Source organism: Anticarsia gemmatalis, chromosome 6 (assembly GCF_050436995.1).
Source record: "Anticarsia gemmatalis isolate Benzon Research Colony breed Stoneville strain chromosome 6, ilAntGemm2 primary, whole genome shotgun sequence".
Lineage (NCBI taxonomy): Eukaryota > Metazoa > Arthropoda > Insecta > Lepidoptera > Erebidae > Anticarsia > Anticarsia gemmatalis.
The window spans coordinates 11,221,924-11,366,102 of record NC_134750.1 but is presented as its reverse complement, the minus strand read 5'-3'; the positions used below and the strand labels follow the sequence as shown (position 1 = coordinate 11,366,102).

The following is a 144,179-nucleotide window of genomic DNA, read 5'->3' as shown; positions in this document are numbered from 1 at the left end:
TGTCAAAATATTTTAAAACAAGTTTTCTATAATCATTTTCTACTAGACAAGAACATTCCAGAAAATAAGGATCTAGAAACATTATTTCGTTTTTGCTATCATTTGCAGAATCTGTACAAAAAAATTCACAAAAGAGGTTATGCCGTCCGAAGTAACCCTTTCATTCGTGAGATAATAGCTTTTTTATTTTCGAATCAGCAACAGTTCGCTGGATTTTGGTTTCTGCTTCTTCATTTTATTTTTTGAGGTTTTAATCTCGGACGTTTATTTGTATTAGTGTCCATGTGTTTTAATCGAGGGCTTTCATTTGCACGCTGGAAAATTAGCTCTTTAACAAAATGCCTGATATTCCGATTTTGTCATAGGTTTAGAGATTAATAAGGCTATATTTAAAAAGATTACAACTTTGCTTAGTGAATATATAATTGAAGTTGCATTATGCACTGCCTTTGCACGAAGTTACTTGACGTCGTTTTGCGAACGGGACATTAACATTATTGAATAATTTGTTAATATATTTTAGGCTAAGCTTAAGGTTTAAAGCTAAGCTTGAGGAAAAGTTTATTTATAATATAAGAGATTAAGCTTAAATATACACACATTATCTTTATAAAGACTAATTTACAAAACGGGATTTGCATACTTTTACATAAAACTGTAGAAATGACATATATAAATGTTAAAAATAAAAAGTGCAGCGTATTCACATTACATGGGCGAATTACATTTCATCGGAATTCCCTCAAAATTACGTTCAACCAAGTGTGACACCATTGCAGATATTTAATTGCACTCGTAAATAATTAGATAAAACTGCATTACCGTGTATTACCACTTAAATGCTATAATATTACATTAAACAACGTATTAATGCTAGCAATTAGGTTAGTGGATTATTAGCATTTTGCTGGCTAATTTACGTTTGTATTTAAACTTCACGTTTCCCAGAAATGTTGTAAATGTAACACCAGTTGTTTCTGCTACTGAAATATAGTATTACTTGTTATACAATTCATTATCATTGAAACTGCATTGATATTACGCATATACGTATGTACGTATTATAAACTAAATTGATCAAAATAATTAAATTAGTGAGAGAACAAAGGGACACTTCCTACTACTATCGACTATCGACAAAATTCGTTTGAATCTCTGATAAGCGCCCCTCGCGGTTGCCGCTGGAACTATTTTTGCAATACATTTTAAATGTTAACCTCCCAACGCTTAGTAGTACCAATTGTAGAGATTCGCGCTAATGGACTTTGACATTTCCAATCTATTTCGAAATTTTCTAGTAAGTTCATTGAATGTTTGATTAATGGATTCAACTACCATTGTTCATTAAAGAGGCAGTTTAGTATGTGTAACTGAATCAAGTATAAATAGTCTATCAAATTGATTTGAAGTCGGCTCTTACATATTCTGAAGCGATTATTTACTGCAACTTTATGAAAATCGGCGGGGTTAATAGCAGCATTGCATCTTGTCCTTTCCCATATTATTTTATAAACTAAGAATGGTAAAATTGACGGAACTAAATGTACTAGGCACAAGATGTTAAACAGTTAAGTCACGAAGGCTCGATTTTAATTGCTTGTTGCCGCGCGAGAAGACAAACTGCTTGCATATTTTATTTTTGTTTAATTTGGATTGATGATGATTAGAATGTAAAAGCAGTGCGATTTCTTTTTAACTGACGATTAGTGAATAGTTAATGTCGCGCATTTCATTAAACAGTTAAGTAGTTTACGCAAAGGTCATATTGTTAATCCCATGTTATAGAGAATGTGATTTTGCCATGTGCAAGGTACCAAACTCCGGACTGATGTATAGAATTCCAACAAAAATTTTAAAAACCAACCAACCGGCACTTGGCCTCATCGGGAATCGAGAAACCGAGCCCTCATTATCAGTTATAGCCCATGTTCCTATGAACAATACTATCGAATATCTAGAGTTTGGCAGTTTAATGTACTTTAAAATGAGTTCCTAAGGCACCCACTGGTGGCGCTGATCAAATTTTTGAGTCGATAAGAAGCCGGTTGTAGATACTCGATTAGAAGAATCAAACAACATCACACGTCTGCTCAGACCGCAGAAGCAGGGAAAAAGTATAGGTACATAAAATATTTTTAACAGAGCTCTCAATTTATTGCCTACATTGCATAGTTCCAGTGAAAAATACTAATACATTTCCAGATATTTAACACGCACTCTCCATTAAAACTACATGGCACTTTATTCAATAGTTACCTGTGAATATGTTATCTATTCTATTATTGAGTGCTACCCGAATGACCTGTTCGAGTGCTCGTCGTGATACGAACACAGATCTATTGTGAGGCGCTGCTCTTTATTAAATGCTATTTTAAAATAACGTTCAAATAGCTTTTGTGAAATTGTAAATATATCGAAAAAGGTTTTTGTGTCATTTAAATAATAAACTTGAGAGTATACGCGTGAATTTAATATTTTGTTCTTGAGTAGGTATATCGATTTTGGACACAGTTATAATGGATTTATTCATGTGTGTAGTTTTTTTTTGTATATTTGTAAATAACAAAAAAAAACAAAACACATATTTATAGTATAGGTGTTATGATTGATGCCGTATGGAAATAAGTTAAAATGTCATTTATGCGTTACAAACAGAATTTCTTATTCGTAATTTGTATGGAAGAAATAACATTTAACCGAAACTAATTTATGTTCTTTGTGATGTATTTTCATTACATCAAACAGTAAGAGACTGTCTCACATGTTAACCAAGCTTTAACCACATTAAAACAAAAGAATCCTTTATATAAATTAAACATTGTCTTTGTCATTGTCAGTCACATCTATCTACCACTAGGTCGGTACAGAATGAGTAAATTAGTTTGTCAGAAGCAGCGACCCGTCAGGCCTTTGTGTCATCAACAAAACAAAGTTATTCATATAAAAGTTGGCGTTATCTCGGGGCGGTTTTAAAAGTTACTGTATATACATATGACCTGTTTAAAATACGCCTACGTGGCGGAGTTTTAAAGAATTTTGTAGCATTACTCATTTATGAAACAAAAGAAGGACGTTTGTTGAAACTTGTGACTTTATTTGAAATGTGGATGACATTAATGTAAAGTTTAGTACGTTTTGCGCTTTTTATTGTTATTTTATAAGATCACGACTTTTTTTCTCCCATCACAATTCGTAAATAGTATTAGCAATCTTTGTCCATCGATAAATAGTTTTTACTATATCAAATAACTTATGTTAAAAAATATTGCAAGAGGGCTAAATAAGCCCGGTGTTTACAGGGCACTCATTAACGCATTGTTCAAGAATAAGTTTATATATCTTTATTATTATGTATTATCAAGTAGCTTGTAATACTAACCCCCGGTTTCTGAGTATATTTCGCGGTAGTTTATCTATTCGATAGCGTTTTTTTATATGAGTTTTAACGCTATTGAAAAGATAAACTACCGCTAAATGTACCTCAGAAACCGGGGGTAAGTCGCATTGGGTTTTACATGTAAAGATTTAAGTGTGTATTGTAAATAAATAATGTATGGTACTAATAATGATCACGCTAGCGGACATATGAAAAGCTTTTGCTTATAAAGAAATTAAATTTATAATTTAAAACTCATTTTCGCATATTTCACTGTACAATTAATGTTTTATAACGCTTAATTAATTTGTACAGTAACGAATACCGATGTGTGTACGAAATAACGAATTTCTGAGAATTGTTCATTAAAATATTATTTTGGTTTGTAAAAGGCGCATATGATTGAAAATGTATTCGAAAGTACTTGAGCATATTATTACTATGGCTTAATTTGGTGTGTATTAATAATTTTAATGAGAACATGTATTCATTACTTAACCATATGCAAACCGCTATTACGATAGCGTAATACTGCATGCAACCCACGATTTAAGGTTCCATGTTTGAATCTCGGATCAGAGTAAAAAAACCGCCTAATCCCTTGTTCTTTTTAATTCAGTTATAAAATGATAAGTACAACAGCTTTTGACATATTTACTTGTCAAGCTCATTCGCTTGTTTCTGAGGTACATTTAGCGGTAGTTTATCTATTTAATAGCGTTTAAGCCTATACAAAGACGACGGTTTGAATGGATTCACTACCGCTGGATAACATTACACTTAAATTAACAGCTGAAAGAAAATTTGAAATACACAGAGACATTGACATTCGAAAGAAACAATACTAAAATTCTAAGCCTGTTTCAACAAACGTTACACCGTCTCGGTCATGGGTAGACGCTAAAACTCGTAACTTTAAAATTCTCGTCCCGTTAAAATTTCAATTTCACGCGATATTTTAAAAGCTTAAACGATAGTTTAACTTCACAATCAAATATACAAATACGAATGCGCATTATTTACTGTCCAGAAACAAAGATATCAACTACGAAACAACTTTAATAATTGCCAAAGGTATCCTCAAACAAGATTCGTCCATTATCATGAATAGTTCCTCCCCTTCCGTCCCCATTCAGACAACAGTACACAAACTATACAAATAACAATTTTAAATTTAAACAGAAACGACTCATAAATTTTCCGTTTTAAGAACAACAAACAAAGTTTTGAACTGTATACTAAAAGTAATTTTTGAATGAAATTGTTCGAAACTAGATAGAATTTGTATGGAAGATTTGTTTCAATAAAATAGAAAAAAAAAAACAAGTTCAACTATTATTATTGCCCTCTAATTTACTAGACTTCTCTCATAATGAGAGAGAGAGAAGGTAGTCCACCACGTTGTTAGCTATCGGGTAAGGGTATCTCTGTATTGTCCCAAGAACTGTTTTAGAGAACTGTCATGAAGAGTTCACTGGTGAAGGAAACGACGATAATTTTCAATACACGCGTATTTCATAAGATTTACACCAAGTGTTGCATAGGTTTCCAATCCAGTTGCATAGGAAACGAATCCTATACAACTTGGTTATCACCGTTTTTTAAACTATGAAACAGTATGTGTGAAAAATAAATGTAAATGAAAAAGTAAAATATTGTTTCACTTACTTAGTAACCAACGGCAAGTGACTTCAAAATAGAAAACTATGTAATAATATAGTAATTAATTGTTTACTAATAATTTAAACTCGCACATAATGACGAATGCTTGACATCGCAATTACATACATACAATTAGATCTCCAATGCCTCTAAATTATGTCCGAGTGACAGGTGCCTTGAAACATTGTAGTATAACAACTACTATATTAGCTTCTATGACAATCTTGATATAAACAGGACCGACAAAAATAAGTATTTTACAATGTTATCACTACTGAGATGATTGCGGCCACGATCCGTAGCGCGATTCTCTACCACTAACAACTATCGACAACCAACAATTGACGACAACAATTGTGAAAAAGTCCGATCAGCGCGAGCGCTTCTAACGGGTGCAGAGGAAACTATTTTTGCAGCACATTGTAAATGTCAAAGTCTCTATACTCGATAGTACGAACTATACAGTATTGCACTATAACCACAACAAGGTAATTTGTGACTAATCACGTTAATTCCTGTATAATATTATATCGATCAAACAATATCTTACCGAGCCAATTAGTTTCAGTAGTGTGATCGTTCAAATAAATGTTTTTTTTAGGTCTTCGTTCAATTGACACCTATCCATCAAAAGGGCAACCCAAAATCGAATACAATAACAAATGAAAACACAAATGTCAAATCAGAACCGAAAATAAACATGATCCAAACAAAATTTATGTCTGCGACTGAAACTAATATATTCGTAAACCAAACCCTTTTACTAAACCTTTTCTCACCGAAATGACATTTTACTGGCTGTTTGAGAACAACCAAAAACTCGAAAAAAAGAATGCCCTAGGTAAATCGACCCAAACGACATTACAAAGGTCCACCAACCTCGGTTCGCAAAAATTTGATTTGTAAATAAAGGCCTCTTGGAAAAGGACAAGTAGGTATAATTCAGAAATCAGTTGATTCGATTGTCCCGGCCCGTTTGAAGAGATCTTTGGGAATGAAACAGCTATGATAATAGCTGTTAACTTTAAAGACTATGATTATTAAGCTACTATAAAAAAAATCGACGATGTCAATTGGCCAAAGCAAGCATTTAGCGACGCAATTGAACAAGTAACTAGTTATACAATTATCTTTCGCATCGAATGTTCATAGATTCACGTCATCTTTACGATGGATAAAATATTCGAAATAAACTCCATAGAAAAGTTCTCCATAGTTCCAATGGTTTAGAGTCCAACCGGAAACAAAACGTTTTTTTAAATACATAAAAATCCTTCCCGTTTCGTATGAATGAATCAAACTATGATTCATTCATACGAAAGCTTTTTATAATTTTCTAATGATCCTATTTTTTTATCTCACTGCTGAGCAAAAACTTCTTCCATTGGATTTCCAAGCATTCTTTAGTTGCGGTTGGTCGTCTAGAAACTCTATCAAGTTATCTCGCCATTTACATTTTGTGCCTTCTCCGTCGATTATTATTAATATTTAATATGCATCAGCCAGTTACAATTAAAGTACACACTGACGTCAATTAATTCAATATCCTTTATGACGATATCTTGAAAGGAACATGGATCTTATAACACAAAACCGTGCGCCTGGAGAAACATAGGCGTAAGTCGGGATCCCACACTTTACAAGAAATCTAAAAGGCTGTTTTAGGTTTTTGTTTTATGATAATGATTCTCTGATATTGTGTTATATACCAAAAAAATAGGTAATTGTTTATACTATTTTACGTGTGTATATATTACTGGTCTATCGATTTCTTTTATTGACACATTGTTCATTGTTCTCTGGACTTTGCCCACCCCTATGGCAAAAAGACCTGATTTAAGTAAGAATATGTATAAATTGACGAAAAATTAAACTCAAGTGTCGCGCACATGTCATTTTAGGTTAACATTTATGTAAAAAAATAGCGTAAGGAAATTTTCTTGTCTTCAAAACTGGAATAATAATATTATGTATTCGTACTTAAGCTTTTATTGCACTATGGGTGCGAAACAATATTCTCTATCATCAAAGAGAAGTGAACGAGACAGTTTCTTTTGATAAGTGCTCCGTAATTGAAGTGTCGACTATCGCCTCCGAAGTTCGCTTTATGTAAAACATGTTTCACAGAATTGTGTAACTAGCTGTTCTGTTTCGAGTATATTCTTGTATGAATTCTGATTGAATTATTTATTGTCAGTAAAAGCTATTTTTTATTGGATTTATGTCTTAGTCTCGTGCCAAAAGATTTTCTTTTATGATTAGTAATCTAAACCAATTCGTATTTGCTTGCTTTTGTCAAAAAATTACTTACGTTAGGTGCCCTAAGTTGTTGCTCCGTTTTGCAACATTTAAATGTCTTAAATCTGATTTTATTAAAGCTGTAATACGCGTTATTGCTAACTAAAGTAACTGTAACAGTATTTTAAAAGTTCTTAGTCGTCAATCTAATTATAGACACATTCAGGTTAACCAAACAATGTCACACTAACCTAATATCTTAAAGGCAGCCCACATATTACAATGTTACTGCAATTTATCTTCCCTTTGACTCACAAATTGTGTTTCAAGCACATACATAATATTTGTTACTATCCATCCCTTTCGCCCACTCAAAATTGAGGATGTGTGAAAAGGACCACAATATAACAGTTACGAAATTGCGGCATATCTAAACGCAAGTCGTAAAACAATTCCGCACACCCAAACATTAACATCGAATTACGTTTACAGAAACTATTCGTGTTAACGTTAAGTATATCGTAAAGGCATGTAGCGGGCGGACATAATGTCTATATGACTAGCATGGGACAACTCGTTGGGTACAGAATACTGTAGTTCAGTGCCTGGAGTCCGTGACAAACATTTGTTGCCTGTACGAAGGCAACAGCCATTACCCACACACGCGGACGAACACACTCACATATCGATACTCTACAGAGTTGTGATACAAAAGCGGCTCCTAAGATCATATAGAAAGTAACCATGTGTATGTAAACTTATGACAATCTTACACATGTGTGCATTCATGTACTCTAAGTTCACAGAGAATTTACTTCTGTTAGAAACGATGATGCCAACCGTGAAAATGGTTTAACTGCTGTGTAGTAATAAAATGCAGCCATCAAGTGTTCTTGCGAATGATGCGCCTCGAGAATTGGTCTATTTATTGAATTAGACGGTTTATGTACCAATGTTAATGTTAGGCAGTAAAGTATCAGATCCTAAAGTACACCACGAATTTTACGATTATTGGAATTCACATTCGAAGTTCATTGAGTTGCGTGTCTTTCATGACAGATGTGAATAAAATTAACCCCGAAATGTCGAATATCTATTTAGGTATCAACCAAAATTAGATTGGAAGCAGTTATTTTTAAGCCGGCTTCATCACTTTTGGATAGTTATCCAAAAGTTTTTTTTCTGAAAGGCAATTTGATAGTTATCAAATTGCCTTTCAGAAAAAAAAAATGATAGTTGTTCTCATACTTATACTGACACTTTTTCTAGGAAAAAGGTTATCTAATCTTTATTTTTAAGCTGTGAAACTTGCTCTCAATCCTTTCATTTCAATCCAAATTTAAATTAACTAAAATTTGTGTTACTAATTATACTTTTAGCCGACAAATTAACACCATTTAAATAAATAAACCGAGTGAACGATCTCAAGTACCGAAATGCTTGAAAAAGTACTGAGTTAGGGCTTAAAACTCATTCAATTAAGTGGTCGGCAATTAACTCCTACCCATGGAGTGTTCGGTCTATAACAAATGGCAATGAAACTGTACGATGTAAAAAGAATCTAGTTATATTACATTTAGAACTTGATAATAATTGAATGTCAATTTGAGGGTCGAAAGTCATTATAGAAATGGATGTAATTTGTTTTAAGAACACATTGGACAAATTGAAATAGCTTTAATGGACTTTTAAGGGTTTTTGTTTTATGCGTTTATATTTTTGAAGAGGAATAAAATGAAGAGCTATGTCTGAATAACAACTTTATGAAGGTTAAAATTTTTTATAGTGTCAATGACCTCGCAAATTAATTGCTTTGTATAAGATCAATTGTCGTAGTAATGTCTTACATGATTTTTTACCATTTATATATTATATATTTATTAAATTATGTTTAGCTGTGGCTCTGCTTTTTGAAAGGGACGAATTTCAATGACAAAGTGTCGGTTACGTCCCTTTGAGAATACATTTTGGTTTATAGAATACGATGTGAAAATCAAGCATAATAATAAAACTATGCCAATGGATTTAGTTGTTCTGCTTTACCACAAGGTTGCATCGTATTATGCAGCGCATGTAGTGCAATATCGTTTTTTATATTTAATATAATTTAGGTTTTAACCATTTAATCTTCAAAAGTGTTCCACAGCAAAGCAGTAATTGCTTTTTCATTCTCGTAAATATCTCTAAAAACACTACACATAATTCGGTATATAAGACTCGGTAATATATCAACGGTAGCACAGCGAGTAATGGAAGTAGTGCACTCGACGAACGTCGCCGAGGGACGGGACGTCGTCGGCCATTGTCTGCCATGCTTCTCAAACTCTAGTTTAAAAACTAGCGTATTTTGTTATTTCACTTCAGTACTTTGTTTAGTCTGGGTCGAAATTATTTTACGCTTTACATGCAAATGGTGATAAGTTTGATAAAGTAAAAATATTGCACTTTTGTTACTCCTATCCTATCCAGGCATCTTTATATTATTTTCAATCAGGTATGCACTTATTGATGACTTTTAAGTAGGTACTGCGAGTTTTTCCAAAAAATCAAATAGTTGTTGGGTTATTAACATACTTATTTTATTGTCTGGGATTCGGGCTTATAAAACCACTTTGAACTGCTGAATTAAGTTAACTCTTTCGAAATCGACTTTTCTTTAAAGAATTAAGAAAATATAGGTACTATAGGAAGTCACATCATTACTAGTACTATATACTATTAAAGGCGTATATAACACGTAAAAAACCTCTTTAATTAATTAATTGAATAAAAATGATGACAGACACACTTTCACACACACACGCACACGCACACATACATACACACACGCACCAACGCATGCACGCACACGCACACACATTGTACATTCACAAACACACATACATAAACTTTACGATTAAATATAATCAACGGGTATACTCGTAATTTGTTTGCATGACTGCTCAAATATAATGAAATTATATAAACAATAACAAACATAATTTATTAATCATTAAACATTTACCTAATATAAACTAACTCGTAGATAATATACTCTTAATGATTCTAGAATATTTTCGATCATGGGAAAGTCTTAATACTGTAGCAATATGCCCGATACAGGCGCTGAACCTATAAAATATTTTTCGATAGCAAGCGGTTGTCATCAGTCAATTATAGTGATATTATTAGTAAATACATATTAATAGTAAATATGACAAGCAAATATATTTAATATCATCACATCAATAATCATGGAAATTTGAAACACGTGTTGTACATAAGAATTATTTTTTACATCAGTGAATAACTCACACACGGTCATTTGATTCTAAACTAAGCAGAGCTACTATCGTAACCAAATAACCGATAAACATACTTATATACTTCTAAAGACAAATATTTGTATAGATACATTAACATGGTTGTTAATGTCTCTATATAAGTATGCATGTCTCAGAACAAATACTCGTGCTCATCACACAAAGATTTGTCTTGTGTGAGATTGGAACACATCACACCTACACTTTAACCACTGCGCCAAACGTGCAGTTACATACGAGTTACATGGAATTAAAATTTAAACGTGTCACGTTTATATTAAACCACACGTTACAACATCATAATATCCCGAATAGATATAATTCGCAATATTCTTAACCCCAAGACATTGTTATCTCCAATATTATTAATGTAAACGTGCTCGAACCGATCTTTGTCCTTCGTGTCTCGATCAGCGGTGTCTAACCGGATAGAACTGGATATTTCTACTGGCGATAACATATTGTTTGGGTTTCTTTGATTAATAAGTAGGCGGGTGCGTTGCGTAAAGAGGAAGCGAGAAGTCGGTATGGAGAACTAACCTACGGTTTCCGTTGACGATAAAATGTTACCTCGGAATAATTTAAGGGATTTGTTGTCATTATCATTGATAGGTCAGGGATGGATCTACATCTGTCCAATCATAAATTAGAGACATTTCAACATGCGATTTTGACCTTTTTTTATTTGAAGCTATACTTTAATATCATTTTATCCCCTAAAATAACGCGGGAATTATCGAAATCACGCGAAGCATGCTTCACGATTCTTTTGTGTACGAACAATCAAACAAATAAAACTTAAAAGTTAAATAACTGACTCTCAAAATAGCAATAACTGTATTCTTTTTAATTAATATTCAATTAACTATATTGTGTTCTTTAAAATTATCAGAACAACACAAAACATACAACTTGACATCAATAAAAGATAGATGATACGGCATGTGTAGTGTGGGTCGGTTTAATTGCGCAACAGAGTGATCACATAATAATATCATGTTCCAGAAAAAATGGGTCAGAGAATTCACCTTCTTTTATCTTTCGAATATTACATTTCATTAAGAATTAATCCATACTAATATTATAAATGCGAAAGTAACTCTGTCTGTCTGTCTGTCTGTCTGTCTGTCTGCTACTCAATCACGTCTAAACTACTGAACCAATTTGCATGAAATTTGGTATGGAGATATTTTGATACCCGAGAAAGGACATAGGCTACTTTTTACCCCGGGAAAACGACGCATTTCCCGGGAAAATTCAGAAAATTCAACAAAGTCGCGAAACATCAATATTATAATGACATTGAATTAACAAAATTCTGTTACAATGGCAACTGTTTTAATGGCGGATATGCCTTAGCGCGACTTCGTTATAATAAGAGATTTAAATAATTTTGAGAATTTTTTTCGTGAAAAAAAAGCATATTTTATATCATCACGCTATGACCAATTAAATAGGAGCAGAGTACCTAACAGTAAAAAGTGTTACAAAAACGGGAAAAATTTTGACCCATTCTCTCTTAAGTGACGCAAGCGAAGTTGCGCGGGTCAGCTAGTAAGAAATAAGGATCAATTCTATCCAACTATCACTGTTGCCAGTTTATGACCACTTGAGCATCTTGCGCCAAACAAGCAAACATACAATTTGATTGACCTATGTGCTTAAATATGTTCAATAAAGCTGAACTTTCATAAACAGTGGTATAAAAATCAAAGTGAATAATATTGCCTACGGAAACCTTGAATTACAAATCTACTCTACTACCTAAATAGGCTAAATTATCATTCGTTCAAGAGAGAAACATAAAAAATCGTAAAATAAGACTCCTTGACGGATATCTAGTATTGATTTATCACAATGATTAATTTTTCTGCTTGCTTAACATGGATCTTTTTGTAGGATCGGAAACATGGTTTCTCCTTACTCTACATTTAGTAACATTAACATTAACATTACATTAACCTTGGTGAGGATGTGCTGAAGCAGGTCGATATGTTCCGGTATCTGGGGAGCACAGTAACAACAAAGTGTGACCTTGATGCTGAAATCAACTCCAGGATCAGTGCTGCGGCTGCAGCATTTGGAAAGTTGCGTTTGAAGGTCTTCTGCTCTCACGACCTTAAGCTGGCTACCAAGGTATCGGTTTATATGGCAATTGTGCTGCCAAACCTTCTCTACTCTTCTGAGACGTGGTGTGTGCACCGCAACCACATACGCACTCTAGATCGTTTCCACCTCAAATGCCTTCGTACCATCATGCAGATTAGATGGTTTGACCGAGTGCGTAATACCGAAGTATTGAGACGAGCCAATGTCGGTGGCATTGAGGCCTACTTAATGCGTCGACAACTTCGGTGGTGCGGTCATGTATCACGAATGAAGGAGGAGAGAGTGGCGAAGCGCATCTTTTATTCTGAACTCGTGGAGGGTAAGCGCAAGCATGGCGGACAACTCCTGCGGTATAAAGATGTGCAGAAGCGCCATATGAAGAGATGCAACATTGATCCTTCTCAATGGGAAGGTTTGGCAGCACAGCGGCCTGAATGGCGCGGGTTGGTACAACAACAGATCCACGAATTCGAAGAGAGGCGCAAAAAAGACCTCGATACAAAACGCGACGATTTAAAGGCTCGCCCACCTGCTGCCATTGCTTACAATTATATTAGCGGTAAACTCACGTGTCCACACTGCACACGTGAATTTTCTAATAAAATTGGCTATATAAGCCATCTGCGTGCGCATCAGCGCCGACTTAATTAGGAGGTGAAGTGGTCGCCATGGCCGAAATCGGTCGGATAGATAGATAGATAGATAGACATTTAGTAAAATATACAGTTTCAAATATGCTTTGTAAAACACAAGCTTCCTTGCTTCGAATCTAAAACGATTCAAAAACGTAACACATCTCTTGAAATACAAAGGCGTAAATATCCTAGTAGTATGATACTTTGAACAAAGGTTCCACAAGTACCCTCCGGTTATCCACGGGGGATATTAGCGAGTTTCACGTTACTAGGCGTTACTTGTTTCAAATTGATATTTGTTCAACAAGTATTGATGTGTTCTGGCTAGGGTTGTTAGAGGACACTCGGAAATTCGGGGATTATTCTGTACCTTACTAATAATATAATAGACAAGAATGTTCCTTAATTCCTAGAACTTAATAAAGAGACTTTTTATTCATCACTTAATTTCATTTATCTATCATCGGTTGACGAAACCGTCGTCAACAGAACTACACCTCTCTAAGTCTCGTCCAGGACTTTTAATTTTATTTATCGTATGATTAGTGACCGTAACCTGCTTATAAAATTGTTTAAGCCCGAAAGGGCCTCGGCATTGCAAGACTGTTGTCATAATTGACATCTCCTGGACGCACTTTTAACGTGCTCTCCAAAGTACGGAAACGCTCAGTTTAAATAGTATTACGCGGTTACCCATCTATGGAATGACCAGACCAGGGGTTGCTTAACTCACAAATCGTTTACCAACCAATGAGCGCGATAGATTTTGAGCGCTACAATAGAGGTCCCGGAAATGATAAGTAGGTATTGTCAGACAACCCTAGTTGTAACGTAGGTGTACTCTTACTGAAATATTGCTTATCTTTGAAAGGTTTCCGTTTGTTTTACACGATATTGAAATGTTTGTTAGATGTTAATGCCTCAGGGGATTTCACTATCTCCATAATAATGAGGTTAGGCAAAATAAGTGTGGAATCTAATCGGTTGGGAGATCGAAGGATTTCGAACTATTTATTTGAGTGATACACGTTTCACAAAAAATTCAATGATTTTTAGGTTAGTAACAAATATGTACGTCCATCATTTTATTACAAAGAAACTATTGGAGTTGTTTTTATCGCGGGTATACCCAATTTTGTGTCTCCTGATTTTATGTATGTAAGACTCTGCAAGCAGGACATGTGTCGAATTAATAGTAAAAAACAGGAATCTTACAATTAATGAGCCATTAACGAAAGCATGGATAGTCGACGCAGTCAAGTCTTGACTTAATGGTAATAAAATGACTATTAGAAAGACATCATGTATGTTGGCACAAGCAAACGCTATCACTGAATCTAGTTAGACCTGGAACTAACCATAGTAGAGTCCAAATAAATCCAGAATTAAGAAATTAATACATCTCAACTACGTATATTAACGCTTCATTTAACATTTATATAAGTATCGATAATGACACGTCGTATTTGATCTTTGAGATCACCGATGATACGAAGTGACAAACCCGACACGTGGCAACTTCATGTGAACGACATTGGCACTAATAGTGCCGTTTTATCACTAAATAGTGATAACAAGATCACTTTAAGTGTCACAGAAGTACCACGGGTAAAGTTGTGCAATGATGATTCAAAGTACCAAGTCTGTTCACTAGTTTTGTGCGTGAATTAAAATTATTGGGAATTTCTAGAAGTTTTGTGTTAACAAAGTATGCTTTATGTGATAAAAAATACTATTTTGGTAATTTTTGGGTGCTTTGACACTTTTCAGTAGGTACTCTTGTTTGTGGCGATACAAATACAAAGGTATGCAATTCCCGATCTTTTGTTTTTATTTTTACGTGATGTCAGAGCTCACAGACATTCCCAGGAATTTAAAAATAAAAATCAGTTATACTTTCTTTTTTTTACCCATAAACGTAACCGTAACGTAAACCATAAATAAGTTTGTGATTATCGTATCAAGTGGCGTTTTTCGGTCTCTGCCTAACTCTATGGGAAAAAAGCGTCATACTTTGTATGTAAGTATGGCTGTTCCACTCCTAGGTAAGGGTCTTCTCCCGAACGAAGGAGAGGTTGGGCCTTGAGTCCACCACGCTGGCCAAGCGCAGGTTTGGAACCTTTTGTGGCCCTGTAGCAATGTGTTAAAGAAATAGCAATGTGTTATAGAATAGACTACGACTGTAGAACTTATGATCAGTGAATTTAATTCTACTTTGGAAGGAACAGCCTATAAAAAGAGCGCATGCCCTTATGCTCTCGACAGAGGTAAGAATACCGAGATACCATGGCTTTGATAACATTTTTCTTATACATGTCTCCAAGGGGTGTGTCCGATAAAATACCTATTTTTTTGTTTGTTTGAGAATTGAGCCCACCTGCCGAACTAAGCCACGAGCTCCTCTTACTCCCCTAAACATCGCTAATTACTCTAATTAGGTATAACCTAGAATGTTTGTATATTTGTATTAAGATTGTGTACAATATAATTCCATAAGTCTCTCATTATCACTGGTAATGTGACCTAGTGACCTGATGCGCGTGGCTGAAACCGGTTTACAGTTCTCCACGCTGACCTATCACCTAATTATTGAACATCCTCTGCAAGAGTGATTTTTGTATTACCTAATGTATGATATTTTTATACAAAGATGATATTTATTTTTATTGGGGTGTCTGACTATCTGTACTGGAATTCCACGTGGTTATTCTTTCTAGATGCCCCAAAAAAACTGCGGGAAGTGACTATTATTAGTTCTAGAAATTGTACTTTAATGCTTTTACATTTATCGAAAATCGCAAAATAATGTAGTCAATTACTAAATGCTAGTAGCAATATTTCTTCAATTAAACTTATATTTATGAGTAAATCTAGCTATCCAATATTATACAGCCATATTATTTTTGTTCGTTATTCTAAAAGAAGAATGCTACCACGTGTATTCAGTCATATTTTACAAATGTTCCGTTTATTTCGGTCTGATATATTCAACAACAAAATTTTAAAGAAATCTGTTGTTTTCCTAATTAACAGACGCAAGCTTGCACCAAATAGTTTTGGAAAATATTCTAGAACGTGTGTCGTCAACCAGAACTTGGTCAGCGTGATGAACCGTATCTAAACACAATTTAATCCGGAACAAGCAATTTAAGCGTACTATCGTTTAAAAATTAAATGAATTTTCTAGTACACTTTGTACGCAAAAGAAGTGATTTACGATACCTATTAATAGATTGTTAATTAGAGAATGGATCTTTGAAATTAATCAACCATTTTCCGCGTGTTTGTTGTTTAATTTACTACATAAACTTAAAAGAATATATGTTCCGTAGTTTATAATGAGTTTTACCTAATAATTGTAACATTTTTAAACATTTAGAAAATGATAGATGAGATGGCTTGAAGACTTGGACTTCATGAAGTTTCAGGTAAAAACTGAAAGATATTAGTTGAGCAGTGCCTAATACACACGTAGGAAATAAACGCTTATCCTATTAATAAATTAACTATACCTACGTATTTATTATATTTCGATAAGTTTAAAGAGGTTTACATAACCGCACGTGGATAAAAATACAAATTTAATTGCGCGGAATAAAGCCACGTGTGTTTTATCAAAGGTTTTGAATAAGTATTTGGAATTATGTTTCTTAGTTTTCATTGTACAAAAGGTTCAGAAAGAGTCTCAAAGAGTAAACATAATGTTATCTTCCTTAAAAAAAGTTTTACCCAATAACTCTCTGAAGACGCCAAAGATTTCTGATTTGGTTTTAAGATTGTTTTCTTGAACGAAAAGTACTGAAAATATTTACGTGTCCTCTTAAGAACAGAGACGCTCAGCTGATTAGACACAATAAAACACCTCTTTAGTACATCTCTTAAGCCATCCAAATGTTACTTAACCCTGTAATTTGATTGTTGCTACGCACTAATTTTGTAATAAAAATATAGTCACAAAGTATTATTAGAGAGTTCTAGTATTCTATTTGTATTGAAAGGTACATTTCCACTTACACTTTTTACCTGATTCTTGAAGGTCGATACAACTTTTTCTTCAAAGTTTTTGTAGAGAACACTGAACTGAGTTCATTGTACACTTTTTTTACAACTTTTTATCATATTTTTTGTAAATCACGAGATCCATTGTAAAAGTCTTGTGATGATTGAATAAAAGAAAGAATTTCGACAAATATTTTCAAAAAACTTTTTCTTTTGTTTTATTTTTCGTATTCGTTAATATACAGAGTTTTTTTTTTGAAAAATGCATATCATTTATCATGCTGCCATTTCAATATTTACTCCAATTTGTATCCTGAATTTTCAATTGCAAAATAGTGACAAAACCGTGCAACAATATGAATGCTTTTCTTTTTTTCTGAAAATAAAGCAATCAGAAATTATTTCGAAATTCCTCATACCTAGTAGTTTATTTGCAAACTTTTTTACTTTTCTATAGTTGTATTTATAAATTATATCGGTTAATAAAATGCCTTAGACACTTTGCATTAATACACGTGTAAAAAGAGGAAAATTAAATATAAACAGATCAATTTAATTATTTTAAAATCAATTTGCTAAGTTGAGCTTGCGTTCAATTTCTGACACAGAAAATAAATGTTTAAAGTCGCTTAGTTGCTATATAAACCAATAATTATTATAACTATTTGAATACCAATATTAGAATGGGGATGAAACCAAGTATCTATGTGATGCAACGTGAATTTTGTTGCCAAATTATCAAAAAATCTATCTCTATTTAAAAATATGAAATCCCAATCGTTGACTCACTAAGCTTCTATATAAACGTATATAGGTCGGAAAATTGTTCAGAACAAATGAAAAAAACAGCCTTGCGCAACCTTCAAAGCAATTCAATCCAAACTTATTTCAGTTCAAATCCTATTAGTGAACCATTATCTAAAATTGGCCTTAATAAAAACAGATAAACGGTATAAATAAATAACGCGGTTTATTTATAAACAAATGTTTCGTATATAAGGTGGAGAGTACAGGGTTTGTTATCAGTCAGTCTTTGAGTTTAAGGAGTACGAGTTGAATAGTGATTTATTAGACGAAGATGATTGATACCGCTGTTCCGGCGTTCACGCGTCTTAGCGAGCTCGGCAGTCTTGGTGTGAGTTACTTTTTATTAAAATATTTATTTAATTAAATAAATTATAAGTAGATGTAAATAATAATACGAAATTTATAGACTTTTTACTTTATATGGTGCGAAGTGCTAGAGTATTCTAGTTTAAATAATGAATTTAAAGATGTTTTATCAAAGTCAATACAATGCATATTGCTAACGACTTATGTCCAAACTCGCAACAAAGATGTAAAAACATAATATATTTTTATTCTATTTCCTTAGTATTTTATGGTTTATTTGAGGAACACAAAAATGTTTTATTTTTAATGTACATTGTTAGTTTCTAAATATAAACAAATCTTTGACAGAATTATCTTTCTTCAAACTAATTATAAATCTTTTGTCTACAGGCGGGGGGTAAAGTCGTCTTTGCAACAGACGATTTCTTCGCACCATGCGAGCGTATGATAACAGATGAAGAACCGATATTCATCACTGATAAGTACACGGAGTTCGGTAAATGGATGGATGGGTGGGAGACAAGAAGAAAGAGGGTCCCGGGCCATGATTGGTGCATCTTGAAACTGGCTACTAAATGTGTTCTACGAGGTACGTTTTTATATCACTTCGGCAATATATTTTTCAAAAGTATCTAGTCTCGAATACAAATATTTCATTTGTTTTGATCTTAGCCTATTTCTTTGGATTAAAAAATAAATCATTATGTTAATCAGATTTTCTCCCTTGTCTATTGTAATATGTTTAGTAGTTTCAAAGATTGATTTCCACATATGCACAAAGTTTACTTTGTATTATAGAACACTTCTAATGTTATCTTTTTGTCATAGGTTTTCTGGTAGACACGGCGTACTTTACCGGCAACTTTGCTCCAAAGTACTCCATTCAAGCCGCAAGTTTGACTGCAGAAGGTAAGACAAAAACGAATATAAATGCAATTCAGCAGTGTTTTGTCTCTCTCACTCAACAACAGTTTCTAAATTGATAGAAAGTGACAAAACACAGTATAACAAATCATAGCTTATACGAAGTTTATTAGTAAGACAGATAATGCATCGTCGTTAAGATACATATACTAAGCAGCTATACACAGTCCTGTCGACGTAATGATTGTGCTCTAAATTCAAAATTATAAAACTACCACCATATACTATAAAGATTTTCGCAATCCTCGAAATCCCAACTTCAAAACAAAATTCTAGCCAAAACAATAATACTTCGTAAATCTAAATCAAAGAAAAACTCGTACATGGTTCATTTCCCACAAATATTGGAGTAGAAGTCACAGGGTACTTAGTTCTAGTGCAATGAGGCGTGGTCTGGCAATTTGCCAATGCTATTTACCGGACACTCGTTATTTTTACCAAAGAAACGCTGGAAACTGAGATTCTTTATCCCAAGGAATCTAATCAATCATAGAGAGTAGAGATAACATTTCAAACGAAAGAAATATTATTTTGCATTGATTTATACTTTGATTTAGTGGCCTCGTTAAAGTAATGAAATATATTAAAAATATTTTCATTGTGTTTATACGTACTAAATATTAATTTGATGATTTTTTAGGGGTAGTCGAATAGTCAAAAATCCTTATAAATTCGTCACGTCTGTCTGTCTGTCCGTCCGTAAGTCAAGGCCACTTTATTTTATGTAGTGTTTGTTCTACGGCTTGCAATCGAGAAGGCATGGGTTCGAACCCCACCTATTTAGCCGATGTAAACTCTTAGTACATATGTTCAAGCTAGTTAAATGTTAAGTTTACACAATTCCTATACAGTACTCAATATTCTTGATGTTAATTTCTTCGAACAAAAAAACTGGCTAAAACGGATAGATAAATTAGATTTTGTCTGATTAGTATTAATAATAATATAATATGTATTTCTTTTGTTATAGAAGAAAAAAGCTTACCAAATAGGGCTGCGTCCAAAATGGGTACAGCGGCCAACAAATACGAGTTCGAGCAGATCGAACGACTTAACTCTGACAAATGGGATGAGATAGTGCCCGTAACAGCCCTGCGACCCGGCTATGAAGAAACCAGACTCAATTTTCAGAAGGTAAATGTTAAAAATAATCATTTTTTATCTTTCACAGATGAATGGAATTCCCACATGTCGATTTATTTACATGTAAGTCGAACTAAATAATCGTCGTAATTTTCTACACTCGGTACTATCAAGTATCGAGAGTGTGACATTTAAAATATACCTGTAATTAGTTCCTACGAGACCCACTAGAGACGCTGATTAAGTTTCTATACAAAAATTGTCGACTGCAAGCCGGTTGTCGTTAGTCGATAGTAAAAATATTGAAAAGATTTTTTTTTTAAATTTTAACGAACCCTAGGGTTGGTGTCTGTTTTAACGCATATGAATGACACTAAAGACACTATAAAACTAAAATTCTGCTTTAAATAATAAAATCATTACAAAAGGCGGATTTATAAACGTCAGAAACAATATTAAATATACGTGAATGAGACATAATTCTCTCCTTTATTATATAAGCAACAAAGAACATCTGTTCTATTGTTTTGCTTTCATTCGTATTGTCAAAAGTTATTGATAATGTCTACATGAATGGCATTTCATCAAATACCTCACAAACAGGCGCGCTTAATTACTGTGCATGCTTAGCTTTGTTAACATGGAATTACGTTTAATGGCCTACCCAAATACGTATTTAATTTCACTAATTAGACTTCAAAGGAATTGCAATAATTTACTACTATAAATGAATTAAAGTTTTAGTATAACAGCCATATAAGTAAAATAAAAAACAGTGTTCTTTTCAATATAATTTGATGTCCAATCTCTATATTTCTCAAGTGATGTATATACGATGAAATTTGAACCAGGTCCATTTCTAGGTAGTATAAAAAGACGCGACGATGATTGACTCCCTTCGACCAAATACCAATTTATATAAATCCCCTATAAATATTGCATTGCTTTCAAATTGCAACTTTTTCGAAATCTCACTCTATCTCAATCGCGTTTCTGAGAATAAGATGAATTGAACTTGTGTCCGCGCTACATCTTGAAATAAATCCAATCAGATTTAGTAATTTTCGAACCCGCTGTATAAAGTTATGAAAAATTTAAGATAATTTTATACATGATATTACATTCATAGTCGTAGTTATCAATTTATATTTTCGTATAAAATATGAGCAGTAAAATATTCGTTCTACTTTTATATGAATACTGTTTTATTCAGCTTGTGAAATAATATATTTAAATCCCGCTAACAATCGTGAAAGTTTGCATAAAAAGTTTGCAACTATCTCATATTTTCACACTACTACTAATTTACCGCACACAGGAGTGAGATTTTAAATCTACGACAAAGTAATAAATACTAACTTTGGACTACGATATTGTCTGGGTGAAAAGTTCTATTTTATTTACCGTTCAAGCGTATTGTGATCTGATCAAGTGGGCTTTTCACGTACATATCTCAGTTCTGTGCATTGCTGCTTTGACGTAACGTGTTAATCACTATAATCTAGGGGAGAAAACAATTCACAGCATAGTGGCTTTTAAATTATTGTCAACTGGAATACGTGATAGCCCCCCAGGTTTGATCTACCATTTTTTCGCTTTCACATAACAATGTTCGTGACTTATTGATTTGCTAATATTTGTATCTAGTGTCCCTTTTGTATAACATCTCGAATAATGTCTCTTTCAAATGGTTGACTATTCATGAATACACACGGACTTTCCCTAGATTATACCCTACAAACAAACAAAACTCTCGCTCTTTTCATAACACTGTAGTATAAGTAAAAATAAAAACAAGCGACTATATTCAAGATGTTTTGTTCCAGGTGTTAAGCGACGACCCTTATACTCATATCCGGGTGAATATTTATCCGGACGGAGGGATAGCTCGCCTGAGGGTGTACGGGGAAGCGTATCCTGAGCCCCCACCAAGAAATCAAATTATAGACTTGGTGGCTTTGCAGAATGGCGCTACTTGTCAAGGTTAGAATACAAATTCAATTAAAGCAGACCCTGAAACAATATTTACAGATAGTTTCTCTATATCTTTATAAGTAAATGATAGTTTAGCTGCAGGATATTTGGTAGATTCTTCCTTACTGCTTCTTTGTCTGATAGTGAGATTGTATAGTTTCAATCTGTAGTTTCGAATTAGTTTCTCGAATCTAACAAAATACTAGATTTGTTTTTGGTGACAATATTTTCTTCTGGTTACTTACCTTCTGTAATATTTGCTATATACTCGTTCTTTATAAGGATATCTTATATCCTAATATGATGTTAATAAAAATCAATATTGTATTGGAATTGTATAAGATATGATAGGTTTATTCTTATTTAAATAGCTGCTTCGTTTAATTTATATCAATAAAAGGTGTATCTAGTAGAAATAATATTTAAAGGAACAATAATTCTTGGAATAGATAATATTTCAAATATCTCCCGATGTAATTGCGACGCGAGCAGACCGTAAGCCCCTTGAGATTTTCTCTGCCAATATCCTTTACAGTTTGTGACAATACACTTTATGCTATCAGACAATTTTGCGATTAATATTATTTATTAAACGTATACAAATTGTATATTGCGGTTAAGGATCAGTGGGTTAAGCAACATTGTACCCGGCCATAATAAAGATGGGTATCCGATATCCGCTGAGTGGTACTAATCTTAAAAGTAAACCTTGGTTGTTGTCAAAAAACGTAAAAGTCGTTTAGACGAGCTTAGTCTAGTTTAATATGGAATAGACCAAATACTTATACAATAGAAAACAATAAAATATAAGTCTATACGTCATTTAAATAAGGTTCAGATTGCAACAATATGATATACATTTGCAACGTTTATATAATTTTTGTATTATTTTTAGGATTTTCAAATGCCCACTACGGTCATCCAAATAATGTGATTAAACCTTCGGCAAGTAAAGGAATGTTTGATGGTTGGGAAACAGCGAGGCGATTGGACAGGCCTGAAATTATCGAGTCTAATCACAATGGAACTATGAAAGTTACAGGTAAATTTCTTACAATTTATACAAACACAACACACAATTAATTACAATAATAATGTTTTTGTATTTAATTGAACTTCTTCTCACATTATAATAGGTACTGAAAAAATATTCTTTACCGAAAAATAGTTAATTGTTTATCAGATTGTATATTATTTTGAAGAATTTGTAAATTGTTTGAAATTCTTTAATCATGTTATTCAGAGCAAGTACAATGTTTAAAATCTAATTCTCCTAAAAAAATCAAATGATATATTCATTCATATAGATCAAAATAATGACAGTACTAGTCAGAAAAAAGTGTTGAAAAATTATACTTCAAGTTGAGAAAGGGGTGTTGAACCTAAACTAACAGAAAACTTTTATTCCAGGTCAAGAATGGGCAGTATTCAAACTTGGTTTTCCCGGTACAGTTAAACAGTTCTGCATAGACACAAAACACTTTAAAGGCAATTATCCCGACAGCGTGACGATTGAAGGCGTGTGCTTGAACCGACCTAATTGGTCCCCAGACACTGCTTATAACTGGCACAATATATTGGGACCCTGCAAGGTGAGTTTCTATACCCTTTATAAACCTCTAAAAAAAAATATCTGTTTAAAATCTTACGAAATTAGTTTCAAACTTTGCTGACACGTATAAACTACAATATTCATGTGTCTGCCCCATTGATCCATACAAAATGTTTAATTTTTTTAAGTTAAAAACAAAGTAAAATCAAAGTCTACGCCAAAAATAATCTTCAAAGAAACTATTAATATGACACAATGTTATGGTATCAAATTAAAGAGATTAAAATAACAATATTTGTTAAAACAGTAACTTACTTATTTTTGGAACAAAATATTACCCTGATTGGTAGTATTCGTAACTATTCAAACTTAAATCAAATCTTACCAATATCAGTATAAGTTATTAATTGTCAATTTTCTTTACAGTTATCAGCACACAGCGAGCACTGGTTTGACTGTGATACAGACATCATAACCCACATTAGAGTTACGATAGCCCCGGACGGTGGTTTCAGCAGACTTCGAGCATTCGGCTACGTTGACAGTATGACTATGTAATTCAAGTACATTTCCACCTCTCCACTTTGATTCTACAGTACCTCAGGAAACGTAGAACGAACTACAATAGACATGACAAAGGGCAAAGGAGCAATTGTGAGACCAATTCTCTGAAGCTCATGTATCTAATATTGCATATGTTTTGTGTACCGTTGTTGCACCGCATGTATTCAGTCTGTGGTTCCTTTATCACTCTGCTATTCAGTTACACTGTGGCTGAGTATCAGAATGGAATGGACTATGTATTGAATTTTTCGATAGCTGTTTTGTTTTGATTTCTGGGGTCTGTAGAAATTGTATTAGCCAAACTGTGTTATTAGATTTTAAGGTGTTGGTGAATGTTTAACTTATATTTAAAGCGTTCCTTTGTGGATCTTAATGATAGATTTAGTTACATACTTATTTGTTAAAAATAATAATATTTACAATTGTATGTTTGAGAATTTTATTCGGTAGATTGAAGCCTGTTTCACTTAATAACTACACATCAGTACAGCTAGCTTTTTCTTAAGTCCATTTAGTCTTTGTCAGAAATATAATTCCAAAATGTCCAGCCTTTTAAGTTAATCTTACCCGTAGATATAATAAATTAGCAAGAGCTGGTGAAACGGTTTATAATCAAGAAAATATTTTTTCTTATATTCTAATAGGCATAAATTATTGTACTTCATAGAAATCATTCTAAGTTGACCATCAAATCTTGTATAAAATAAGTGTTTGTAAAAATGGTTCCTATAGATATAAAGAATATTGTATTAAGATTAAAATCTAAGGATTGAAGTATTACTATAATAAAATAGTGTTTATTGTCAATACAAAAGAGTGTTATTACCCTACCCTTTGATATTATGGAGAAACATAAAATTGTTCAGTAAGACTTTTTGTTTATTACGATCTATGTAGATATCTGAATGAGAATTACTTTTGAAACTGATATGAGAATTTAAATTTGAACTCCTTCTTAAAACACACTACTTTACCGTCGCTTCAGAACTCGACGTATTTTTAGGGCTATAGATTTTGGTAACAAACGGGAACATGCATTTTAACGCAGGGTTCACTGAGCGTGGTCATATATTATGTTGTATGTCATTATTAATAATAAACATGACATTTAGGTTAAGAAAAGACACCCAGCTTTTGGCATTTACAATGTTAGTCTCATGTAATAGGAGGCATACCAATTTTCATATACCGAGCACTTTATTACACTCCGGGCTTCTGCTGTAAAATATCGTCATAAAAATAATAAATATATTCTATTTTTTATTTAATGCCCTGGAATCGAAACCGAGACCATCTGATCAGCAATTCTAAATGCTATCACCCAGATCACAAAAGTCGTCTAATAGTTTGTCCACCAAATAAGTTTACCATAGTACAAGTAACAACACGTACCATAGTACGAGTAAACACAGGGGCACCGCTAGTTTGACTATACGATGCAAGCTTTAGAAAACGGAAGAAATATAAAGGTTAATTACCCAGTACCCCATGCATTAGGGAAATGAGTAAGCTTAACGATATCCGTATAAAGTTTAGTGACATTTTAAGTGCTGGCAGATATATTTTTGTGTACCTTGAAGCCTTTAAGTGTATGGAATAAGGTATGTTTTATTGCTTGTAATCATTCTCGAGTGGGTTTTTATGATGATGCGAATTGATAAATAAACAACACGGTATAAAGGTTTATTTGGACGTTGTGGATAGATTCTGGAACTTATTTGTTCTTAAAAGGATATTCTAGGAGGTAATAAATATTACCTCCTAGAATATCCTCAGAGATATCTCTGACAAGAAAAATTATAATCAGCCCTAAAAAATGGATCATAGTAGCAAAAACTACATTGCTTCATTTTTTAATCATTACTACAGATTCGGTTCGAAAACATGAAAATGAAAGCAGTATCCGATTGTAGGGGGTGTTGCATTCATTGTCATATTTTCTCAAGGAGAGTTCAAACAGAAAAATGGAAAAAATGATACTAAAATTAGTTAAAACCAAAACCAATTTACTCACACGCAGCGACGCGTTAATTACTGAGTAAAACAGATAATAATCAAGCATCTCAAAAGTTTCAACATTCGCAAATACATTTGCCAAAACGCTTAACATTATAATGCGGTAAACAATATCGTATACCACTCGGTATAATATCTGTATCAGCTAAACCTATCGCTCAAGTTTGCACAACTTACCAATACACGTGTGCCTCAAAGTTCCAAGCCGGATATTGTTCAGGAGATTGCAGAACTCTGCTTAAAAGCCCACTGGGGATTGTCGCTTATATTTTGTTATTTTAAACGCTCCTTCAAATATATTGCCGTTTTATAGTGGCAATATAAACTTGGATTACGGGTAGGCTATCCGCGTATCGGAATTTAGGCGTCGGTATTACTTTTGAGGATATTTTGCATGTTTAAAACATAAGGGTCTTTGGATTTTTTATCTTATAACAAAAAAATTGGGAAGATTTTGTTGTATTTTCAAAATAAAAATTATAAACTACACAAAAATAAAACTAGCTTGTACCTACAATTTGCGTGGGAAGATTTGTGTGATTTCCGGTGGTATAACCTACACTATAGTTAATCTAGGTCAAGGTAAACTGCTCGTATGCTAACTGCGTAGAGTATTTATCACGTAAAATAGTAGTAGATAAGCTCCCATATACCCATTAGGGGATGAAAATTTGTATGAAAATCTGTCGTAAGTCACAAGACGAAGTTGTGGGCAAAAGCTAGTACAATATAATATTATTAAGAAGAAACTAAACGCCTCCACGAATAAAGTATGAATCGTTCCGCGTTCTCGTAATTCACTAACTTTTGTTTGAGAATACAATGCTTGAGTTACGAGTTACCGATACAATACAAAAGGGGACATTATCCTCGTTGGACGTTTTTAAACTATTAACTGATTACCAGCTGATACTTTCTAAGCTCTTTTCCTTGTACCTTTCCGTTAATATAATGACAATGGCACAAAATAAAACTTATTTTTGTTGGAATTACTTTGCGTTTTATTTCCCTGTGTTTTTTAAAGTCAGACAAAGGAATGTATTTTTAAATAAAGCCTTGTGATAGCAAAAGTATTGAATTTTCTGCTTTTGTAAATTTTCCGATATCAATAATGTAAAATATTAAATAAATAATTACAATATTAATAACTTATAATAATATTTTATTTACTACTACACCATTTTTACAGTTACACTCTGCATCATTAGTTGTGCATGGAACTCGAACCCACGTGCCCGTAGTATAAAATCTGCGTGACAAGCACTAATCCCACTGCTCTGCTGAATCTGACATATTCCCGTACAAGGCAAGCAAAAGAGTTTCATATTTCATAATCAATCTGAAATGAAAACCTAATTTACATACATGTATTCATACGACAGAGTTAGCAATCCATACTAATATTATAAATGCGAAAGTAACTCTGTCTGTCTGTCTGTGACTCACTCACGCCTAAACTACTGAATCTGAGATATTTTGATACCCGAGAAAGGACATAGGCTACTTTTTACCCCGGGAAAATGACGCATTCCCATGGGAAAATTCAGGTGGGGGACGAAGTCGCGGGTAAAAGCTAGTTTTACAATAAAAATAAACGCATTATTCAATTATAAATTCTACTATAATATAGTCAATTCTACGTAAGATAAATTTCGAATGAAATGAAAAGTAAAAATGTGTCATATATTTTAAAAAGCTCTCTCAATAAGAACATCACGCGTCAGTATCGTATATCATAATGAAAAATTCTTGGAAAAAATCTCATATACTGTAAATTGTAGAGTACACGCGTCAAGTCTTTGTGCCGTCTACTAAAACGAAGTAGGGTGAATGTAACAGTTGATTTAATAATAGGTATAATATTACAACCCGAAATATAAATAAATAAATGAATAATAAATTTAACCTATTAATGTCCCACTGCTGGGCAAGGGTCTCCTCCCGTAATGAGGGAGGGGTTAGGCCTTGAGTCCACCACGCTGGCCAAGTGCGGGTTGGGGACTTTGCATGCCCTCAATAAATGTATTAAACTATTTTTTAGGCATGCAAGGTTTTCTCACGATGTTTTCCTTCACCGTTGGAGCATGTGATAATTATTTCTAATACACACATAACTTCGAAAAGTCATTGGTGTGTTGCCTCGGGTTCGAACCTGCGACCACTGGCGTGGGAGGTGTCAACTTATACCACTCGGCTATCACTGCAAGTATATAATATGACCCGAAATATAATAGAATATTTTTTAACCCGCACTAGGCCAGCGTGGTGGACTCAAGGCCTAACCCCTCCCTTATTACGTGAGAAGACCCTTACTCAGTATTGGGACATTAATGGGTTAAATTAATTTTATTTTATATACCAATAACATAACGACTGCATTACCCAAAGGTGTAAGCAAAGGTGTGTAAAATACACCCGCGTTTTGCCATCAACAATGTTAGATAACCAGACACAACAACTAAAATTCTAGTTACTGTTGGGAAACATTCTAATAAAAATTAGAAAACGCCAATAGCACTTTGTCCAACCCGGGAATCGTACCTGAGACCGTAGTATAGTAGTACGATATATGTACTACCAACTGCACGACAGAGACAGTCGAAAACCAAAATTAGTAGTTGTAAAATGTCGTTATTTTTTATAATTAATTTACTAGCAAAATCATTATACCAATGTTAAGAAATATCGTAAATCGTTATTATATTCTTATCTAAATATATCAGAAATCGCTTTTCTCTGCCTCTAAAAAAAATCCAAATCAATTTTGCTAATTGCTACAAAACCGTTTTATAAACACACTTTTAATTACTCGCGAACCAATTACGACCTAACAACAAACGTTCGGAAGCGTAGTAATCATTAAAAATTACTCAAATATATAAAGGCCGATAACTGGTAACAGTACCTTAATATTTTAAATGATATAGCTCATATATCAAAGGGGTCAGTAGAATGTGTGAAATTGTAATTTTATGAAAAGGAGACGCACTCTTATTATTTTTGTAGAACTTGTATTTTAACACTTATATTTGGATATGAAATTGAATGTAGCAAGGTTCGTACCAAGCGTTCTCTGTAGCGCGATTCTGTACAGTCGGTACTGCCGAGTATTGAAAGTTTGATGTTTAGATAGTACTGCCAAAATAGTTCCTACGACGCCCGTCAGAGGCGCTGATCAGACTTTCATACAACATTTCTCGATGACAGGCCGGCTGTCAGTAGTTGATAGTAGTAGAGAATCGAGCTACTGTAGCTCAATTCAAAACGGAAAAAAATTCGATTGCTAGCCGGTTGTCAATAGTGGTACAAAATGGAGATATTATTATGTGCCTATTAATAGTATATATTGGAAGAAGGCATGATTTGTTGTATGTGTGTATGTAAGTATATAATAATATGACTGTATCCAATTGGACGCAAAATCATGTATTATGTGTAAAGTATTTCACAATATTCAGTAACATTGTGAAATACGTTATGTTATCGGTATTCTAGGGGCGGCATAATATATGTCCGAAAATTGCTACCTTTTTCATGTAATTGTGTTTGTTCTGTGGTTGAAATCAGGCCTACGTCAAATATTTGTGTCAAAAGCAATATTTTCTCTACTTAGTTTGAAATGTGAAATATTAATAAGTTTTCAGTTACCCTTTTGAAATTATGCTCTACATTTAGAGTAAACATTGCTAATTTAGTTTCTTAGTGCAATTGTAAAATCTTAAAGTATCATATCTCTAAAGAGTTCTAAATTGAAATCTATATAATATGAATACGCGAGGCAAAACTTTGGTCCCCTTTTTACGAAAAATGCGAGGACGCAGAAGTATACGCACTTACAGTTTCTGTGAAGGAGGAGTGCAGAACGCCAATATTTTTTAATAATAATGCTTATAAGGTACATTAAATCAATAAATAAAACATTACACACACTTCTATGCATTTTACATTTGTCTATCTACAATTACATATAGCACTGATATACGAGCATCCTGGTGAAATAGAGGGCATTCCTGAAAAAATGTAAGGAAGCACTGAGGTTTTCTTGACTTTTTATCAATTGAGAAGGATTTTATAAACATAATCTAGTACCGTTTTATATGTTTACTGAGGTCTTACTGAATGTTATAATTTTTGACATTAAATAACTTATAATTTAAATTCATTATAGTCTTTTATTAATTTCGACTGCTGGGCGACTAGTTAAGGCGTGACAATATATTATGTACATATGTAGGTAATAGTATGTTGTATACATCAAGCAATGACTCAACCGTATGCACTTTATGTTGTGAACTATAGATTATAAATCCTGCACACGATTGGGTACACTCCCGATAACCTATCGATAGTCAGTGTCCACGTGTCTCACATTAGTTGTTTCAGATCAAATCTGCTTATAACTGGTTATTCTCAGATCAATGTCCCTAGTACATTCAAGATTACAAGGCGAGGTTAAGCAACGTAGTATAGGTCGTGTTATTGGATGGGTGACCGATAATGCACGTTTTAGACCAGACAGTAAGCATCATTTGTTACTTTGGTAGGGCTGATATTAATCAATTACTAAGTGAGTTTGTTGAATGCTAGTTATTTCTTTGCATCTTCAAGGTTGGTGCTAAAATAGAAGAATAACTAAAAAAGGTACACTATTTAATTTTGTAAGTACCTGCAGACCTGCGATGCACATTAGATGGATTCACAATTGCTACCAGAAATTCTAGCCTACCGTGTTATATCTTATCTTGGATAATAATATATAGACACATAAAATAGCTTTGCAGTAGAAAAAAACAAGAATTAAACAACAGTTACTAGTTGCAAACACGTACTTCAATGATAATGATTACGTAGAAATCTTACGTATCAAACATTAATTGCGATCAACTTAAATGAGGCGCTCAAAGCCAGTTGGGCACACGATCGATAAATGATTTGTGGGTTAAGCGACCCATGGCGCGATCATTCCAAGGATGGGTGACCTCATAGTGATAATTGAAATTACCATCTCCATGCTTTGGAGGGCATCCAAAAGTCGGTCGCGATTGTTTTAAATTAAGATACCAGACGTTAAGCCATGTCAAAGCTCTTTCGGGTGGCTGGAAAAACACTGACTGGGTTGATCACTAATCATGTGATAAAAAAATAACCCATTACTATCCTTCTCTTGGGCAAAGGTCTCCTCCCATAATGACGGTGGGGTAAGGCCTTGAGTCCATATTGATCCAGTATCTTCTCATCTGTAGCTCATTGATACAACAATAAATAATTTAAATGAACATCAAATCGTAATGAACATCAAACATCGTTTATTGTAAATAAATAAACATATTTTAAATAACACCTTATCCATGTATCCGCAGCCAAGCAGGTGTGACGTTCCTTGACGTTCCTCTATAATTGCCACTTGGCGATCCCATGTCACACCCGTGTCAAACTCTCGCTATTTGCACTGAAATATTCCCTATAAATTGGCTTTTATAATGCCTTGACGACGGTTTATCAATAAACCCCTTGGGCTCTATCGAAGGTATCAAACGGATAAATTGGATTTTTCATTCATGTTGCTCTGTTTGAGGCCGGCCAGAATGATTGTAGCAAAATTATTGGTCACGGTATCGACTAAAAGGTTTGCCGTTTAGTGATGGTGGTGATAAATTGATGTGTTGACAAGAATGAAGCAGATTTACCCCACGGTTTCTGAGTACGTTTAGCGGTAGTTTATCTATTCCATAGCGTTTTTTTAACTCATATAAATGAGTTTAAACGCCATTGATTGAATAAACTACGGCTGAATGTATTTCAGAAACTGTGGGTTATTTTGATTTGAAGTTTGATCTTGTCTTTTATAAATTAAATAATAATCAATTGAGCAATATTTTTGTTTATGGAGTGACTAATGAATAATAAGCTTTACGACTCTCTAAGAATATATCTTAAACAGACTTAACAGTAAATGAACACCATATGGAAAATAAATACGGGAAGCAAAATAATTCTGAACTTTAATTATAATTCAGTTTAACAAATTTTCGTAGCAATAACCGCTTCATTTTATCAAACATATTTGCAAGGTGAAAGTACGTGTTGTAAAAAGAAAAACATCTACCGTATACGAAACGATAGCTCTTAGTTTTTGCTACTAGTAAAGGGAATATTCGGTGTTTTCATTCGGAATATTTTTCCCCGTTCCCAAGGTGCGGACATTCCAAACACGGATAGCTGATAGGCAAGTTTATTCCATTAGAGGATTCGTTAGACGCCGCATGTTCAAATTCTGTTTCTGTTTACATGGAACTGGATGTTTGACGCGTTTTTATTATGGTTTGTGTCTTGATAGACTGTTTTTTTTTATTTACAGCGAATTAGTGTTTAATTTTTTGTTTCTTATTAGTGTGAGAAGCTAAAGCCTAGCCTCTCCCTGTTTCGGGAGAAGACTCTTCCTGAGCAGTAGAGCTATCATAACATATTTATAAGACGAAATGTGTTTTATAAATTGAAACCCTCTAACGTGCTTTTTTACGATTTAATATACCTTTATACCGCAGTTTCACCGCTTCCAGGTTTAAGTACCTAAATCACAAGTTGCATAAACGCATACACAAAATTACGCTTCATTACCATTTTGTCATAATCTTTGAATATTTTTAACTGAAAATTCAGTACACTATTTATAGTATTTATTTGTGACAAAACACTTTGCTGACACACAGATTCTATGACATATTTCAGTAAAATAATTTGGCATGGTAAAACAGTGGCAAAAGTTACTTTGGCGTTACTAACCCTATATATGCATACTTTAACAATAAACTATATAATATAACTGTCAAGCCTACTATTCATATCACTTGAATACCCGACGCGTAAGTACGATGAAATGCGTAGATCCATAGAGCGTATGACCCTCTCTCCATAGTGTAGTCAAATCGACGCCAGACACAGGAAAAATGGCCTGAGTTACGACTTCCTATGTTTTTGTATGAAGACTTACTTGTGGTGGCAGATTGTATATATAACTAGCTGACCCGCGCAACTTCGCTTGCGTCACTCAAGAGAAAATTTTCCCCCTTTTTGTAACATTTTTCATTGCTACTCTTCCCTTAATGGTCGTAGCGTGATGATATATAGCCTATAGCCTTCCTCGATACATGGACTATCTAACACTGAAATAATTTTTGAAATCGGATCAGTAGTTTCTGAGATTAGCGCATTCAAACAAACAAACAAACAAACTATTACTACTATATTAATATTAGTATATTAGTATATCTATATCACTTGTATATAAATCAATATGCATGTATAGGTTTACTAGTTTTTAAACGTGACTCTGCCTGCGCAGAATTTGTTTTGAAAAGTAGCTTCGGAGGGTATATAAAATTCAGATTAAGATCATAAGTGAACCGCAAGCAACGCGCTTGACGGTGGCAATTTGATAGGTACCGTACAGCTATTTTGTTTGGAAATACATAGAATTTATCTAAATAAGTAGTGTAAGTACTAGTAAGTTTTGGGGCTACACTATATTCAGAATTTATTATGATACTTAAAATAGATGATGAAGTCGGGTCTATTCGGCTGCATAGTACTCGTAGCCGACGATCCTGTATGACAAGTGCATGAATTTGAATGAACCAGGGGAAGTCTTTAAGGATCATACTAAGTGTTCTTTGGTCTCTGCCTACTCCTATAAAAAAGCTGTTTTATGTATATCTAAATATTCATTTAATAGCTGGCTATTATTAGTTTTACACTCGTAGAAACAAATACTGCATTCACAAACATAACTTTCAGATCCTTATCACGTTAAAGAGAACTTTGAACGAAGCAATTACAATAACTTGAATGTTACCTGCAATTCTTGCAGTTTTAATGGAGTTTAAAGAAATTCTAAGAGCAAAGAAAATCTTAGTTCATATCTGTATTGAAAAAAAACTGTATTAGTTGATAGTTCGCTGTTATAGAGCGCAAATACACTTTGGTATATTATATAAGACAGGGCTATGATACAAAGTAACCTCAATTTAATAGAAATCCATCAAAATTAGGCAAAGCTATTTTCGAATGTGTCGGAAAATAAAAAAAATATAATAATATGAATTAAGAACCTTCAACTTTAGACTTGGTAAGATTAAACTTAATAAAAACTTTTATGCCTTACGTTATGAAAATCCGAAACCGTTTCATCCTAATCTAATAGACTGAGCTTCGTCCGTTGCCGAAGTACGGCGTCATAGAACGGGCCTGGCACGTTGCCCAGTAGAGCGCCGGTTACCCAAACATCAGCTCTGAAAGATCGCTCTGTAGCCTCGTATCACTGCCTCGGTTTTATGAGAACCTAGTACTTTGTTTGGCGTAGCCTTGATTGCCAACCGTGAGATTTGGCTACAGAAACCCAACAATAACAGTTTGCATTGATAAGGTAGGTGCTCAATGTATATGTGCGGTTATTGGATTGCCTTGTGTAAGAGTATGTGGTTTTTGACTTAAAAGATCTAACATTTCTACCTTCTGTGTTCTGTATCGTTTCGAGTGGCTTTATCTTTATAATTATCTATTTTACTGTGTTACTATTTATGCTACTACCACTTTAGTAATAAAACAGCTTATCTATTGAAGCACTCAAAGGCTTTGAGAGCCTAGTATATATCTAAAATCCGAAAACATATATTATTTTTCTATCTTTAATCCCAAAACATCAACAAACCACTGAGGCATAACTAATAAACTGAGTCACAAATAAAGCTGTTTACGATATTTTTCCTCTAAAGCACCCCATCAGGAAATAAGCACGCAAACGGTACGTCGGGAATTATCTCCTGCCACTAATTGCGTGTCCCTCCCCTGGCTTCACTCCCCTGTCTTCTCATACATTTTTCCTGCGTCGCGACCCAAGCAATTTAATCCAGCATTTAGGGTGTCGCCAGTCGAATTACTGAATAAAGCGACCCTCGCCGTCTTAAGACAGGTACCCTCTTTATCCTATAAAAGGTATTATGTATTTAAAATTAAAATTCTGCGAGGAATTTACGTTTTAATAGAGTGTAACATGACGAATTACTCCATCGCGGGTATTATTTTCGTTTATCTTACCGTTTAACGTGAATGTCTTTGCAAATTATTCAGAGGCGAAACTCCGTTGTTGGTACAATGTTTTATGTAAAGAAGATTAATATAGAATTAGCCTATCTGACTATTAAGTAGAGTTGTAAACAACGTCAAAGGAACGCTTTGACTTAACAAATTTTACTGAATAAATGATGTAGATTTCCCAGATTCTTTGGTATTTGAAGAATGTTGCCGCCTGCTGCAGCCGTCGCAAAACCCAGGAAATAATGAAAATTTTGTAATTTATCGATCTGTCTATTTGGTAATAATCGATAATTTTTTCCAACCACTATTGATGTATTACTTACAAATCAAAATTGTCAACTTCCATCATAATATATAAGGAGACCGTATGAGCACTTTATGATTAAAGACTAAATGAAATTTATAAAATATAAGCGATCAATAACTACCTCGTGGGCTAAAACTTAAGTTAAAACAATTACATAATTTATTTTCTTTACCCATTTCAAATTCCCAAAACGGTGAATTCACGAAACAAACAGGAAATAAGTAAAGTGATTCGTTCGTAATTGGATAGACCGACACCAACACCAAACTTTGGACAGTTCGGTCCCGTGTGCGACTAATTCTGTACACGCCCCTCCACCCTTTAAGCAAAAGTTTTCTAATCGAAAAAAGTTGAGGTATTAAGTGGTGTGTTTTGTACGCGTTTAGGAAGTGAATTTGTATTGTTTATAAGCTATTGGTGATAAATAATACAATAACATTTGATTTTATTTTTTGATGTTGAAACAAAACTCAACTAAATTATTGGTTGTTAATATTGCTACAATATACAAAAAAATGTGTAGACAGGGAGCTAAATAAAATCATTGTAAAATATAATAATCAATATTTATTTATGTATGAAAAAATACAAAAATCGTGTATAAGAATACCCATTGAGGTACACAAATTATTTAGTTCTCTAGACATTATGGGATTAGTGAAATGAATGATCGGCAAAAACTGCAAGTTATATAGAATTATTTATACAAAATGTTTTATAAAGTATTGTTGTTATATTAATGCTTTAATACTCAGCTGTGCGTTATTATAAGGCATTGCTAACTTTGATCTTTCTTCAATTTGAGACAGTGACGATATTATATTCTTTTGCACTAATACAATATCCATATTGCCAGTAAAACTGCCACTAGGATTATTTATATCAACTAAGTTGCATTTACCCAAGAAACTATTAAAGTCCTCAAAATTCCACGGTGGAAAATGTAACGCTTGAATATTTCCTACAATAATGACGGCACCTGTAAGCGTAGAGATGAAACCTTCAACTTTATTACACCAATCTTTTAAATTCTTGTTGTCTTCAGTAAATTTAATATGCACGACACATATATTTACAAATCGACCTCCTAATGTGACAGATGCCCACAAATCATCTCCCGTGTCCGTCTCAAATGCTCTCAATCGGGATAAATGTAGGCCTGGTCGAGTCGCAAGCATTAGCGCACTGTCCCAGGATGAACGTTCCCGCTTTACCACAGTCCATTTATCTATCTTTAACTCTGAATCCTTTACTATGTCTTGATTCGCTAACATTTTTATTCGATTACTTTCAATTGCAGCAATAAGGTCATGTAGATGGATAAACATATTACTTTGAAATTTATCAGCTGCACTATCAGGTTTGTATATGGTATGGTACATTATTTTTAACGTTTGTTGGTTTAATTGAAAAGTGAATGGATTCATTTTTGCCTCAGACAAATTGTTTGCTCCACTCAAGCTTAAGTTTTTAGAAACCTTCGTTATACTTTTGTTCGGAAGAATGCTTAATGCTTTAGTTGGCTCTGTCTGCTCTTCATTTACTTGTTCTGTGAGCTCTGATCGTATTTGTAACGTGTCTTCTTGTTGAATTTGGTGATTGGTCGCTAATTCAACAGGCGCTGGCTTCATGTTTTGATCAGGTGCTGGTTTTATATCTTGTATGGGCGCAGATATTTCTTTCGAAAAGGACATGAGATTAGATAGTGGAGTGGTCGCTGGTGCTACTACTTCAACAGATGCTGGTTTTAATAGCTGAGAAGGCGCTGGATTAAATAGTGGATTGGGCGCTGCTTTTATTTCTTGAACAAGCGTTGGTTTTATTTCTTGATCTGCTGCTGGTTTAAATAGAGAAGAGGCCGTTGGTTTTATTTCCTGATCTGTGACTGAACTAAATAGTTCCGTGGGAGCTGGTTTTACTCCTTGAAGCGGAGTTGGTTTTATTTCCTGAATAGATGCTGGTTTCAACAGCTGAGTGTGCGCTGGCTTCATATCCTGGTTTGGCACCGATTTAAATGGTAGAGAAAACTGTGGTTTTATCTCTTGAACAAGCATCGGTTGGATTTTTTGATCTGGCGGTGATTTAAATAGTTGAGTGGTTTCTGGTTTCATTTCTTGCACTGATGCTGGTTGAAATAGTAAAGTGGGCGCTGGTTTTATTTCTTGACCTAGTTCTGGTTTAAATATAAGATTAGAGCCTAGTTTTATTTCTGCATCAGGTGTCAGTTTAATTTCTTGAACAGATGCTGGTTTGTAAAGTTGAGTGGGTGATGGATTTATATCTTGATTCAGCGCTGGTTTGAATATCAGAGGGAACGCTGTTTTGATTTCCTGAACGGGTGTTGGATTTATTTCCTGATCTGGTTTTGGTTTAAATATTAAAGTTGGGGCTGGTTTTATTTCCTGAACAGATGCTGGTTTAAATAGCTGATTGGGCGCTGGATTTATTTCTTGAACAGATGCTGGTTTCCATAATAGAGTAGAGTCTGCTTTTATTTCTTCAACAGGCGTCGAATTTCTTTTCTGATCGGGCGTTGATTTATGAAGCAGAGGGTTATTTGTGAACTGGAAAGATTTACTTAATGAATTGAGCACTGGTTCACTTTCCTCGGCGTTGTCTGGTTTAAGTTTGTTCGTCTGTACAAAATTACGTATTTCACGGCTATATACTTCCAACTTCAGAGCACATTCAAAAGCATCCTTTAGGTTATTTATATTTTTCTCAATAATTATTTTCTGTATAGATGAGTTAGCCAGACCCGAAACGAATTGCTCACATAGGCATTCTTCGACTCTTGTTCCGTAATTGCATTTAGCGACGAGGAGTTTCAGTTCTTCTAAATATTCTTTGACGGATTCATTTTCACGTTGGTTTCGTCTTCGAAACGACGTACGTTCTGCGATTTGTGATGATTTCACTTCCAAATGATTTGACACTAGTTTTACGAGTTCTTCGAAGGTCTTAGTCGCTGGATCTTCTGGAGCACAGAGATGACAAATTAATGAATATGTACTGTCACCCACCACTGTGATTAGTAATGGAACACGATGCTCGTCTTTAATTTTATTTAACACCATAAACTGCTTAAGTCGACCGATATAGATCGACCAATTTTTATTTTTGACGTCGAATGGTTCTAAAGTTTCGAATAACATTTTGCACTAAACTAAAATTGTACGAATAAGTACGAAAATAAACACACAAGCTGATGCCACAATGACTGTTGAAAAACTGTTTTATCACTACAAATGAATATCAATTGATAATGTTATGCGCTAGATTAGATAAGTAGAGTAGAACCAAATGAATGCGATAAAGAAAACGATAGTGAATATTGTATGCAGTGCTAATTGTTATCTAATATAAATCTTCTCATATTACTAAGTTGTCAATTTTTAATTTACGTAACAAGTAATAAGTAAATAAATCACTTTACCTAAACGAAGAACGCAAATCTAAATTCTATAAAACAAAGATAAAATTATATATTATACGTAAAAAATTGTGACTTGAACCAATACTAAATCTCTTAAAAATAATTGCTTAAATTTGAAACGAAAAACTTGCGACAAAAAAGAAAAGTTTGCAAGAAAATCATGTAAATACATTGATAAATCAGCTTGTCAAATACAAACAATAAATTGAGAAAGTGGCCGAACAGAAGTGGTTAAAGGTTTTAATTTAGTAGGTATACTGTGACGGTACTGAGTTTAACCTTAAATTTCCTCCCTACTCTACCTTACTAGTATACGTATCACGTAACACAGTTGACATCTAGTGTATGTCAAATTGTTAGCCATTATTTAGTACATTGCTGCTTTGACATAACGTGTTAATCACCATAATATACGGGACAGAGCAGTGTACCGCCTAGTGGCTTTCTAATAATGGTCAACTGAGAAACGCAATAGCCCGCACGTAGATATTTTTTCACAGAATTTCCAGATAATTACGTTAGCTCGGGGAATGCAGTTAGTTGTTTATTTATAACTGTGCGAAAAAACTTAATCCAATTAAAACCTTAACTATGGACTTAACATGACTAAATTTTACACAGGTTTTTAATTGTTTTATCCTAAGATTTGGTATCTTATCATTTGTGCGTTTTGAATTGCCTCAAGAGAGCGCGGTCGTTCGTAACAAAAGTCAACCAGCGGACTAATTCAAAATATACTTTCACGGTATATAGGTCAAACCTTAGGAAGCGCCAACATTAATTTTGCTAAACTTTAAAGCTAACCACAGCGAACATTATCAGTCGGTAATCCACTAAGACTCACTATCAAGTACTTGAGATAATTCAAACAAGAAACATCGGAGCAAGGTTTGTTTGCGTTGTTTTAATGGGCAAATATTGATGTTAAGCGCACTCAGAACGTGACTGCGGGCGGCTCCCAGCGATACAATTGGGTTATAATAATGGAGGATTATGGTTTTCAGTGTAATCGTACAAATGATTTTGGTGCATCGGTACTTCTGTTACTGGTTATGTGCAGTAGCGGGACTCTCTACAGTAAGTACTGTCGAGTAACGAGAGTGTGACATTTAAAATATATCGCATAAATAGTTTCGTTGGTGCCCGCTAGAGGCGCTGGTCAGTAACGCGATTGTCTACAGTTGATACTGTGGACTAACGAGAGTTTGACATTTTAAATGTATCGCATAAATAGTTTCGTTGGTGCCCGCTAGAGGCGCTGGTCAGTAACGCGATTGTCTACAGTTGATACTGTGGACTAACGAGAGTTTGACATTTTAAATGTATCGCATAAATAGTTTCGTTGGTGCCCGCTAGAGGCGCTGGTCAGTAACGCGATTGTCTACAGTTGATACTGTGGAGTAACGAGAGTTTGACATTTAAAATGTATCGCATAAATAGTTCCGTTGGTGCCCGCTAGAGGCGCTGGTCAGTAACGCGATTGTCTACAGTTGATACTGTGGACTAACGAGAGTTTGACATTTAAAATGTATCGCATAAATAGTTTCGTTGGTGCCCGCTAGAGGCGCTGGTCAGTAACGCGATTGTCTACAGTTGATACTGTGGACTAACGAGAGTTTGACATTTTAAATGTATCGCATAAATAATTTCGTTGGTGCCCGCTAGAGGCGCTGGTCAGTAACGCGATTGTCTACAGTTGATATTGTGGACTAACGAGAGTTTGACATTTAAAATGTATCGCATAAATAGTTTGGTTGGTGCCCGCTAGAGGCGCTGGTCAGTAGCGCGATTGTCTACAGTTGATAATACTGTGGAGTAACGAGAGTTTGACATTTAAAATGTATCGTAAAATAGTTTCGTTTGCGTCCGCTAGAGGCGCTGTCCAGATTTGAATACCCAAGTTGTCGATAGTCGACCTAGTATGGAATCGTGCCTCTGTTATTTGTAGCTCTAGTTTTAGTTCAAAGGGTCAAGGGAAAAACGACTTACTTACTTTTTTATTAGCTTTTGTTACTTATTCGTTTCTCCTTGTGACTTCGTCTGCATGAAAAGTTTTACCGAAATAATCTGTAATATAGAATCTATAAGTAAGATACAGTTATAGTAAATAACTAATTGCAGCTCTTACAACGTGATTAATAAACACTGAAATTAAAATAATTACTTCCTAACCTCATCTATGTCAAAAATATTAAATATACCTATTATATTTTCGTTAGGTTAACGTTTTTTTTATATTTTCCGAATACAAACTTACGTTCTAAAACTACAATTCTGTTTAAGAATACATCTCGGTTAAAAGTAGAAATAGTTTCATTTCTCCGTAAAACCGTGTTCTGAGAACACATTGAAAATGCATTTCTATCTAAGATAAATAAAACTTACATGGAAACAGAAGAAACTTCGCTACAATGTAGACTACAAATAGTAACTTAAAAATTGACTTTCCAACTCTTTATGCTAGAACAGGGTATGTTTTGATTTAAATGTAAATAAGTACAACGGGTTAGCAAATTCTAGAAATATGAAATTTGTATAAATATTAAGCACTAGCTGACCCGTGCAACTTCGCTTGCGTCACATAAGAGAGAATGGGTCAAAATTTTCCCCGTTTTTGTAACATTTTTTATAGCTACTCTGCTCCCAATAGTCGTAGCGTGATGATATGTAGCCTAAAGCCTTCCTCGATAAATAGACTATCCAATACTGAAAGGATTTTTCAAATCGGACCAGTAGTTCTTGAGATTACCGCGTTCAAACAAACAAATAAACAAACAAACTCTTCAGCTTTATAATATTAGTATAGATTTAACATGATAACTGAAGGATTTAACGGATCTAGATGGTTACATCCACCACGAACAAGGTTACTTTAGCCTTCATAACAATAACTAGCTGTCCCTGCGAACTTTGTTGGCCTAACTGGATTCATAAATTTTTTAAATTTTTATATTTTTGCAATTTTTTTGTGTCTCTCTATAAGAAATATCTTTAATATGAATATTATAAAAAAAGAATTAACGACATCGGTTCACCTTCTGTCGAGAATTGCGTTTTCAAACATATTTAACAATTCATTTTTATATTATAGATTTGGTTGTATAGTAAAGATTTTATCGATTTAAAAAGAGCTTTCTATCTAGTGTATTCACAAAGAAGGGTACGAAAATAATGAAACGTCGCTGCAAGTCAACGTAAAAATATATTCTTTTGAGTCAACTGTCCCAAAGAATTAAGATTGATTGCCTTGCTTGCTACACTTTCGCCTTTAGGCGTGAATTTGTTCTATTTTTAAGTGGAAAAGGGTCGTTCTCACTTTCGTTGTCATTTTAGGAAATGTTTAATGAGATTTTATAATTGCTAAGAATTTCGTGGCGTATCTTGTTTTTTAATCTTTGTAACAGATTAGTGTCAGAACGGTTATTATGATAAAGATCTGAGTTTAATTTCGAACGTCCATAATAATATTATTATTATCAGGATACTTGCCTATTTTTATTGGATCGTTTGGTTTTGATTCCATATCTCACATTTTTGTATTGAGTATTTTAGGATGTATTACCATACAATATTAACAGTGTTATAATTATTTTGAATACTTGTTTTGATTTTTTGAATGTTGTTGGGCAAATACCGGTCATATTTATTGAATTTTTAATAAAGTTGATTTAGTTTCTTTTACTGAAGAATTTTTTACGTACGTAATTTTAATTTTAATTATTTTGTCCTTCGATTTACAGCTGGAACTTTCAATTTCCCAATTACAAACTTTCCTTAAAATGCCTTTATGGAAAAAGTGCGTTAAATATCAAGCTTATGTTCGGTTTCTGAGAGTATCTTGCATATTATTATGCTACACTACGTACAGTTATGCCCATGCTCTTTGATCAATAGTTCTGCCAACCTTGACGTATGAGAGCCGAGACATGGTCGTTTACAAAGGAGCTTGTGTACAAATTTTGCCGCAAAGAGAGTTACGAAGCGTATCGGGTGTCGAAACTCGAGTTGCGACGCTGGTCAAACATCAAAGACGGAACAATTGGACTTTGAATACAAAATTATAGAACTTGTAGCCAAAGATTTTGAGATTGCACATGTTGGCACATGGCAGAATTATGTATTGTATGTCCCTTTACTGGAATATAATGACCATGTTGAAATATATCAAAATCGGATCAGCGATTTTGATGTAAAATTAGAAAATTCATGATTAAAACACTAGCATTTTGAATACATGAGAAAATAATTAATGAGTAATATTAAGTAATAGTAAGTATAGTATGTATCTCTGGTCTCTACCTACGCCTAATGGAAAAAGGTGTGATTTTATGTATGTACATAAATAAATGTCTGCACCAACTAGCCAAAGAATATAGCTTGAAAGAGTAACAAGCATCCATCCAAACAACACATTTATAATATAAGTAGTGTACGTAAAAAAAAATCCTACGAGGTCAACGAATAACAAATTTTATTTAAATTCAACATGGTGAAATACAAAACGAATGGGCGCGGACGCAATTAGCGAGGGCACAGCATACAGAGGGTTACCGTAACGGGTTTTTCTGATTCATTCGTAATTTACGTTTAGCTGTATTTGATGACACGACAAAATCACGTACACGGCTTTTTTCTGTGACACATTTTTCGATTACGCGAATATGATGATGGAATGTGAAACAATTTTTGAAAGCTACAATTTTTTTTATAGAAATATGGAAATATTACGATGGTTTCAGCCGATACTTATTTTGTAGTTTTATTTACAGGCAGACATTACTTCACACTTTTCACACCCGAATGTAGGCAGAGGCACATGAAACACACGTTTGGCCGTTTACCATGTTAGTTAAGTGTAATAGGGGGCGAGTCTATTGCCAAATACTGTGCACGTTACTATACTCCAGGCCACTCTAGAGAATTATCTTATATAAAGACTAACCATAATGTCCTCCTAGCCGATATACGGCTACGGCGGTCAGTTTCATTGAAACTGGCCATCTGTGCAGGACTTTGTTTAAAGTGTCCAAGTGTGTGCACAATACACAGGTACACTCTCTATCCCATCACTCTCATAGTTTGGTAGGACGGATAACCGACACGACCAGTGAGAGGTCAGGCGCAGGACCGACGGCTTTACGTGCTCTCCGAGGCACGGAGGTCTTCGACCTCACCTTCCCAACTCCGGGCAACCTCTAAGAAATTCTTAACAGAAAATCTCAGAAAAGACTTTTTGGCCCGACCCAGGATTCGAACCCCAGACCTCTCGCACGGCAGCCGCATATACTACCGACCGCGCCACAGAGGCAGTCCTCAGTCAGTAACAATACGAGAAGTAAGGCAAGACCCGGGAATTGAAATCCTCATGATCAGTAGTCGGTAACACTATGTAGTTATTGTATAAATAATGATATCGTTGAACAAGTACACAACGTTTGCGATTGATCAGTCTTTGTTTGACATTGTAGATATATCAACAATACTAATTGTATTTGACTAAAACTAAGTTTTAAACACTGACATAGACAGAACGTTTGTACTAAGTAAGACTGTGTTTAAGTGAGACGAAAGTCTAAGTACGACTTAAATAATAATATAACTACAAAATATACTTTCTAAGCTTAATATTGCGATGTATGTTTGAATGTTTCGATGGTTGTTTGTTACATAAGAAACGTAAGGTACGAATTACTGCTGGACGGATTTGGATGAGATTTAGTTCACAGATAGTTTGGAACCTAGATTCAGACGTAGGATAGATACTTTTTATCTCGTCAAATCTTTTTGCTCTGACGGAGTGGAAGGCGAAACTAACACATAAATACATGAATTCAAACCTTGTTTCCAAAGGGGCAGGCACAGTACCAAATAACGCCACTTACTCGACACGATCCTGACTCCCTTGCATTCCATAAACGTAAGCGTAAACGTCAGATTTCTCAAAAAACCTAAATCAAAAATGTTGACAATTGCGTTACAGTTTGGTAGGCGTTAAGCTTTCGCTTCTTCATAGAAAGTTGATAACTGTACCTCGATTCTCTACCACTATCGACTACCGACAACCGGCTAGCTATCGAATTTTGACATTTAGAATGTACTGCCAAAATGTTTCCTACGACACCCGTCAGAGGCGCTGATCAGATTTTCATACAAAATTTCTCGATGACAGGTCGGTTGTCGGTAGTCGATAGTAGAAGAGAATCGAGGCACTGCTCGATAACTATCGCAAGCAATTTAAGTCTAAGGAAAGTGTATATCTAATATATAAATCGGTCAGATGTTAAACGATGTTAGGTGTATCAAGCAAGTAGGTATATTAAAACCTGAAAGTTTTTCCTACTTACCGTACCTTTAATCATTTTTACGACTCCCTAAGGAATTTGATGAAGCGCTTAGCCGAACACAATTTTATTATAATAATACGAAAATAAACGTCGCTGAAGCTCACAACATTATTATTTAAGAACAATTCTTTAGTAAAACGGTGCCAGAATAATATAGCTAAAGTGCCCCCGAGGTCAATTTAGGTTCTAGGGAGGCACAAAAATTAGTATTTTCTTTATGAATGTTTAATTTTGCGACGGTCCTATTATACGTAAAATGTCAATAGATTCTAAGAAAACGGTATTGGCTTTTTTGTTAGAAATTAGAGCGTCTGATCGCTCACATTAATGACGGAGCCTGCAGTACCTCGATTCTCTACCACTATCGACTACCGACAACCGGCTACCTATCGCAATTTTGACATTAAGAATGTACTGCCAAAATGTTTCCTACGACACCCGTCAGAGGCGCTGATCAGATTTTCATACAAAATTTCTCGATGACAGTTCGGTTGTCGGTAGTCGATAGTACTAGAGAATCGAGGCACTGATGATAGCATTTTAGTATTTTTTTTAGCATTCTAATATTTGAACTTAGATCAACACACATACAGTAGCTGCTTGGGAGGTGTTTTGTGTTCGTAATGCATTTAAATTGCCGCGCAACTCTTGATTATTTCGCACTATTTCAATGAAACATATTGGTGTGAGAAATAATTCCAAAATTTCTTTAAAATCTGTCATTGTTCTTTTGTTTTCAATGTTTCTTTCCATTGAATCCTCAGTACGGCGAGCATTAAAAAAACACCCAACAAAGTTCAAAAGGAAACCTTTAAAACAAAACGGGAACCTTGTTTTATTATCTACGAAAACATGCCGGAGGAATAGCTACTAAAATATTGTTGAGCAAAGTAGGGTCTTATATTTATTTCGCCGACGCCCGCATCAGTGTTCCCGAGTTATTCGGGCAGAACGAACCAACTAACCAAAGGTAGGTCAGTATCGGTGACTTGGATATTCTATTCGTGTTGAATAAATGAATAAGTATACATAAAGTGTCGTGTTTTGAATTCGAATGTATTTTGTTATTTGGGGTGTGGTTTTCTTTCAATCGTTACCAGCAGCGCGATTCTCTATTTGGTACAAACAAGTATCGAGAATTTGACATTTAAAATGTACAGATTTTCGTACTAAATTTCTCCATGACTAGCTGGTTGTCGATAGTCGATAGTCGCTAGTAGAGAATTGAGCTACAGTAGTCAGGAGCTTGAAAGTCTAAAAGCCAGTCTTACCGTGGGGTATCGTGTTATAACCCAAGTAACTGGACTGTTGAGATCCGATAGGCAGTCGCCCATGCTGTATGCCCGTGTAACTTACAGAATGACAGTAATAAAATGTTCTAAAATCGCTTATCTATTTATCCAAGTATAAAACATATTAAAACCACGCTTTTTAAACGTTTTTAATATTCTAGTGGTAGCCGTAAAATGTTCCTTGTTTATACATTTCTCTTTTAAAAGCTAGTGAACGCACCACAAATAAACTAGCAAGGCAGCACGTGTGCAGGACACAAAGGGAGTAGAGTCTTTCACAAAAACCGTACAATGTGTTATTTTGGCGCCCCAGATTTTTTACCATTGGTTTATGAAAAGTTTCATAATCACATTGTACTATGCCGACAAACATGGCGTATATCGTAATTGTAAAACTTTGAAATCGTTTTTAGTACATAGATGGGGTTTTACAATGTCTATTAATTAAGTATTGTCAATAGTAGTTATGGGTTTGGTAACATGCCCGGCATAGTATAGTTTAGTAGTTATACGCTGGTCCCTTTTTACATGGAACTGACTAATAGTGAAACATTATTACATAAATTTCTGCCTGCACTTTGATCTAATAAGAAAATAATTAAAATTTTAAAATAAATAATAATAAATTTTATAATGTCATAATTAACGGAAACACGCAAGCATGCTTTTACCTAAATTTTTTTGACGCTTTAGCGCGGGTTACACTGGCTGTAGTCGTAAGCTGGCCTCACCTACTATAACAATGTACCTACTATGAAATGATTTTGCTGACTTTTGTTCTTATTACTAGGTAATACTTTTACAAAAAAAAACTACACTAACATTCAGATCATGGTTCATTATGTACGTTTATATAAAAAAAATAAAATACCTAAAATTATTAGATGACTCTTAATACTTCGGAAGTAACAATATGTTTGTTTTGTTACATTAGCGAAACATATTTTATTTTTGTTATGAAAACATAACCCATTCCACTTCCGTACAATCAGGTCAAAAAAACGTCGACGTCATTGGTCAACGAGACCGCTAGTTGAAGGCTATCCCATCGACAAACAACTCGGAAACTTCAGATCACAGAACAAATACACACTAAAGATCCGACGAAAGTTACCGCAAACGAACTTTGTGTGGTCACTGCAAACATGGTTTCAGTTAACCCGTTTAATATCGACATTCGCTGAAAGACTGCGTATATACTGGTCCCTCAACCAACACGTTTTATTTGATTTATTTAAACATTTACACTTAGACTAAGAATTTTATTGCTATTTATTGTAGCTACTCTTACAAATATACATGAAATGGACACAAATTATAATCTAAGGGGCGATTTCCAACTACTATGGACTAGTTAACCGGCTTGTTGTCAAGCGAGCGCAAACAATTTTGCTATGTGGTAATCGACAAAGTACAACCGATATAATGCTAAATGGATCGCACAAATATGTTCCATGTGGGAATTACGAACCCACGATCTTTGGAAACAGTGGTAATGGAAATCTCCTTAGCCATTATAGCACATAGCACTACGAACTTCATCGTAAAACATAGTTCTACTACTAACTAACATTGTGTTACTACTAAATAGTATAAATCTTTTTCTTTCTTTTTCTTGTCCTTATCTCACGTTCTGTGGGGTCGGTGATATTTTGTCTACTCTGATGTTTTTAGGCGATTAACACACTGCCCCGCATCACGCTGCATATTGCGTGTCGACGCACCTACGCGCGTTCCTGCGGGAGTGCAGATCTGCATCATCGTGCGGGTTTTTTGCGCACTCACGCGCGTAGGTGTGTTTTGTAGATTCACGCACGGCGGCTCTCATTTATTCGCCGTTCTCTGTGGTGGTCGTGCAGTACTGAGCATCACGATAGTCTTGATAAAAATCACGCGCGGCACTGCGGGATTCGGTGTGCCATACCTTGCGTCTCGCCCCGCACCTACGCGCGGGGGTGCATGTTTCTCCGCGTGTATGCGCGTGATCCGCATGAACGCGCGTGGATGCATTTTCTGTGTGTTAGACTGTGCGTGTTTTCCATACAAACGGAGATACTTACAAGCAACGTTCGAACACGCATTCACGCGCTACGCTGCGTGGTGCGGGGCAGTGTGTTAAGCGCCTTACAATCGGCCGCCTGCCTGACGTCAGCACTATTTGGGAATAATAATAACTTCATATAACAGGATAATTGACCTTAAAATTTGAAAATCACCAATTACTCCCCGTGGGTTATCGTAAAAAACCGAATAAACCATCCAATGAAGCCCAAAACCTACTTTTTTAATTATTATTCTTATCGACATTCCTTCTTCAAGGTTCAAGAACTGAAGTAGAGCGTTGACATTAAGCTACATTTGTATAACGAAATAATAAATAAACAGTGTACTAATGCTGAACGTAATTGTGCGTTCGTGAAGGCTTTCACGCGACGAAACGCTGACCTTTTGATGTTTATCGATTGAGTGTATAAAGTCGTGATTTTTACGTCGAATGAAATTAAAGGAGAAAATTTCGTAGTTTTTTAACAAGAGTTTGTTTTAGTTTACTTTCTTAGAAGAAATAACTGTTTTTGATAATCAGATACTTTAAAAAAATTGGGCCCTAGAACCTGACTGAGATTTTTTCGCAGAGTAAATAATACCCAATTCGATTGAACGAACATACGAAAAAAGTACCTCTATAAAGTAATTTTAATTCGAATCTTGAATGATTGCCAATATCTTGAGATTTATTTATAGGACTGGTCAATGACCTTACTCTTTATATTAATGTTGTTAGCAATTATTATTTCATGTTTGTACAGAATTAGGTTTCTGTATTCAGTTTTAAGACTGATCAAATTTTATACGGGATTGGAATATGAATAAATCATTAAATATTGCGTGACATGGTAATAAAATATATTTGTTACTTTTATATGAAGCCTACATACGTAAATAGATTACATTGCTTTTTAGAGACAAAACACGTAGGTACATAATACGAAAATGTTATATTTTTTAGGCATATTGACAAGCGTATTACCGATGTAGGCAAACAAACCGCCAGGCTAAAGTGGAATTTAGTCGAATGTTCACCGGTTGCACCCAGATACATGGGCTAACATTGCTACGAAGGTGCCACAAGATGCAACCGACGTGAAAGGCCCAAACGGAGATGGCGGGACGACGTTCCTGGTCGGTTGGCCGGACGCAGCAAGTGACCGAGGGGACTGGAAGTCTAGGGGAAAGACCTTTGCTCAGCAGTGGGACACTGAAAGTAAAAAAAAAATGTCAAATGTCTTTTACACAATTCTCTAAAGTCAGAAGCGCGATTCTCTACAGACGGAACTGTTGAGTAACGAGAGTTTGACATTAAAATGCACTACAAAATAGTTCTTGCGGCCACCGTTGATTACATTTTCATACAATATTTATCAAAAGCTAACCGGTTATCAATCGAAAATCAATAGTAGTAGGTAATCTACCTCTCCTCCCCCTCTGTTTTAGTTTTTTTGTCAACTCTGTAATTTAGTTGTAATCACTGTATTCTAAGTAAGTAATCGTGTATAAACAGTAACATATTTGTAGGGTAAATTACGCTGAGAGCACGAACTACCTATTATTACTCTTCAGGACAGCAGGCTTCATAAAGAGATACACCGCAGAACGTTTGCGTTAATATGTATGTGGTAAAACAGACTAAATAAAACATATAATTCACAGACGCAACGAAAGCTCTGCATAAATAATTCAACCGACAAACCAGAATAATTACCGATACGTTAATATAAACACTTATTACTGAATTTTATATACCAAATAACATACGTTAATATTATCGATATTGGTTTAATTTTTCGTATTTTTTTCAGAAATAATAGTGGTAACGTACGCCAATACCACGAAAATTTTAAATGTACTAAATAATTACTTTGCACAGCAACCGCTAGGGGCGCTGATGGTCATTATACACAATTTGTCGATAGCTCGCTTGCCATCAATAGTACCTACTGTAGCAAATCGCGCTACAGATGGCAGGTATGTACATGTCTTTTAGTTAAACCGAATTTCATGAAACGTCGCTTGGAGATGAGTTAGAAACTCGGCACATTTATTTAAAAAAAAAACTGAAATATTTTTACCAGATTACATGCGAGCGGTGCGCGTTTCAGTAAGTTCTACTTGGGAAATGCGGGCTAAGTCGCGGGTAGGAACATATAAAATTGTAAATATAAAACGTAATAAAAGGTACACCGCGTTTTACTTGTAAGTACGACGTGCTACAAAACTTAATATACATACGCTTGAAGATGTTCTCATTTTATCAAGAGACCGCGTATCGACTTTTGTGCTTTGCATAAATTTGCATGACATCATGCTCGTACATACCACTTGTTTATGCTAAACATGATACCCTCTAGAATAATGCTGTGTATCGGCAAGTACATCGAATTTTCTGAGAGATTGATCTTGTATTTATGCGGATTATGAAATTCATATACGGTTCAATGACGACATATTTTCAAGAGGCCTCCGAGCATCGATGAATAGAGATTTTTTGTTCAACTTTTGTGACGGTATTTAGGAATATGTATAAGCTTTAGATACTTACGATATATCGTATTAATTTGCTGCACATAATGAACATAAAACTCAGGTTTAACAGAATAACTATGAAAAACACAAACTGTTTGATTATAAAAGTGGTCATATAAATACAGACTTTCATAAGTCAAGATTACGATTATAAAAAACAAAAATAACGTAAGCAGGCTTAAAGTGGTTTTCATACATATTTTAAAAGCGCAAAGGTTATTGGAACAGATATACTGTATGAACATATTATTATTTACTTTCAATCACACTTCTCCAAATGTTATTTTTTTTAACAAAATGAAAACAATATAGTAAATTGGAGCACTTGTTAGAAACCAGTCCTTATAAGTTCATATTATTATTATACCGTAGTCGACCATCTATGGAATGGCTGCATCAAGCATTGCTTAACCCACAAATCGTTTACCAACCGATAAACGTTTCTCCCTTACAAGTATAATAATATTGCCTTCCATTATAGTTATAATTCACGTTGCATAGAATCTATTCCTTATTGTGCCTTAACAGTTACTTGCGCAAACTGAAACTTAGTTAGTGCAGTCATCTGCAACCTAATATGCCGGCCGAACTTAGCATATACTGCAGTTGACCCACGTCCTAACTTCGAGGCGAATAGTCCGGTACAGAAATAAATAGACTAAATAACTTATGGAGTATAGTTTCATGGAGTTACCATATGTTCTCGCCTTGTTAGTTTCATTTGTATATGGTTTAAATGTTAGTTCCTAACCCGAATAATTTCGTTCTATGTTTTTTCTGCTGTTTTTCAATCAAACTGCCAACACCTTAGCGATACAAGAACATACATAATTATCTCTAAGGTGCATATCTTTTGAACAGCTTTACTGAAATGGATATAATTTTTAATATTCTTATAACTGTCAGGGGTAAGGTTTGTATGGGATCCGTGGGATCAAAAGACCTTCGGGAATGGAATCAATTAGATTTAATTTTAATATTTAAACTAAATAGCGTAATTGACACTAATTTAACATCACTGTTTATGCAGGGTTTACTTAGCATTTATTTTCCTTTAATATCAACCAATCTTATAGCAAAACGAATGTGTCTCATTTCGAAATAACGCTTATTGTCTCAGTCAAACGCTGCTGACGCTTCGGCAAAAGCGGTTAAATAATTTTCAGATTGTTAAATAGAATTTTTAGTTGTTGTTGTTTTTAGTAGAACTTTGAAATTTGGTATGAAGATTCCTTAGGAAAGGTAGAGAAGCACTAAGAGAGGTTTTTTGGAAATTCCCTTTTGGAGGGTGTAAAAGAAAAAAAAATATTTTAAACGTTTTTTAAACAGAAAAAGTAAAGACCACGCAGACGAAGTCGTAGGTGGTCACTATTTATTTACAATACACACTAAGTTACTTTTCATCGGTGTGCTGCCTTAAATACAAACCTTTGTCCAATTGCGTGGGAGTTGAATAAATACCACTCGGCTATCACCTCCCACGTAAGTACTAGTGGAAAAAAGCGAAACCCTTACTTTTGTAGAACCCAAATATAAGTTGAGTTTATTCTGCAAAGTTATTGTTACGACTTGGGAAGACTTAAGCCGAACAGATTTACCGTAGTCACGTTTTTCTCATACAACAGTACGTAAGATGTATTATTTTATGTAGCAGTTGCACTCTTCGTTCGTTCCTTCAAGTTTTGTATTTTGTGCAAATATTTTAGATATTTCTTTTGATTATAACGAAGAATACAGCTTCAATTAATTATTAAATGGATCGATTGCTAAAGTTTTATAAGAATTCCGTGACTGTAACACTAAGTTTATACTTTCAATTTAAAATAATGTACCCTTTTATTTAACTTTGCAATGCATTGAAAAGTACTGTATTTCGGGTCAGCATTTCTTTGCAGGTAAGTAGTGTGAGGTACAAGATTGGATAAAGTCTAAATACTATTTCTATTATTAAAACACAATATTTGATTACAATTCTTTATTAAAAATTAATTGAAACATCCAGTCGATATAAATATGGGAACATTCATATTATTAAAAAACGAAAACTTATATATTTTTTTCATATTGCTACAAAAGTTGCTACAAAAATTATAGATAAATGCAAACTTATTTCCATTATAATTATTAGATTTTGCATTTAACTATAATTTTATAATTAATACCGTACACCGAATATAATTGGTCTCAGCGGTAAAATAATATAACAAGCAATTCAATATTTACTTATCAACTAGTTGTTCCTCATTTACAATTTCAAAATTAAATTACAAATATTATTTACAGCGCTTTTAACTTTAAAATATGGCTAAATTTTATATTATTCATTTAAATTCTAATGCTATGATTTTACAGACAATTCCAGTGTACAATGTAAAGATCTGACCTTATAAGTTTTTTACGATAAAATTCATGCTGGTTTCCTACAGCCTTCAGAGTTAAATTAAACTACCGAAAAATATGTTGATAACCGACACGATCAGTGAGACCAGGTGCTGGACCGACGTCTTTACCTGCTCTCTATGCTGTTTACTAAGCATTTATTGACAAAATCACAGTCTCATACATTACCGACCGGCCACGGAGATAGTCTTTCTAACTATAATTCAACATGTATGTATGTCAGAATTTTAGAGATGATAATCTTTCATATCAATGAATATTTACGATTCAGATCTAATGTAAAAAATATATGATGCCTTTGCATTTCAAGTTTTGAACCAATTGTAATCCTTCGTTTTTCGTTCAATGAAATAAAAAATATATTTTTGCTCTCGGGTCTACCTCGATAAGACAGTGAACTTTTATTTAATATGTTCAATTTTCGCAACAAAAATAGTTTGACTTCAAAGCTCACAATCGATGAAATCTTTATTATAATAATTCGTTATAAATTCATGATCAAAATTATAAAATTTTATTTCAAATGTATTTTTAGCAAAATTTTTATTCAGATTCTTTTCAATAATTATGTATGAACAAGAGTCATAATAGTTCAGTCGTAATATAAGATTAGATCTTTACAATAACTTACGATAGATCACATTTCCACCCACAGAAAGCATTTATAATGTTTAATTTTTAGTAGTAAAAAATGTATTCAAATCGGAATTAAAGAAACATCAAATCAAAGTTTGGAAAATATTCCAGTTTTTCTTTTAATTATTTTATATTAGCCGAGTTTTAAAAATCTATGGTCACTATTATACCTTCCAATTCGTTTTAGAATCATTGTTTTGTGAAACTACATAATTATTTACATTAAAATTACATCGATTTTACATCAAAAGCAAGCGTTGGGAAATTATTATAATTCATTATTATTCCAAACAATCAAATGGAATTTTCGTAAAATTAACATTGAAATCATTAATGAAGTCGAATAATAATTGAAAATTAAATTATAATTTATTCCAGTCTCGATTTTTTTATATTAATTCTGATGTTCATTTACTTGTTCTAATAACTAGACTGTCTAAAGCAGTGACACTAGAAATGTGTCCGCCAGGTCCTCGTATATTTTACATTCAATAATGAGACTGTTCTATCCTAACACTTCACGTAATCAAGCGTTATCACAAATGCCATCTGAGCTATCTCATTTTACTCTGCTCATTAATCCTACTTAACATACCTTTAACCCTATTTAATACTTTTGAAGCACATTAATATTTACATTTGAAAATGTAAAAACTCAGATTCTGAGTTAGTACGACCTAAAAAATTACGTTAGGAATAAATAAAATGGCTAATGTAGAAGAATATTTTAACTATCCTATTAAGCTACGCGATATTATAACGAAATACTTTTACTCATTTACATTTTTTAATCGTTAAAAGAGAAAACAAAATATTATGGCACCAATTTTAGAGCTTTATTGTAATTGTATAAGGGTGTAGCTCTTATTGAATGTGCGACAATAGGTGTTAAAAATAAAATGAGTAGGATATGAAAAGCGGGTTCGGGTGGAGCGGAAGAGCCTGCGGGTAACGCTAACGCGTTTCCTACGATCTTTGTGTCACGCTTCCAAGCACGTGTTACAACGGAAATTCAAGTAATTTAAAATTTCTTTGTAGATCCAACTTTGTAAGGATTTATTACATTTTATTATTGTAGTATAAAAATCTCAGTACCATTTTACAAAATGTGGTTTTATAAAATTTACATTTTTCATTTTACACAAGCGAAAATAAAATATTGAACTCAATTATCTGGCGAGGTCAACACGCTAGCGTATCGCACGTCACCAGCCAATCACATTATGCAAAAGTTCTTGTCATTAAACCACTCATTTTATGAAACGATATTCATTATTCGAACAAAAGATCTTGAAATTGAATATCAATTGTCTCATCGCCATTTTATATGGAAATTCGATAAGCGATTGTTTCGAATTTAATTACATTGTTTGTCGCGTCTTTCATTTTCATATTAATTTTCACTATTCAACTTAATCTTTGTTCCGTTTTCATCTTTTATCATCCGAATCGTTTTTTTATTTCAAAACTGGATGTACTAACATTTCTACACTGAAAAAATTGCTGTGTCATTGATTCATCAAGTTTTGATACAAAAAAGCAATACCTTAGAAAAAACTTACTTAAACCACCAAAGCAAGTAGCGCCACAAAACCAAAGACGATTTTAAGAACTGGAACGGTCATCGAAGAAGCGTCTCCTGCTGCGGCGAGCGCACTTGCAGCTGCTTCGACGCAATGTCGGTAAGTCACGTGTTCTAAGCAAGTAATTGCGCAGAAATGTTGATGAGCGCAAGCGCCGTCGCAGGACTCCGAGCTTTCGTGCTTGACGTGGTATGCGCGGACGTATCTAGGAAAAGATTATTTATTAAGTGTTTTATTTTTTGGCTCTGTATGGCAAGAAGAATCAATCTGAGAATGAAGCAAAGGAAGTTTGTATGGGTCGTATTAAGTGTCGTTCTTTGATCTTCACCACATACTTACTGTGTTTTTTGTTATGAATGGATAAATTATAACGAAATATATAGAAAGTACTTACTTGTGGAATATATTAGTCTCATGCGGGGTCCCTATTTGTAGTTTTTCAGCGAGATTGTGTAGTGACATCGCTGAGACTTCGTGCAACCCGTAGTACTGTGTCAGGTTGTATTCTGCCGACCATTCGGCTAAATTGCGGTTAGCACCCGCAAGGTCTAAGAAGTATTGAGTGTAGTCCAACACCTACGAACAAAGAGTAAAAATATAGTATTTAGTCCCGGATTTACCACTCTTAATAAGTATCAGATTGCTTATCAGGTGCAGTTATGATAGTTGCTAGTTTGTCACGCAAGTACCTTTATCTACCACTTACTTCTGAATAGTTCTGAACTGCTAATCTCATCCTTATTTATCGTATCTATTCTCAAATCTCTGCTCTCAAAATTAAAAGGTGGTCCATCCTACATGACTTAGGAAAGTCCAAAGTTGATCTTTCATGGCTAAAACGCTGAACCGATTAAAATGGCATAGCTATCCAGATGATACAAAGTCTGAGGATAGACATTGACATGCACAGACTTTTTGTCAGAAGTTAGGGGTGGAAGGAACATACATTTTGTCTTAGATTTCCTGCCGTTTCGCACATATTACATTAGCCATGTATCTATGGTACCTATCTCATTTGTCAAATAGTGCGGTAAAAAACGCATGCTTGTTTGTATTTCCATAGAATATTAGAAATATATACATATATTGTATTTTCAAGTGCTACAACGCGAATGCCACTATGTTACTAATGGAATGAATCCACAAAGAGTTATTATTTTTACGCTATTTGAATTCGGCCTTTGACGGTAGAATGGACACGAATTTATTTTTCTAAATCCAACCAGTACTTTGAGATTAGCAATTTTATATGGACGAAAAGCTTGACATAATATCAGTTAAGATTCATTGTTATTACTTCCAACTATTGGTGTTATCTGATTCATAAAAAAATATTTCTCAATAGTAGCCCGGAGTTTGGTAACGTGCCCGGTGAATAGCAATAGGCTCGCCCCCTATTATATGGTAACTGCATTGTTAATGGCGAAATGTGTGTGTATTTCACACACCTCTGTCTCGAGCCCTTTTCTTGGGGTATAACAGGCGTGAAAGATGTATGTATGTACAGAAATAATTTAATTTTACTGCTTTACTTATATACAGCTTAGCCTTTTTTTCAAACTATGTTGGGGCCAGCTTCCAGTCTCACGGGTGCAGCTGAATACCAGTGTTTAACATGGAGCCACTGTCTATCTGACCTCCTGGTAAGACTGGTTGTCAGACTTTCAAGCTTCTGACTACTGTTAACGGCTGTCAAAGATCTTCGAGAATGACAGCCGGGACCCACAATTTAACGTGCCTTCCGAAACACGGAAGAACTCGATATGTGTAGGAAGGTCACCCATCCACAGAACAACCTCGGCAAGCGTGAATTAGCCTCAGAGATCGATCGCGGCTGTCGGTTACTAAGCCACGAGCTCGTCTTTTACTGCTTTACTCCTAATTATTAAATAATGCATATCGAGTATAAAGAACTCAAGTTAATACGTTAAAAGCACCTACTCTTTATTCTACGTGAAGTTTATAACGTAGACGCGACGCCATAAACTTCAATAAAATAATTATTCGATGCAAAGTTTCTTTGTTGCTATATTAATTAACAACCTGCTATAGCCGACCTACATTAGACTCTACAGAGTAGACTAAAACTCGAAAGTTGGCTTTTTGTTTAAAATATGTAGCTTCCTATATAAATTTTCCGTCAGGAGGAACTTTAAAATGATGTGTAGTTATATGATAAAGTTAAAGAGATTTTCAGTATGATGCAGTTATCATACTGAAACTTATAAAGAAGGCTTCCTAATGGTATGCTGAGACTTAATAAAACAGATGGGTTTAGGTAGAGAAAGGAAGACAGTTAAGTTTCCGATAAATGCACTAAACAGAATCAAACTAAACAATTTGTTTTGTCTTAATATTTGGGCCCGGCAGTTAAAATTGGAAGAGGTTCACGTCACACAGATCTCTAGTCACACGCCATCAATGGCATATTTCTTGTAGTGGACGCTAAAGATCGCCGCAAAGGATATCTGCCAAAGACGGCGCGGCGTTCTGTAGTTATGGCCGATGACTCATGTCCGACGGCGGCCATCTTAACTTAGTCTAATACAATCGTAAGAAGTCAGATTCAAGTCTTTCAACTACTACTATAGCAAGTAACAATTTAAGATATTTCCTAGCGATTGTACTAATTATTGACTATCACGTTCTTTGGCCTGAATACAATATCTATTGCAGTTGATTAAGGTGGCGTCAGGTAGAATTAGTGCACTTTCGTTTGTGGCTGAAAGGGCCTATGCGGGAGTGGCAACCGCGATCACATTTACGACGGATAAAAGTGCCAGAGAAAGATGATGATAATTATATGAAGATGTAATTTATTATTATTATTGTTGACTATAGTAAACCTCAAACTTACCTTTCCCGTATTGGTGTCGAACTTGTACAGTCTGAGGCCGGGATTGGAGGAGCCGGCTGGACTGCGATGTGGACTCACTGACGGCGCTAATAACGCCCACGATACCGGCCGATCTGTTTAAACAATATCATAATCAGTTGCTACGCAATTGCATGGTAAACTTAGATTATTAGGTTCTCTAAGCATATGAGAGCACGTTCACACGACAAGCGCTAAACGCGCGATTTCGTAGCATGCGTTTACAACTACATTTTTAAAAACGTTATGAAAATGCGCAAGACAGTACTCTTGGTTCTTATAAATATTTGTTACACAAAACGCGTAAAAAGTGAAAATAATAGGCGGGCATTATTAAGTTCTTAATTTTAAATGTTTTTTTTTTCTAATATACCCTAAATCGAAGTTTCTAAGTGATAGGAAGATGTTTCAGAAACTAGCCATTAAATAGATAGCGTAGGACAAAGAACCTCCTACGTATACTACAATAAAGCCATTAAATCTTAAAAATAGATCAAACGCACTGTCTCATATCCGAAATTTCCAATTTTACCTGCTACTTTTAAGCCAACGAAATTTCGCAGGAACTGTTCTACTTTTAGTGCAATAATCTCATTAATAAGCGAACTTACTGTACAGTAATTATTCACGGAATAAAAGCAAATGAACGTCATACAAGCTTTATGTTCCGAAGTGTATGAGTAATCCTTGTTCTGACATCACTTAATTAACACTGAACTTTTATATTTTCTCTAGCTTTTGCCCGCGACTTCGTCCGCGTGTTTTATAACTTTGAACAGAATTTTCATAGAAACTTTCATGGCCTATTTTATCCCCTTGGGGTAACCATTGATCAAAATCATTTCTTAACGGATGCCAACGTTATAACAGCTACCTGCATGCTAAATTTCAGCCCGATCCCTCCATGAATTATACAGTACCCGGTAAATAAGTAATACTCATTATATAATTAATGTACTACACTATTATTATAATGAGTTTAGTTCTAATTGAATTGTCAAAGTAATGGGCTTTATTCATTTGACAATATCTTTAATTATTTATAAATATTAAATATAAATATAAAGAATTTATGTCAAGACTTATAATTCAATTCAAAATTTTAACTTAAACTGTATGTGAAAAAGACGAAACGCTGTACAACTAATCAGATCTTATTTTCAACCCGTGACTGGAAAAAGGTCTCCTTCATCAAGAATCAGGAAGGAGAAAGGAATCAGTTTCACCGTGTTCATTAGTAGGACACTAACAAGTACAATCTCAATATCTTACCACGTGACCCAATAAATTGCATTTACATACATTAAAATAAAATAAATGCATACTGTACAAATATTCAATGGCCAACAATTCCCGTTGAAACAAGTAAATAAAACGTCACGTATGTATTTTATTGCGAAGTGTATCGGCTTAAATCCACTCGTTGACATTATTTAATTGGTGCCATGGAGTTCCCGGTGAGTGCTGACGTGGCCTCGATAATTAATATAGACTGTATGTTACAAATACTTTAGTTTTTTGGTAGTATTTTTGCAATATTCATCAGAGTATAATAATGATTGCTTCTGTGAGGCAGTGGGTAAAGCGTTCGCCTCAAGAGTGCGTCGAGAGGTCGTAGGTTTGAGTCTCACACTTAACACTTATTTGTGCGATCTACAAATAGTTGTTTCGGGTCTAGTTGTACTCTGTACTGCTTGATACAGCTACTTTATTTCGGAAGTAAGCAAAATCATTAATTATAATAAAATCCAGATAAATCGTGCATACCAAGGCTCTACTAAGTTGTCATGCTATAGTATCCAGATTAATTCACAAATACATATCTAAAGTAGAAACTTAGTTAAAAAAAAGACTGACGAGTGACGAAGATGCTGACATACAGACTTTTGTTAAAAAAAAACAACTCCCACAGTAAAATTGCTCTCATGTCGTGGGAACTTGTACAAACATACAGATAATGCAATCAAAGTACAACCAGACTATCGACCTTCCGACGCAGGGGTAGAGGCGTGGCGACCACCAAGCACTGGGTCGTAGAGGCCCATGGTCTTGTGGCCGAGCAGCTAGTATTATCATTGAACACTCACCATTATCATATATAACTCTGAAAGTGTCAGCGTGCAGGTGACCGAAGAACTGTCCCGCTATGATCTTGGCGTGTCGCCGGACTGTTCGTAGGTATTTGGCGTTGGCCTCTGCTGCCGCTGCTGACGGGTCGTACGGATGCCGGGAGTCCGACCCTGGTGCTGCGTGACCTACTATGTATACCTGAGGAAGAGAGTAAGGGTTTAGCAAGTTGGCTTTGTCTACTGCAGCGCGATTCTCTGCAGTCGATACTGTCGAATATCGAAAGTTTGTACTTTGTAATGTACTGCCAAAATAGTTCCTACGACGCCCGCTAGAGGCGCTGATCACGTTTTCATACTAAATGTCTCGATGGCTAGCTGGTTGTCGGTAGTCGATAGTGGTAGAGAATCGAGGTACAGTACCTCGATTCTCTACCACTATCGACAACCGACAACCGGCTAGCTATCGAATTTTGACATTTAGAATGTACTGCTAACATGTTTCCTACGACACCCGTCAGAGGCGCTGATCAGATTTTCATACAAAATTTCTCGATGACAGTTCGGTTGTCGGTAGTCGATAGTAGTAGAAAATCGAGGCACAGGTTTTCAATTAATAATATATGTATCATTGTTTTTCCAAAGTGTGTAAAGGTGTCTTATTAACTATAAAATTATAATTGTTACCAAATAAAAAAACATACTTGATCTTATTAAAGTTTATGCTTAGGTGTGACTCAATCGTATAAGCACGCACACAGACCACAGACAAGTAAATATGGTTAAATGATTTACTCTATTTACTTCAATTTTAATTATATTCATATTATCTACTAAAATATCTAAATTATCTACAGTCTATTGATATTCTAATTAGTAGAAACTAGTTCTTAAGACGTTGGTCTAACCACAGCTATGCACATAACTTTACAAACTGTAAGTACTGTAGCCCAGTTAATTTATGCAAGACGTGGTTCCAAGTAGTTTTGACTAATTGAGCCTCTTCAAACTGTATTACTCTATTAAAGCGGGGGTATTGAACTGTAAGGACTTTAATTGACCCTTCGTGTTCCTTGAATACAGTATCGGAGATCAGTTCGAGTCTATTGAATTTTAGGCTCACAGGATTCTCTACTACTATCAACTATCGACAACCGACCTTACTATCGAGACTATTTGTATGAAAACCTGCAGTCCGATATTCTGCTGTCGGCACTATCAAGTACCGGGAGTTTCACATTTGACATGTACTGCAGAAATAGTTTCTACGGCGCCCGCTAGAGGAGTGAATCAGATTTTCATACAAAATTGTTCGATAACTACCTAGTTGTCCACAGCCGATAGTGGTAGAGAATTGCGCTACTGATTACGCTACCTCTTTTAGCGGCTATTAGTTGTATCCTTCTCTGGAAACATAATACACCATTCTGCGTATTTTGAATCAGTTTAGCCGTTTCTAAGATAAAGTCAAAAATACTCATTTCAATTTATACTATTATTGGCACGGATATAATATAAAAATCTCTTTAGCAGTATCATTTAAAGGAAAAGTGTAAAATAAAATATCAAATCGATTGCATCAAGACATGAAACGTAAATTTTCTATTAGTACCAAATTTATATGAGAGTATAAAATTTTATCTTTTACAGAGCACTTTAACAGTTTTATGCAACACAGAAAACGGAATTGCAAAACTGAGAGCTCGGAAAAATCTTCATAAACATTCTGTGCTGTAAGATGTTTTGGTTTTTAAAGAGTTGATTAAACGCTACAAGATTTTGTCTAGGTTTTCTCAACGAGTAATTTTGCTACCACGCTTTTAATTCTGAATACTTTGAATAGAAAAACATTTATATTTTGAGGGAAATATAGTTTCAACCGCAGTAAATCTTTGATATTTTAGTTAAGAAACGTGCTTTTATTGACAAATTCTTTATGATTTCTACAGTCACAAACCAATAAAACGTTATAGGTGTGAAAGAATGGTTTTTTTTTTACTCAAGAAAATGGCGGAACTAATTGGAAGAAAATACTTCGGTGCGATACGATTACATTCTTAGGAAAAACTAAACTAACGTTTAAAATATAAAATTTAAAGTACTTCTACTCATCTCTACAAAACTTGCACAAAATAAATGTCCTTTGCTATAAGTTTACTTAAAACACTCCCAGTTTTTACCCCCACCAAAGTTGTCCACTAAGTGTAACAAGAGAATCAGATCCGTCCTAATTTCCATCAGTCCCCTGTTACATCATTACCTCGACACTCGACGTTTCCGCACCGTACTACCCGTACCTTTAAAATTCAACTATTGACAATCCCTTTCGAGTATTCACATACTGAAAAGGGTTGAGTGTCACCAATACACAGCGAACAAAGGGTATATATATTTTTATATATAAAATTGACTTTAAATCCCCGGCTTCGTTCCTATTGACAGTATGGGGTGGAATAAATTGAATTTCCCGACACGGTGCGACTTCTGACGTTGCATACATTGATATCTTTGCTTTTAGGGCCTTGCTGTATAGAGTTTTGTTTTTTATAAAGCAACTAACGATATCGCGCAAGTAATATTTATGTTTAGCGTTTTTAAATTGCTTTGATGCTGTTTTCTTTTCATTGAATAACTATGTTCAAATGCAGTAACTGAACCGCAAGCGCATCAATGAATGCAGGGTTTTAGTAAATTGTGTTTTTCGATTAAAAAACGCGTGTTATAGCGTCTTGCTGCAATAACGTCTTTGAACATGCATTTTCACGTTTGTAATGCAAGTTGCCCGATTTTTGTTGAAGAACTTATCTTAATTGATAAACAATGTTGTGCACAGCTTAAACATCATAATGCGGTCATATTAAATATAAAAAAAATCTGCGTCAAAGGTCGAGAAAATAAATCATCTTCTTATGTACAAAAGGTAACATCGCATGCAGGCATGCCATGCACGCAAGTCTCTGCCAATCGTCGCTTATTTGTCTCTTATGCAAAGAAACGCATTTAAAAACCGCGCGTTCGAAAATCATGGTTTGCCAGAGCCCTTATTCGTTAAAGCTTTTTGTCTTTATGTCAACATTCGATTGTGATAAGGAAGTATCGTGTATCGTATAATGAGTGGTATTGGCTTGTTTTTTATACGAATCGAATGTAACAAAGGCAAGGAATAATGGAGCCTGCGGGAAGATCAAAGAGGATTATTGTTAATCTGTAGATTATATTATGTAGGTTATTGATGCCTTTGACGGATATGAAGATATATTTTGATAAAATATGCAATGTATTATTAGTACGTTGCTCATAAAAAAATTAGCTTCTTCCCGTAATTTCATCGGAATAGATTCAAATAAGATTGTTTATTTTTGATTATCTCATGCAACATATGAGTAATTTATAATGATAGAGATTTATGAAATAACCTAGAAACATTAATATGCTTAACTCCCCTTTGACGCATAAAATACCAAAGTAGACTTACTTAACACATATTATTGTAGTTCTAAGCCTAGACTATATAACACATTACCATACCTACGTATGATTTAATCAGTTTCCATGCGAACAAAGTCAATGGCAGAAGCTAGTCTTAATAGCAAAAAAGTTACGAACGTATAATAAATGAACCTGCCTCTTCACAATAACGCGTCCAAATTCACATTTCTAACCTCAAAATTATTCTTTCACCTTTCACAACCAGAATATATTAAGCAAGTAACGTGATTTATACAACTAGTGAGTTTTTTGACAGTAATAACGGGCGAGACAAGGATTGATGTAAATAGGTACACTATGTAAGTAGATATGTATGTATATAGGTACCATGTAATAAAAGTACCTGCATTTCATCTGCATTTTATCACAATTTCTTTCTCTGAGCTGTCACCGTCACACATCAATCGCCAGGAAGTTGTTAAGTTATGAAAATTTAGTGATGAGATAATATTTCGCGAAAACAAAATTAATTTTAAATCGAAAAGAAATTACCAGTCTCTGTATTTACCGTTCATTCCCTTAAAAGAAAAAAGTATTTCTTATAGCAAACAAACTAAAACGATATTACTATTCATCGTTCCACTATTTAGATAGCCATATGCCTAAATCAAATAATATAATTTCGGTACAGGTAGTTGTGAACCTTGCCTACATATCCAAGGTTCGCAGCTAGTGGAACTACAAAATTCAGAATTTAGAACATCATTCACCCCGCAAGTTTATGCAGTTGACCGAGATCTGTTTAAGACAACTACTTTATTTTGGAAATACTCAGCATTATTTCTTCTTATCTAGGTAAATCGCGCATGCCACGACTCTCTACTAAGTATTTATTAATAATATTATTTTATCTGATGACAAGTTTGATTTATTTAATGAGAAAGTACTAACTCTCCTAACAGCCAGAGATCATTACCTTCATTCAATCGCAACCCCTAGCATAATTCATCATTAGATTATTATTATTTTATTATAATGTTAATGTTTGTTATCTTACAATGTTCCAAAATTTAATGTACCTATAACTTACATGTTTAGAAAAATATACTGTTAATGTAAGGCGGTAATAAATAAATAAATAAAAAGTAATCGGACTTTAATACAACAACGTATACTGCGTACTCTACGGCACATTAGGCTATTTACGACAGTAAATTACCAGCGGCATATTGTAATGATTCATAACAATTGTGTACGAGTTTCATATCAGACATATAACATACTTTACAGGGCTTTTGTTGCCGTATCAAATATGCCAAGAGTACAGAATGGTAATTGTGAGCTTATTACCAGTACTGAGTGTTGTTGGCAACTGTACAGAATGTCGTAGTTTTTCTACTTAAATTCAATTTTTTATTTCATGAAAATATTTTTTCTTTGTAATTTCTAAACTTAAATCTTTGAAAAACTAATGAATAATTAAATACTTACAATATATACAAAAACAAGTAAGTCACGCGTCGAATTTAGATTGATTTTAAATGAAAACTGGTATTTGTTTCGTCGAATCTTGCTTATAAAAAAATATATTAGATTTGATTTTCAATCTAACAAATTAAAAGAACGATAATTTTACTAGCACAGATAATATGTATTTTATAGAAATAATCAACTTTCGTTGTAATTAAGGCATCTAAAAATAGCAGTTACAAAAAAGTCGACATAAAAAAGCAATTGGAATTCACCCTAATCCATTCCCATCAATGTGCGTGTCCCCATAACTATTAATTAAAAGACTCACAGCAGTCAATATATTAACGACAACAAACGACTTGGTCCCAGTCAAAACATTCGATACCAAAGAAATACGGCCTCTTTCAAAATTACTTTTGCATCGCAATTTCGGTAGTAGCGATTAGATTAACGATTTTCTAATCTGTAATTTATTAGAGCGGGTCCGGCCCGGCCGTCGTCCGGATTTCCCTTAGTTCCGGCCAGCACCGGCGCGATGTAGTTCAACCACTTCTTGTTGAATAAACGACCTGTTTTGAGTCAGACTCATATCGCCCCAAGTGCATATTTATGAGGCTGCTTTGTTAAATCAAGGTTTACTTTACGACTTTTAAATTGTTCACGGCTTTAAAAATTCCTGAGGATTTTTGTGAAAGAACAAGGAACGTTTTTGTGTATGTTCTTGTAAAGAAATCACTGGAGAAGATTTAAAGATTTGATTGTTATCTGAGCTTGCATATTTGTCTTTGATAACTTTATCTCCGATTTATGAGAAGATTCGATGACAAGTACTCAAATATTATACATAAACCGATAAAGCCTTATATTCAAAGGTAAGGTTTTTATCCAGGCACTGCTGTTAAAAAATTAACAATTCATCAATCTTCAAAAAGCATACAACAGCATTTTTTTCGTTTGTTTTTTCAACAAAACTGTAATGCACTCGAAATATAGTGGCACTTAACAGGCTTTGTACGGCAAATAAAGCCTTGTTTTCTAACAATAAAAAATGTACATACGTAACAAATATTTTGCTTGTTTGACATAAATTCGTTGACTTAACAATAGCTTTGTTATGTGGGCATTGTTTGGCCAACTTTTAGGTTTATTTTGTATTTTTTCTTCTTTGTTAATTTTAAAACGAGCAATCAGCAAAAAAAGCACTATTTATTTCAGAAATACTTTCATATTTCAATCAATATTTCCATATTTTTCTCTAAACTATTTCTTCTACTTTTCAGAAGCTTTAATTTATTAATATTAGCATGATAATCACAGGTTTAATCAGCAGTGTACTGAAAATAATCTAGGTGAATTTTTGAGACTGTGTTTATTCGTTTACCATCTAACTCGGCGAAATTCGTATATTTTTTACCTCACAGTCGATAATATTTTTTGCATTTTTTTATTTCTCGTCTCGAAATCGGTTCAATTGCACCCGAGATTAGCGTTTAGCAAGAACTTTAGCGATTCACTTTTAAATTACAGATATTCGCAACTAGAAAACAGCAATACAATCGTATCCTATCCAAAGAGACGAAGATTTAAGGAACAGTACCTCGATTCTCTACCACTATCGACTACCGACGACCGGCTAGCTATCGAAATTTGACATTTAGAATGTACTGCCAAAATGTTTCCTACGACACCCGTCAGAGGCGCTGATCAGTACCGCGATTCTGTACAACTATCAAGTACCGACAACCGGCTAGCTATCGAAATTTTGACATTTAGAATATACTGCCAAAATGTTTCCTACGACACCCGCCAGAGGCGCTGATCAGATTTTCATACAAAATTTCTCGATGACAGTTCGGTTGTCGGTAGTCGATAGTAGTAGAGAATCGAGGCACAGATTTTCATACAAAATTTCTCGATGACAGTTCGGTTGTCCGTAGTCGATAGTAGTAGAGAATCGAGGCACAGCATGGTTAAATATAATGGATTATTTCTCAGACTTTCTGTGTTGCAGTTGTACATTGTATAGTCTAAAACACTAGATACTCAATAATACTGACTTGAGAGAATTACATTACCTGAACTGTAGTTTCAATCATTCTGTGAGACACGTCGCCCTAGAAAATTAGAGAGACTGGATCGTCCCTACATTTGTGTACGGGTCCGCTGTGAATAAGCCAGTAGCTCGATTCTCTACTACTATCGACTACCGACAACCGGCTAGCTATCGATAAATTTTTACACGAAAATCTATTTAGCGCCTCTACCTGGCTCTGTAAGAACTATTTTGGCAGTGCATTTCAAATGTCAATCTCTCGATACTAGACTGTACAGCGACTATAGGAATGGTTCACATCTGACGGAAGATGCGTCGGGCGTAGCCTAAATAGTATGGGATTCGCAACGACACATCATCGGTTGAGTGTGAACGGTCAAGTATTTTTCTATACAATTGTCTGTTCTGGCGTTACGCGACCGATAATACGCGACGCATGTTCCGTCAGCCTTCCCATACAGTAGCTCGATTCTCTACCACTATAGACTACCAACAACCTGCTAGCTATGGACATTTTGACATTTGGAATGTACTGCCAAAATAGTTCCTACGACGCCCGTCAGAGGCGTTGATCAGATTTTCATAATATATAAAATTTCTCGATGACAGTCGGTTGTCGGTAGTCGATAGTAGTAGAGAATCGAGCTACAGAATTGCGCTACTGATGATAATACACATGGACTCACCATTTCCTTATTAGCCGTAGCCTTATCTAGTACAGCGTCTAGCCACTCCCACTGCCGCCTGGCCTGCGTGCTCGTGGCGTCGCGGACACTGAACAGGTTTGTGTTTAACACCACTATCCGCAGCTTGCTTTGTTTCTGCTCTATTGTGTAGTAACCACCTGTGGGAAGACCAATCGGTTAAGTGAAAATCGTAAAAAGATCTATTTAGATACGATATAAAATTTAGAGGCATTTTTGTGCTAGTTCAAGGTATGGTAATGGTGATAAGTCGCTTTCGTAGAGTCAAATGTAGAAATGTTGGTTTGGTAAAGAGTTAACTATTAATAATTGTGCACGCCTGTTCCTAAAAAATGAGTTTTAGTTCTAGCTTACAGTAACACAATATGAAACATAAAACTACGCCCATGAGAGTTGACAGAGATCAAAGAACTTCCATTGATTAGTATAAACTTCTTCATTCAGATCCATATATGTTTATGTACGGAACATCTGATTAAAAGTTGTACACACCAAAATGCAAATTTAAGTTATGGCGATAAAGGGGATAATAACTAAAAGCAAGCGATAGTTTATAAAACAGAAAATAAATTTCAATATGCGTTAAAAAGGATTTTTTTGTAACCAAGTTAAAGGAGAACAACAGGAACCACGAATGTTAAAATAAACAAATTGTAAATCATGACATTGTTTTCAGTTTTATCACCAAACTTTTTGTGAACAGTCATTTGAGTTCAACTAGAGGCAGGCATAGAATAGAGGGACGAAACAAAAGTAATATGTATACTAATACATAATACGCGTACGAAACTTCTTGTTTCTTATACCCGTTGTCGGAAACTTTAAACTTTTATAAAGCGGACTCCGGCACTAAGTTAGAGCTGATGGTGCAAAGTTACTAGCAGTAAAGGAATCAAAACAATCACCATATTTAAAAGTCTGCAGAGCTTGCGAAGGTGCTGAAGCAAGGCGAGCCGTGAGGTGATTCCGTGCCAAGATATTTTAAAGCTGTTTTGTAATGTACGGTGAGTTGGCTAGTGCAGTGGTTGGCAACAACCTTTGTGCGTTTGTGCTTGTACGAATGTATACGTCTTAGTGAAAATTATATTTTATTAGCTGTCTTTGAGATCATATTTTAAATGAGTAATGTGAGATAATTTAAAATATGAAAGAGAGAATACAATTAAAGACAATTCACGTCTTCGTTACGAGAGCTTTAATAGCAGTTTTATCTTTAGGGCAAATGTGTGCAAGGACTGATTTTTCCAACCATATTAAAAGTCAAAATGAATTATTACTCCAGACTTTATCTGCGCAAATCTAATTTTAATTCCATCGCACCCAATTCATAACCAAACCACTTATCAAAACGGGCGTTAAATACTTCTGAGTACATTTTACAGGTCCCATTAGGGAACCTTTTGCTGGCTTATTTAATTTGTATTTATATGGTTTCTATCTTAAAATAGAAGGCAACTGCGTATTGTACAAGTTGGGAGAGATTACTCGAGGGAAATACCTAAGGCCTCTTATACCTGTGTATTTTTAATTTTGTCTGGATTCTAGACTCTAAGATCTTGTGGGATTTGGGTAAAATTAGAATTCTTTTTTACAAACGTGGCAAGAGATAGGTTCAATGTTTGTATTTTTAAATGAATTTGATTTTTTCTTAGCAAAATACTTCCTTTTTCAGTGACTAACACTCAAAAATGTGAAAAGGTAAAATTTTGAATCGCAAGAGGATTACATTTAGAGTTTAAGTCGGACTTTAGGGGATGGACTGTATACATAAATATACTTTATTTTAAAAAAAGTATAAAAATAACTAATTACGTTAAAAATACATGTAAGGTAATAGCAGTACAATAAAAAGTAATACGTACCGTAAGTACAAAAAGAGGTAAACAAAAGCAACTCGTAAATAAAAAGTTGTTTGAAATTCTTACCATATTTAAAAGTCTGCAAGGCATCTAAAGGTAGCCAGTGCATCCACAAATTGGTGAGGCTCTCTGAAGGAGCCGGGTCTAAGTGACCCAGTACTGGGAACACGAAGTGAGAACTGAACGTCGTACTGAGGAGATCTGTCATGTTTCTAATAGCTTGAAACCTGTCTTCTTCACTCCCTGTTTGAGCTGCTATGATGTCCCTGGAATAAAAAATTCTATCAGTAATTGTTTGTGATGTGAGTGGCCGTAAAGTTCTTGTTTGGTTTCCTCGGAAGACACACTATACTACTCTCTATGCTAGTTGTGTAGAATTTCTCTCAACATTAAAATCCAGAATAAATAAATGGTTTGATTTGAGAGAGCTATAGCTGGTCATATTTTTCATCAACAACTCCTACACTGAGCATTGATCTACATTGTACCGGTGTCGAGTCGTATAAATTAACAGGTTACCCAGAACCAAAACCAGTACTTGAAAATCACACAAATATAAATTTTATTTAGGAATTGAGCTCGCAACCACTGCACCCAAATGTTGTCACAACCTTAACAACTACATAACAGATAGCATTGCATATTCTTACAGATTGAAATCATTTGTTTCTTACCCAGTCCACAGCACAAACTCAACGTTCTCTGAGTGTCGTGTGCGCATATACCGCGCTGCAGACTCGATCAGCTCAAGTGAGCTATCACAGGAGTAGTCTCCGAACCGGCCCAGCGCTCTATGGTGGCCGGAACTGCCGCGCTCGTCTGCTCTCCGACATTCTGAAGGAGAATTTGTTTAGTTAGTAGTGTAGTAATGAATAGATTTTTATAGCTACAGCTGTTTCAAACCTCATACTTCACTAATTTTTAACCCACCACCTTTACTACAGTCACGATTCTTTGATCACTTTGACATATTGTAAGATTTCCCAAGTACATAGTATACGCTAAAATACAAAATTAGTTCCTGAATTAAAGTATTCCCAATAATAGTTTTAGTCCTTGCACGTAAAGAACTTTAGTAATTCATCAATTTGAAGATAGTATGAATCTCTATATAACCTAGAAGATAGTATGAATCACCTTAAAATATTGGACGTACATCTAGGTTTGTGTGCGTGAGCGGCCTCTAACATTTTTTTTACAAAGATATCCGAAGTGGTTAAACATTTTAGTACCTACGTTAAACCGCTAGTATTATGTTACTTCAGCCATGTAAGGTACATTTGTAACTGGTTATCTCATCTTATACGTTAGACGATAGCATCTAATTCATAAAAATTGTAAATCATCAAATACAAAAAAAAACAGCAAAATCACGTAAAAGAATCTTCAATTTATTTAAATAAACATCCTTACTTTGTAACGGCATTATCGACCTCTGACCGTGCGCTACCTTTTTCTCGAGAGCTAAATTCTATTAAATTGCGCGATACATCAACGGAAAAGATAATTATTTCCGAAGCTGACTTAATAGGGTAACTGGGAGTTGAACCTGACGCTAATGGTACATTAGTATTAGGTTGTACTTCATTTATTCCGAGACTCTTTATTATTTATTATAACGAGCGCTCTTGTACATGGAAATCGTAAACCTCGTTGTAGTAATTATTGCTAAGAGAAATAAATTGTGCGTATATTTGCCAAAAATAAGCCATCATTATGATTTAGCGGTATTCTTTTGATTTCGTCGTATTATTTTTCCCTAACTTTATCAACAAATAATGGCAAACATACAGATTTATATGTGTGTTACATATTAATGATTATTATTTTATTCAGTTTTAACTGAGATTTCTCAATTTGTGTATAAAAGCTAACTCAAATACTACTAGGCATTTTTCTGTGGATTAACCTAACTATCTGTTTGTTCTGTCTGTTTTTACCGGTTACTAAGCACAATTTTATAAAGAATTGATAGTGTTTTGGCATCTAATCTAGTTGACATATTACCTTATACATTAATTTGTGGCATGACGTCATAACTATAGTAATTGTTTAACATTTTATACCTACGTCTTCTAGTGTCGCCTTGTGATGTGTATAGTGGGTCATAGTGGAAGTCCGTTATGTGCCAGAAGTATCCTGAAACAAAGAAATAAATAACATTAATACTATATTGGCACACGATTATCAAACAATATTTTTTAGAAAAATAGATTTCGTTATATTGAATGCTTGATTATTATATTTTATGTAACTAAAATTATGCTGTCAACTGCACTACAAAATTGATTTTCAAATTCAAATATTACATCAATGGGACAAAATACTAAACTAAATTAAAAATATTTTTAAATTTCTGAATTTCATCCCAATGTCATAAAACGGTAGTGGGACGAAACAAAGAACTGTCTATATACAAGATTTAATCTACGAAATCACTAAACTGATCCTTAAACTCTTTATCAATTTTATTTTTCATTAGTCCCTATATGTCATTTTAGAGTGCTGAATACAATTTTTATCAACGAAAAAATATTGTAATCTCAAACGTGGACATAATCAGTAAAGAAGATAGTTGTAACACAGAATTTTATTCCACTCAAATAAAAAAAAAAACATTCACGTGCCGAGGTCTTTTTTCTAAAAATACTGATTAAACAAGAGATTTAGCAAAATATTTTTCTTCTGAGCCTTTAAACTAAAATGGCAGACAGGATAATTTCTAATGTTGATTTTATAAAGTACTATGAGACCTTGTTTGAAATACTTTCACGTTTATAATAGATCTAGAATTATATTTCAACCTGATAGCTCTTTACCTAAATTTGGATTGGATTTAAATCGCCATTTGCCCTGTGCATGTACGCTTCATTTACGATTATTTCGATTGAAATATTTTTTTAATAACATCACGCATTTCATACCCGTAAATGTTTAAACACTATTAAATAGATAAACTACCGCTAAATGTAGCTCAGAAATCGGGGGCTAGACCAGCCCGATAGCAATTTTCTTGGGACCTCGAGATAAGCAGTTGCATACTCCGCTCAAATTGCTAAGCATTTTGTTCATCACTTGATATCAATCCCGTACTAACGAACGAAGAAATTTATACCATGATTAATGATAATGATACACATCACAAAAAGCCGCTTCAAACGCAATTGTATAAAACTATTCGCAGTATTAAAGAAAAGATGGAAAACTTTCTCCCGCAATCAGAACTAGACTTTGTTTGACGTTGATTAATGATCTACAAACGATAATTGAAACTGAAAAGCCTAACCTTTTCAAGTACACCTAGATTAAAATTTTGTGATTACTTATTATAAACTCGCTTTTTCCCGCGACTCTACCTGCGTGGAGTCTAATAGTAATATGGAGTATTAACCCCTTATTGGCCATTCCCGCGTGATTTTTAGAATACAAACTATCTTTCTGGGGTTTCAAACTATCTTTGTAGAAATTTTCATCTTAGTCAGTGGTTTAAACCTAAAGAAAAGATAGACTGACAGAGTAACTCTTGCGTTTATTATACATTATTAGGATTATTTTTAATAGTTCATTACAAACAAACTATCTAAAAATATTATTCAAGAACGCCTATATTTGCTTACAATCAAATTGTTTTCTTCCGACATCAAAGAGAATAATTTTATAATAAAAGAAGAAAAGAAATAATATATTAAAAGCAAATTGGGTAGGCATTAAGTTCTCAAAAGCCTAAGGTAATTTAGACACTTATCAATTTGACTGAAACACAACGCTGAAGGAAAAATCTTTACTTTTTCGCAATCTCGAGGGAGCCAGTAAAGAAAATCTTGTTGCAGTAATTCGTTAGAATTTATTTGGGAGCTTCGTTCTGGGTTAGACGAGGCAAAAACATCTGATTAATGATGCTCACAGTCAACTGATGAACACGTTATGTATTCAAACATTGCGCGAGGATTTAAAATGTACTGGATGAGAGTATTTTCCTGTAACTTGTTTTGATTGAGACAATATTGAATAGAGTGCTTAAAGAAATATAACTTTGCTTTGCTGTTTTTAGACACCTTTTGGTATTATTTAGCCTTGGTTAGTTCAACGAGCACATAGTTTCAGACACAGATTTTTATAAGTACCTACCTTTTATTAATGCAATACGCGGAATTAACTTAACGCCTTTTGAAAAGGTGTCCAAAATTTTATTTAATTTCTAAATGTTTAACCCGTATCCTAAATCGCCATAGCATTTTTAATGCACCTTCTTTTCGGAGAAGCTAGTTGCTCGTAACAAGAAATGCCAACTACATGACTTTGAAAGCAACGAAACACACACACATACACACGTCTCATTTTCAAATTCAGACGTTAAAAATACGTGAGGAGTTTAATTTAAGAAATGTTTCATACTATTTTCCAGACAGCCAAAGGTTAGATTACAATAACTGATTTACAAAAGTTTCTAGGACTTTCACACTGACAGATTTTGAATCTTGATATATTCGTGGGCGTCATAGAACATTATAATTTATTATTCATACTTCAAAGATTGGTTTTCGTTTTACAATAAGTAATTGAGAATGGATTTATTTGGTTGGATAAACCGTTTTATATTGAATCTCTTGAGGCCAATATTAGATAGCTATCGTTACTTGTGTTGTAGAAATGGTACAGACGACCGATGAATGTATCGTCTGGATTAATTTGTATTTACTGGGTCTAACAAAACATTTACCGATGTGAGATTTTGCGATTATTTAGATTACGATCTTAACGCTTATAACAAAACAAGATTAATAAGTTCTACAAAAAAATGGGGTTTTATAATTATTTAAGTATAGTAAAATATAAGTTTTAGAAACACGATTACAGTTTAAAAACATATTTTAAAATTAAGCTACCAAATAATCAGTTGTAAAACTATACAAATGTATCGCAATGAATAAAGATATGTCTTATGAGTGTCACTCAATCTGCAGAAATATAGAGCTGGCCAATAAAACCCCAAAAATTAAAAAGTCATGATCCAATATGTAATTTTACATCCATGTAAGATCCCATGGGAGGCGAGTTGGCAAATCCCGTAGAATTCAACTCGCGAAATAAATTAGCCAAGCGATTTGTATTTCCAGAGGATTAAATTGTCTTCATTTATTAGCCTCCCCCTGAGATCGTGGGTGATGTTAATTCGTTATGTTTAATGTCTAACTTGGAACCAGGTTTTATGTCGTTAACTTTGAAATATAGACGCCTAGCTTTTTGACGCGTCTTTGTCCGAGAGAGAAGGTTTTCCAAACTGAAAAGTACTTTGTGCGAATCCAAACTATAAACTATCCGTGTACTAAATTTCATGACAATCGGTTCAGTAGTTTCAGCTTCATTTAGTAACAAACACACATACAAACATCCAGCCTCATAATTTTTGTATTTATAACATTAGTAAGACATTATTCATGTCTTCATTTCGGTGACGGATAATTTTGGGGTATAAAATATTATGGAGGATGTTGATTACCACTGGTGAAGCAAATTGGTAGTTTGAAGAAGGTAAGTATATGACTCAATGCTGTATTGATGGTTGCTTACACAATTAGGGTACCTAATGTAGATTTGATATAGGTATTTACAGAAGTAAAATCAAGCCTTGTTTCCATACAACAAGGCAGTTTCTAAATATTAGTATTCATAGCGCGATTCGTTAATGTCTATTAGAAGTATCGAGTAATTTGACATTTAAAGTGTACTGAACTTTTAGTGTCTATGGTGCCCGCTATGGGCACTGAACAGATTTTCATACTAAATTTCATGATATCTAGTAAACAGTTGTTGATAGGCAATTGTAGTTGGGAACGGCCTCTCTGAATTCAAATTAATTGAACATTATTACAAAAAAAAACACAGAAATGTTGTATCGTTGTGACAATGATTCTAGCTATAGGGTTTCGCAGATCGTCTTCTAGTACCGATTTTCGATTATATTCCTACACAATCCCACTAAAATCCTATACTGACGAAATCGAAGTTTCTAAGGCGATTACAAGGAGCCCAATATAATATTGTAAGAAAACGCGCCCATCCAACGATAACAGCCATCTGACACGTTTCATTTTAGTACACTTACGACCAAATTATTTGGAACAATAAAACTGGAAACTGGGTAATTTGTTTTATGGGAATTAATATGACTGATGTAATGTTTATTGCAGAAAGATTTATAAAAAAAAAATGTTGTATACTCCGATTGTAGAGTGTTGTCGTAACTTTACTTCGAAGAATATATTTGACATTTGATAGAGAGTTTTCACTCAAAATTTGTAACACATTATTAATCATATTTGGTGGTGGTACATTTGAATTTAAAACTGAAAAAAGATAATAACTATCTTGTTTATTTCAAATATTAGATGAACTACATAAAGATCAATCATCCGATCAAGCCATTGCAGATTAACTTTACATAATTAAAAATAAGCCAAAGTCATAGTTTTAAATAATATTAGTTAGTCCCTACTTAATTATATACTGAGTCACATATGAAGCAAGCAGATGAAAAAAAAAACACCCTTTTCAGTAATTCAAATTCTATCATCAATCACGGCGACAGAGCTTTTATCCCAGTTACTCACAGATACCATAAAAGTAAAAGTATTCCATTAGGACCAATATGTATCACTAAATAAATGGACAAAATATACATAAGATATTGGATCAAAATAACAAAATAAATGTCTCATATTATATACCTATTTCTACGACTTGGATTGATTCCAAATATTGAATACATAATATAGAAAAAGGCTAGTAAATTGTATCTCTTATAACACATTTATTTATTGTTATGGATTCTTAGATATTACATTGTTACGAGTATGTTCTAGGAAATCTGAATACATTAGACGACTATTGTATTTTTCTTAGGTATACGCCTACGGTTCACGTCGACATGATTTTTTTGTTCTGTTCAATCCATCCAACATAATATTAGGTTTTTTATGATCATAAATTGTTAATCTAGATTTCGATTGAACATCTTTCATTTCTGATTAGATCGCAATAACATTCTTGTTTCACGATTTCTCCGAAGCAAAGGAGGTGAACACGCAAGGAACGAACATAATTTCTCGTATTCGAAACACATATGTTTTTACATAAAATCTCAGCTTTCTACCGCGAGGGTAGGCGGAGACCAAAGAACAACACTTTGACAATGTGGTCCTTAAAAACTTCCTTTGCTTCTTTCTATATCTATATTAATATTACCAAAAATTAATTGGTCAAAAATATTTGGTCGGAATTGTATACAAGTGAAATATTGTATCCCGCTTCTTCAAGTAATGGTAAGCGCCTGCAGAAATCTTTTGGTTGATAAATCAAGCTTATTATTAATGTCGTGACCGTGGGATGTCTCTTCCGGAAAAAAAATGGACGTGCAGCGTGAGAAAACATGGGGTCTTTTTTGTTAGTTGATTTTGTGAATTTGTGCTTATTATATATGGTATATATGGTATTATTGTGATGGTAATGAGTAATATGAGATAATTTTTGATGGAAAGAAAGAAAATAATTACAGTGATTTACAAAAAAAGTTAAATTATAGATGTACTTTTGTTTCAACAAGATTTGCTTAGCAGCTGAATTAATGCGTCTTAAAAATATTTTTAAACATTTTTATTATAACTTTTACTGATGGAACTTGGCATAAAAAGGAAAGCATCACAGAAAATAGGAATGTAGATAATTTCTTGACTAGAATATTTCAAAGATGAATTATGATCTTACAGCATAAAGTAGAATAGATTTTAAAAAGGCTTACCGTGACTACGAAGAGTCACTGAATTTTACATTCTGTTAAAGACTAGATAGAATAATGAGATATGTGAATACCAAGAAAATAGATTAAAATAAATAAAATTGCACGTTAATGCTAGAATTGTAAAATGCAGGGCTACCACTGAAGCACTTCCTTATACTATTTCGTATTCACAATCCGAGGGCGAGCCTATTACCAAATGCGCACTACAAATATTTATATATTAACTGAGATTATTTTGATAAAAGGTAATAAAAACCCACCGTTGCTTTGCTTGACTCGGAATCGAACCCGCGTCCTCGTGATCAGCTCTATATTCACTGCTGCAGAGACAGTCACCGTGACGATGAGAGAGAAGTTTTTTCAACTTTTTATTTATACTGCATTCTTTGATAACTGTGATAGTTGGAAAGTTAATCGTAAAACGTAAATCCGTAATTCTATGTATGCTACAAAATTATTGTCATTTATAAATAAATTTTTAACTTGCTGCATTCATATTTTTCAATTATCTTTGGCATATTATGATGATGGAAATAAATTCTCATTTTTCTTTCTATAGTTTAGGTAAGAAATGTTTGCACCTTGAGTAAAATATCACTCACGTACAACAAACACATTCCACCTTTTACACAGTGAAAATTGTGTAGCAAAATGTTAATACACAGCCCTACATATATTATTACGCACATTGCGTATATAAGGGCTCACTCCAAAAGGAAGAGAAGACACTAATTGGTCTAATACAAAGTGTATGAAGTAGCAACCCTACTGTACCGTACGTGAGAAGAATTTCGAAGTATTTTTTTGTTCATTGTGTTACAAAAAACCTTTGCAATCCAACAGAATATCCTTTTTGAATTAAACTGTGCTTTTTAAGTTTTCCTTTATGTTACATTCTCTTTGAATGGAGTTCTTTTTACTTGGAACAATGTTAGAGAGATTACGTTATAGTTTTTATTACGTTTTTTGTAATGGTCGTGTAGTTACGGTCAAATTTAATTTGATCTTTACAATTTAAATTGTGAAGACATCGCGCCTGTTATGATAATATAACAGAAAGTGTATCCATAACCATCAATATAAACATTTACATTTTTGCCATTTACAATGTTTGTCTTATATAATAAGGGACGACCGGACGAGTATATTGCATTTATTAGAGTAAAATAACAGACGTGTAGTAGCACTCTTTAATAATAATACATATTTAAGTATTCCTTGATTCTTGTTTCTCAGTACTGAATCGGAATTTTCTTCGAATCGTGAAAGTTTTGGTTTACCAAAATTACCTGCGTATAAATTATGTTACTGTGTCAATGTTAGAGCTACAACGCAAACTTTTAGAGGTTATTATTAGTGAATTTGAGCTAACCATTAATTAGTTGCACGCAAAACTAGCAATATTTAAATCGGATCAATATAAAATTTGAAAAATTCAAACTAAACCATTTCTTGCCAAGGAAACAAATTGTATGAAAAACGAAACAAAAATCTTAGCGTACATATATACATTAACTCCCTTCTTCAAGTGTCAATTTATTATAATACGAAAACATTATAATAATAATAACTGAGAGTCTAGAAAAAAATCTGTCTACCGTAAATAGTATCCACAATACATTTATCCAAACATTAACACCAATAAAAAAATAATATCGCAATAACCATCATAAAATAATCACTGGAATTCCTTCATCCTCGAGGAAATAATCAACGAAAAAAAAAACTCATTCGTCATTGGGTATAAGGATTTAATACAATGCGGAGGGTGTGAGTTGCGTGTTGAAGGTACCTTGTACTCACGCGTCTATGTATACTCACAAAATAATAACCCCATTTGATTGATGAATACGAGTGTACGGGGTTTACGACTTGCTGAAGTTACTTGTGGGTCGTGCTCACTATTCAATATTGAACGTATTGAAACTCATGAGTAATTGTATCGGAGATACTGTTGAGTATAATATTAACTAAAATACTAATTACTTTGCAACTGTTATAGCTTTTGTGTTGAAGTTTCTAGAAAGTATATCGAAGAGTTTTAAACATAATGTTCTAGCGTGTTTTTAAGTAATGGTTATGGATAGTTTTAGAACAAAATGAATATAATTCCGTGTTATGTGGTAGTTTTACGAAAAAAAATATGTTTGATTTTTTACATGATGGAGTTGAGATCAAGAACAGAGCGAAGTGGAAAATAAAGGTAGAAGGCTAGAAGAATTATCTGCACCACCACTATCGTCTATCGACAACCGAGTTAAGTTTTGTTTTCCTATTGTTTTCTGTCGAAAAATAAATGCCTTTGCTAACTCTTTTCTTTTATTTGTCGAAATGTGTACAAAGCCTTACTCGAAGTTATTACCGAGAATTATGTTCGATTTACGAGTTGCTTTGTTTTGGCGTTACTTGCGTATGTAGGATTTATTGTTCACTGTCGGAATGGATTCCCGGTGTAATGTTTGACAAGAGCATAAATTATATGTGTATCGTCAAACGCCTGTGTTTCTACGATTGTTCGAAAGGTTTGTTGAGATGTGAAATCAAGTAGAACGTAAAATTTATAACAAAATGTAATGCCTATACATAGATACGATAAAAAAGGCATCGTAATGTTACGATTCTTAATATTACTCACAAGTAATATTAAGAATCATAACTTTACAACATTAATTACCTACATATATTGTCATTGAATTTATTTGTTCTGTACTTTAGCTGTACATACAGCAAATAATTTTAATAATAGATATACGAATATCTATTACTAAAATTATATGTATATGTACTTATCTTTCTACAAATGATAATGCTGTTTGTGCTTAAAACTGCAATAGAATAATTGACTAGACCTAAACCCTCCCTTAATACGGAAGGAGACCCTTGCTTAGGATTGCGACATAATGGGTTATTTCGACATTCCTATTTCGTATAATTGATTGATTTAAAGCATAAACGAAAAACAGTAACTCACTAAGTATAATTACTAACTTCACATTTCTTACTCCGTGACTCGTAAAAGCTTGTTAAATTACAGAACCTAGTACATTCAGACTAATCATAAAACCAAAACACAACTCAAACAATAATCCAAATTGACGCGAAAGCAATGAAAAATTATTTCTTACGCTACCCGAATACACATTTTTACTTTGTTTTATCAGCTTGTTACAGTACGTCGCGAAATCACGTAGACAATGTCTCATATGTGTGACAATGACAAGCTGACATTGTATTAAGGAGAAAAAGTATTAGGTACATCTATTTTTTATTCCATCCGTGTGAGTGATGGGCGTGGAATACTAATCTTAAGGGTGTGTACGCGGGCTACATTGTTTCAAGAATATAGGTCGGTGTTGAGTTTTGTGTTAGTTTTTTTTGGTATTAGCGGAGTAAGGAAGTGTTAAGGTCTGAAATTGGTAGGATTTGTGTTAAATGGGAGATTTTGTGGCTTGGTTGTCTATTTTAACTTGGCTCGAAAGGTCAAAGTCAAATCAAAATGTTTACTTATAAACATAACTTATGACTGTAATTTACGTCATGAACCTAAAATTATTTTATAGTAACTGAAAAAAGACAACACCGATAAATTCAAGATTTTGTTTATTGTACTTTATGTCTATGCGTAAAAATTGATAGCAATTATTGGATATTTTCAAGCCAAACTTCGAGCAAATCATTTTTGAATGACTAGCACAAAAAAGCTTACAGGGCATTATCAATTTTAAAGCATATTCTTTGTTCAAGATACAATTAAAGAACATCTATAATTTACTAAACCATCACAAGCAATCTCAAAGACTTAATAACGAATAAAATTTTAACCAAACATCAAAACTCTTTCCAGAAGAAATTAAACTTCTACAAAGTACAGTCGTAAAGAATCTTCTTAATGTTTTAAAGACTATCTTATAATCTTGAAATTACTTCATGATAGACTCGGGAATAAGATGTATAATAACGGTCTGAAGCTAAAATGTTTTTTGCTGAGTAAATAGTGTTAAAACTGCTTTCATTGTACAATTCTGCAAGATTTATTAAAAGGAACTGTCTTGCATAGAATTTTTCTTCAGAAAATTCTCAAACTTGCTGTACACGAAAATTTTCAATTCTTCTTGTCTTGGTCAATTACAGCAGTGAGTAAGATTTTAGATAAGAATTAAATGAATCTTCGTCTTCTAAGACTTAAAGTGCAGTGCATATGTGATTCCAAGTGAATAATTATTAGTATTTCCTTTATTTTCTTTGCTGTCCAGTCACTGCAGTGTAACAATTTAATGACATGTGTTAAGAGTAGACGTATGCCGTCTCGGAACTGTTTGACGGCATCTACTAAGTTTGCTTCAAATAATCTTATGCTAATCATAACTATAATCATGTCATCTATGTAGATGATGATGAAACAGAAACAACAATCATCAAATTAATCCTAGATTTACAGAGGGTTTTTCATTCTCAATGTTATTTCCCTCGAAATATCGGATAAAAGATTCATCATTTTATTATTATGTAAACAGGCCATGTTATTTGAAGACTGACGATGATAAAAACAATTAACCTCACAATACAAGCAAGAACAAACAAACACCGAACAAAACATAACATCACTAATATCCAAAGCCATTGAAAGTTTTCACCTCACTCACGTGTACGTGTTGTTTGAAGATTAACCCGACATCGGCGAAGTCGGATCATCAATCAAGCTCTACCCTCAACAAAGAGAACAGGCAGCCTGTGATTAGCGAATCTAAATTATCTACCATCGCATGTAGCGAACAATGTGTGAGAGTTTTATACTAATTGTGCTTTGAAAAATAGTTTGTTTTGATAGTGGCTACTTTAAGCTATTAATTTAGAACTTCGCAGTTATTTTTCTTCAATCAATACATTATTGAAGCATCTTTTAGTTCTGCATCCATACTTTGCATGTATACAATAATAATTTCTTTCGCAATACTCTCGCAACTGACAACTCTTACGAAACTGTAATTATGTTCATTTTAACAATTCTTTGGAAATTATTTTTCAAGCGCTTTATCTAAACAATAACACCAAGTTTTGAAAATTTAAAGAAAAACACTAGTACTATTGTAAATTCATTTAACTATTTGAACGAAAAACAAGAAAGTGAGTTTTACTCTGGCAGTAATTTCTGGCAGATTTTAACCTCAGTAAATTTCGTACACAATAAAGTGTACAACAAAAACCAACAAGACTTTTGACCTAATCTAAAAAAAACACTATAACATTTTCCCACGCAATTTACGAAACCACCACTTAATACTTAACAATGGTCTTAGCGTTCGACTGTACCGCCCTACTTTCGAAGGTTCAAGCATAATATTAAATTATCGTAATGATGAATTTATAAAAGGGGAATACCTGTTCTTCGAATTGAACAGCCACTGGCTATATTTTATAACAATATTAAACTGACATTCATAGATCTTATCTTTAGGTATGTAGGTTGTAAATTACGGAGCGAAAGATATGCAAAAACGTTGGAGTGGAATTCTAACAAAAGATATCGTGGTAATGTTGGGTGTAAGGCCTTGAGGTGAATGGGCTTTTGAACTGTAATAGCTATTATTGGTATAAACAGATTTATATAACAATCATTTGTTAAGAAAGTAGTAGTATTAAAATAATGTGTTATGTAAGGGGTCACGATAGTATTGGGTATTATTAAGTGTATTTTTTTCAGATAGGATGTTTCTTTAGTAGTACAGAGTACTTTGATACGCCTCGTGTGGCTTGGGTTACGAAAAGCATCTAAATGTTTATTATATGGGATTGGAAATCATAATGCTTTTATTGACATGCTATTTTACTGTGCAAGCTTGAAATGATTTCAATACAATATCTTAACGAACTATCTAGATAAATAATCTAGCAAACTGTAATTGCCTTTTCAAGGAAAATATATAGAAAAATAAGCTTCGTATTATTTTGACAGCAGAAAACTTCTATTAACTTTTTTTTGTTTTACTTGCTTCTATATTTTTTTCTTTTTCCTATAAGGAAAAAGAAGCAGTTTGTCCTTCCGCACAAGTTTTAGAATCTTCCCTAATCTTGACCTTTCTTAGAGGAAATAACTCAAAGACCGCAAGAATTTCACCCTCAGAGGTAGATATTTGGAGCGTTGGCCACTTCGCGTCGGTTAGCAAAATATTTTGAATTTACGCTCATTTCGCAAGGTGATCGGCAGAGAATTAACGCTTATGACCTACTTGATTAACTATGATAATAATATATACTAAAATAATTTTTTAAACTCAAAATTGATACATGGCTAGCGGCTTATGCAAGCAAATTTGGTTTTGATTGCGTTCGTCACATTTGTAGTATCACTTAAGGTAAAAGCTAAATGTTAAAAGAAGTGCGATTCTCTACCACTACCTACTACAGACAACAGGCTAGAATTTTATTACTGCCCCTACCGGGTACCCTTAGTACATTTTTTTTAAATACAGTTAAAAAGACAAGCTCTCAACACTCGATAAACCGACTTTAGTGAATCGCGCTCTAGGTGGTCAGTGTGAAAAATATCGTAAAAATATTGTTCAACGATATTAACAAGAATAGCTATGACAGTTGTTTTAGTATGAAACAAAAGTAGTATGTCCATTAACCTGACGCTAAAAGCCTATTAATGATAGGAATAAACGTCGTTAGTATAGAAGATTAATGTTTTTCAAACGATCGCCTCACAATTCTGTGCTAAATGCGAACAATTATAAGCATTCGCGATTTGCAGGTATGAAATATGAAGCAACACTCATTTTTATTATTTTTATAGGGCAGGAAGTTTACTAGGTAAATAAGGTATCTATTGGCGGCGTAGAGAGTTTCCAAAATCGCATACGCGCATATGAATTTTACACAGGAAGTGATAGTGACGGAAGTTGATGTTGATAGTGAGTTGAAAGAGGTCTGGAAGCAGAGTGGGACAATAATGAGTTTAATAACAAATATTTTTAGCATCTAAGCTCACCTAGTATGTTTATTACCAAATAAGTGGTAGGTGTTAGAATTATTACTTTCATACTTCACGTTTTACTGTAAGAAACACGATCACAAACCTTACTTTCTGAATTCATATTAGTTGCAATATTGGCCATGATACAAAGAAGTCAACATAAGACTATCTAAACGTTTTTGGTGAGGCGTCAAACGCGTGATATCGTCAATCGTCATTTAACACGCATTTTTCGAAACTTTCGAATTAACTTTTAACCATAAAACAGATTTTGCTACAAAAGATATAAATCACATTAAAACAGCTTACTCACCAACTTTATAACATTTAAAGGGGAGTAAAGCTCAATTTTTGTGTACTCACTTGAACAATTTACGATGACAGGCTTGCCGTCACGTTAGCACGGAACTGAATGTATCGCGTGCGATGCCAATCTCGACTGAACGCAAACCAATACTTAGTTGATGGAAAAAATTGTGGTTTTATAGAGCAAAGGTTTTTAGGTTTGTGGTATTGTGTGTCTAGAGGGCAAATGTGTGACTGGGACGTGAGTTCTAGGGTACAACAAAGTAAAAATATAATATTTGAACACTATAACAGTACACCTACAAGAGATTTAAAAATCTTTCTCATATTGTTGGTTTTCTAAATACTTATTTACTTTCTAGGATTTGAAAACAAGAACCACTATAAATCATTCTTTATATGAATTTATTACTTGAGGTATATATGCAAAAATACGTAATTGCGTATAATTACGTATTTCATTATATTCATCATTCCATAAAAATTATCATCTATCAGGTTCACTCTTCTTTGAAAGAGTCTTTAAAACATATTCTTCTTAGTTAAAGAGCGAACAAAAGCACTAAAACCCAACAGTATCCGAAGAATAGACAGATATATCGTTCCAACCGAATAAACGTCAACGATAAAATAAAACAAGGCATTGTCCCTTACATAAAGTGTGTTTACTCGTGTTCTAGATATCATAAGTAAGGCTTTCCATTTGCAGGAAGAACCTTAAAGGAATGAACTTGCGTGGGCGATAAAATACAAAGGCTGGTATATAAATTCATACAATTAGGGCTACCAAGTTTAAAAAATAACATTTTATCAAGTAGCATAAGATATTTTGTCATGAGCGCGCTTTTTGCGAATGACACAGCATTTTGAGACTTCAGCTATAATTGTGCTAAATTTCAACGAAATCCGTAAAGTATTCAGTTCATTTTCAATTAATTCTATTCAAATCAGTTTGTAATATGGCTTTTATGAGGATTCTGTGCTGCTTTTAAATAAGAAAACGCTATAAAGTAACCACTTAGTATATACAAAAAATAAATCACACGAAACATATCAAGCTGGAACACCAAAATATTATTAAACACCAATAAAGAAACGATTGTGGACAACCCCACGGGTTCAGAAATACAACTAAAACGCGAGTTTATTCATAGATCGTATTGTTATTCGTCAACCCAGTGACAAAATTGTATATACGCAAGTGAAGTATTTCCATAAATCAAAAATCTTAATAAAAAATAGGTCACCCAATGGTCCAGTCCAGAAAAAGCAGTCTTTCCCTATTCATCTTATCATAGAGCATTATACCCTAGAAATGTTCTCACTCAACATCATAGCCTGTTAGCCGAAACAGGCTTAATTAAGTCCTAGACAGAATTTTATGCAGGCTCATAGAAGCAGAATAGTTGGCGCTTAGTTTATCTACTAGACCAATTTGGAGAATATTCGGCTAACGTTTGTGTAGAGGCACGTTTAAAGCTTAAGGCTCCTCCTAGACCATCAGTTATGTGGTACAGTATAACGTATTTGACTATATTGAGCGTTTAGCGTTCAAGTTTTCAACATCACGCATCCCGTTATCCACTAAAGAGTAGGTAGAGATGAAACACACCCACTATTTACAATATTAATCGTACGTAATATGGACCCAGGTTTTTACTGTAAAACGAGCACGTTACGATACTCCGAGCTACTTTTGAGAATATTATAAAACAAATTAGAGAAGACCAATTATTGGTCTAGAGTGCTATTATAGCACTCTGCCCAAATCGGGAGATCTGATCTGAGACCTAGTGATGGTAGTCGTACACACTACCGACCAAGCTACACAAGCAATCTTTAGCGTTTATATTATGAAGAATTATTGATCGTTTCGATATAAAGTCTCTTATTGTGCAATATTCTGGGCGATCTAAGAGCGTTGGTATTTACCTAATGCTTAAATGCCAATGTCGAATATAAGTTGATATTTTTAGGCTTCTTATTATCAAATAAGGTTAATGTCTAGTCTAGCGTGTTGCTATTCAATACTATGCCCGGCATGTACTTTAACACGCTAGGGTACGGCGCCCATCGGCTTTGGCAAGAAAAAGGATCACACTGTCGGAAACAGAACTGGAACTTAAGGACTACTCAACATAACTGACCCCCGGTTTCTGAGGTACATTTAGCGGTAGTTTATCTATTCAATAGCGTTTAAAGTCATATAAAATAATGTTATTAATAGATAAACTACCCCGTAATGTAGAAAAAAATCGGGGGTCGGCATTGCAGCGAGGCAAAGTTCCTGACAGCATGCGCATCAAATGTATGATGCGGGGAACCCTTTTTCTTTTATCCTATAGTCCAAAAACTTAGAAGAGAACCCTATATAAGAATGCCGCGGCTGTCAAAAGCATATAAAATTCAAAAATAACATCGTCACTGATCCGTGGACTTATGCAGCTTACGAAGTAAAAGTCAGAGTCCAGCGCATAAGTCAGAGAGTGTCTGACGATCAAAATTTATATACCTTCGCTACTCGCGCACCTTGCATACGAGGTCTCTACAAAGTTCTTAGACTACAGTTTAATATCTACCTTAATAAAATATAATAAAATCCACCATCATCCCGTATGCAGTCAGCTTTATTCACACTCAGCTACGCCGTATGGTCGGATCATCACAAAATATTATCCAATATTACGGTGTTGATGTAATTTCACGGGGTTGTGGCGAGCCATGGGGTTTTGTTCCACCGTACCTATACGGGCTTGTGGTTACCGACCCTTAAAATGCAAAGCCACGGGTTTTGGTATATGAATTTTTAGTTTATCCTGACGGATCGTTTGCCATATTTTCAGGGAGATTTCGCTCGTGCGGATAAGTGGATAAGCGTAAGGTAAATAAGTCGTTGCTTAGATGGTTATTTAAGGTAAGATTTAGAATACAAAGTATGTCTGTGTATCCTTTTTATTTAGGTGTATATTTTCGTCTAGGAGTGGTAGTCTGATAGCTATAAAGTAAATTTGATCGAATTTTACGTGTTGATGCTGAGTGATTTGGTTTTTCATATTAAATTAGTTGTAAATATCAGTAATTTTTTCAATTAAGGTCACATTATATATGTTAAGTTTGAAGAGATTTGTATCAAATCAAAAACTTTAATATCGATTATATTACTTTTCGCATAATATACTTGGCTATGCAAAATGTAATTTATAAGTTTATCATCACTCTCAAATACTTTTTGAAACTTACTTTATAAAACTTCACATTTTTTCACCAAAAGTATCATAGTTAAAAAAATCTACAATCTAAACGAATCGAAGCCACATTCCAATCAAAGTTAACCAATTCGAATAATCAAACAAGCTCAATCGTATACAAACTTCGTATACTACAGTAACATCTAAAATCCATCTGGAATTTACTTTCGTGTGTAAGTTCAGCACCCTTTGGCAAAGGCGCCGTGTCCTCGAGATAGTTGCTTAGCTTTGATATCCGCAAATCTTACGTAATGTTACTGGGATTTCAAGTCGGAAATGTAGTTATATGGGGTTAGAAAAACGTGCTGTATGTTGTTTTGGTTTGGTTCTGTTTATTTTGGATATCAGGAACAAATAGAGAAGAAAGAAATCGATGGTGGTATAAAAATATCTGAAACTATAGGTTAGTATACGTGATCATACTAAAGCCGTTAAAACTCAATTCCACCATGTTGAATCTTCCAGACATGCAATTTTTTTATGATTGTTTGCCTTCAACAATATTAATAGCAACAAGACACAGTTTGAACTATACTCGCTGTGACAGCAACACAATGTGTAAAAATAAAATGGGATTGGAGCAAAACTAAAATATCTACATATAATTTCTTAGACAAAAAATTGCCAATGCAATAGAACATACATTCTAATCTATTTAGACGTTCTTAATCAATTAAAGTCCTTATACATCAATGAGAAGCGTATTCAATTTCACAAGAAATACAATTAAAAACACCTCACTCACTCTTCAACGTGCGCTAAGCGTTTCACATTGATCTGTCAGTAACAGCGACCAATCAAGAGAAGACGAGACGTAAACCCGTAACGACTGTCACAGCTGCTACCATTACTTGGTACAGACGTTTAACATACGGAGAAAATATGCAAGGTGTGAAAGACGATGAAACATTTAGTTAAAAAATAAAGTTTGTGAAAGTATTTATAAATACCATTACTTATAAGTACATTTTAAATGTCAAACTTTCGATACTCTACAGTCGGTACTGTCGAAAATCGAAAGTTTGACATTTAAAATGTACTGCAAAATAGTTACTAGGACGCCCGTTAGAGGCGCTGATCAGATTTTCATACAAAATTTCTCGATGACTAGCCGGTTATCGTTATTTGATAGTTGTTGAAAATCGAACTACGCATAGCTTGTGAAGTAGAATTTTGACAGCGCTCTTCATTTATTTATTGTCTCTTAATCTAACGGATAGGTTATCTGAATCTTATCCATAAGCTGTGAAACTGACCTTCTTTTTATACTACTAGATGAACCCAGATATAGATGGAATTTACTCATAAAATATATTTTTTTGACTTCAGGACATATTTTCTCGTGGAGTAAGTTGCAAGTGCAAGTCAGTTACAACCACGAATCAAGAGAAGACGAGACGTATTCTTTACGACTGTCACAGCTGTTCCCATTACTTGGTACAGACGTTTAACATACAGAGGAAATATGCAAGGAGTGAACGTAGACTGGAAACTTTTTATAAAAATCAGATTTTTATTGGAAATTTGAAGTTTAAGAACTTTCTTTAATTAAAAATCTACTAAACTTGATTATTTTTTTTATTATATACAGATATTTATATTAGGCAAGTATGAATTACGTAGCCGTTTATTATAACAGCTAAAAGTCGAGAAAAACGACAGTAAGGGCAACTGCGAATTACATTTCAAGTTTCCCTTTTCATTGGATAGATTTTGTCAGCGCGCATCGAATGATGTTAGATATTTTTTTAAATTGTCCAATCTTGAACGAACTTAATATCTACCCATTTATGTATTCAGTACACATGTCAGAAGTATTTCAAAGATAATAATCAGTTTTTTATCTCTCCTGGAAACATGTCAAATTTAACTTGCGCGGTATTGTTACCTAAGCGACGTTATGCCGATCCGATAATCAAAATCTTAGAATCAATAGTCTCATGTCTTATCGTTACAATAAAAGTATTCCTTTAGGAATTTTTCATACAATCTTTTGTGATACAGGACATTAAAAAAGTATTATATAAAAAACTTATTCTCAACAGACGCCTGATTCTGTACAATGAGTTAGCAGTGTAAGTACCCACTGTACAGAATCGAAACAATTGACATTTAAAAGGTGTGTGTAAAAAAATTGTCGTTTGCTAGCCGGTTGTCGATGATAATTTTTATCGCGATTTTCCACCACTATTAACTACTGACAAACGGCTAGCTAGCGAAAATGTTGTATTCATATCTGATCAACGCCTCTAGCGAGCGCCGTATAAACTATATTTGCAGTACATATTAACTGTCAAACGATACCAACTGTAGAAAATCGCTCTGCAGTAGTAGAGAATCGTGCTATTGTACACAAAGATCATACGCACTCAATGAATAAATAACGCATCTGTAACTAAGTTCAATCAACACGCATTGTGAGTTATATTTGGGGTCATGCATAAATGATCATCAATGGCCGGTCTTCCTGGCAATCAATAAGTCATTGTGAGAGTGATGGGATATAGGATTGATAAGATTTTGATCGGTGAGGTTAGAATATGGCTTAGTTCACAACAGCCGCGCGGATCGATCTCTGAGGTTAAGCAACGCTTGTCGAGATTGATTTGTGGATGGGTGACCATCTTATACATATCGAGTTCCTCCGTGTTTCGGAAGGCACGTTACATTGTGAGTCCCGGCTGTCATTTTCTAAGATCTTTGACAGTCGTTAACAGTAGTCAGAAGCTTGAAAGTCTGACAACCAGACTAACCGAAGCATGTGTTATAACCCAAGTAACTGGGTTGTGGAGGTCAGATCGGCAGTCTCTCCATGTAAAACACTGGTTTCCAGCTGCATCCGGTGAGACTAGAAGCCGACTCCGACATAGTTTGGAACAAAGGCTAAGCTCTATAAGCTCTAATATATAGGTTAGAATATGACCATGGTAAAGTTGCATTGTGGTTTCGTAATCGTTCAGTAGACATTGACATTGCCTGCGTTATTTTATGCTAGAGTAGATGATCTGTAATATTACTTATTTTTACAATGTGTCTTATGATTAGATTATCATAACATATTTGATGTCTTTAAAGCTATCTAGATGTGCTTACAACCGACATTAAGACACCGTAGAGTATTTGTTATAGTAGTTCCAATTTTAGCAAATTTTAGACCAAAATAGGTCTAAAATTTGCTAGTTTTTACCAAATTTGATCTTTTTATTTAAATGTAACGAATTAACAAATTTTGGTAACCCATCACGAAATATTAAGCTCCGAAATATAAGTCTCGTTATGCTATAATCTATACTAATATTATAAAGCTAAAGAGTTTGTTTGTGTTTGTTTGTTTGTTTGAACGCGCTAATCTCGGGAACTACTGGTCCGATTTGAAAAATTATTTTAGAGTTCGATAGTCCATTTATCGAGGAAGGCTATAGGCCATATATCATCACGCTACGACCAATAGGAGCAGAGTACCAGTGAAAAATGTTACAAAAACGGGGAAAATTATGATTCTCTTATGTGACGCAAGCGAAGTTGCGCGGGTCAGCTAGTCATTGTTTAAAATTATTACTATAACAAATATCGGTTAATCTTTAACCTTTTCTGCATAATAGTATTATATACCTATTACTGCGATAAAAAATTGCCGCTATAGAAAACTCGAAAAGGTGTTGCAGTACCACTATTTTATATAAAATTAACGTATTAATAAATTGTATCTATAATCAACAAACAAGCTAGATAATTACTAGCAACTACCACGTCCTTACCACAACACGGACACTCAACAATTACAATACGATAATGACTTGACAGAGCCAATAATAAACGGCCTGAATTAATTGTAGCCCAATCAACACGCGAACTGTAAATTATCTACCCCGTTTGTACTTACTGTATAACTATAGTATATAGCAGCTGATTATTTTATTAATGAGACGCTTGTTTACATCGAAAGGATATGCAGAAGTGACGATAGCTGCAATGGACTCGTTGTGGAATGAATTCTACTCATAGATTTATCGACAACTACTCTTACCGAGGGGTATCGTGTTATGATCTAAGTAACTGCGTTGTGGAGGTCCGATAGCCAGTCCATGTAAAATACTGATATTCAGCTTCATCAGGTGAGACTGGAAGCCAAATCCAAGATAATTGGAAAAAAATAGGTAAGAAAAAGTTTGGCTGATGATGATCTATTGATAACATGAGAAATTCATGTATAACTTTTGAATGCATGATTTATGCTTCAGATGTTTAAAATGATTGTAAAATTTTAAATGCTTAAAAATACTTTTTGCTGTGGCAAAAAAATACGAAAAAAAATTTTCATTGGGTTCTGAAAAATAATAATATATATTATGTACCTATATTATGTTCCGAAATTGTATGTAGGCAATGAATGAACATAAGTATGCAATATGCATAGCACCAGAAACTTAAATATTTGTATTTACTTGCATACTGCTTGCGCATTATAATCAATTTAACAGAAAATACAAAACACATCAATCAACATGACATTATAATATCGTCATGCGTAGGCTTCTGTTAAACCCATCGTGCGTAAACAAGGGGGAAGATATTTCAAGCGTATGACGTCATATTCATACACCACTATCAACATTATGGATAACAAGCTTTTACCCGCAACTTAGCTTGCATGGAGAAATTTCCCGACGCATAAAATGGTAGGTATATGATAATTCCGTGATCGGATCGATCATCAAATTTAGTCTAATTTTCTGTGAATAACTAATTAAAGTCCCTTGCATATTTCACAAGAACTATACTATCCTGATGTATTATTTTATAAAACGGTCTTACCTCGACAGTTACAAACGTAAAAATCGTATGACATTCGATTAAAATTCGAACGTAGAATGTCTTATTACGATTTTCTGCGTTTGTGAAGCAAGTTCTAGCGAATGTCACCAAAATTTCTTGAGTAATTTTTGAGTGGAGGAATCACAAATATCCAAACCTCCAAACTTCCTTATTTATAATATAAATAAAATATAATATTATAATATGTAAGATTCCTTGCTCCCCTCTCCCTCTCTAAACATTTCCATACATTGAAAACATTGATCGATTGACCTTGAATTTTCGTCATACCATGTTTGGTAAGACGTTAGACGTAATATAATCATGTGCTTATTCACTTTAACTTTGTAGTACGATTCTCACCAGTTGGGACTAATGAGTATCGAGAATTTGTCATTTCAAATGTACTAATCAATTAGTTCCTTCGGCACTCGATCATGTTTTCATATAAAATGTTTCGATAGCTAGCCGGTTATTGGTAGTTGATAGTGGTAGGGAATCGCCCCTCTGGAATTTCTAAACGAAATAAATTAACCCTTAAGGTTCAGTATATAAAGATATTCTGAATTCATAACTGGAAAAATCGTCCGTTAACCATTGCACTAGACTAACCTGTTTTAATAATCAACAAAAAAAAATTGCCCTACATCCATAGAATGATCGCGTCAAGACCGGCTGAACTAACAATTAGTTTACCCCGCAGTGAGCGCCACTAGCTATGAGCTCCTTAAATAATAACAAATTATAATATTCTAATAACATAATATTTCAGCTCAACTAACAAGCATAAATTTAATCATAGAATAGATTAATTTATGATTAAATATACAGTTAAATTAGACCGGGAGCTGCAAATCATTTTGATTTAACACTAGACGCTTCAAGTGAATTTGTAATGGTATATTTGAATAGGATAAGCTATTCTCTTAACAAATCCGGCGCGGAGTTAGGTTCTCCTGCAGGAGATAGTTATATAGAAACCTCTATTTAAACAGAGAATAGTAAGGGTCTAAAGGTAGGAACAGTCCTAATACTGTCAAAAATACGTATTTGCTGTTACATTTTCAGAAAAAAAGATAGTGGAATTACTACTGTAGAGTAACTTCAGTAACAGTTAATTGAAAAAAGACGATTGAAAGTTAATATACATACTCGTAGTTCCGAATCTGACTTACGCTATTGAAAGTCACAATGTTGAGAGTAAATAAGGAATGAACTATATCATATAGGATTACAAGTTCAGTGTCCCTGATAAACTCGGAAAGTAAAATTTCCATCAGTAGAGTGAAATGTTAGTTGCGTTTCCTTAGAAATATTTGTGCGACTTCTAAAACATACATTCTCTATTTATGACGATTCGACTAAACCCCGAAACGAACGATTGAAGACCTTACCGCTATCACACACTGGTGAATATCTGATAAGATAGCAGCCGTTTAAACATTATAAAAACAAGTTGCCGCCTGAATAACGCGACAATATATCCTCCTATTATATTATTTGTATAATAAAAATGCAACGCCAAAATTTTTAAGTTACGAATACATTCAAACTTTTAATGTAGCGTAAATTTCAAATTAAAAACACTTAACAGTCATGGTTACAAAAGCTTATTATGTGTTTAGACATTGCATTCAATAGGCACGCCTGAAGGAAATTGCATGTCAATAAGTCACCATCAATCCACACATTTCCTGGTGCAGCCCTCTTTCCCACTTTAATCAAGCCTTCAATTCCATTGATGTTAACAACTGCATTATTGGCTGTCAAGTCGGAAGGGTCGAAGAGACGGGTTCGTCAATTTCCGTTAGGGATCGTAAATTTCCGCGGGGACCGTAAATTAATGTTGGCGGGTTAATAGAAAGATACCCTCAGTGACATATGATAGGTCAATGCCATGAATATTCAGGATCACTGAACTCTTTCGTAACGCTCTCGTCCACTTGAGAGGGGTTGGATAATAATCGTCTATCAAGTAACAAGTCTCTTTTTTTTGTTTATTTATGATGTGTAGCGCAATTCACTATCAGTATATCGACAACCGGCTAACTATCGAGAAATTTCATATGAAGGTCCTATCAGCGCCTCTAGCGGATGCCGTACGAACTATTTTTGCAGAAAATAATATAATTCACATCACAATAACGAATCGCTCTACTGCAATACTGGCTCTCTGTAAAACTACTATTACATTATTTATAATGAGCATGGGTAATTCAATTAACCATTTTATGACTGTTCTTTAAATCAGATTTTTGTAACGATCAAAAAAAACAAACCCACAGAGAAAAAGGAAACCCACTGTGTAAACAGTTTTGACATTTTATCATTTAGTTCTAACTTGCGTAGGCTTTATTATCTCTCAAAACTGAACTAGAAACTCAATTGTCAGACCAATATATTCGTGAATAGCTTTGATCTACGAAATTATATTAACCACTAATATTTGTGGGCTTCTAATAATAGCACAATAGAGATCTATTGAGCACTTGAAATAGACTGTGCGAACCTACGCTGGCACAAAATGTCCATTTAAGGTTACGCTTTTTTAATAGAGGTTTAGTTTGTTCATTATAGTAGTTAATACTGAATAAATAAGTGACAAAAAACATTCTAGAGTTAAAAAGTTACTTTCATAAGTTATAATTAATGTAACTTAACAAATGAAGTATGAGATAAAACATACTTCACAATAAACAACTCCCAGGTCCGAGCATAGGACTAAAAATCCCATTTATATACTTTTTTTGGAATACCCTATTTATGAAGATAAGCTCACTCTTTTTATAGAACTTAAACTCTTAATCCGAAAAACGTATGTGTAGAGTTTTACGCCTACATTTACCCCACAAAAGTAACTATACCCACACCTAAATATTCACTACAACACAAGTACCTACGACAATCATTCCTATTATACGACAGAGACAAAAAATAACACAATACAATATACCAACGAACCTGTTTTAGCGTGCGTGCAGGTGAGTGAAATGACACAAATGAGTGTCAACACCAAATTGGCGGTCTTCATCGTCACCACTAACACTTAAGTCACTCGCATTTTCACTGTAATCACTCGTTACGATGTTTATCTGAAAAGAAAGAAACATATTGTTAATAATTTTGTAATAGCTTGCTTTTTATTGTATAGAACTAACACTCATACCAAAATGCGCAAAATGTTGGTATATTTCGTACAAAAGTGAAGTTACAAAATTGTGAATTTTGTTCACGTTAAAAATGAAACCTACTTAAAAAAAGATAGATACTCTTAATAGATTCCATTTTATCATCTAAAACACGAACATAACTGTATAATTATATGCTAGTTATTTAGTCCACCACTTTGGCTCATATTCGTACTATAAAGTTTGGAATTTATATCCTAATATAGTGCTATTTCTTGCCGATGTCATCACACAGCCGGAGAAAGAGCCTAATGATCAATTCTTTTAATACATATTGCAATAAAAAAACAGTACAAATTCAAATACAATTCATTACCAAAAACAATATCGTAAAGTTATAAAATTAAGCACTAGACACACGCAACGCAGCATCAACAACATGTAATTGTCTTTACTCCACAATCAACAACCATGAACTCCACTTTATTACCACGAAACGGGACACGGGACATTCACACGAAAATAAAAACCTTTGTCATACATACATAAAGAAAAAAGGCTGAATACGAGCTATACTCGGCTTACGATGGTTCTGTACTGGAGTAAAAAGGCAAACTTTACTTTGTTGGTACTTGTAGAGACATTGCTTACTGTATTAACTACAAATGATAAGGTTGTGATAGGATAATAACAAATCTTTTTATCATAATTCATGAAATTAAGTCAATTCGAAGACCAAATCAGTAAGATAATAAATATTAACATGGCCTATGTTTGATTTCTCACTATTGTAAAAATCTATAGATACGAGAGAGACTATTTTTTTTTTTACTTAGGACTAGAGACAAAAAACTAAAGAACTCCACTTGCTACAGATCTCTAGCTTTCACATCCATGTATCTTGTCATACTGTAATTGACACAATTGTTTAAATAGTATTGTGAATCATGTATACGTTTCTTAGAGAAAAATGGGACCGACAGATGGACCAACAACAGTTCTTATTCTCCTTTAAAAGTACGTGACCCTAAAAAGTGCGGGGTGTACCGTTATTGCGTATTGCTCACGCATTCGCGACCGCAAAGCTTTTGTCACTATCCCTCTCATCTCTCCCTTTTTATATGAGCCTTTGTTTGACATAGCCACGGCAGCGATTTAGCAATTTTCCGGCGGCAAATAGACGTGTTATTACTACTGCCCACGTCTGTTTCACTAATGTCGTAGTATTACGCGAGTGATACGAATTGATTTGTTTCTGTATTCGCAAAAAATGGTTAGATTTGTCTTTACAAATGTCAGATGGTTTGTGGAGGTGTATTGATTTATTGCTTTCCTCTCGGTTGGAAAATGATTCGTATTTAAATAGATATCAATGGTATTCATTCTTACGTAATGCCTTTATACCATGGATAAGGGCAGCATCTTATACTAGCTACCATTTCTAAATTATCAATCAATGTTATAGATTCGATATATAGATTCAAAAGCTGTGATCTAATAAAATCATCAACTTTAAATAAAAAAAATAAGAAACACTACTAAAATAAAATTATTTAAAAAATCAGACGTTCTTAATTCAATATCCGTCTATTTTCTTCAAACAAAATATTCCACTTTATAAAATAAATTGCTTAAATTGAAAATCAAAAGAAACCTAATACTCTAAAAAAACTTTTGACAATCAAAAAGATACTATAAAGGACAACAAAAGCAGTCTATTATATTAGTTTCTGTGACAATAGAATTTAAACTGAATTGTGAAATATATCTCGCATTGTCTTCTTAGAAGACAGTTAATTTATTTTAAGTTTTTCTAAAGGTGTATAAGGTCACATTGGAAAAAAGGTCTTTGAAGATTTAAAAAACGTAATTTAATATTATATAGCCGAGTGGTATAATTTGGCGACTCCCACGAAAGTGGTCGACGGTTCGCAACCGAAGCAATACACCAATGACTTTTCGAGGTTATGGTTGGTTTAGAAACAATTATCACTTGCTCTAACGGTGAAGGAAAACATCGTGAGGAAACATTGCATGGCTAATATTTGCTAAATTTGAGGGCATGCAAAGTCCCAAATCCGCAATTGACCACCATGATGGACTCAAAACCTCTCCTTTGTTGGGGACACGACGCTTGCCCAGCATTGGGTTAACATAAAAATATATTTAGGTGTCTTATAAGAAAATTGACAGGTTAATCGATCGTAAACCATTTTTGAAGCAATTTATTCATGAACGCTTATTAAGTCATTAGTCTGATGAAAGGATTAGGTCTCTAATTAATAATGAGACATCAGAATAAGGTATTAATTTGGATAAAGAAACATAAATTATTAATAGTATTATTGGCGCAGTCAGCCGGTTAAACCCTCTTGATATAGTTCAATCCTTGCAGAGTGATTACCATTATCGATTATATTATTGAATAGCTTATGCTCGGAATGATTACTAAATATATTGATATTATTTGCATGATGGGTTATGCTAATAATTACAAAATTGTGATACCACAAAACGGATACTTTCTAACATTTGAAAAAAGCGACAGCATTGTTCATCATTCAAATATACGTTCTTAATGGAATTCGATTTCTTATTGCGCCAAAGAAAATGGTAGGTAAAGGTGTTCAAAAAGCACTAATAACACTTCCGACTTGGGAGTTGAACCCGGGACTACAGCAGTCAGATACACTATCAACAGCATCAAAGAGAGAGTTCATTCAATTCGAAATATTTGTTACTTAAACAAAATGTATCTGATTGCACAGAGTCTTTTAAATCAACCTACAACAGTCTCACTTACTTTACTCGCAGTAAACAATATACTTACAACACAATATCAACGACATAATTTCCGTAACATAAGACTAGAGCCGTGTCACGGAAATGTGCTGTAATATTTGTATGAAAGTGGTTGCATGTTCCTCATTCCGGTTTATGACTGTCACAATAACAGAACATTATCACATAATATATGGTTTGTAATAACATTTATTATATTACGGCGAAGGTTTAAAGGTAAGGAGTGATATGTCGATGGGTAGAAAAACTAGCTGACTATCGTGATCACTGTTTGTGTAGTTTAGGGATTGTTTTTTGAAAAGTATGTTAGTTCCTGAGGATTGAACTATCTTAATGATAAATATTTAAAATAGCTTCGAAAGTTTAATGGGTGATTGTGTAACAGACTGACAGACGGAAAGATAAGAATGGCAGTACTTGTTAGGTCTAGTTGACAAGTTTGCAAGACCCTGATTGCCACGATTCTCTAACTTGAAGTTAGAGAAATGTTTTCTCTACCAGTCTACTTAATTCTAAGGGCTGAATAACTACATTCTCAACCTACTAGCGTTCTAACGAAACCATAAAAGACACCTTTTATTTTTTTACCTAAAATAATAAAACAATAGCTGATATGTATTACGACACCTACACTTTCAAGTCAAACCAAAATTCTTTATAAATTAATTATGATTTAATTATACGTATATAAATAATAAACAAGGCTATTCTAAGATACATTAAGAATAAAAACAAGCTCGTTGTTATTAAAACGATATTTAAGAGAATAATTTTCTATTTCCAGAAAAACGCACGCACAACCTTTTTATCTGCAATCAAAGCACGACATTCTTCCTGAACCCGTTTAACACGTTTCTAAAAAGACAAGCAAATAAAATCAGGGGAGTTCTTTTGAAAATGTCACGCCTATCATAATTATTTCCTGAATCTACCCACGATTTTAATTCATCAACCGTGACGACTTGCACTGTCGTTTACACACGGCAACGGTAATGACACGCCCCAAAAATATTCCATTTACCACAGACTCGTGTGTCATTATTAATAAGCCTGCATAAAATGTTGGTTGGAGGTGTTTTACACTCTCCGTATCGCGATCCGGTTGCCGGTTTGATGTATCTGTCAGGTTACTGTAGTCTGCGTATATTTTTGCTGGTTTAACAGTATCAGATAGTACGTGACGAAGGACAACAGATCAAGATTATTCCTTGAATAATATTTTTAATCTATGATTGTAAATGTGTCCTTAAGGATACAATGTAAGGCAGACATGTAACAAGATAATATTGGAATCAATTTACAGTAAAAAAAAAATAGGTATGTGGAAGCTTACCAAAATTACAATGTGTGACTTTGAACATGAATTTCGCGGGTTAATATTATGAGTAGTATTACAGGCATTGCAAACAATAATAGGCTAACGTGATCATCTACCGTCAGGTAAGCTGTACTTATGCTTATAGCTAAACTATCTAGTACTTAGCCGGAAACAAGTCCCGGACAACGAACGTGTAAAAACCTTTTAACCCTACAATGTAGGCACCGCGGAAATGAACTCGGTAACGATGACAGATACACACCAATGAATTGACAGTTCAGTGAAACGGTAATGACACTGTATAATAAGGTACTTACCATCATTTACGGTCAAATATATTTTTTCCCCAAAACTTCCTATCAAATGAGGGTTGAATTATGAATAAAATATTCCTTCATTGTCGTTATATTGAGACGGTTTGTGAATTGAAAACCGTAATTAGATTGGCAGGAGATGTTCGAGTGCGGCTTTTGAATTATGGCCGACATTTATGTATGATTGGAATGTTTATTCACAAGAACCGAATAAATTAAGTATGTATAAATAATATAAATGGTTTTATGGTTTCTTTTTATTGATCAATTTAATATCATTTCATACTTTTAAATTGTTTTTTCGCCATACTGCACTTGATCAGAACCTAAGTCTTTGCAAATCTATTATATTAAATGTTATTTCAATCGTGTTAGGTAGCCGGCAGTTAATAGATTAATCTATGTGGTCTCAGTACAGTTCTTTTATTAGCTTCAAAAATAAATCTTGATTCTCACATTAATTAATTTATATAGCAATATATGTATAAATTAATAATTTTCGCCCTTTAAGCCCTAAAGCTTCAAAATCACATTGTGTCAAAATTTAAACAAGGCGGAATATATTCGAAATTGTCGCGATGCGTCGCCTAACAGGGAGTGTGACAGCGACTTGACATTTCGCTTAAGATCCGTAAGAAATAAAACTAGGCGAACATGTGTAGCTAAGGGAGGGTTATGTGAGGCTATGTGAGGTGCTGTGAGGTGATGTGAGGTGCGTTCGTGGTAAATGGCGCGTTCAAATGTTGCTTATTTGTGTTTTATTGTTGCCAGTCTTTTGTGTGAAGAGGTTTGATGCCACGGCTTTCCAGGGTTTAACAAAGATTTGGTTATATATGCGTGTGTGTTGCAAATGATGTGCGATTTGAGGGAAAAAATAAAAATTTTTGATTGATGATTGATATCATTAAATGGAAAAGTTTGGGACTCAAGTTATTAAAGTGTATTAGCATTATTTAGAAATATAGTATAGGTATATCAAATTTAAATTTAAATATGATTGATGACCTACTTTCTAATTGAATTTAACAATAAATCTTTACACAAGAATTGTTGCTTCGAGGATTGATCAATTTATTTTCTTACAAAAAATGTTCGGTAGCGGATAGCTCCATGCTACTATCCTATTTAAGAATTACCTCTATTTATGCAGTCATGAGCAGTAATGTGTTTACATATTGTTGGTTACATAAAAGAACTGCAAGGATAAAATAATCGTATTAAACCAAAAATATTCACTGCATCAACAAACCTTACGTATCTTTTTATTTCATATCGTTTACAACTACAAAGAAAAACTTTTTTGACAGTATAAATTTCAGTTGGCACTTTAACTGAGTCAGCGACATAATTCAAGGTCCTTTACACAAAATTTTGCTGAACAAGATTTATTATTTCAGCAAGATCATAAGCGTTACCAAGAAATGGTAATGAGTTATCTTAAAGGTACCGTCTGGCATTTGAGGTCTGTCTCTCAAATCAAATTTATATTGCTTCAAAGAAAACATCGACTAGATACCTTATTCGATAACGTTTCTGGTGGAAAATTTATGGAAAAACAACTTGTTTTGATGAATTATATTCTAAGTAAGAATCAAAGGAACTTAATAATGTTTTGCCTAATTGTAATGAGATTAACCAGTCTACTAAATGAAGGAATTTAAAACGTTAATCGCAGCTTTAGATCTAAGTACAGTCAGAATAAAGGAATAAAGTTTGTTATTTCAAGCCTAAAACGGGAAATATTTTTCAAAGTTGTTCTCTTTGTTTACAACAAAATATTTTTATAAGAGATTATTTTCTTTCGTTCATGGTCCGTAAAATGTTATTTACCAAAACTGTTCATAAACTGGCAATATTCTATCATACTCGTAATTAAGGCAGTTAAAACAATTGCTTTACAATACCAAACATTTTAATTTCGTTACATAATAGAAGTAGAATCCTAACAAAACCTCTTACCACAAAACGACTGAACATTTTTATGCATTTCTATGCTCTTTTATATATTAGGTGAGCCTGTGGACGACTGTTATGGCCAGATTCCAGGTGTAATGCCGAGATACCTCGTACTTTCAAGCTGTGAACGCAGACCGTTCCACTTGCACGTTGTTTTTCCCTCTCTGAGCCTTTAAAATAGGCTTTAGAGCGATAATTTCGTGTTCCTTTTTGTGCTTCGCGAATGTTCCCGTGTCGTTTGCAGGAAATACTGTGAAATAACTGTGTAGTTACGATTTTATTTTCGTTTTTGGTTTTTGTATTTTGTTAATAGTATGGTGTTATTTTTGTAGGAGTATTATCATTGTTAAGTATGTTTTACAGAAGAATAGAAACCAAATAACAGACTGCTTTTGATACCTCATTTTAATATTATATTATTACCATATCGTAAGACCTTTTTCAGTCATTGTATTAAAAATTCTTGAACCTTATGCTACAAAAAAAACGTCGTACTTATGGATAATTACGTTGGAATGTAATCAAATCGAAAGGAGTTTAAAATTTGATGTAGAATTCTTGTACAATATTAACAACGAAATCCTGTACAATGGTTTCAAGAGAATCTTATTAATATTAAAAGCCCATTTAGCGCACACCACTCTAATAAAAAAATTCAACCCCCAAGACGCTAAATCAACCCGCATGAAGTGCCCCATATTCTCCCCTCGGCAGGTGACTTGATATCGCTATAATCGCTCTACATACAAAACGTCAGTCGCAAGCGAACACCGACGTAATACGCGATCATTACTGTCAACTCGTGCAACCCATTTACAACAGTTATACACCCTCGAGTGTAATCTAGGAAACAGATTCTTGAATTTTGCTTCAAGGCTTGTTTTTGGGGTGGAATTAAATTTTCTGATTTTAATGAATTTAATTAAATGGTTGGAGTGTTTATTTTTTAGAAATAGATCTTTTAGGTGCATCTGATCTGATTGCCTGCAGATGTCTATATTGTAAGATGTTTATAATATACGCACTTTTAAGGCGGCAATAAAAGTCATATACCAATTTTAGAACACTTATAAAAAATCTAGTACTATTTTGATAATAGTAACCAATTCCTTTTTTAAATAAGATGTGTACTTTACTTTAGCTGGTTTGACACATTTTAGAATAAAAAATTACCTAGTAGTATTTAAAAAAAGTCTTTGAAAAAGCAAATGTACATACATAACGAGCCTCATTCGTACTAACACACGAAATGACGCATAAACTATAAAGATCGTTTTGCATGCAATGTAGTGCACAATTACATTTCTATTCATTAAAAGGCTTCGTCAGCGGAACGTGTTTCCTGCCGTAAATTAAATTTCCCAGATTCAACGCCATAAGTGTACAATGCACCCGTTTTAATTTCACACACCACTGTATATGGCTCTAAAAACCGCGGCGCAATTATTTTCATTAGGTTAAGTTAATAAGCTTTTTGACGAAAATACTATTTTTTCTAAGTTGAATGGAAGAAAATATAGCTTTATCTACAGGTATTATAACTGTCGTACTTGAGAGTCACTGAACACTAGGATAATAATTTCATACTATGGGATCGTGGAAAAATCCAACATACTATTAACTTTTTCTATAATATCGCGCTTGTTTACCTGAAAATGTAGTAGTTTAGTTTTTGTGGCATTATCGCCAGCCGCCGCGACCAATAACATTACACATTTACAAAACATTTAAAGTTTAACCAGCTATACATAACTCTTTATAAAATATCTTTATAATATTCTCTCATAACTTATCGCTAACGTCGAAGCCTCAACGCCATGTTATTATAAAGGGTGGAAGGTTCTAATTGAAGGCAATATCACGTTGCATGTGAGATCCAGTTATTTAATAACAAGCCATTCTTTTGGGAATGTAAGTAATGGCACCTCTAATTGGTAAGGACTTGGAAGCCATTTATAATGGAAGTTATTTAGATCGGTATATTAAGGCGTGTGTTTGAATGACGGGTGTAAAAAGGGGTGGTGATAGCTTTTTCTTTTTATGACTTTAATTTAATTAAAGATCGCCAATACTTACCAATATTATATTGTTATATAGCCGTAATGCAACCCATTTAAAACTATTTTTATAAGTTCAAACTAATCAGGCGTAAATTGTAGCATTACCTAGTTTATACTTTTAGTATTAATGATTTTTACACAGTCAATATTGACTTGCAGAATAAAACCTTGTCTTAATTCGTATTAAATCGCATTTGGGAATTTTCTCATGCATTTTTTTCATAATTCGTCGACAGTATTCCAATATTTCGTGTGTAAAATTTTAACTAAATCGGTTAAGTTATTTAGTGGTATGAGCATAATGTACATTACTATTGTATATGATTACAGACCGCCCCTAAAATTCATAATAAAGACGTGGATGCTTTAAAATAAAACTGTTCAAAATCCCTCAAGAAACATCGCCGAACACATTCCGAAACCTAAAACATTTTACCCTTTCTACTAATCTTATGTAAAAGGCTTTGGTCAATACGCGGCTTACCGATTTATTCCCGGGACATTCTGAAGTTTTACACAGGAAATTGAATTCTACTGGTCGACGTACGTTTGCGAAGAAATCTCCACTTTTTTTCCCTTTTTTAGATGTTTTTTATAACGAAAATGCTTCAGTCTTTTTACGAGATAAAAGTGTTGGTTATTTTTTTGTTTTGTACTAAAGGTAGAGTAGAAATAGTACTTACGCATCTTTACAATGTGCGGGTTAAAAGGTAGCTAAAAGCATGTTAAGTACGCAACCCAATATGCTTTTATTTTAAAATTTTGAGTGAGGCAGCTCTTAGGCTTCTAGGCCATAACATCCGTCGTATTTTTTAATTTTAAAATAATGTTTTGATTTTGTATCAAAAATATATTTTTTAATATTCCGTTTCCTGTTAAATAAATTGTATTCTGATGAACAACCACGATAAAATGAAAGATGAATGAATACGAAAGGAGGCAGGGCAATTATGCCGTGAGCGTAACTAGTGGAGTTTTTTGGTCTCTGTCGATATCCCCGAGAAAAGACGTGATTTCATGTAAATATGTATAAGAAAAAAACAACAGCACATATCCAATTCCAACCAATCTACTAAACCTATGATAGATATTCGTCACTACATTTCAATTTCACCCCACTCTCTTGTCACCGCACGCGCCTAAACCGAGAATAATTACATCTCACCTTGTCTCGCCGATATAGGTAATATTGGTGAGATTTACGCCTCGCCGACAATAATCCGACGCCTACCAAATACCTGTAATACGCGTTCCCTTTACACCACACATTTATTGATAGAGAAAGCTCTTTTGATCATGGTTTGATGAATTTATTAGCGGTGGAAGACAATACGTGTTGGTTGTTGATTTTCGTAATATTGATGTTTTGTTTCAATAATTTATTACGATTGATATCGTTCGTAAGTGATATTTTTGAGACGTAGCATGATTACCTGTACAAAGACTTGGATACGAGACCTACATTTCGAAATCAATAAAGTGAAAACGAATAAAATTTATTTGTGCCACGGTTTGAGTGTTTGATTAAAGTAAAATGATGTAATTTTCATAACAGTAGATCATAACAACATAAACTCGAACCACAATTAATTCCACATTGTCCTATTCATCTATAGGATCAGATAGTAAGTCACTGTATATTGTATGATCACTAGCATCACAGAGGCAGCTTAGAAATAATCAAAACTAGCAATTACAATATTCAAAAACATAAACATAATTACTTATCTAAAATATGGAAACTAAAAGTAGTACAGAAATTAACATTCAGTAATTTCTTCATGACACTAATTACACAAGTACTTTATTCTAATTCCGTACGAGACTATGTTTGTAAAAATAAATAAGATATAAAGATTACGTCCCAAGCTCAAAGGTCGTAGTTCCGGTGGAATTTTAATAACGATGTGGGCGAAACTACAGGCTAAAGCTAATTACAGAGCACGTTGCGAATAGTTTGTATACTATCCATAGATGAAATAGTGTTGAACTGCTTCAAGGATTCGAGATCGAAGTAGTTAACCAACACCTTCAGTCTCCTTTTTATTACCTATAGTGCAGGTTAAAATGGGTTTGGTGTGCCATGTTGGCCACATAAGGTACAGTTTCAAGGATGTAAAAAAAAATTTTTTTTTTTTTTTGAGACGAGTCATTGGTAACTAGAGGCAGTCTGGATGTTGTCTAGAGTTTGAGAGTACCATTATGGTGAGAGAAATAGTTATTAATTAATTGAGAATTAAATAGCCTAAGTTCTGCGTTACCGAACCTAGCCGCTTCCAGGGTGCGCCGCGGGGAGGCTTCTATCATGCACCTACAGTAGAATACTAGTATATTATCCTTTTTACAAGAATGCGGTCGCGGTTGTCGCTCTCGTGTAAGTTTTTAAGTCATGAAAGAGTATTCCTTTGCTAGAGGTATCTCTTCATCTAGCGCCATCTGAACCATCTATAATAGATGAATGCAGGCCAATGATGTCGGGTTCCAAGCAATCAGATAAAAATTAAACATAAATTTATTAAACACCTATTAGTATAGAGAAACAGTAAAGCGGAGAGATAGCCAAGATTTTAAACCATTTCTATTTAAAGTTACTCAGTACATTTTGAAAAAAGGATGAACGAAAACATTGCGATAATACCTTGCGTGGCTGAGGGTTCTTTAAAGAGATTTTGGGAAAATACGCAGTCCCCTAATCAGACAAAGGCATTGAGTGGAACAGGTGAGAATTTGTCATCTAAGTTAAACCCTTTAATATTTTTATATGCATGCAAATACAAGGTTTTAGTTTTACACGAACAACAACCGCTTTATCGTTTAAAATGTCGGCAAATGAACAATTTTAATTATAAACGCGGGCTGTCCGTAAAGTTTAGATATTTCAATGAGTAGACTACACAAATACTGATGAAACCTGAGCTATTTTCATGTTGAAAATTTATATTATTAATATGTAATGAATATTTTTCCACGAAAAGAGTACCTAGACTTAAGCTTGAATTAAATGAATTAAGCGGAAATTAATTATGATCAAAGCAGCTTAAAGTAAAATTGTAAAAATCATCATATGAGTTACACAGTTTATTTGTTTCGAAAAAAATATGTTATCATTCATTTCGCATCTTTTTATAAAAATGCGCAGAAGGATTCATATAGATTAGTTTGGAATGTCATCACTTACTTTTGTGCTGTTGTATTGTACGCACTCTGATTTAAATGTACTTGTAATTCTATAATAGCAATACTGCTAGAGTTAGTTGGCATTATTGGTTAAAATAAATGTAAGTATTTCTTTGTTACGTTTTTACACCACACTATGATTACCTACTATAATAGAAGAAACCTATAACAGTAAAATATAGGCTTTTCACAGTAATGTTCGGCATTAGTCGCGCATTTGCCAAAGTATACGGACTCTTAGGCTAAAAAGCAGACAAGGCTATCGCCATATATCGGGCGCTGTTCCAATTCTGAACAGTCGTTCATGCGAAATGACCTCAAAAATTGCTATTTTGCTGTTCAAGGCAAGATACTTAAGTGCATATACTTGTAGATTTCTTTGTATAAAAACCAATTGGCTTATTATACATAGTGCTGTTTGAGATATGATGTATTCTGGCAGTAGTTTTAGGAGAAGATTATTTTTCATTTCACAAAAGAAGACAATAGCGAGTAGTTGATTTCGTGACTCAAACTAACATCTATACTAATATTATAAAGCTGAAGAGTTTGTTTGTTTGTTTGTTTGAACGCGCTAATCTCAGGAACTACTGGTCCGATTTAAAAAATTCTTTCAGTGTTAGGTAGCCCATTTATTGAGGAAGGCTATAGGTTATATAACATCACGGTCATTAGGAGCGGAGTAACAACGAAAAATGTAACAAAAACAGGTGAAATTTTGACCCATTCTCTTATGTGACGCAAACGAAGTTGCGCGAGTCAGCTAGTATTAAATATTAATCAACGTGTGTTTTTTGTACAGTAGCCAGAAATGATTTGCCCGATCTTTGTGATTTCGCGAAAACTACTAAAAACAACAAATAAAACCTATATATTTATAAAAAGATGTAATATAGTATTTAATCCCAAGCAAGATCAAATTATAGCAATTGAATGTCATAAACTCGATACTATCGAGAGTTATCGCATAAACGTCATCGCCAACAAAATTGACAAAATAATTTCAGTTTGGAAATTGACTACCGAACAGACTCCCATAGCCTTATTAAGCACCAAAACTTTACATTCTCGTATCTATCACAAACTCCATCCATTGTAAAATGCCGTTACAAGTTTTATAATGGAATTCGCGTGCCACAGTTCCATGATAGAATTCCGATAGAATCGATTAATGTTTTAATCGTATTGTACATCGATATTTACTTCGGATGGTTTCAAGGTTTCGGGTTTGTATTTTGTGATAATATGTATGTTATGTATAATATCGCCGTTAAACGTTTTGTTTGGCGAGTTTAACATGTAATTAGTTTTAAGACAGGTTTTGAATAAATAAACATTATAATAACAAAATATAGTTCAATATTAAACGAGCCTTAAATTTTACGATTCAAAAGAAGCGTGTTAAATACCTTATCGGCATAACATTAAAAAGCATTTTAAAATATTCCACAGTTATGAAAACCATTTCTGTTACTTCCGTGCTCTGCATGTTATTGTAAAAGCAGTTAATATTTCCGTATGCGCTATTTAATATTATAACGTTTTAAATAGCATGTTATTTTTTAGTTTCAGTAAAATTGCTTTTTAATTTTCCCTGGTTATGCTTTTAAGCCGTCAAAATTAAATGCTTAGTCACGCAAAATGTAGACTTCCGCATAGCAATAATGTGGTAAAGCGTTTCCATAGATGTTAATGAAATGAATGATTTAGGAATATATATGTGTTCGTGGTTCGTGTTTTAATACTTTATAGCTGTACTTTCGTACTGCCTTAATGGTTCGAATGTATCTTAGAAACGTAAAAGGAATATCTAAAAAATGTTCTAGCATGATCTGTAAAGTGTACTTACTGGCAACTAGATATAAATCGAGATAGTTCGATGCAGAAGTGCGAATAAAAAATGTTAAAAATGACGAAGTTATCAGTGTGAAATTTACGTATACCTTATACCTTGCATAAAATGGGTATGATTTCATCATGCTTAAAAGTAACATCTCAACATTCACTTCTGCTCAAACCTAATAATAAACAAAATTCAATATCCTTAAATCTCAAAAGAAAATCTCAAAAGATAATTTCCAAAGCAAACAATGTTAGCAAGTACATTATGCAAAACGACTGGCATCCATTAAAATAATTTCACAATTTCTTCTGTCACGCCACTTCCCGTCATTTTACAACTTTCGACATCGCCGTTCTCGAAGTTTCTATGAAAAAAAATCCTCTGAAGTTTTAGATACGTCCCACGCGGTTCAATAATAAAGTTTCGATCGCTTCGCATCCATCAAACGCTGTAGATTGTAGCCAGTTACGGTTTAGTGCGATGATTCATGCAGACTAAATTCGGTTGTACCAAGCCTTTGGTGAAGCAAAAATGATTTGATTTCTGCACAGATTTGGGTCTCGGGATCGAATAAATATGTTTACTTGTGTTTTTATTGGTGTGGCAATCGAATGACGAAAAATTGTGGTGTATTTTTGCCGTGGTTATGCTCTTGGATACTGACTGTATGATGTAAAATCTACGTAGCTACTGAAATATTGTTGAGTGTATATTGTCTTCCAGAAGTACACATGTTTCTTTTCACATACTAAAATAAAGATATTCTAATATATCGAACTTATATTATATTTCGGTATTAAAAACTGATGACGTTCGTATTCGCTTCACCTCTTCGCGTTCCATTCTCACATGGATTTGCGTGGTCTACAAATAAATAGTCTAGCTGTACCTTGCGTTCTTTCATCTATAAAAAAGACCAGAAACAAAAAGAGAGCTTTATCAGTCTTTTAAAAATAAAATGAAGAAATTAATTTGTGACTTTCTTTTAGCATTTAAAATGTCCCACCCACGCAACAATAGGGGTTAATGGTTTCTATTCTTAACTCCAAAGGCATGTAGACAGTAAAATAACATGCTTATGAATAATTAAATAAAACTTCCATCGTATAAATTATGAAGGCCTTGAAAACTATTTCAAACCTACATTTGATATTAATTCTAGCTATAATGATAGAGGGCTTAATACTTTGTATTATACTTAGAGAATAACTTTAGTTTTAATAAGTACTTATGTCTTTAGTATAGAATAATACTAAGAAGTTTTTTTAAGAATTTATAATGTAACCCTTTTATGTGTTTCTAGCTTGGAAGATACCTTAAAAACTCTGAAAATTTTAAACAAAAACTGGAGTAAGTATATAGTAAATGAAGTGACTTTGTTTTCATTGATTGTTGGAAGACCCTTACTTTTTATAGCACGAAGAACTACTGCAGTTATAGACTAATATGAATTTAGTTATCTATTCGCATTACGCGTTCTTTGAGTACCATATAACTAAATGGTGACTATAATAGGCCTTTAGCAAACTATGACACTATTCTGTTTTATAGTCGCATTTCAACTTTCTTCTAAGATCAAATTAACAATTCAGTAATCAAATCTGGACTCTAGATCTGCAATGTGGCTCACTATGTTTTCTGATTCATTTGATCGAGCTTTTTTATCAAATAAACCCCACTTTTCCATACATATTTTTACAATATTATCGAACTAAAACAGTCAACCTTAAAAAAGGCTTTACTTAAAAACAGCGCCTAACTAAGTGAATAGTTAACTAAAAACTATGTAAAAACATTAGCACTACTAGTTAGTGTACTTAAGCGTACGCTTGTGATAAGAATTAATGCTAATGTGGACGGTTAAAAACGTTTTCGCGTGAATATGGCTCACGGAACAGGTAGCTGTTTGTTAGTTTTAAAATATTGTACGGAACTAATCTTAGCATATCTATTAGGGTTCGTGTGCCTTACTTTTTAAATAAAAAAAAAGGTTTTGACAACTTTTACACTTGCCTGATATCTAATTTGAAACATAATTCTTTAAGATATTATAAATTTAATACTACAATGTACTCATAATATTTAACACAAACATTTGTAGCGGTACGAGTCTCACCAGAATAGTTAACTATTCTAACCATCGTCAACCATAACCGTCACAAAAGTCCAGCAATCAATTACTAAATAAAATACTGAACTAATGAAATTAATTGTGAATACTCAGTTGACCCAGCTTCATAATTATTATTTTCAAACAAAAACACACAAATTAAACTTTTGCAACCATTATAAATAAGGCAGTAGATTCAAATAGCTTCATAAGCATCCAAGATATCATATACCAATGTTATGATAAATGCGTGACGTCATATCACACTTTGAATATAACAAACAAATATCTGACAACCCTTTTATCACCGAACATCTTTTCACACCCTTCACTACCACCAGATGTACAGTAATTTATGTACCAACATTATCTAAGTTAGTACAGAAAAAAAACTGTTCTATAAAAAATACAAGGCAATATAAGAGAATTTCTTATTTTTATGAGGAAACTTTACGTTCAAGATTTATCCACCACTTTTTCCGATACTCAACTTTCCTTTTATAAAACATGTTTTAAGGAATAAATGTATTGAGGTAGTAAGGACCAAATCGATGTTTGTTTAAGCCGCATTTACGATGAAAAGAAAATGCGAATCGCCTTCTTAAGGATATACATAAGTAATGGACTATTGTTTTAAAGGTTAAGCTTAAAACGTAGTCATATTTTCTGAAGGAGTTTATTGGTTCTTGGTTTTATGAAAGGGATTTATTTAGGGTTTAGGGCTTAAGGTTACTGAGAAGCAAGTCGTAGAACATAGGTTTGTAGAGGTAAAAAGTTTTGCTAGGATATTTTTTGTACAAGAGATTTATGTCTCATAAAAAAATATGAACGACGAGACGCTTTACAGCGTAGTGTTTCAGAATGTCACATTGCCGCTACAACATAGAATATGGATTTGATTTGAAGGGATGATAAATATCTATTTTATTTAGGATTAGTTTTTTTTTGCAATGTGAATGTGTCACTTTTTAGAGGTACCTACATATACGCTTATTAACTTCTGCTGTGGTCGGGGCAGTAATGTTATACGATTGATTGATCCCCAGATTGGGTAAAACGCTGATGTGTTTTACTATTTTATTTCAGAATATTCGCAACAGTAACTCGGAGTCTAGTAAATTGTCCGATGTACAGCAATAGCTTCGCTCATTACACAGGGCTAACATTGAGAATGACGAAATTAATATGCATCTATCTGCTTACACCTTCGGGTATAAAAAGCGTGATCTTATGTATGTATGTAACACACTATTTGTTTGTTAATTTCAATAAACAGACTGCCAAATCAATAGTTTCTCATTATTTTAAACCACATTAACACAAACACAATTACTTAAACAACACGTAACGAGCAATAAAGTTGAAATTCAATTAAAAGTTGTAACAACGGATATCGATAATCGTCGGCTAAGTAATAGCGGCACAACAATTGCCTCAAGTTTCCTTTAATGATCCAAGTTATAACTGATAGTTATTTTTGGACAATGTAGTAGTTACGAAATATTAATAAGAAGGTTAAATTAATATATTATCGACTATCGACAACCGGGTAGCTATCGAATTATTTTGTTTGAAAATCTGATCTGGGGGCCTGTCGCGTATCCCAGTTGACAACTACTTGAAAGCCACTATGCTGTACATCGTTTTCTCCTTTAGGTTATAGTGATGAACGCGTTACGTCAAAGCAGCAATGTACTGAATAGTGGCCGTCAATTTGATGTTCACTAGTTGTCAACTGAGATATGTGATAAGCCCGCTGAACCTTAGGAACATTTTTTGAAGTTTATTTCAAATGTCAAACTCTCGGGACTTGATAGTACAGACTATACAGAATGCTGCTGTTCAAACTATGTTATGTAATTTTAATGGATTCTTTAACTCACATGTACACGTTGACATGATCTAATCTCAGGAACTACTGGTCCGATTTAAAAAAATATTTCAGTGTTAGATAGTCCATTTATCGAGGATGGCTATAGGCTATATATCATCACGCTACGACCTGTAGTAGCAAAGTACGAGCAAAAAATGTTACAAAAACGGGGAAAATTTTGACGCATTCTCTCTTATGTGCCGCAAGCGAACTTGCGCGGGTCAGCTAGTTTGTTATAAACCAATCATAGTACGTTTTCGATTGGCAACATATCAAACAGTTCATAAAGGTATGCAAAGTTTCGCTTACTTGGTTAAAGGAAGCAGATTATTTCAGAACATGTCCATTACTAAACTAGGACTCAATAACACATTTAATTGCATGGTGAAGATTTTAACTACATCATATTGCAAGAAATGACTTTAGAAACTGCATAAACCACAATTAAATCTCAAAAACTCCATAATAACGTTAAAACTAATTCCTTCATTCAACTCCGCTTGTTTGTAAGAACCATCTTTTATTTCTTAGGCCGTAGTTCAGTCGTAATTGGTCCAAGTTTCCTTAATGACTTCAGTTCTAAGTGATAGTTATTTTTGTGCGTACTGTTTTTCTTCCTATATGATTTGTGTGACTGAAAGACTTTGCTAAGTAGTTTTAATTGCTATGTTTGTTTGTACGAACATTTTGTTTGGGGAAGATCTGTTGTGTGCGGAAGTTAGTTGGTATGATCATTTCTTAGTCAGTCCATTGATTTATACGGATTGTGGAATTAGGTATGGTGTTATTATTGTAGTAGTATTTCTTAACCTGTATAACAAGATGTATGGATTTGAATGAGGCAGGGGAAGCTTGTAACGATCGTAGCAAGTGATGTTTTTTGGTCTCTACCTAACCCTATAGGTAAAAGGCGAGATGTATTAAAGTATGAAGTATACCTATATTTTTTTCATCATAATAATTTCCAAAAAAAAAAATATTACAAAGGAAAAATTCTATAAAAACAATTTCGTACATTTGTTAAGATTGATATTAAAACATTTCAAGGTAAACTTGTCCGTGTGTTTCAGGTCATTTGTAATCCTGAATATGTTAATGAGCAAAGAAGTCCCATTTATGTCTATTTTTACTAACCAACTATGTACTCAACTTAAATGTCAAACTACATAATACTAAAGATTACTCGTCACACAATCACCTAAGCACAAAATACAGCGAACACGTTTAAACGCTAATACTACACAACAACAAAAACGAACAATTCCTCATACATTACGTAGTTCTCACGACAGTAATCGATTAGTCTCAGTTGACTCGACGCGTGCGATACCGAACACCTGATGCATTACTTTTATAACAACCACTTGGTATTAGTTCAACGGCTTTTTAGTTCGTTTAGTTGGGAAAGGTTGGAGCACGTGCAGTTAATTAAAAAGTTCAGAATAGAAATATAAAAGTTGATTTTTATTCTCCTACTTTTGAGCAATATATTTCTTTAGACCATATCATCACTATGTATACATAATATATTATAAGATAAATTTTATCCGCGTCTGTTTGCATATTAGTTTACGATAAACTTAAATACTAGAGAACGGGTTTTCATGGGGTTTTGTGATTATATAGAATGGAAATGAAAAAAAAACTCAGCAGTTGGGTTTAGGTAATAAAATTATGTTCACACACAACTTACCTTTTTAATATTTTTTTTTAAATAATACCTTATTTAATAAAAGTTAGAAGAGGTTTAATTTTAGTCCACGTCATTTGTGCAAATTTAAGCACGCGTGATCTTAACATTTAATATTTGTAGTATAATCAAAATTGAATACAAAATAACTCTCATGGACGACACCGATCTAACTACAAAGCACACGACAGAAATAATAACAAAGTAAATAAAACCCAGCACTATATTCATAACAAACACTTCAAAGGAAACGTTATTATCCCTCGCTAAATTATAAACAGTTCCTTTATACAAAGCGTTACAATAAAAACTAAAACGTAGCACTATTCTATTCGATATAAAGCAAAAAGTTTTGTGCGACCGCAAAAACGCGAAAGGGGTTTTCCAATAAAACGATATGGAATGTTTAATGCCGGTATAAACGTCTTTTGCCAGATCGTCTGAATAACTACGAATGTGTTCAGGGGTCCTTACTATAGCACTTATGTCATGGAAATTCTAACACGACTTGTATGCTACATTTTTGCGGTGAAGGAATGGTTAGCCGCATTTTTTTTTCGTCGAATACTGGCTGTTAAGGTTATTATTACGTGAGAACGTTTGTAATGGACATAAGCTTTTATGAATATAATATTATCGATATTTTTGGGGCATGTTTTGCTGCTAAAGCAGTTCTAGCCGTAGTGAATTTGGCTGCGAATAATGAGTTTTAGGGTTTGACTCCCATATCAACCAAAGCACTGATACGAAATATTCATTCACAAAATTCAGTAAATAGCCAGGCTTAATACATAATAACGTATTCTATAACCTAAAACCAAAAACAAAAATTACAGAAGTCAAGTGTCTTAATGTACTTTCAGCCCTCATTTTCTAACGCTTTTATTTAAAAATTTACTATATGCTGAAAGAATCATTTAATAATTAAAAAAAACGATTTTATTGATGACGAAAGAATACAAATTTCACTACGTTTTACTTCCAAACAGTCAACACAATTCCCAAAGATTTTTTTTTATCAAAACTCTTTCTACTTCACACATACAAACTTAACCATGAAACAATTACGTTTCACCCTCTATTTACCTGCAATCAAAGGCGCACAGGATATTACACGCAAGTGACTCGTTATTTTCTTACAATGTCTAATTACGGCCGATTCTCTCTAACTAATATTTATGGTGTACTATAAATGTCTATTAGGGAACATTGGATTCCCTGAAGGCAATCGCTTTAGGCAGTGTACACATGAGCCTCTAATGTAGCGTTATTGTACATAATTTATGAAATGTCTGTCATTATTTTTTCATACAGTGGGTATAGTGCTGTATAGAAAATAAACACTGAATAGTGATCGTTGTTTTAAGAATGTTTGAGGAATGTTTTTGCTAATTTCTATGTAATTAATCTTTATGGTGAATTATATACATCCAGTTAAATTAAGACGAACTTAACTCACTCGTTTAGCGATTGGTAAGCATAACTCGCAAAATTTCACAAGTAACGCGTTTACTACATTTACTTATTTACATTTATTTAACTGAACATTTACTTGTAGTTAAAAACTATGTCTTACATTAAGCTGCTGTTAAAATAGAAATACATTTATGCGCGGAGTTGTCCTTCTAAGTTCTTCTTCTTATATAATGTATACATACACAAAATCATGCCTCCTTCCCCTAGTGATAACCATAATCGTAAGAATATCAAGTGATGTGATATGATTATCAAATTTATATTTAATTCAATTATATTCACACACCTTACGACGTGAAAATAAACTGAATATTATCATAATAATCACTCGTTAGTTTCAGGAAAAGTAATAATTCTAGCTTTTGCCCCTACCTACTCTTAAAAAAAAACCCTTGGAAATAGTATTTTACGTTAATCTAGGTTATCCACTAAAATGTGTAGCAAATTTCATGCAATTCAGTCCTGTAATTATGGCGTGAATCCTTTACAAACATCCATCTAACTATTTAAACTTTTTTTTTATAATATCAACACGATAGAAAGAATTAAGTTGATAAAAATCACCCTTGCACCCGTTAGTTCCATATTTGCAGTAGTATATTTATGAGAACAGTTCATTATAATCTCGTTAGTATAATATGATAAGGAGCGATAGTAATATGTTGGTATAATGGAAGAACGCTTAGTACGTTAGAAGCAACATTATTACTATCAGCGTACGAACAGAGTATGGAAAATCTTTAGCTCTGTACAAAATTTTACAGTGGAGTCACATTTTGGTATATTAGTTATCTACTTACCAAAAAAAATGTTATTTGATCAATAATCAACATTTTAAATTACGTTAGGAGTTATCATATAAAGTACATAATTTGCACTATCGTATTGCGACACATAGGCTCTGCAATTTTACATATTTCCCGAAGCACGGGGAGGGTGAACTCACATATTCAATTAGCGGCCACCCATGCATGGCATGGCCACGCCAAGCACTGCTTAACCCACATACTGTATAAAGACAGTATGAGTTACTGCAGCTGATATCGAAATTACCAATCTCTGTCTATACACAAGGATCGAAACGGACAATCTAAATCTGAACCATAATCACAATACACAGATTATATTTGAACTCCTCTAAATGAAAAAGATTATGACTTAACAATTTTCCTCTCGTAGAAAAAAAATCCCGGGAGCAACAACGATCAAACGTGTTATAATGATACAAGATATATATAGTACATAGTTTTGTCTATGTGCCAAGTCTCGACAAAATTCACTCTGTAGTTTTTATTTTAAAGAGAAACAAAGGTTCCATACAATCTAATGCATTTATTGGTTTTATTCACTTCGATCGTGAGTAGTGTATAAACGAGCTTTTAACACTTAACCATGGGTTAACAGAAGCTATCACATATTAGTAAGTATACGGCAAGTTTTAGATAGTAGAGAGGTCTACCTATCCCAATGTATAAAGTACCGTACGAGAGCACTTTACAACCCGTAGCAACCGTACCAATAAATCATAAGAATTTATAGCTGGTATGAAATATAATTACATACAACTGCTGGTTTAGGTTCCGTATATCATGATTATTATTTAAAATGATACGTTCTCTCATATTATGTCATAAAATCTATTTTCGTTTTAGTGTTATGTCTACTATGATCTCTTATCTGAGTCCTACGATTTACTGCCATTCAAAATCTATCACTGGAAAGAAGAAACTATTACGTTAACAATACCGTCTTCTAAATAAATCTACGCCAATACAGTTACTGTCTTATATCCCAATTCCAACTAACATACCCAACAATCTGAACTCACAGTAGAAAATAATTAAACTACAATTAACATCGTAGCGTACCGTAGAGGCTGTAGCACTTCGTAGCGTCGTAGCAAATTGCTACGAAATATTCTTCAGCATACATTTGCGGTACGGACTTAATTTGTAAAATGAATTCTTGAGGTATTTTGAAGTATGTGAAAATGTTTTCTCTCCGAGGAATTTTTGACTTTCTTTCCTCTCATAATCTTACAATTATTTCGAAATTGAGTTTTACACTCAAAAATAGCAGTACACTTGAATAAAAAACACATACAAAATTACATGAAATTTCAATACACCAATACAATTAACAACTCTAAAAAAAACAAAAAAATCCAGCATAAAACAATAGCTCACTCACCGTATCAAGTCCTAGTATCTTCCTAACACACAATTCATGTCCTCACGAACACAAGATTCAAGTAACACTCGATCATCACTTACACCACCGTACGATATAAACGCGGTCGCCCGACACGTCCGCACAGCACAATGGTCGGCGGCAAACTGCGCTCCTACATTCGTTAACATTCCAAGTTTGAAAAGCACCGTTCGGAACTCTTCGGGTGCCCTCGGCTACGGTGCAACATTATTTAGTATTTTCTGTAGCATTTAATTTGTTATTTGTTATCTATGCACCGGAATGTCTGAAACCGATCCTTGTAAGAAATATATTCAATGCAATTATTTATATTTTATTGTATATACTGTACGTAGTTTTTTGATATAATCATGGTAAGATTTTGAGTAGAATCAGTGGGAAAATTAGTAATTGATTATTACATTGACAATGGAAAACTTATTTTTCTTAACTCATATTACTACACACTTATGCGCGTGGTTCCGTTCACACCAAAAACATTCTTTGGGATCATAGTGGGCGACGTATACATCTTAATACGGCAGTTACCTACCAGTCAAATCAGCTACTCTTTATGAAATGTCAAAAATACATTATAATATAGAAATATGACATAGTGACGTCACGGTGTTTTATTTTGATATCAAAAGAGTGCCTAATAAAATGTTTCAATACGCAATAATTACAATTTCAACATTATTTACGAAAAAAATTGCACAGAGTCAGCATTTTGGATGAGCTTTTTAAAAGTACGAGTTTAATATTTTTAAACGTTAACCCAATCAACTACCCAATTCTTTGAAATTGGTTTAGCAGTTTAGTTTAACATAACAAAACAGACTTTTGCGTCCAATTACTATTAAGACAAAATCTATCAAGATCTATCAAAGTATTTACTAGAATATAATCGATTTCTGTGAAGATTTATTCACATTGTAGAGAATACTTAACTACTAAATATTAATAAGTGTCTCTACATGAAATACGCATTGGAAAAGTAGTTTGTAACTTTATTCATATACTAGAAAAAGTATAGTGAATTATTTATTTGTCTAGACTATGAATTATGATAAACTATTCATAGCTGTAAATCGTTTTATGAAAATGTATGAATTTAAATATATTATTTCGGAAAATTAAGTTTTATACAAAAAGTAATCAATCCAATGTATATTTATTGCGTTTTTTTTTTTGTTAATAAGCATTGAATTTTTCTTGAAATATGAATAATGAATAAATAAACTATTTTAAGAAACGCTATATTTTCACGCATATTATGTATAAAATGTTCATTGCTTATCTTCTACAATTTGAATACTTATTAATGGTGATTTCTTTGTTTGCGCCATATTATGTTGTTATCAGTGACGGGACACAATGACCAAGAGGTAAGATAGGTACATACAGCTGAGTTTTCATTGGAACCTGAAAATACATACATAAAACATGTCTATTATATCAGAGAGCGTAGAATTAGATAGAAGTAAATAAAATACGCTTACGTTTTGCCATTTGCTATGTTAGTCCAATGTAATAGGAAATGAGCCTATAGTTTCATACCGAGCACATTAGCAGACAGGTTACTATTAAAACTATTCTTATATAAATTGAAATAGCCCGTTAGCCTTTTGCTCTAAAACTCGGAACCTCTTGATTAGCCATCGCATACACCAATATGTACTAGCGCCCAGACCAGTCCTTGCAGTTCTTGCACTCGACACAAAATTGACATACGCTTCACGTCGAATTGCACTGCATCGCATTCATCTCCCACGTTGGACAACCGGTAAATACCAGTCCAATGAAACTGAAGCTAGTTTTTGATAAACGGTGCAAAGAGTTCAAACTTTCATGTTCGAGTGGCTCGACTCAAAGGCTCGTTTGAATGATGCTTTATGAAAAAGACAGTTCTTTTAATCTTCGAGTGAAAGCGATTGTGAAAGTCGTTTTTGTATCGTGTTATAGTCCGACAACTAAGAAAAGAGAACGGGCACGCACGGTTAATCTAGATTATAGTTAACAGTTGTGAGACTTTTCAACATAAAATAACTGTATCAAACGGGCTGCTGTCAGCTGCATATGTCTGCGGGTCACTGACGTTCTAAATACTGACTTTTGAATACCTCCGTCACCCTCATATCTTGCACTCAAGGCTCTGTACTAAGTTGGTGTATTATAAGTACTGACTCCAATATAGTAAAGGGTTTTTTTTGTCCTTTTTCCTCCAGATATTGTTTACGTGACTGTTTCGTTGAACGGTTGAGCTATATTGGACACGTTCACATATTTTGAAGTAAAGAATTCAAAAGTAGGTATTAGATGTTTTTAAAGCGACGCCTCTTATGCTTACAGTGTAAGCAGAAGTGATAAATTATCAACTTTGCCGTACCTTGTACAATATCTTATATATCGATTTTGCTTCATTATCTTAAATTTTGGCGTTATAAAAGAAATAGTGAAACTATTGCTATAAAGACTGATGAGCAAATTCTGTGCTACTAAAAAAACGTGAACAAAATAAAATTTGACAATCCACACACGATTCTAAATACATAATCAAAGAAATAAATTAATAGCCAGGCTTAAAACACATACTCGTGCTTATCACACAAATATTTGTCCTGAGTAGGATTCAAACCTATCACACGTGGTGCTACGGTTATTGCGGCGAGATGACCACGTTGACCACTACATAACATAGATACAAGACATATTTACACTGAACCCTATATTTCTAACCATGGGGAAGTATTTAATGAGCAGCAATAACAATCTGTCAGTAATTAGGCTGCACGCTATCTATCATATCTTGGTCAAACGAGCGTAATTATTACTCACACGTGATTGATGGTGCGAGAGAGGGTGATGATGTGATGGTACAAAGACGTTTTGACTTTCAGATTAGTCTATGATCGTGTTATAATGTCATATAACTGAGTTAACTACCTAAAAGATGATCTTCTTCATCGTGTATGAAATACATCCACGTTTCGCCATTAAAAAGCCTTACAGCCTTTCTCTGCTGGGTGCTATTCGAATTTCACAGTTAGGTACTACTGTAACAACATTTCTGAATAAAAATCAATAACATTTCCCAGTCGGTAATTGAACTCTGAAAGTTTTGATTAAAGATTGTAGGTTTCCGCCAAATCAACATTACCTCATCACTTTTACTACTATTCTTCAAATTGAAATCTGGTTCTTAAACGCTGAATACTTCTTCACAATCTATGTACAAAAAAAGTATCGCACGCTCCCAACAGTATCTATTTAGAAAAACAAAACAAAGTCCTAGAAAAACCTCCAAAGTATAGCAATAAAACACTCGGCTCACTAAACACAAGGTATATCTCTATTCGCAAACAACACGGTGCACTTTCCCTCAATAGATGCAACGCGACCGTGAGATATTGGACTGTCCACAAGCACTTATTTATCCACCGATGTACCGCGCCGGTACTATTGGACCAAACTCGATAGAGTTTTTTGGCATGCTGTGTTTTTTGTTCTAGATCCGTTGTGGATTGCTTTATTATACAGCGCGGAAAAATATAAGCCATGGAGATATAAGGTCAATAAAAGATAACATACTTTTATTTAAAATAAAAATAAACTGTAGGACAACATATAATGGATATGAATGTGACAAGTGGAATTTATAAAGATAGTAGTGGGAAATAATGCCCCTCTCCGCAATGGAATGCATGTATGAACCTTTAAATAAAACATCGAGTATTTTTGGATTATCAAATACTTATATTTTTTTTACATTAATATTGGATAAGGCATTTGTCTAGCATATCATTTGATTATACCTAAATTAAGATGAAGACGACGATGTGACATCATCAACCGAGAAATACCACATTTAGATACTTCAACTATATCTCTATATCAAACACGACGATATCTGACGCTTATTGATAAGTCTGAAAACTGGGTTTAACTCTAATAATGAAATAAAAAAGAGTAAAAAAAACGTGACTTTCTCGCTTCGAAACAATCGTACGCTCCGTCTATTTCAAGTTAATGCGCTAAACATTTGTTACAGCCACAGTAATTCCGACTGCAGCAAGAATTCGTTTGCAGCTAGCCGCGGATCGTTCAACGATACGTCTACGTCACTGTGTTCAGTAAAAATTCGATATTTTCAAACTTTCGCGGCTTGTACACATAACACTATACTAAACTGAATTTAAAGACTATATATAAAACATTAACCCATTAATATCCAAATGCTGGGCAAGGGTCTCCTCAGGCTTTGAGTCTACCGCGCTGGCCAAGTGCAAGCTGGGTATATTGTATGCCCTCAAGAAGTATGGTAAAAAAATTGTTATTTTTGAACGAATGTATATTTTTTATATGTTTTAATTAAATACTGAAAACTAATTAACGTGTGTATGTGAAATTTGTTTAATTTTCTAAGGTATTGATGATTGAATATTCGACATTTCTATCTTTAAAAAATATAGGCCTACTAAAATTATGCCAGTAAATAGCTTCCAAATAAATTCCCGAGGTCATTGACACACTATTTGTAAAACTGTATCTAATTTAACCACCTATTACTCGAATTGAATCACTTGAAGCCTCCCGAAGCTCGCTTATTTGAATTTCATGCCAAGGTTACCTAAATTCGCGAAGAAAAGTTTAATTTTCAAACGATTTTTCCGAGGAAATTTCCAATTGGTTTTCTTGAAACTAGAACAGTGATACCCACTTGAAGCCTACGATTTTCATTTTGTTTCATGGTAATGTTGAATGTAGCGAGAGAATTCGTTATTGTGATATACATAGAACATGTTCTCAATTGCTCTCATTTTTTCTTAGAATTGAGTTTTATGAATTACCAACATTTACAAGATATCATAATATCGGGTTATACAAGAGTCATATTATAAAATAACAAAAAAATATAATGCATAATTAATAAAAATACTCCGAAAATATCAGGAGGTGAGGCAGAATTGAATTCTACAATCAGATTATAACTGCTATGAAAAACTTTTCCTTACATTCTTCCACATAAACTGCAAATAAAATATTACATTGAAATATTTCAATACAAATTGGAGTATCATATACTAGAAGCCGCCCGCGACTTCGTCCGCGTGGATACCCTTCCCATGTAAATCCAGATCCCTCGGAAACTCCGGGATAAATAGTAGCGTATGAGTTTTCTGGGTCTTCAGCTACCTACATACTAAATTTCATCGTAATCGGATCAGTAGTATTTGCGTGAAAGAGTAACAAGCATCCATACATACATACATTCTCACAAACTTTCGCACTTATAATATTAGTAAGATAAAGACTGCAACTATAAAATCACAGTATTATAATCCCAACTTATTATTTTATAAAATACAGGCAGCTTCTAAAAATAAAACAAAATAAATCGACGTCACTACACCTGCGTTTGACATTTAAGAACAACAAACAACAAATTCATACAATGAACGACAGCAAACTAATATCTGAGAAAGACTTGCTAGTCGCAATAAAAGATCTTTTGAAGAAAAACGGCCATCTCAATAAAATAAATGCAGAGGTATTTATTTGTTCATTATTTTTTGAAGTTTTATTTGAATTGACGAGTGACATCCAGTTGGTTGATGGGTCTCAAGTTCTTTGAAATGTTCAATAAATGTTATATTATTGATTATCTGAGTGGGGTTGATGACCTATATGTAGAGTTCTAGGCACTAGTCTGGAATTCTAAATAATAATTAAGATACGCACAAAATAATGTAAAAAAATTGGTGCTCTTTAGTCTTCACCTGTACTATGGCAAGAAGGGTTGACGTCTTGTCTGTAAAATGAGAATATAGCTTAAAATAATACTAACTTAAATGAAGTAACCTATTACTTCGTCTAAGTTAGTATTACAGAAAAGGAGCATAGAAGAATAATATTAAGCACCCAAGAAAATAGAAATATCGATTATTTCCCTGTTCATAATAATTATCAAGCCCTAACATTATTTGAAAAACCTATCAAATGGGGCTTAGAACAATTTATTACCCATGTAAATAAACAATAAAAGTAGGTGTAATTTCATAAGATAATCTATTTTAATTTACACAGAAGCAACTATTATTGAAATGATATCGTTACACGATCGACCAAACATTTGTAGGCTGCATTGTGGCCGGCAAAATAATGTGGTCGGCATTATAATACGCACCATTAAAATGGTTCGCTGAATTAAAAGCCACTGTTTAAATAAACATAAACGGAAACCGTTTTTGCATTTTATTGTGTGTGGATGTAAGTGAATTTCGTAAACTAATTAGCTTGTAAGTGTTTTTTGGTGTAATTTTATTGATTAATCATCATTCTACTGCTAGGCATATATAGTTCTATGAGATCATGCGTCTTAACGGCTTACCGTGACTACAATTGAATTTGTTCTTACCCAACCTCAAGCTCATTACGGCATTGCTTCTTAGGTGTGTGGCAGCGTCGAGACATTTGACGGTTACAATGTAAAATATCTGTCAGTAAATCTATATGTTAGAATTCATCTCTTTTGCACCGTAATCATTATTAGTCCAAAAGACCTCGTAGTCTTACCAGCAAATGTGCACGACTTCGTCCGTGTGGACTTTTGTTTTCAGATTCTCTTCTGTTAGTCATAGTGTGATATCTTCAAGCCTTTATCCTTCATCAATAAATGGACTATGCAACACAGAAACATTTTTTCTTCAAAGAAAGAATCTACTGAAATTGCTGCGATAAGCTCGTTTAAAGAAACAGAAAATCTCTTCATCTGAAATTATATGTATGGATACGACAATATATTTTCAAACAAACATCATTTGTTTTCCGCAGGTGCGAGCTCAAGTAACCGAACTGCTGCAAGACCGCCAAGCTGGTGGGGCTGTGACGTCAGCACCGACTCCCACGGACGAGGTACTGCTGGTCAATGAACTCGTGAGAGAGTACTTGGAGTGGAACGGCTATTTGTACACCACCTCTGTGATGATGTCTGAAGCTGCTATGCCGAAGGATAAGAAATCTAGGTTCGTATCTTAGACTAGACGTTATGACATTGGTCCCAAAGTACCACAGAATGTTTGCCTCATAATCCTTATAACACAAAAAATGCAAATCAGTCAGCTGTCAATCAACATGGATGTATGCAAGTTTGCCTCTCACGCGAAAAATAACTGGACAGGTTTTGATACAATTTTGTATTGATATAACCTGAACTAAACCATATTTATACAATATATTAGAATATTTTTACCCAAGAAATCTCTTCTCGCGGACGTAGCCACGAGCAAAAGTACAGCGGTACTTATAAAAACAAAGTGCTTTAAATAACGATAATTCATTATCATTCAAAAATTGATTGACTGTTATATAGATTTCAATTTACATACAGACTTTAGCACAAATGCACTCACTGTATTTGTTGAAAACTCATCTAATAAAACCTTTTACGAATGGATTGGTAATCGACTTTCTCAGCTAAGGTATATAAATTAGGGCTTCAAATCGGTGAGTGAAAATTTAATTTGACGACCTAGATTTTGTAGCCGCTTCAATTTCGCACCCACTTTCTGAGTCAACCAGCGAGTTGTCTGTGTAAAACATTTATATGAAACTGGGAGAGCCAGATGTATTATTAGAACCACTTATGAATACTGAAAGGGAATGTTTTAGTTGCGAGCATCCGAATTAATGTTACTTTCTGATTATTTTGTAACATATTTGTTGCGTGGGAGGTATTGAAATATCAACTGAACATTAATAGTGTAGACTGTAGAATCAATGAATAGGTATAAATAGTATATTAGTAACGTTATGTTTGAGATAGTTTGAAGTGATGGATTACTTTTTGATCGTGAAATAGTCAACTGCAATAAGCTCGCCATATAACAAGGGGCTGAGAATGTCATGACGGAGCGTGGGTGTTTTGTTTTATATATCTCTGCCTGTAACTTCGAGTATAACAGGCGTGATATTACGTATGCATGTATCTTTATCTTCAAGTGTCATTCATTCCTAGAGACGTGCTGATAAAAACATTTTATTTCCAGGGCGGATTTGTGTGCTGAAGTAGGAGTGAAGGACGATGAGAAGTCATCAGCTTTACCGCTGTTGTCCAATATAGTTGCTGCGTACACTGAAAGGATTAAAAGGAAGATTAGTAGGAGCAAGAAAGAGATATGTTAATGAAAATATATTGACTTTGAACTGAGGTTTGACAATTATTTGGGCTAGGTTATTTATATTAGTAAACGTGGTGAACGATTGCCTGCTGTGATGTTTCCCCGGCGTGATGAGATAGCTGTATGAAAACACGAGGTAGCCTACTGGTTGAGAATCTTATCTAAATACAAGAGTGATTCATGCGGGAGCAGTCTTATTATAACTAAATTATTTATTTGAAATATTAATCTATAACTTTTTACCACTATATTATAAAATCACTAGAAATAACACTTACTATACAGGTATAAGATATTATTATTGATTATGATATTGAGATTATATTTGTATTGGACATAAATATTGTGCAATACCTTTTACTAAGATATTAATCGTCTAGGGGGCGTTGCCAGGTCTCCTATTACTGTGTCCATGTTATTACTTTTGTACCTTGTAACCAAAAAACAAGTATTACGCAATATTTTCCTTCCTCTAGTAAAGAAATACCTTCATCAAACAGTTTCCAAACAGAAGCCTGACAAAATAAATGATGAGGTTTGACGGTCGTACTGCCTAAGTTGTGATAGGATACTCTAGGAAAGCTATTAAGTGAACCGTAATCGTACCCTGGCGGATACTTGTGTTACACCCCCGGGTATTCTCATCAAAATGAATTGCTTAGGATATTTTGATGATGTAGTGATGTTTTCAGTTGAATTTATTGGTCGTTCATCGTATGGTTAGTAGTTAACAAGAGTTGAAGTTGTTCTAGCCCGGAACTTATTGACGTGGCTTAACTACTGAAACAATTGAAAACAATCGGGACCGTTTCTTTATATGTCGGAAGCATGGAGATGCTTAGTTCAAATACATCACGTCACTCGTTTATAGAATATCCGAGCTTAAGAAAAATAAACAGTCGTGCTCACGTTTGAAATTAAAGCTCGAATCCAATACACAATTAGATTCTAATAAGAGTGCAAAGGTAAGCAAGCTGTATGATTACCTTTACTTGTCTTAGAAAAATAATAAAACAGAAACATTGTAAATAAATATTATTAAGTTTCGACTGAGTCACGACACAAGAAAAGATTTTACATGCTCTGAAATTTGAGACACCTTCATTTAATGAGCAACTCAACTAACAAGTTTCGTATACAAACATAATAATTTCTTTTCTCATATCAAAAACAGGTGCAAAACTTTCCGAGAACATTGTTCAACTAAGTTTTGAGTTCTACAGTACAAGTCTTAAAGGATAGGGTAGTTTTACCTGCAAGTTAGACGTCAGTAAACACCTTACTAATTTATGGGGGAAACAAGAAATCTTTGAGAATGTTAATTATTCAGATAAAGTTTTAACATGTTCTTAGAACAAAGAACTCCCGTCTGAATATAGTGAAGAGTTTTGATTCATTGTTTTAATAAATAATCTTTATTTATATTTATTTTACTTGCAGAATCATTTGCGTAGGAATAAGAGTTTTATTCTACAAGCGACATCCTTGCGCCCACATTTGGACACCGATCACCATTTCACATTTTACCCACATCCTCCCACTACCTAGCTACCTCGCACATTTTAGGGTAAAATCAGCCCATTCATCTTTAATCTGATTATATTTTTTAGAAATGTTACTTGTTCAATTGTCGTCAGAAATATGTATGTATATACACTGTGACATTTTAAACTGAACTCTTTGTATGAAAATTTCAATTTAATTATCGCTGTTGTATGTGCTGAGCAAATAATGTTCCATTGTAAAATTACTTAAAAATCGATATGCAATAATAATTTTACAATTTTCATTCTTAAAAATCTTTTTTAAATATCACAATGTATACGTAATATGTTTGGCGCTGACCGTATGTACCTGTATCTGCTCATTTTGTATTTCACACATATTCTATACAATTAATTACAGTATTTATAACATACTCAATTAATTTGTGTCTAACACTAGCCAAATTATGTTCTATTCGATTAGACACCGACCACAATCGAATGTAATTACTAGCTTACTGCTCTGCGGTTAAACCAAGTACGGGTAATCTGATAACAGTAGCCCAAAGACAAATTATACATACTCTCGGTAACCATACGTTACGGAAACACCCGAACAGCTTCAAATTTACACGAATGAAGTTTCTCGGCTCTAGGATGTTCTAGCTTAGTGAATAAGTGCATGTAACTGGCTTTCATAGGTTGCCCGCAACTTTGACTGATTTTGCTCGGCAAAGAGCAATATATAGGTCTTTTCTGCAGTAGAATCCCAGAGATGACAATAGGCTCGCCCCCTATCAAAGAGCCTATCATTTTAAATGGTGAAACTTGAGAGTATTTCTTACTACTCTCCTTAGGTCGCCTGGAATAGCGTGAGGTTATGTATGCATGTTTGTATGTATGTCAATTTGTTTGATTTTCGTTCAATTGAAGTCTAGTTAAAAACTCACTCAGGACACTCCATTAGACAGTTTCACCTAAAGAGGAACTCGTATTTTTCTCCAATTTGGTGCCAAACAAAAATAAAATACTATGAATAGGAAAAGTTTTTCTCGCACGTTTATAAACGATGCACTTCGCACAATGAAAAACGAATAGGAAATAACTGGAAAGCACACGGAGTTTTCTAGTCAAAAACTTTTCCAATCCATTGTATTTTTAACCAACTTAAAAAAAGAAATACGATGTATTTTGGCTGAACACTTTTGTATTAAAACGTTGCTTTTATTAGTGGTTAGAAGTTACACTTTGTTTCAATTGAAAGAACGAGTTTCAATTGATTCAATTCCTACAAGAACTTAATGTTGTACATTATACTTATGCACCTATATACAAGGTAAAATAAATCTAAAGAAAGAATCTAAAGATTACTAAAATATGGGGGCGACCAGTTTCATTGAAAACATCCAACGGGGCGGGACTTTGTTTACAGTGCCCGAGTTGGTAGCCAATATACAGGTGCACTATTTATTCCATCACTCTCATAACCCAGTAGAACAGATATTTGACACGTCAAATGAGAGGTCTGGCGCCGGACTCTCCAAGATACGGATGTCTAATTTATATATTATCTTAACAGACAAACTCAGAGACAACGCTTTTGGCCCGAATCGGGACTCGAACCCAACGCCTTTGCGTGACAGCTACATAGACTGCTCACCACACTACAGAGGTAGTTTGCAACAATATACTAAGTAATTGATTGATAACCTTGAAGTGAATTAATTGGCTTATATTGATCCGAAGGTCAGGACCGGCTAGAGTCTATACAACCTCCTAGATACTAATTGCCTTAATTTATCTTCGTGAATGTACAAAGTTTTACATGTGTGGGTAATCAAAGTGCGTTCAAATGTACTTACAATTTAGTACAGGGTGTTGTTATTTGTGTGATTTATATTGTCCTGTAAAAATGAAAAGTTTTATCAATTTACAGGAAGTTTTAAGTAACAGGGCATTAAAAATTACTTTTCCTAACATTTTCGTTGAGCAGTTATTGCGACACACGGTGCGACCGATGCAGCGAAAAAGGAAAGAAATCCTTACTCTACCTTAAAAATACCAGTACAACAAAATTATTCCTATATTACATTCTGATAAAGCAGCTTCAATCAATACACAACAAAGTTATCACCCCGTATACGATACGATTGTAGGTAATAAATGATCACTCCCTTTATGTGAGCTAATGGGTACCTGTGGGTTAATGGAATCAGGAGTCATGTGATTAAGACAGCCGATTGCGGACGATGGCTCGAGTTAAAGATGTATGTGGGGTAATAGAGAATACAGGTATAAACATTAATCATTACATAACATAAAATAAAGCCTGGCTGTCTGCTTGCCTATTCGCAGTAAACTCAAAATAAAGGGAGCAGATTTTTTGCGATTAATAAAATAAAAATCTATTCATCAGATTTTCATGCAGTTATCACAAATTGATAGTGATTCTCAAGGAACACAAACATAACCATGACGTCAATATATACAAAGTTATGCATTACTAAGATTTAATTAAAATCTTATCACCAGATTTAAACATAGGGAGCACCCGTCATTCACCTAGTAGAAAGGGAGGTAACAAACATAAAAGAACTTGACTTGAGAACTTCCATCTTTTTTTTAAGTCGATTAAAAAATTGTTTTGCACAGTTAACAACAACTTTTGATATTTTCTCGAAACCTATTCAAATATCTGTAGTCTATAGACCTGATTTGTTAACTTAATTACGAATGCTCGATATAAAGTCACACATTAACACTAAATATGACAAGAAACTTGACACTCTTATGTCTTAAGACAAAGCCCATTCTGTACCCGTTCAATGTGAATCACATTAAAGGACATAGTACTAGAAACAAGTACCATCTCTTAAGGAAAATTGAACGGGTCTCCTCTAAGAAAGGGGATATTTAGGAATCGTTCGAACCCGTTAGACGTACGGACACACGGTTAAAAGTTATGTCTGACAATAGTTTTATTTAAACACCACAACCGGCCAAGTGGTTGTTGGACTAGCGCGAGAAGGGTTCCGTGTTATTTATAAAAATAACGTTTTTTATATAAAAATGTTTGCATTCGATGTTGATGTGGCATCATCGGTGAAAATTGTCAGCAGCCTGGTGACCTACAGACAGCAAAGTCTTAGTAATGGAGTTCTCGTATTATATTTCAGGTAAGGATCCTTAACACTCATAATTACAGTAGAGTACTCTAATCATTGTTGTCATTATTTTATAATACTCATGTTTAAACCACTGTGTTAAGCCACCTATGATAAAACGATTGCTTACACTACTACTTGTGCAACGTCCCGTTCCTTTCCTTTGCGCTGCAACAAGCCAGAGACAACTAGAGCTACAATAAATATAATTTAAGTACTGCGTTGATAGATGCTTACCAGCAACATAAAATATGATCAATATACTTATAAATACATAAATGTATAACTATTTGTTTAAAATGTATCTTACAATATAAACATGACGCAAACCCGAAGCAAATCAATAACACCACAATAAACAAGCACAATCAACAACAAGTCTTCGTTATCACTGAAACCATTCCACTCAAATCAATTTCCACAATCTTTGAAGCCCATAAAAGCGTTCACCATTCATTCTCTCCCTAAATCTCACTCGTCCAAGCGATGAACATCCTATTGTAAGAGATTCTCACATCTATTACCTGTTGTAATCAGTTAAGGGACAATGGGTCTTTGACGTTCAATGGCTCAGATTTCGCGAGATAAATTCACCACGTTCCTCTTCCCGAGTGGCTATTTCAAAAATGGCTTCCTAGTATTACTTGATTCGGTTGTGAAGCTTTTCGACGGAAATTGGCCGAGGCGTCGCCCGTATAATGGGTATTGGAGTATGATGCAACTAATCAATGTTGGCTTAGGAATTGATTTCTGGGAAATTGATGCTAGGCTTTGGGCTGGAATGCTATTGTTTTGAAGGATACATGTCCAACATACGTAATATCACGCCTGTTATACCCGAAAATGTAGACAAAGGTGATGGTAGAGAAGGTGGTATGAAATACTAAATTCACCATTAACAGTGTGCCATTTATGACGGTTTATGATATACATATATATGTATAGACAAACAGACGGACAGCGAAGACTTAGTGATAGGAACCCATTATACCTAATAGCTATAAAATTAATATGACTTAAATTTAACAGTAAAATCTTTTCAGAAACCATCAAAACAATGAGCCACAAAGTAGGACGTAGAACATTTAACTCGGGCGCCGGGCACAATATGTTTACGGTGACTAATATCTGGTAACAAGCTGGTCCGAGTACGTTTTACATCTCCCGCCCTAGTTATGACCGTGTTGTGCTGCTGATAGGTAACAATATGGCACTTTTTATAAAAAAGAAATATGCATACTTATTGTTAGAATAAGAAATTTATTAAAAGTTGACATGAGACGTAATAATGGAGCGCAATATTCTACCACTATTCGTTAAAGATTATTTAATCAACTAGTCATTGAAAAATTTTGTCAAAATATGTTCAACGCCTCTAGCGGACGCTGAAGGAACTATTTTTTTAGTACATTATGCACGATACTCGATAGTGCCGACTGTAGGGAATCGCGCTACGGTTGTCTACGAAAGCGTTTGTAAGTTCAGTTAGGGTACTATTTTTCATAGGGTTTACTAGATATAGGAAACTTTTGCTGATTTGAATGGTTGAACTGTATCTTTCTCACTATTTGTTTGTCTGTAATTCATTGTTGAAGTGTTTCAGTTGTGTGATTCAAGAGCTTGATAAATTGTAAAAGATGTTGTGACCCATAGTAAATAAGTTTTAGATAGGATACCACTGAAGTGTCGTTTTTGCATTTCAGTTTATAAATAACAATAGCGTAATAAATTATTTAATATTATTTAAGTAACAGTAACATACTATAAGCCGACCGGAACTTTACACAGATATCGAAATTCAGTATAAAATGGGACGTGCGACGCAAATGTGTTTATGCAACAAATATTATGACGTGAAAACTCGTATTAGACGACATTATAATGTTTTCGCTTGAATTTTGTTTCGGTTTTCAATATACTTACGTAACATACATACATTATCACGCGCTAGTTATCCCGAGGGTTTAGACAGAGGTGTATGGAATACACCCATGTTTCACCATTAAAAATGTTAGTCCCATGTAATAGCGGGCGAGCATATAGCAATTTACCAGGTATGTAACAAAACCCTGGACTACTATTGACTTTGTCCGCCCTGAGAATCGAATTCGGGATCTCGTGTTTAGTCGTCGAAGTGTATGTACTGACCACAAGGTTCCGGATACCGGATACCGACCGCGCCTCACAAACAGTCAGGGGTAGGGTTGTAGAAAAAATAGTCTGTAACTAGCCACATAGACTCAAGGACTCTCAACTATCTCCAAAGTCGATTAGCATTAAAATCGATTTAGCAGTTTTGCCGTGAGAGCATAACATAGTGACAGATTTTTGTGATGTTCGAGTAAAGAGTATTGATACCATTTTGTAATCGAGAAAAATTGGGTCACTGTATCGGTAAAGTCCAGTCCACTACTCTACCTATTCCGTCCTATTGCTATGCATGAGTTTTTCGATCTGCTAGTCTAGATTTATAGGTTCATCCTGTTTTTGTCTAGTCTCATTTGGGTGGTCAATTCTCTTCGGTTTGTTTCGGTATTTTGTTTTGGACAGGCTTTTTATGTTCTGGCAAATATAGAACACATAACCCTGGTATTTAGAATTGACTCCTATTTTATATCAGTTTGTGAGAAAAAAGAAACAAACTGTCTCTTTTGTCTTTCGTCCATGCTAAAAACAATTGGACGTCATTATATTTCAAAACATGGTTTAAATTTAAATTCTTTTATATTATTATAAAGTTAGGTTTTTAATAGGAAAAAAATTTTTATCACTATCGACTACTGACAACCGGATAACTATCGAGAAATTTCGCATGAAAATTTGTACCTCGATTCTCTACCACTATCGACAACCGACAACCGGCTAGCTATCGAAATTTTGACATTTAGAATGTACTGCCAAAATGTTTCCTACGACACCCGTCAGAGGCGCTGGTCATATTTTCACACATTTTTTTTTGATGACAGGTCTGTTGCCGGTAGTCGATAGTAGTAGAGAATCGAGCTACTGTACCCCGATTCTCTACTACTATCGACTACCGACAACCGAACTGTCATCGAGAAATTTTGTATGAAAATTTGATCAGCGCCTCTGTCGGGTGTCGTAGGAAACATTTTGGCAGAACATTCTAAATGTCAAATGTCGATAGCTAGCCGGTTGTCGGTAGTCGATAGTGGTAGAGAATCGAGGTACTGATCCGCACCTCTAAATTGCGTCGTAGTAAACTCCCGATACTCAACAGTACCGAGTGTAGAGAATCAAGCTACAGAAGTCTTCATGGAAACACAAATAAAAGCCTCCACAACACAAAGTCAGCAAATCAGTAATGTTTGTACACAATTCTATTAGGACGACTAAAGAAATCACGATCCAACCCGTTGACCATCAAAATTCTCCACTCGTATATTCGGTCAAGTAAATAGTTGGAATTGTTCTTGGCGTAAGCGTAATTAATTGTGTTTCCGAGACCACCACGTGTGCAGGGTCGCCAATTTTCTTATTTATCGGAACCAATTCCTTGCCATTAGGCCGACAGCTTGCTTATTAAGTCTGTTCACGACGTAGACGAATGGATCGGGTTGTATTTAAATGTTACTTAATGATTGCTGATGCTTAACGGAATCGGTTTTCTGGAAGGGTTTCTTTGTGCTGTTATTTTAGTTTAGAACTTTTTCGGTGTTCATGTTTTAAATTTAACTAATCAAACTAAAGTCTGTTAGAACAGATTTGGTCTACGTTATGACTGTATGATGAATCTTAGAGCAGTTCCATAAAATTTGTAAATATTGAAAGAAAAATAAATAATTTATTTCAAAGAAGAATCGCTAGATACTTAGATGTACATTATGTTACTAGCCCAAAAAGTGTAAAATTATAAGACACATTGTTAAAATGAATAATAACATACATTTTACTTATAACCCACCATATGATGAAATTCGTCTGCTGTAGATTGTTAACACTTGGTCAGCGTAGCAGCCTCTCTTGGTCTCGCATTTTCTAGGAAGCGATATTTATTCAGCAATATCACTAGAATGGCTTACTAAAGCCAGTCATTAAGATTTTTGCTTAGACTGAATACTAGTTTATTGTCCTTTTCAAACTTGTTAAAGTAGCCTATACTATATTGTAATCAAAGTTTCAAACACTGCTATTGGATTTTTGCGACCAAGATTGATATTTTTATATCTCTTAGTTTTCATGTAGATAAAACTCAACAGGTAAATATTTTGTATCCAACTCACGCTTGCCCTTCGGCTGTGTGTCAATGTTTAGATGAACAACAATTCTAATTGGATTAAGATGGAAGTTTACGTAATTTATCAAACAACCGACAAAGATGTGGTCTCAACTTTTAAGGGCACGTTGGCCGAACGGAAAATTGAAAACGCGATTTATAAAGTCAATAAGATTTCGAACAATGGCTCAAGATAATCTGGTCTTATGGTTTTTAGAAAGTATCCAGTGTAACTTGAACTCTGTAAACCTTTTTAGGACGGAAATCTCAGATTTTGTATTCTTTAAAGTTATTCATATATTTGTGATGTATTGTTTTGCATTTTTAATGTAATTTTATTAAAAAAGGATTTTCTTGCATGATGCTCTTTTACTTTCGCTTTGAATATTAATTATTAAATGAGATAAATACAAACAAGCATTTAACCTCAACTTTTTTGACGTTTTGGCACAGATTATACAGTCGGTGGTCGCACGCTGACTGCGTCTATGGCCATTACGTATAATAGCAAATACTTAAGGATTTTCTTATAGTCACGCTGAACAGATTTTCATGTACAATTTTTCGATAGCTAGCCGTTAGTCGAAACTAGCTATAGTATATGCATCACTTTTTAAGAATATATCACAACTTTCCAAAACCAAAACGCAAATATGAATACGCAAAACGAAACATACCACAGTACAAAAGCCAATCTCGCAAGCAAACCTCCCCAATAAACACACACTCAACGAAATGAACAAGCAAAAGTGTCCAATCAATGCGCATAGTTAACATTCCACTGGTTGATTAAGTAATACGCAACGGTTCGGACATGTGGATAATTAATTAGAGGACGGTCACTGGGATCGTAACACAGTGCCCGGATGGGCGTAACCGCAAATTGCCTAATTTATCCGACTCACTTCCTCGGTAGTGTAGTGAACGTTTCATAACTACATCTTAGGCATTTATTTTATACTAGCTTACCCGCGCCACTTAGCTTGCGTCACATAAGAGAGAATGAGTCAAAATATTCCCCGTTTTTGTAACATTTTTTAACGGGTACTCTGCTCCTTTTGGTCGTAGCGTGATGATAAATAGCCTATGTCCTTCCTCGGGTATCAAAATATCTCCATACCAAATTTCATGCAAATTGGTTCCTTCCTCAATAAATGGGCTATCTAACACTGAAAGAATTTTTCAAATCAGACCAGTAGTTCCTGAGATTAGCGCATTCAAACAAACAACCAAACAAACTCTTCAGCTTTATAATATTAGTTAGTATAGATTTCACGCCATATTTCAAGGCAATGGTTAAGGATGTCGTCACGCCGCTACCATTACGTCAAGACGTAGTTCGATTCCCAACCGGGACAAATATTCGTGTAATGAGTTCGAGTATTTGTTCTGATCCTGGATGTCAATTTATCTATATAAGTATGTAAATGAAAGTATATAGGTAAGTATGATTATCAAATATAGCTCCGCATAGTTTGGAATCAAATGACTGTGTGTGTGTGTGACACACGAACATATAATACTACATCGTTATGTAGTATCTCAAAATGATAAAAGCAAGAGCAATATGAAAGCAAAAAATAAAACCATTAAACTAATGTAACAATATGACAATGTTCGCATATAAAATATTCCTATATATTATGCGTAACGGAGGATAGCTTCCTTTTGTCGCAGTAATATAAAACGTTTTGATTTGTGTTAATTAGTTTGTTTGCGTACAAGTCGTAAAATAAAGACGATCGTGTTTATTTATATCAGTATATTATTAACTAGCTGATGCCCGCTACTTCGTTTGCGTGGATTTTATTTATAGTAGGTGTAACTTTCGCTCATCTAGCTCGATTCTCTACCACTGTCGACTTTCGACGACTGGTAAGCTATCGAGAATTGTCTATGAAAGTCTGATCAGCGTCTATAACGGGTGACGTTGGAACTATTTTGGCTGTACATTTTAAATGTCAAACTTTCGATACTCTACAGTACCGACTGTAGAGAATCGCACTACAGGTCAGTGAAGGCTCGTAGCCGAGGAACATGGACGAAAGCACGTAGGGTAAGTTCAGTTGCAACTCAGCGACGCACCACATCGCGGCTCGTAAACTTGACCCTTGGCGAGGCGATTACTTTCCCACTCCGATGCGTGTGCGTTAAGTACGGATTTACATACAAATAATACTGTAGCTCGATTCTCTACTACTATCGACTACCGGCAACCGAACTGTCATCGAGAAATTTTGTATGAAAATCTTATCAGCGCCTCTGACGGGCGTCGTAGTAACTTGTTTGGCAGTACATCATAAATGTCAAAATTCGATAGCTAGCCGGTTGTCGGTAGTCGATAGTGGTAGAGAATCGAGGTACTGAACGGCTCGAGTTGATACAGCGGCGATCTGTTTAAGAAATAAGATCAACAGGATAAAATTATACAACATACCCGGACGAGGTCACCTCGGACCGCTAAATTACATTTATTCGTGTATAACATTTATTCTCAAATTCATACTTTTGCGCTAATAGCTTGCAATTTATTAAGTTACATGGCTATCAAGATTTCACGATTTATAACTACATTTAGTAATTACGTTGTCTATTATTTGTCTTTATAAGTATATATTATATATTAAGAAGTATATAAATATGTTTATCTGTTATTCGGTTATCATAGTATAAGCTCTGCCTAGGTTGGAATCAAATTACCGTGTGTGAGTTGTCGAATAAAATTTATTTATTTATTTACATTTGAAAAGAAAAATTGATATCTCAGTATCAGTCAATCATCACCACGTATGTGTTTTTGGATCCATGTCAAATGCGGGCTCACTGGTTCATAAAAATCTTCAATATCACCTGATGAACAGACTCCTACTATTTTATTTCCTAAGAACAAGGGACCGCCTGAGTCACCGTGCATCGAAACTTGATTTGTCGAACACTTCCTCGAGAGACAAATGGCTAGATCACAATCGAACTCTAAACGACAAGACTTAACAACTGCTTCACCTATCTGTAGTTTCTCACCCAGAGTCTTTTGATATAATTGACTTCGATTCTTTTCAGTATATGGATTAAAACGTAATCCGTATCCAGCGTATTCAACTGAGTGGCCCAATAGTGCTCTATAATCTACCGCTGACAGAATACCGATTGTGTTCATGGACACCGGGTTAATGATCAACAACGCGATATCATTTAAATATAATTTTCCGCCTTTGTAGTTTGGATGTATTATCTTTTTCACTACTCGTCTTCTAGACTTTGTGCGTTTCAGTGGTATTGTCACGTTCCCCCACTGTATGAACATAAACGAATATAGCACATCATCCGGTATGCAATGTGCAGCTGTAAGAACTGAGTTTGATTTGATTACGGAACCAGTACATATAAATGTTTCAAAAGGATATGTTTCCTTCAAAGCTACTACATAAGGGTACTTGGAATGAACGTCGTCGGTTCCGTTGACGACGCGTAGTGCATCGTTGTATAGGCGCGCAGGTGCAGTCTCACGCACCGCTGTTAGCAGCGTTACAAGTGCCAGTGCGCAGTACATGATACGCTTATGTTACTCACAGTTGTTACGTGTCAGATAGTAATGAAGAATTAAATGTTTTCAAAAACACTTTACTTCTTGCAGATTTACTTTTGAAAAGGTCTTGCGTCGGTTTAATAACGGTAGTCAGTTATAGTGTTAAACTAGAATGTTCACTAGTGCGATTATATCAAACGCATAAAGTGATTGTTGGAGCTATAAAAAGCAAATAAATAAAGTAGTTTTATTGAATTATTCTGCACATTTTACGTTGATTGTATTTTACTTGGTTTGTCAACTAGCTGACCCGCGGCTCTGTCTGCACAGGAAGTGGCATTTTCTATTTCAGCCTTTACCAGGCGATTTACACTAAAATCATTCTTAATTCTTCATTACTATCTGACACGTAACAACTGTGAGTAACATAAGTGTATCATGTACTGCGCACTGGCACTTGTAACGCTGCTAACAGCGGTGCGTGAGACTGCACCTGCGCGCCTATACAACGATGCACTACGCGTCGTCAACGGAACCGACGACGTTCATTCCAAGTACCCTTATGTGGTAGCTTTGAAGAAGTCATATCCTATTGAAATGTTTGGATGTACCGGTACCATCATCAAATCCAACTTGGTACTTACAGCTGCACATTGCACAATTAGTCAGACGATATATATACAATGGGGGGACATGTCATTACCACTGAATGACACACACACCAAGAGTGAAGTAATCAAGCAGATAAAACATCCAAACTTCAGACTTAATTTTCTACTATTTAATGATATTGCGTTGTTGATCATTAACCCGGTGTCCATGAACGCAATCGGTATTCTGTCAGCGGTAGATTATAGAGCACTATTGGGCCACTCAGTTGAATACGCTGGATACGGATTACGCTATAATCTTTATACTACCAAGAATCGAAGTCAAGAATATAAAAAGAGTCGGAGTAGAAAACTACAGATAGGTGAAGCAGTTGTTCAGTCGTGTCGTATTCAGCTCGGTTGTGATCTAGTCATTTGTCTCGCAAGTAAGTGTTCTACAAAACAAACTGCGATGGTCGGTGACTCAGGCGGCCCCTTGTTCCTAGGGAATAAAATAGTAGGAATCTGTTCATCAGGAGTTTCTGTAAAATTACAAACGTTTTATACGCCAGTAAGCCCGCATCTGACATGGATCCAAAATGAATGATGAATTAATACTGAGATGACTAATATTTTTATAATCTTTAAAGATCATTTTAAAAGTAAAGTTTGTGAAATAACGTTTGCCAATAAAAGCAGTCAAGGAAAAACTAGATAAATTATTAGCAATAAGCACAGAAGCATTCATTTTAATCTTCTTATCCTATGGGTAGTGGTCAACCTAGTGTCAAAGTTGTTCAAGCCGCTCGAAGATCTTTGACGTGGCTTCACGACTATAATCTAAATTGACAACAACCGGGACCAACTTTTAACGTGCGCTCCGAAGCAAAGAGACGCCCAGTTCAAACACCACTATGCTATCACCCATCCTCCTCATATTTCCTTTGAGCATCATTCACATTATCACTATAAACAATAGAGTACCCAACTAGCACACAAGCGCTATAAGAAGCTGCATAATGACCGGATAAAGGAATTTATAACGGCTTTGGGCTCCTTAGTAAGAATTATAGTAGTTCTATAAGCGGCTACAGATCTCTTGCAGCGTCAAATAGGCCCATACTGTCCAGCTTATAGCTCTAAATTGGATCTACAGTTGTCGTAAATAGTAATTATAATAGTACGTAGTATAGTAGTTATACAGGAGCGCTAAAATAAGATGAAGGTGGTATAATCGCGCTACAAGAGCTTTTTCGAAGTCTCGTGGCGCTTACCGGCTCTTGTACAGAGGTGGTTAGCGCCACGAGATTTCGAAAAAGCTCTTGTAGCGCGATTATACCACCTTCATCTTATTTTACCGCTACTGTGTAACTGTAATAAATGCTAACGCTTTAAATTAGTAATATGGTCGGTTTATTATGGTGTAAACTAAAAATATTTTTTTAAAATGAATCATCAGTGACAAATGAGGAGACATTTATTTTTACGGATTGGATTATTAAAATAACAAGTAGTCTATCGCTTTTATTTCTTTGTGTACGTGATATGAAAGTGCGAGTTCCAGTTTGCTGTCAATATATACATATGTATATTATCGTCAATATTTTCATGCGCCCTCTAATATTCAGTTTTAAATGCAAAAATTATATAGATATGTGGATTTGGAAATTGTATTTTGAACATAACTAAGACTTTGAGGGTTACAGATAGTTTAATTAGGGTTATAGGTAACAAAAAATGCTTTTAATTATGTAAACATTACCAGGCTATAGATTAATATGATCTTCAAAAGACCGTAATAACCTCAAAAAATATGTTTACCAAATGCTGTAATGGCGTCTCGATCAAGCAGCTCTCAGAGTTGGTTACATCTGCTGTAGCGGCTTAAGCTGTACAAAGGCTCTAGTGTTTGCTGTTGTAGATTTCAAGGTTTCGCAGTAGTGGCATAGGAGTGCTTCAATATAACTGTTTTGGTCGCACACCAGCGTTTTACTCGTACTTTAAGGGGTCAGTCGTTGAATATTAAAATGGTTTGATAGTCAATTGATAGACTGAACCACCACTACACCTATGTAAATATTATTATGATAATAATTTTAAGCTTTAGTATAAAGGTATATTACTCGGCTATAGATGTATAGTTATAAGAGCGTTAGTTCATGCTATTAAAGCGCTTTAGGTGCTTTAACATAATTCTGTAATCCCCATGGCTGTAAAAATGTTTCGAATGATACCTTATACATTTATTTGCCGTACAGAAGCCATATAAATATCTGATATAACGCTCAAGGCGCTATTAAAGACCTACGCAACTCTTTTATAGATGAGTAATACACTAGCCCTAAAGAAATCTGTTATAGAACCTAAGGCATTACAAAAAGCTTATTTACGCTCTTGAGCGCTATAAACGCAACGCATGACTCTGTTTAAACTCCTTTATCTCCTAAAGTCCCCTTATACAGTTAACGGTGTTATAGAAGATTCCATTAACTCAATTATACTTCCCTAGGCTGTCTAACGATGCAATTACATGCTCATATATCACTATAAGTCATTAGTTTCCTACTAAACGGCTACTGTCCCGCCTAGCTGTTAAAGGGTTTTTTAAATAGCCAGTATACAACTTATAGAAAATTGTACAGCTTTTGAACGACTCTTATGCAACTATCAGGCTGTATAACGACTGTATAAGCAGCTTGTGTGCTAGTTGGGTAGTCATAGCCGAGTGGTCTAAGCTTGCACCTCCCTCGCAACTGGTCGACGGTTCGAACCCGAGGCAGCACGCCAATGACTATTCGTAGTTATGTGTGTACTAGAAATAATTATCACTTGCATTAACGGTGAGGGAAAACATAGTGATTAAACGTCGAAAGCCAAAAGTCTTTGACTCATTTCTTGAGGATACACGAAGTCTTGGTCCAGCACTAAACTTGGTCAGCGAGGTGGACACAAAACGTAACTCATCCCTCGTTCGGAAGCATATGACGTTTTGTTTTCATTATATAAAAAAATAAAAAACTGGCCAAAGCAAGACAGGTTCCTCTACGCATAGCTTAAGGATAACTACACCAAACTTGATAGTTTTTTTTAATGTGTTTGTAACTCTCGGGACAGGTTTACTTGTATACGATTGACGGGATCCGAATTTCTACAGGAGTAGGATTCAATTTCATTAATACCCAGACCGTCCATTATAGAGGTCAGTCCGAACCGCAAGTTAGTTATATTTACTTTTGTAAA

General features: G+C 34.2%; 4 protein-coding genes across 5 annotated transcripts; 2 read left to right on the top strand and 2 right to left on the bottom strand.

Annotated features, from left to right (window-relative positions):
* Positions 1–18,004: 18,004 nt before the first annotated feature.
* LOC142973745 (putative inactive allantoicase) lies at positions 18,005–25,328 on the top strand. Its single transcript, XM_076115733.1, has 8 exons — positions 18,005–18,456; positions 18,825–19,023; positions 19,263–19,343; positions 20,329–20,492; positions 22,268–22,424; positions 23,311–23,457; positions 23,826–24,007; positions 24,394–25,328. Exons 1-8 carry the CDS (start codon positions 18,400–18,402, stop codon positions 24,523–24,525), a joined length of 1,119 nt encoding a protein of 372 aa, XP_075971848.1. The 5' UTR covers positions 18,005–18,399; the 3' UTR covers positions 24,526–25,328.
* A 28,251-nt stretch (positions 25,329–53,579) lies between these two features.
* Positions 53,580–119,940, bottom strand: LOC142973744 (cyclic GMP-AMP phosphodiesterase SMPDL3A-like). Of its 2 annotated transcripts, XM_076115731.1 has the most exons (10): positions 119,759–119,940; positions 96,783–96,913; positions 72,749–72,817; positions 71,353–71,512; positions 70,745–70,944; positions 68,802–68,959; positions 61,182–61,362; positions 59,077–59,189; positions 56,614–56,795; positions 53,580–56,424 (listed from the first exon to the last, which is right to left on the bottom strand). In XM_076115731.1, the coding sequence occupies exons 2-10, from the start codon at positions 96,850–96,852 to the stop codon at positions 56,199–56,201; spliced, it is 1,359 nt and encodes a 452-aa protein (XP_075971846.1). In that variant the 5' UTR covers positions 96,853–96,913; positions 119,759–119,940; the 3' UTR covers positions 53,580–56,198. The 2 variants fall into 2 exon arrangements, with proteins under 2 accessions (XP_075971846.1, XP_075971847.1); XM_076115732.1 differs by lacking the exon at positions 119,759–119,940 and having other exon boundaries at positions 72,745–72,817; positions 96,783–96,912.
* A 5,223-nt stretch (positions 119,941–125,163) lies between these two features.
* LOC142973914 (centrosomal protein 20) lies at positions 125,164–127,967 on the top strand. Its single transcript, XM_076115948.1, has 3 exons — positions 125,164–125,309; positions 126,593–126,783; positions 127,807–127,967. The coding sequence occupies exons 1-3, from the start codon at positions 125,214–125,216 to the stop codon at positions 127,940–127,942; spliced, it is 423 nt and encodes a 140-aa protein (XP_075972063.1). The 5' UTR covers positions 125,164–125,213; the 3' UTR covers positions 127,943–127,967.
* Positions 127,968–139,596: 11,629 nt separating this feature from the next.
* LOC142973832 (serine protease SP24D-like) lies at positions 139,597–140,373 on the bottom strand. The gene has a single exon (XM_076115856.1). The coding sequence runs from the start codon at positions 140,371–140,373 to the stop codon at positions 139,597–139,599; it is 777 nt and encodes a 258-aa protein (XP_075971971.1).
* Between the last annotated feature and the right edge of the window lie 3,806 nt (positions 140,374–144,179).

What these genes read in the sequence shown, in the direction of transcription:
- LOC142973914 (XM_076115948.1), top strand. Translation starts at nt 125,214, where the DNA reads ATGAACGACAGCAAACTAATATCTGAGAAAGACTTGCTAGTCGCAATA. An exon ending in TCAATAAAATAAATGCAGAG is followed by an intron (nt 125,310 to 126,592) that starts GTATTTATTTGT and finishes TGTTTTCCGCAG; the next exon opens with GTGCGAGCTCAAGTAACCGA. An exon ending in CCGAAGGATAAGAAATCTAG is followed by an intron (nt 126,784 to 127,806) that starts GTTCGTATCTTA and finishes TTTTATTTCCAG; the next exon opens with GGCGGATTTGTGTGCTGAAG.
- LOC142973745 (XM_076115733.1), top strand. Translation starts at nt 18,400, where the DNA reads ATGATTGATACCGCTGTTCCGGCGTTCACGCGTCTTAGCGAGCTCGGC. An exon ending in CGCAAGTTTGACTGCAGAAG is followed by an intron (nt 19,344 to 20,328) that starts GTAAGACAAAAA and finishes CTTTTGTTATAG; the next exon opens with AAGAAAAAAGCTTACCAAAT. An exon ending in GAATGGCGCTACTTGTCAAG is followed by an intron (nt 22,425 to 23,310) that starts GTTAGAATACAA and finishes TATTATTTTTAG; the next exon opens with GATTTTCAAATGCCCACTAC.
- LOC142973832 (XM_076115856.1), bottom strand. Translation starts at nt 140,373, where the DNA reads ATGTACTGCGCACTGGCACTTGTAACGCTGCTAACAGCGGTGCGTGAG.
- LOC142973744 (XM_076115731.1), bottom strand. Translation starts at nt 96,852, where the DNA reads ATGAAGACCGCCAATTTGGTGTTGACACTCATTTGTGTCATTTCACTC. An exon ending in CTTGCAGACTTTTAAATATG is followed by an intron (nt 68,960 to 70,744) that starts GTAAGAATTTCA and finishes GTCTTCCCACAG; the next exon opens with GTGGTTACTACACAATAGAG. An exon ending in GAGACTAATATATTCCACAA is followed by an intron (nt 56,425 to 56,613) that starts GTAAGTACTTTC and finishes ATCTTTTCCTAG; the next exon opens with ATACGTCCGCGCATACCACG.